At 37.3% G+C, this 118,202-nt stretch overlaps 3 protein-coding genes across 5 annotated transcripts; 1 reads left to right on the top strand and 2 right to left on the bottom strand.

Moving 5' to 3' along the window:
• Positions 1-9,604: 9,604 nt before the first annotated feature.
• LOC124156280 (serine/threonine-protein kinase 10) lies at positions 9,605-67,344 on the bottom strand. Of its 2 annotated transcripts, none has more exons than XM_046530727.1 (24): positions 67,212-67,344; positions 65,506-65,915; positions 65,229-65,393; positions 62,549-62,747; positions 61,358-61,488; positions 61,063-61,281; positions 58,611-58,718; positions 42,144-42,228; positions 41,598-41,797; positions 39,953-40,523; positions 31,972-32,349; positions 31,349-31,500; positions 30,185-30,297; positions 29,813-29,942; positions 28,764-28,939; positions 22,382-22,478; positions 21,387-21,542; positions 20,386-20,529; positions 19,724-19,843; positions 17,404-17,517; positions 17,074-17,316; positions 14,935-15,070; positions 14,627-14,730; positions 9,605-11,204 (listed from the first exon to the last, which is right to left on the bottom strand). In XM_046530727.1, the coding sequence occupies exons 2-24, from the start codon at positions 65,668-65,670 to the stop codon at positions 11,094-11,096; spliced, it is 4,017 nt and encodes a 1,338-aa protein (XP_046386683.1). In that variant the 5' UTR covers positions 65,671-65,915; positions 67,212-67,344; the 3' UTR covers positions 9,605-11,093. The 2 variants fall into 2 exon arrangements, with proteins under 2 accessions (XP_046386683.1, XP_046386682.1); XM_046530726.1 differs by lacking the exon at positions 67,212-67,344 and adding an exon at positions 66,116-66,340.
• A 3,618-nt stretch (positions 67,345-70,962) lies between these two features.
• LOC124156278 (glutathione synthetase-like) lies at positions 70,963-103,268 on the bottom strand. 2 transcript variants are annotated; one of them, XM_046530723.1, is made up of 11 exons: positions 103,052-103,268; positions 102,834-102,944; positions 102,510-102,693; positions 102,347-102,422; positions 101,384-101,589; positions 86,654-86,696; positions 86,434-86,507; positions 82,412-82,576; positions 76,818-77,076; positions 72,996-73,270; positions 70,963-71,243 (listed from the first exon to the last, which is right to left on the bottom strand). In XM_046530723.1, exons 2-11 carry the CDS (start codon positions 102,931-102,933, stop codon positions 71,084-71,086), a joined length of 1,542 nt encoding a protein of 513 aa, XP_046386679.1. In that variant the 5' UTR covers positions 102,934-102,944; positions 103,052-103,268; the 3' UTR covers positions 70,963-71,083. The 2 variants fall into 2 exon arrangements, with proteins under 2 accessions (XP_046386679.1, XP_046386680.1); XM_046530724.1 differs by lacking the exon at positions 101,384-101,589 and adding an exon at positions 91,650-91,780 and having other exon boundaries at positions 102,834-103,267.
• A 986-nt stretch (positions 103,269-104,254) lies between these two features.
• LOC124156279 (CCAAT/enhancer-binding protein alpha) lies at positions 104,255-107,725 on the top strand. Its single transcript, XM_046530725.1, has one exon. The coding sequence runs from the start codon at positions 104,820-104,822 to the stop codon at positions 106,230-106,232; it is 1,413 nt and encodes a 470-aa protein (XP_046386681.1). The 5' UTR covers positions 104,255-104,819; the 3' UTR covers positions 106,233-107,725.
• Positions 107,726-118,202: the final 10,477 nt, after the last annotated feature.

The raw sequence follows: 118,202 nt of genomic DNA, 5'->3' as shown, positions 1-118,202 counted from the left end.
AGTACCTCCAATTCCATCACATGGGGATATTCCATGGCTTGTAGCAAAGAATGTCCATGATACCATCAAGGAGAAATCCTGGTAATGCTTGCAAAGATTGAGTAATATTTTGCATTTCTTGTACCATCCTGCACAACCATCACTAAAGTAACTCAATTTTTTTTACTATAGTAAAATTTTCCTTAACAAAGCAAAATATTATTCTTTGGGTTTCATAAACAAAAGCTACATCATGCTCTGAATCATCTGACAAGATGCATAAACTGGAAATAATAAGCTGTTTAGTCAGGAGATCTAGAGTGTAAATCACAACAGGGTGTACCGTACAACTATCACTTGTCCAGTGATTCCCTTGTGCCTCATCCTGGATAACATATGAGTAGTTCTCGCTGAAGTCAAAGAGAACAGCTGCTTCATGGGGTCCAAGATTTTCTTTCATTTTCTTAAGGTAGTTTGCCTGTACCTTCGTAATAAATGAATGGGGCACCAGTTTTTCCACTCTTTCAATTTAAGTTGATGGGTACTCATCAAATGTCACCGTGAAGTTCACCAGTTGATATGTCACTGGAAACCCACTGACTGTATGAAACTTCATCTCCAGGGTCACATTCTTCAAACTTTTTCAGCAGTAAGCTTTTCAATTTTTCACGTGAAGGACACTGAGAGCAATGTCGCAGTGTACAGTCCCTATTATTTCTAGAGCACACGAAATAACCAATTAGGTCCTGGCTTGTTTCCTCTATATTGCAGGCACTAAGCAGTAGGTTGACATTTTAATGAATTGTGCAAAAACACACTGAATGCGTTCCAGGGCATCCTGCTACCACAAACCATTTTGGACCTAGGTTGCAGAATTTAGAAAAGCCAATTTTAATTCTGGGAAAGTCAAATTTAAAAGTGGAATACAATTCCTTCAAGTTAGCAAGTAATAATCTCTTCTGAACATGTACATTTTTGGAGATACTTATGGAATCTTTCTTTCCAGGCATCATTCTGGAGTACTTATCACTTTCATAGAAAGTCCTAACTAATTGTAATGTTTTATTTTTGCCTTCCCTTTTCTCAATTCAGGTGCAGCTAATTTTCCATTGTCTCTGAAAAGTTCTGTTGCCTGGCGGGCAGTGTACTCACTCACATGAAACTCTTCCATTACTTTCTTCCTGCTCCATGAAGTTGGTACCAATGATAACAGATGTACCTTTCCTTGATGGGTGCTTGATGTGTCAACTTTTTCTTTGATTAACCCGTCAGCGTCCAAAGTTTTTTTTTAAATTCACACATATTTCACTTTTAAAAAATATGATACATATGAACTTCACACAAAGAACACAATTCAAACTGACTGAATAATGGAGGAAACCTTCTACTAAGTATGTGCACCGACGTGTATGCTAAAATTCACATATTAAATACATTGCCGGAGCATTGGCTCAGCACTGCACTGGGTGCCCTATGGCACCTGTGGGCGTTGACGGGTTAAGTCTATGAGCACATCTATATCATGAACTTTCTGAAGTAGTTCTTTTGGCAGTTTTGGGTCATCCTTTTCTGGAGATAATTCTTTATCAAGAACTCTTTTAACTTTCCTTTTAAAATTACTGCATGCTGACTCTACTTTCCTTTTAGCGTAGGTTGACCTTCTGTGAGATAATATGCCATGAAATTTTAAAGGTGACTCCTCTGTATCTTGCAGCATTCTGTTAAGTAGCTCAGTTGATTTTTCTTGGGATACTGTTGTTTCAAAATTCAAAATACTATCACTGCTGTCACTATCTACTGCTTCAACATCAGAAAGCTCATTTCCAAACCTGGAGTGTTTCTGTACTTCCTCCCTACATGGCTGGCATACTTTCATTCCTGGCACTAATTTCCGAAGAGTTGGGATTTTACAGGCCTTTTCTGCAAATTCAAGACTTATATTTCTCAGTGATTTTGATATTTTCTTCTTGTGGCTCTTAAAAGGATCAAGACTATATATTTGGTAGGTTTCATACTTTTTCAAATAGTATATTCTGTGATGTTCGCAGAAATTGGATAGGACTTCCCCAGGTACACCACTTCTGAGAGATAACAGCTGTTTTTCAAGCATACTCATGATCTCAATTTTGTTCAGTTGCACAGTTCAGTGTAGCTTTTTTTGAGGCAATCAGATGCAGTTACTTTTCCAATGCTGCACAGTTCAACAATTTGCTCATTTTTAAGCATAGTGGAGACACTAACCTTTTTTAATGTCGAAGTTCACAATGAGCAGCTTCGCCTAACCCATAGCACACACAATTAATGTATTGGTAAAAATACACTGATCGTACGCACAGAATAAACTTGGACACCCGTGGAGCATCTTTATACAAGAAGACTTGGCAGAAGACTAAAAGTGGTACCCTAGAATCTATTTTGATTTATCATGCCCTCACTGTGATACATTGTAACACTTTATTCTTCCTAGAGATTGCACTTAATTCTCTTATTCCTTGGGGAGATGGAATAACACTGAAAAGTGAGGCTGAATAGGTGGGATTGTATTACCTTCTCAAGTTTGTCATGTAATACAATCATATGTGAGGCAGGGGAGAAAACAATGTGGCACATAATTTCAGAATTATCTCTCCCAGTGAAATAGAAATTTAATACTCCAGTTGCCATCAAGGAATGTGGATATTGGTGACAACCTGCTGCATATCTATAAGTAATACTATTTGCTCTGCCAGCTCTTCCATCACTATGGGTTTGGAAGACCGTACTTCTTCTGTGAAAGTGAGGCTAACTTTGTACAACTCCAGTTCAGCGGGACTCATTTAATCACTTTTTCACAGATCTTAACAAACTTGTACATTGCATGTGCTTATGATGACCACTGGTTTTTTGGATTAGTGATTTCTAAACACGAGGAAGAACATGATGTGAATGTGAAATTTATGCACCCATATCGAAAATCCCCATGTGATGGAATTGGTGGTACTGTAAAGCGTTTAGTTTGCCCGAGAGAGCCTCCAGAGATGTTCGGGAGATGCCTTCAACACATTGAAGTGTATTATTTAAATAATTTTATTGAAATTAGTATTTCCATTTATCCTCTAATGCACAGTAAGAGCCTAATGTATTTTGATACCAATTTTTCCATAAACTAAACACTTGAAAAATGGGTAAATTCCAGGAAAAAAGCATCATTTCACATTTCTGAGCCATTTGGATTTTTTTACCCTAAGCTGCCACAAGCCAAGTATTGCTATTAGAAAAAATGTATGAACAAGAGCCACATTCACTAGACTACATGTTTGGTCTTAGATTTACTGACCAATATTTCAAATATATCCTCATGAAGGTATGGATACACTTATACTTATTATCTTACAGTACGTGTCCAAAATCCCTCTCACAGGGGCAGAAAAAAAAGTAAAACCTGAAATACTCATAGTGGCAGTCAAAACACCACCATTTTTATTTCACAGTATATTGGAGCACATATTAACCTTCAATTTAAAAAAAAATTGGATGAGTTAACTGCTCTGCCTTTTGGTGATAATTCTGAAAATATGAAGTAATGTTTTTGAGCTAAAAAAAATCGGTTAATTAACAACTGTTGACATCATTTTGGCCAACATAACAATGCAAGGGGAATAAAAGACATTGCTATGGAAGCTATGTACTTGGATAGACAAGGGGTCAAAATTTCATTCAAATATATTATGTGGTTTCTGAGTTATGAATTTTTACCCTGTGCCCTGCACTCTGGAATTTGACTCCCACTAGCGCCACTTCTGAGCAAACATCTCAAACTTTGACTCCTCATATCTTGCAAACTATGAGAGTGAGAGAGGAAATATTTTACATGGGTCATTAGATAGGTGATAGTAGCTGGTGAAAAAAATTTCATTTAAATCCGAGTCGGCGGGTGCCATGCCTGGGTGAACTGACATGGAATGACCCGATTACGGTTCTAATATGTACTGCTACCAAAATGATTGGACTATCAGTCTAATGCCACATGTTGTGCAAGTGGTACTTGGGATATTAAATAGACAAATGGAGTTGAGGGCAAACGAGTATTTGGGCAAAGATCAGTTTGGTTTTAGAAAAGGAAACTCAACTTCAGATGCAGAAGCAGTACATAATGAGGTTGCTAGTGGAGAGGAACCTAGAATATACCCAGTAGGTTCATGCCTGCTTTGTGGTTTTTAAAAAAGCATTTGATATAGTTGACTGGGTAAAGTTGATTGATATTCTCAAGAAAATAGTTGTATATCAGAGGGATAGGTAACTAATTTGTAATCTGTATGCGACCCAGACTGCTTAAGAGAGGGAAGTGGGCGGAAAATCTGGGTGGGGGGTGGCCGAGGAGTGAGGCAAGGCGGTCCACTATCGCTGTTACTTTTTCACATGTGAGCTGGGGAGATGGTAATGGAGGCATGGGATGAGCTGAAAGCTGGAGTGAAATTGAGGGATCACTGAGGTTCGCGGATGACTTGGCATTGATTAGCCAGTCAGCGAGAGAGAGAGAGGCTCAAGTGGATGTGTTAGACAAGTTACGAGAGGAATGGTACAATTGTTCAAGAATAACAAGGTTATGTGGTTTTGTAGAGCATCGGGAGCTAGGAATGAGAGACTCAAGATAAATGTAGATTGTAATACCCTTAGGGACAAAAACGGAGAACTATTGATTGAAAACGATGAAAAAGGGAAGAGATGGAAGGAATATCTGGAAGATTTGTTCAAAGGAAGTCGCCTCAGAACGAATGCTATTGAAAACGAGAGGGAAGTGGATGCTGATGATATGGGAGCCCCAATTTTAAGATCGGAATTTGATGTGGCTGTAAGAGACCTCAGGATAAATAAAGCGTCTGGCATTGATGACATTCCTGCAGAGCTAATTAAAAATTCAGGAGAGAAGACGTTGAACCAGCTATACAAAATCATTAGTGAAATGTATACGACAGGTGAGATACCAAAGGATTTCGAGAGGAACATTATAATCTCTATTCCTAAGAATAAAAGAGCGGAGAAGTGGGAAGATTTTAGGACCATAAGCCTAACTACACATACGTCTAAGACACTGACAAGGATCATCTATAGAAGAATAGAACGAAGAGCAGAAGAGTTCTTGGATGAGGACCAATTTGGATTCAGAAAATATAAAGGCACAAGGGAAGCAATATTGGCCCTTAGGCTGCTCATAGAGAAGAGAATGGAAAAGAACAAGCCAACATTCTTTGCGTTCGTGGACTTAGAGAAGGCATTTGACAACGTGGATTGGAGCAAAATGCTTGGAATCTTAAAGGAAATTGGGGTTCTTTACAATGACAGAAGAATCATTCACAGTTTATACAAAAATCAAGTAGTGGTGATAAAATCAGGGCCCAGCAGTGAAGAAGCAAGAATTAGGGAAGGAGTGCGACAAGGCTGTACATTGTCACCCGTAATTTTCGACGTTTACATCGAGAAAGTCATTAATGAAATCAAAGAAAAGGCATTGGGAGTGAATATCTATGGAGGAAAAATTAACATGCTCAGATTTGCCGATGACATAGCTGTTATAGCAGAAACAGAGAAGGATTTGAAAAATATTCTGGTTAATATGGGTAGGGTAATGAGTAAATATCAACTGAAAGGAAGCACGAAGAAAACCAAGATATTAGTATGCAGCAGAAGAGAAGTCAAGACTAACATTAAAATAGGGAAGCAAAAACTGATAGAGGTGGATGAATTCAGTTATAAGGGAAGCAAGATAACTAGTGACGGGAAAAGTAAGAAATAAATTATCAGCAGAATAGCTCAGGTGAAGAGAGCATTCCACCAAAAGAGAGACCTGCTTACAGCGGGAAACTTAAATATGGAAGTAAAGAAACAATTTATAAGAACCTACATTTGGAGTATGCTCCTATACGGAAGTGAGGCATGGACAATGACCGCAGTGGAGAAAGCAAGGATAGAGGCCTTTGAAATGTGTTGCTACAGAAGAATGATGAAAATCAAATGGATCGACCGAGTTAGTAACGAGGGAGTCCTAAGAAGGGTAGGAGAGAAGAGAAGCCTCATGAAAACCTTAATAAGAAGACGGAACAACCTTATAGGCCACATCTTGAGACATGATGGCCTGATGAAGACAATCGTCGAAGGACAAGTGGAAGGCAAGAATGGAAAAGGAAGACCTCAAACAAAATATATGGAACAAGTAAAGAGAAGAAATACGTAGGTGTGAAAAGATTAGCTGATAGGAGAACTGAGTGGAGAGCTGCGTCAAACCAATCCTAGGATTGTTGACCAGTGATGATGATGATGAGGCAAAATCTTGAGCAGGTAGACTAATTCAGCTATGTATTTTGGCAGCACATTACTGGAAAATGGATGTGGTGGATATGACATCAGGAAAGAATTGCATAAGCAGAGGAGGCGTTTATGAATAGGAAGAAGTTTATCAGAGTATTTTTATGTAAGAGTTTACAGAAAAGGCTAGCAAACAGTCTATTAATGGAGTGTAGCGCTTTACGGTGGAGACACATGGACACTAGGGTAGCAGGATAAGAGACGACTGGAGGCATTAGCAGAAGAAGTTCGAAGGGTATGAGCCAGACCAAAGGTCCATGTGATGTTGTCACACGAGAAACAGTTTGAATGGATGTGGGAAATTCTACCAACTAAACCAAAGCTTCTCTAAACATGGCAATCTGTAAAATGAACCTCGGATTGCACTGTGGGACCTGGCCCACGGGCAGGTGCCATAGGTTGCTGCGAGGTCCTAATCATGTAAAACCATCATATAGACTGATCATCAGCAGCAGCATCTAATAAAGATGATGGAGTAGGAAGTAATGAATGCAGGGACATAGAATATTATTTCCTTGGGAACTCCATTATGAATTTAATATTCGCAATTATGACAATGATGAGGGAATGTTACCTAGAAAATATATAAAGGGAGATTAGTTTTTTTTAGAGACTCAATGACGTAATATGGAAGCTAGTGGAGCCTAATGGCATTAAGTGTTAAGGGTGAAATGCACATTACACACATACAGTGGGGTGAAGGAAAATCTACCAAGGGTAAATTTGGTATTAAAAGGGAAACTGGGTTAGAGTGTGCTAGGTATAGAGCAAGTAAGACATAATACTCAGGTGGTTGACATTGAGGCACGACTCATCAACTGTATGGAGGTTCCAGTGTACATGCCCACAAGCATCCACAGGGAAGAGGTAGTAGAGGGGATGTTTGAACAGCTCCAGGAAATCCTGGTTACTATAGTTGTGATAGGGGACTGGAACCCTTCAGTCAGGGAAGGTAGGGATGGAAATGAAATGGCAGATTATGGATTACAAAAGAGAAATGACCAGGGAGAGAATGCAGTAGAATTTTGGAGGAAGAAAAAGTAATTCATCCCAAACACATGGTTCAAACATCAGTATCGGCAGAGGTCAGTGGCGTAGCCAGGGGGGGGGGGGTCCCCACCCCCGAAATGTAAAAAAAATTATTTTCCCCATAAAAGATAACAAAATATTGAAAAAATCATGAATTTACAAAATATATTTTTAACAAATGAAGTTTCTTCGATTATGAAAAGCATTATAATAACCGTATTTCTCCGAATATAGTCCCACCCATAATTTTGAGGCTTCAGTTTCAGGAAAAGTTTAAAAAATACATTTGAATATAGTCCCCCCCTTTACTTTTACCACAGGCGTTTTTGAAAAAAAAGGGGGGACTATATTCAGACATATACATACAGTAGTTTAAAACCCTTTATGTACTTAGTACCCTGTTTTTCAAAAATTTTCCCCCTTATTAAAGACCCCCAGAATAAAATTCCTGGCTACGCCACTGGCAGAGGTATAAATGGAAGAGTCCAAGGTGTACACACAGATATCAGATAAACTTCATCAAGGTAAGACAAAGAATTGGGAATTCATAGCGAGAAAAACTTCCAATTGCTCTGAGGCAAATGCTACATTAGACCACAACCTAGTCTTCATGAGGTGCAATGTGAGGTACAAAAAACTGAGGAAAATCGGAATGGTTGAGGAAATGGAATGCAGAAGCTTTCAAGAGAAGGGAAATTCAGGGACTAATGGAGTATAGTATCATATGTACTAATGATAGGAGGGTGGGATCTGATTGGAATGGAAACTAGCTAAGAAGTTGAGTACAAGGGTAGATTAAGGTCGTTATTTTTTCTATCTGGTATGCATGATCTATTGGGAGAGGTCCTGGCTGGCGAATTTCAAGGATAAAGCTTGGCTAACTCGCACTAACTAAGTTCCAGATGACTCGCCACCTGTGCTCGATCATCATACATCATAAGACTTTAAGGGTGGGTGGGTATAGGAGAAGCTCCAGTTGGAGCCACCTCCACATGGTGAGTTCTGGGTCTCCCTAAGAGCCGGAGTGGCAACTGTTCTCATGGGGCGAAGAACTGCAAAATTTGGGACACAGAGCAATTTTCATTGACGATGTAGCCTGAGCAGTGCTTTGACATTAGTTCATAGGGAGATGAGGAGATCCTTACTTTGGGATGGGAGAGAGGAAAATTTTTTTTCTACATAAACGGTAGGGTCATATTAGTGCAATCATGCCCATACGAGTACACCAAATTAAAATATATGCCATTAATTAGGAAATTTTCAAAGTTTTTTTTACATTCTTTGCATTTCACCACCTGTGAATGTATAAAAAACGATCATGAGTATTCAATCTATGTTGCTTACCTTGACAATTCCAGACATGACTGGTGCAGAATTGGCTGAAAAACCCATTTCAATCACGACATTTAACACCGAGATAGCGTAAAAAGAGGGCATGTGTTTGCCTAAGCTCTACATAAATGACCCTGGTGCCGCCGTAGGATGTCAACCTACAGGAACGAAATTTTTTCTATGTTCATTTGGTACCTTAGGCTACATTTTGATATATGTCGAACTTTGAATAAAAAAAAAAGTTGTTTGATGACCGCCCCTAATAACCAGCATACAAAATTTCAGATGCCTGACTTGCATTTTTGCAATTATCAAAGAAAAAATGTAAAATCTACCTAATTTTCTCGTTGCTGACCTCAATTTTTAATACCCTTTAACTAACAACTGAATGGACAAAACAATAAACAGCAAATGATTTTATTTAGTATGAAATGTTACCTTGACAACGAGCTTAAATTTGAAATAGTCTGATTTATATTTTATGAGATAACGATCACTACAGCCATCAACCTACCAAGAAATTGATTTCTTTTTCCCCAACCTAATATTTATACGAATGTTAAGATGCACACCATTGTTTTTAAGGTTTCCCTTCACACGTCACAACATTATCAGACACGTTGTACCATGTTAAAAGTATATACTGGTACTTTAAAGAAAAATGTGTCTAATTTTCGATTGTACAATAGCTTTTAACCAACATATTGTTTAGCAGCAGCATGACTTAACATAGAAGACTGACATAGGCTAAGATTCTTTTCAATTTTTTGTTTGGCATTTTCACTTTTCATGTTGCCCTTTCATTGTAATTGATTTAACTGTATTATAAGCTTGTCCTAAGACCAGACAGAAAATAAATTCGTCAATGAATTAAAATAAGAAGTAATTATCACTACCTTGAGTGAAAATAAAACCAGTCCAAATTAAAAAATCAGGTTTATCTTATATACCTTAAAAACTTATAAAAGGAGAAATATTACATGAAAGTACATATTTTTTGGTGCCATCAGCTTTGACTGTGTTGGGAGAAGGATCTAATAGTTGATGATAACTTTTAAGCGAGGGAAAATAGGTAAGCATTTTGGCAAGACTTCTTAGGAAGAAACTTCATATCTGAGATCTACTAAAATCCAGCAATAAAGGTTATTGAAGGACTTCTAAGGGAACCGCAAATCAAATGATATTTTCATATTTCCATAAAATATGGCAAAAAATAATGTTATATGGAATGGACTCACATGGTAAATTAATACATTTGTATTTATATGTAAAAGTTATGAACAAATATACATTCACAGATGAAAGTACTGCCATTTCAAGATGGCATATAAACAGCTGTGCATATTAATAATAATCTCTCATGTACAAATATCCAGCACTCACAATGAATATTCCCTGAATAGATTTCTATGTTAACTATTAACAGCAGAATGATTTCAATGACCTAAAACAGAACTATTTATGGAAAACATGGAGGCCGTCTCTCAGAACATTACAGAGGACAGTAATACCTTTGTCTCTTAACATAAATGAAAGCTATACACAATTTTGAGCTTAGTCACTCACTTTTAGTCCAAGGATGCTTTAGCCAACTACTCTCGGCATTTTAACAATTACACACTCAGATAAGCAGAGGCCGAGTTCATCAACAATCCTTTTCTCAATATTAAAAATAACAATTCTTTATTTTTATACATTTCAACACTTTCTCTTGACATTTACCTCTTTTTCCTGAATTAAATCTCAACAATCTCAATATCAATAAGCAGTCTCATTACCACGGATATACAATATCTTACTGATATCAAAATATCAGCTGATATTTTCTTCACAATATATACTTTTACCATAATAAAAGAAAAAAAAAACAACTTGTAGCAGTTGAGCCATTTTTCTCATTTGTCTTCTTGAAAGGTTTTGGAATGTCCCCCAAGAAAATGCATTGTATTCACCAATGCTGTCCCACAGCTTTTCTATGCTGCAAGACCTCCTAAAGAAAATTTCTTTTAAACCTTATCCAAGTTACTCATTAAAAATATATTTATATACATATATAAAGGTGCTCTAAATATGTGATATCTGCAAGAGGTTGGCACAATGAAGACAAAGACCAGGAATTAAGGTCTTGCTAGTCACCATGGAATGTTCATCATATGTGTGAAAGGCTCAACTCTGCAGTTATAAACTGTCTTCATCAGTTCATTCAACAAAAAAAGCCAAGAGATATTGGAAGAAGATTATCAGGATAATGTTTCACACATTAAAATTAGCAGATTATTGCCTTTCATGACACCATTCACAGGAAGATGAGGTTAAGATGCATGCAGTAACCACTGCACAATTTGCCAAGGCCAGAGTCTGGGAGCCCAGAGGTGGACGGTAGCAACAACACTACTCTAACAAATATATTTCTAAGGAGAGTGGCCCATTCCTCGCCCATTTGTGGCCAGCCTTCCTTGAGGACTTGGAGGATATTGACGCTCATGCTCCTCCAATTGCTGCATAAATTTCTCCTCTAGCCTCTGAAAAACGTAGATATAAGATGCAAAAATAATGAGAGGGCTGACGATTCAATTAATTCTAATTTTATGACCTTAGATACAACTTCAAACATCCATATTTTCTCAAGACATTCATCAGTTTTACTTTCGAACCATATCCTAGAAATGGTAATTCATTCATGTTCATGAAACAACAACCAATAATTAAAACAATCATGGCACAAAAACACCAGCATACATGATGGTAAATCAAGATATTCTACTGGATATCGAGACTGATATCACCTCACTCAAATTAACCGTGCATCATCAGATGACAATATTTTGAGGGAGTCAGGTTTTTAACACTGTTGCGAGACAACACTAAAAATTTCTAGTCCTAATTTGTTTCACATTGCAATTGCTTCATGATAATCTCATTCTGACAAAAAAAGAGTAGAAACTGCTGTACATATTTCACTTGTTACTTTTTGCACACACAAAAAAAGTTCTTTCTTACAGAAACAGAAAAAATAAGTTTTTTGTCAAATCTCCATTTCTTTCCCTAGTTTCAAATACTGCAATGCAACCTGCAGCAATGGACACTGCCAAAATGGCAATTTTCATCTTTGTGGTTTATTTAATTAAGAGGAAAAATATCAATATTTCCTACAATGAAAAGCTTGGGAAATATTTTTTCCATATATTTTATAAACTTCAATATTCGTGTACTTTTCTAAACCTCGGAAATTGCCATCTACCTTTCAGTTATTCAAATGATCAAAGAATGAGTAAATTTTAATCTTAAAAAGCTATTTGTAATACAAAGGTGTCATTCTCTCTATAAGAAAATACACCAATCAAATATTTGGCCCATGACGAGATAAAGAAAACTGCTGTTTCCCATTCTCATAGTTTTTCGCGTGCTCTTCTTCACTCTTTCGACCGCGGAAGCTAAACGTTCACGTTTAAAAACTGTTTAATGATTCATTGTTGTATTTGAATAAACAATGAGTAAAATGATATATTACACCATCCTAAGGAGCTTCGGCAGAATTTCATACAAATGCCCGAAGTTCAGAGCATTCTACCTTTTTTTGCACTAATAGCAGTCAACATACAACAATGAAACTACTCAGGGCAGTTAGCACTAGAATGACCGAGGGCGGTCAATTGACCGTTTGCGTGTTTCTTTCACCCACCATTTCGTTATTTTTTGATCAATGACGCTGATTTTTTTACTTTTAATATTTTGGACAAATAATGTGAAAATAAAGTTTTTTTGGGGGGAAAAATTCATATCAGGAGAAATGTCAGCTTTTACCTAGAATGACCAAGAGCAGTCAATTGACCGTTTTTATATTTAATACCGTAACTTATATCTCATTGCCGATTCTTGGTGTCAATTTCGTCAAACATCAATATAGGGTGCACTTTACCACACACGAAAACTACTCAAGTTTGACTCTCATATTTTAAAAAAACAGTTTTTAAGCATGATTTTACAGTTTATGTGAAACAGAGAGACATAAGAAAACCCATGATATGTTGCATCATAAAGAGTCACCACTGAGCCTACTAAGTACTCTATGGGCAGTGATTAACGTTCATTCAGCTAAAATTCATTGTTATGTTCGTTTGTAGCTGCTGCTAACCAAGCCAGGCGCCACCGCACCCCGCTTCACCTGCGCATTGCGAAACCTGCAGGGCTGCACGTAAATGCGCAAGGAATATACTTTTCGCAACGTGTCATAACTTGCTTGCCGGTCACTGCCTCTTCATAGACGCTGCAGTTACCCATTCTCTTAGTTCAGTCCACACTGTGGTTATCTCATCATCATCACTGGTCAACAATCCTAGGATTGGTTTGACGCAGCTCTCCACTCAGTTCTCCTATCAGCTAATCTTTTTACACCTACGTATTTCTTCTCTTTTCTTCTCTTCTGTGGTTATCTAGTTCACCAAAACTGGTTATATTCTCCTAGATACATCAATATAAAATATATCTTTCAAATAAATTTGGTGAAAACTTTTTTTGTGCTCAGTTCATTGGAAGAATGGAATTTATTTCAAATGCGACAAAGCATGAACATTTTTCTTAGCTTATAGTAGTTGAAATTTTCACCGGTTGAGGCACAAAGGTGCGTGTTATTTTTTCTTCCCCGAAATTGATGCGGTCTGTTGCACAGAGGCATTTATGGTGATCATTACCAGTTTCCAACACTTTCCCGTCAACTCGTTTGCTTGCACGCAGTCTCGCTTTCCTGTGATTGTCGCTTCCTCTGTTTATTTCCTTCAATATTCCTCCATTCTTCAAGTTCCACAGACATTTTCTAAAACGTGCTCATTGAACATGTTTGAATATATTTCTGGGTCGATCGGCACTCCCTACGTCAGTCTCATTGTCCTGTCGTGCTTGAAGAAGACATGTTACTAAGACGTTCAAGTTTAATCACAGACTCAGAGGATCGATAAAATGAAATACATAACGAAACATTTGGAAAGAATTCTTTCTATCTCCTGGAGATTCAAATACACATCTCATTCCACAATTTCGGTCACTTTATCTACGCACTATCTCTTTTGTTATCTCGTAGTCTACCATGGCATCCTTGATTCATTTATCTTTCGGGTTTTCACCATGTTGTTTGTCATAAGATGACGAAAGTTTCACCTAGATTCCACTAGGCATCTTTAGAAGTGCCGATATCGGCATTTTCTATCTCCTTTGCAACATAGTTTCTGACCCAGAAAAATCCCACATTTTTTTTTAAATGTACAAAAATTAACGTTTTTCGATGTTCCAGGAAAACTTTTTCATTTTAACACTTATGTGTGTCTCCCAAATACATGTGTGAACGCTGTGAACGTAATCAGAAAATTTGCAAACGTGCTAAGAGGGTAAAGAAATACATACCTTGAGACCGAATTTGTAGTGCTTCATTTTAATGCTGTCTTTTTTTATTCTCTTTTCTCTGATGTATGTTTTTAACCAAGAGAACTACAGAAAATAATGTATTTTGAAATGCTACTTGTGTTTTAAAACACATGGCGAATTGTTTTTAACTATGCAAGTGAGGCACATTTTTATTATTCAATAAATTTTTTTTAGGTGCTATAAATATTTTTTTTGAAAGTTCAATTGTTTCCTAAACTAAATCTAACCGCAAAACATAATCAGAACACTTCTACACTCATCAGATAAAAATATGGAGGGAAAATGAATGAAAGAGCACAAGAAAAGGGCGCATGGTCAATTGACCGCTGGCGGTCATTATCGGTCATTCTAGTGTTAAAACCCAGCTGCATTCAATGACTATAAATATACAGTATTTTGGAATAACTAAAGACATTTCTTTAAGCTCACATAAATGCAGATAAAACATGTGTGTTCAAGAATTGCCAAAAATGACTGCAACTGAGAATTTTAGTGATAGAGATATTCGTTGAATCCTTTCACTTACTTGCTTTCGAGGTTTCAATTGTGACTTCCATTCCTTCAGCTCTCGAGCATAGCCCTCTTCCTGTTCCTTCAATTTCATTGTTTCATGCTCCATTAACATTTTTCCTGGAAATAAATTTTTTCCCCATTAATTCTATGGAAAATTTCCCCCCAGCAGGACAATGCAAAAAAAAACCTTTGGAACTTGTTTAGAAATTATCTTCTTCTTGACATAGGCATATGAAAATGCATGCCCTAATACTTGAAGCAATAACAACAAACTGAAAAGCATATGATAGATGCTAGTAAAAACTAATTTTATCCTCTCACGTTTTTCATTTTGAAGCTGTTCAAGCTCCTTGACTGTGGCATCTGAGGTTGCCCGCAACTCCTCAAGTTGTCTTTGATGCTTCCTCTCAAAATGAAGTTGCTCGGCACGATACCGCTTCTTTTCATTTTCCTGGAACTGTTTTAAGAATTGCAAAAAATATTATTATTTACATATTAAAGAAAAATATTCAAGGCTAATAAATATAACTCATCAAGTAATTTATTTAGATGAAGCATTTAATCTAATTATAACTGGAGACTTCAATGTGTAACACAAAAAATTATAATAATAATAATAATAATTTTTATTGTTCTGTTGGTCCAAGGAATAGAACATAGAACATGGTCAAGAGAATATTACAGATAAAAAGAGATACCAAACACACAAAAAACGACACAGATCAATTATACATTATCACACATATATTCGTCTAGATTGTAATAGGCTTTGGATAAAAGCAGCCTTCTCAATTCGCGCTTGAAGGTTGCAATGTTGGACTGAGTTTTTACATGCGGTGGTAATTTATTAAAAATAAGGGAAGCTGAGTGATGAGTTCCCTTTCTAGATAAGGCACAGGGTTGCCTTCTCAGGTGAACATCATTTCTGCGCCGAGTGAAATAATCATGAATGGTAGAGCTCGGACAGAACAAATCAGGATACATTTTGACAAATAGTGCACAATAAAAAATAAACAGACATGGTAGTGTCATTATCTTGAATTTAAGAAACAGTGGCTTTCCTGGAGATCTGATGGAAACAGCAGCAATTGCCTTCAAAGATCTCTTTTGCATGGAGAAGGCCCTTGTGGCAGCACTGGTGTTGCCCCAAAATATCACACCATAAGACAGGTAGGAGTGGATTTTAGCAAAGTAAACTAGCTTTAAGATCTCCACAGAGGTGGTGGGGGCAAGTTTACGAATCATGAAGATACCAGATGAAATTTTTTTGTTCAGATTATCAACGTGGAATTGCCAGTCAAGATTTTCATTTAGAGTTAAACCCAAGAATTTAGTACAGTTAGATTGCTTGATTGAATTATTACTGATAGTTCGGAGTAAAGGGCTTGAAGTCGGGGGAGAAATTTTGTTATGGAAGTGGAGAAAAGATGTTTTGAGGTCATTTAATTGTAAGCTGTTATTATGGCACCATTGACCTATAGTTGAAACAGTAATTTGAGCAGCATTCGTTACTCCTAACAGCGTATCGCTAAGGTTCAGTGTAGAAGTGTCATCAGCATATAGGGTCACCTTACACATAGGTAGGTGATATTTGAGATCATTGATGAAGATGACAAATAAAAGAGGGCCCCTTGTGCTAAATCATAAATAGCAACATAACACAATGAATAGTTTTAATATTTGGAACATGAGATACATTATTTTCATTCATTGGGGAGAAAACAGCAAATAATACTGATTCCAAGTGTTAATTGGTTTAAGGAGATTCATTTGAAAATGGTATAGGGGTTTGCAACATGACATTCAATTTTCCACAATTTGTCTTCTTTCCCTTACAGCCAATAAAAAGTGGTAATTCCTCAGAAAATTTTTAAATGAAGTAGTAGTAGTAAATGAAGTTTTAAATGTAGTTTAGTCACAATGGAGAGGAGGACTAAGTATATCACCAACAAATATGTCAAAATTGATCATGAAAAGATTTCTCTACACATTTTACACACATTCCATTGGGTGGCTTATAGTTGTTCTACAGTATAACTGCAATGCAAAATCTGATGAGACAGACAGTAAATGTTGGGTTTGATGAATGGGGTTCAGTACATGGAGGAGGTTTGTGGGTTGTGCAGTCAAAAGATGAGCTAAGAGTTCACGTAAATTGTTGATGCAAGTCACAAACGTAGCAGCTGCATTTGTCTTCTGCTGAGACGCTTGTTGACAGGATGAGAATTTCTGATTATGTTAACAAATAAGGCAAGTCCTTACTTTATACATCCCCTTGCGTGACTGATAGGATGGATATTAATTTCTGATCACTTCCAGAAGAGCTGGAGAGCTGAAATTTTATACAGAGGGGGGAAAGAAAATTTTCATCACTGCACCGAGTGTGCTAGAAGGACAACACATGTTTTGTCAAGAGGCATGACTGTTTGAGGATTAAGGATAGAAACACTGCTGATTTACCTTTCTTAGTTTATCACGCTCTTCTTCTGGATCTGACGAGTTGGCAGGATTTGGGGAAGGAGGTGTACCACTTACTGCAATCCTCATCGACTCTCTGAACATCATTTCCCTAGCCTTCATCTCTGTGCGAATACGCTTGGGTAGAGCTCGCTTCTCTGCAGATTGGCGTTTCAATAGATCTTCTTCCATTCTTTGGTTCATTCTTCTGACCTGTTCCAATTCTTTCTCATGCCTGGTGAGCATCTGATATAAGATGATGGAAAATGAAAAGTTGATTGCTCAGTACAAACAACTGAAAGCCATATTTTGGATAAAAAAAAGGATACCCACCTGATGTCTCTGCATGAAAAAGATGTCCTTGAGCTGACGTTTGGCTAGCTGTTGCTTCTCATGAATCTGACGCTCTTCAAGCTCCCACAATGCAGACTCTCGCGCTCGCATCAGCTGAAATATGCATTGTATAAGTATCAAAGTACATGATGATAAATCCAGTTTTCACACAGGTAATATTTTAAACTTTTATATGAGTCCCTAAACAGAAAAAAAGGTTATGAACTATTTAATGCAAAGGGATAAAATGAAATTTTGATTATGGCAAGTATTTTAGTCCATATGAAAGGCCTATGCAAAATGTACATGCTGTAATTAGAATGTACAAAGTAATGAAAATGAACAGTTGTTTGATATTGCAGGTCTCCAAAATATATCAATGTCATTTATTATGTAAATTGATAAATTTTGTTACCATACCAGTCACAAATGTTACCATGTAAGTTGCCAATGTTTGTGTTCAACCAACACAAATGGTAAAAATTTTCTGCTCAATGTTAAATGGTTGCTCCGTCAACATGTTGAGATATTTTACAAGCAAGGCATAGGAGCCGTGAATCAGGGACAGGGAGTCCAGCCGATCAAAGCATAAAAATTCATGCATGATTTCCAGTTTTCCAGGGAAATTTTACAAAATTCCAGGTTAATCTTACGTGATTACTGATATTAATACGGATTTTAAAATGTCCAAAATTCTTTCAATACTTTTAAATAATATTATGTATTAACAAGGACTAGGAATAGATTAGTTAACACACATTGTACGTGGAATTAAAAACTTATTCAATGCAAGCCAAGAAGCTGCTTCAACATCCTAAGTAGATGTTGACGTCACCAGGAATTCTATTCTTCGTGTTTTTTAATCTTACTTGAGTCAAGAGAGCTGGACATTTGGATTCTGTTGTTATTTCTGACATTCTATGTCTCAATTTGGCATTAAAAAGTCTACTAAGCTACTGCACTTAAAATTATGACAAACACATTTAAGGCCAGCAATTGGCTGTTGAAATGGAAAAACTTTATGAGATATGAATTTGAAATAAAAGATTTTGAAATTCCAAGTTGAAGAAGATATTCATAAATAATTCATGCATAATTCCAGAAACTTAAAATTCATGCACAATCCCTGATTTACGCTGTCGCTAAAAACCCTGAGGGAGTTGCCAATTGGTGATTCCCTGAATATTGTTTTATCAATATTCCCTGAATGATGTTTTTTTAACCTAGCTCCCACTATGGCACAATCAAGTATTTCTCCATCTCTAAAAATTATATTGACAACGTTTTGCCATGATTTCTACAGAATGGGCTAAAAAAGCACCTCCATTGGGCTATTTATGTCAGAAGTAGAGAGAAAGGTAAATATGTGGCATGGATTGCCCATTACAGGGAATTCATAGGACACTGAATTAGGCCATCTAATCAATGATAAATGGACATATAATAGTGAATCTAAGTTTTAATGACAATATCCATCATAGCTGATTTCTCTTTCCAAAAAATATGCTCACTTAGGCAAAAAATATTTTGGGCGATTTTATTTATAGTAGAAATTTAATGGCAATTACAAATGTAGTCAGCACAAGAAAAGATTGGGATATGGGATTGGGTAAATGGGATTACTTTAAAGAAAAAAGTGGCAAAATGAGGACCCAAATTGTTATGTGAGATATGAGAAATAAAAGTAGGGCATTGTTCATGATAATAAGTACCATACATATGTATGTGATGTAAATTTCTATTTTCATTAAAAGCTGCCTTAATTAGAAAATCGCTGATGGTGAATAGGCCAGACTTATTTTTTAAAATTCACTTCTCAATGAATTTCCACAGATACCTTTTGCTACAGTGGAACCTTTAATTTATGAAGCCAATGGAGCCCAAAGTTCTTTATTTAGTGAAACAGATGGTTTGTATAGGGGACGTCACCTTTGTCTGTTGTCAGTTGCATGCATTAGATCACCCTGAACTGAGCCACAGTCATCTGAATTTTGCAAAATGAACATTATGGGGCAAGGTAATTTCCTATGCCACCAAAAACTTTCAAATGGGATATGAACCCAAAACCCGAACAGCATCCAAAATTTCAAACCAATAGTCTACAACACTATTTTACAACAAAAAAGTTCTTCTGTGCCATGGGAAAATATTTCACACCAAATAAGATGATTAAAATATAAATGATAATCTTGAGAGGAATTATAACTCCTTCCTGTCCCATTTTCATTTTTCATTGGACAAATTAATTAAAATTTTAGAATACAACCAAAGTGTATTGATTTGGAACAATATTAATAGAAAATCCAAATGAATAACTCACTTGCTGCTGCTGTTGCAGGAACTGCCGCTCCATTAAGGCCATTTTTTCCCGATGAGCATCTCCCATGCGACGTAAAGAATTCTCATGACTTTCATTGAGACTTTCAAGAAACTGCTTTTCCTGTAATTTATGTAATTTTTAAGGCTAAGATATATTTTTCCCTATTGCATTGTGAAGGAAATCAAGTACATCACAAATAAGATATCCTTGAATGAAGACACCAGAGCTTAAATATATACAACATTGTATTTATCGTCTCCTAATTTGCAGCATTCTTTAATGTCAGAAATACAATTAGCATTTAATAGTTGAAAACATTGACAATGCATTCAAATCAAATGTTTCATCAGCTAGCCAGAATCTCAGAGAAAGTATTTTAAGGGGTGGTTAAATTTTCAATATCCCTTGCAATCAATTCAATTCTTTCTATTGCTTTTATTAGGAAGTTTTAAAAACGATGAGAAGCATGTTAAATCACCCAGAATTAAGATAAATTTTATAATCATAAGATTCATTCAAGAAGATTTCCAGTTGCCCATTTTGAGTCTAAAACCTTTTCCACCCGAAATACCTAAAATTGAAATATTCCTAGTCAAGATTCCATGGCATACACTTTCATGATAATAACTGACCAAAGTGGGAGAAATATTAAATTGACTCACCCTCTCTTCATGCTCAATTTCCATTGCCTCCTTTTTCCCACGGAAAGCACTCTTCCTCTTATCCCTGGGTAGAAGATCCACTTCCTGTCTCAGTAACCTAAGCTCCTGCTTTAATCCTTCTCGGAATTGCTTCAATTCTTTCTCCTTGAAAGGAAGATAAACATTTTTTAAACACAAAATCTGGAAAATTAAGAAAAATGCTCAGCGTGTCTTCCGTTTAAGGTACTTCTGTTTCACTATAAATTAACTGTGGGTAAAATCAAAACATAATTGTCATTTCACCAAAATAAACTGGACTGATAGAATTTGGAGAAGATAGAGGTAGATTCTTTTGAGAAGTAGCATTCACTGTTTTTTAGGAAATCAGCCTGCACAAGGGAGACGACCAAAGTTAAAATGTCGTATTGTGGCATATTCCCTATAAACTCAATTTGTCCTTAAAAGAACTACTACAAAGCTTGACAGTGATTATTTACTTCAATCTCTTTCAATTAAGGCTCTAGTCTCCTAGGCGAAGTGAATGGTGTACCGTGCGATTACGTCAGAAGGCGTTTCAAGCTGAGTGACTTCAAGCAATATTCCAGACCTTTTAATATCATTTAATGACATTTGTGGAGCACTAGGGGGGTTTTGGCTTCTATATTTGTACTCTTGACAACTAGAGTTTATTCAACACAAAGTAGCATGATGAAAAAATTTCATGCACGTTTCCCATCAAAAGAACACAAAGGAGACACTAGTATTATGTTAAAAAAAGAAAAGTATCTTGAATGAGTTGAGAGGAATAAGAATTCAGACAAAGGAAAACTCTGAGAATCAGAGAAATAAATTAAGGCTAATTCAATACAGATTTTTTTAATGCTTTTCAAGCATGTATGTATCTTTCTTCTGCAAGATTACTGACAGATATACATGAAATCAACATAGGCTCTAAGATATTACAATGCACTCGCCATTTTCCGTAGATAGTTATATTCCCTTAGATCCCCTGCCTTACATACCTGTTCTGCTCGTATTTTTTTTGAGGCCACACGAAGGTCTACTTCTTGTTGCTGCTCTGCCCTTTCCACTTGTTGCTTATGTGCACGTATTTGGGCATCCAAATCAGTCTCATATTGGCGAAGTAAAGTCTGACGATCTTGTTCAAACTTTTTATCCTGAAAGAATCAACAATAAAACTATTAATACTTTATTCTCCAATGAAATAAGCCTCAAAAAGCAGTCAACATCAAATGGGGAAACTTGATTAACTTTCTGACCTTGAGAATGACAAATTCAGAAAATCTAAACATACCGTATTTCTCCGAATATAGTCCCCCCCCCCTAATTTTGAGGCATCAGTTTCGGGAAAAGTTAAAAAAATGCGTTTGAATATAGTCCCCCCCATTACTTTTACCGCAGGCATTTTTGGAAAAAAAGGGGGGACTATATTCAGACGTATATGTTAACTGAATCCTTAATTATTTTGAAAGGCTCCAATGGCTTAACATGACACTCCATCTTATTGGTGGAAAATTTTGTGGAAGTCAAAATTTAGTTGAAATATTCATGCATATGCCTTAGCAATTGACACTAACAACAATTGTAATTTTTATTGACTTACAAAAAAGTCACTTGCATCCAGAGAGGAAATTTCAAAGAAAAAAGTTGAGTGCATACTACTACCAAAATTTCAAGACACAGCAAAACTTCCCAGGTTCCCATGAAAAAATTCACCACAATGATTGTCAGATGACTTTAAAACATGATGCAACTACACATGGATTTTGTTTTAACATAAAAAAACGAAAATGACTGATTAGGTGACTTAAACATATACGGCAAAAAGTTAGGAGTGTTATCTCAAATAGTCAAATTTTTTCCTGATTTCATGTTAACGGCATATTTCAGTAAAACTGTGTCTTTTCAGGACTCTTGGGAACTATAAATCAATGTTTAATTTCTAGGTTATAATTTAAGAGCAATGTAATCCATTTTTAAATCATAGCATTCGTACCTGCTGCTCTTTGCAAAACTGAGCCTTGAGAGTGAGATCCTGAAACTGTTTCTGCTCCTGTTTCTGCAGCATTTTTAATTCTCTCAACTCTTGTTTCCTGAAAGCATGCAAAAACATTAGAAATTGTTGTTTTCCCTATGAGTAAAGTGCAAATGATATTAGTAATAACATCAATGTTAAGTATCACAATAAGGTTAAATTTTTCATAGGAATAACAAATTATTAGGGCTAGGCATGGACTTTTCAGTTAAGTGAGATCAAACTAGATCTAAAAAAAATCTTGAATTTTAAGCGAGATTTGAGCTTGAGATTCAAGATTTACTTCCTCATTCAAGATTTTAATCGTCAGAAGTTCTGGTCATTTCCATTTCTCTATATAAGACATTCTATCCATGCCAACAATTTACCATTTACAAGTAGTACACTAAGTCCTCAACATGTGAACAAGATGCATTCTGAGGCATTACTCTTAAGTTGAAAAACCTAGGCAAGGCATCGAAAAATGTAGTTATCCTGCATAATGCAACACCTCATTACAATTTTGCATCAATTCATGATGGTTACAATGCTGCATGTGTAGTGTGACCAGATTCTAACAGGGGAAAAAAGAGGACATAATCCCATGCAAAAGGAGGTCATAAGGGTAAAAAAGTAGGATACTTGAAAAACAACGACAATTCCATAATTTAGAACCATAAAACTTTATTAGTACTATGCTTTAATATATTTTTCTGTGAATCTAATTATTTCAAGTAATTTTGGCATTTGCAACTGAGTACAAATAAAAAATAAAAGAGAACTATAAAATTTCATACAAGAATATTTATTGTTAACTGTTTTGAAATTGTAATTGACCATCATGAGTCCCTTCACTGTGGCAAAGCTTAATTTACCGTATAAGCTTGTGTAAGAGGCGCACACGTGTAAGAGGCGCACCCCTATTTTGAGGAAGGAAGCTATAAAGAAAAAAAATTTACGGTATTTTTTTTATCCTATCGTGCGGTGTTGCAGATGTATGCCTGGAATTTCGACAGTTATCGAAAATTCCTCTTTCAGTACTATTTGAAAGAGGAAATTTTGATAACTGCGGCGGTAATAGCGGCATAAGAGGGAGTAGAAAGAGTTCCGATCCTCTCTTCGCATACGTCAACGCTCTACGTTGCTTGTCCTACTCACGAACAATTTTGTTTAAAAGCTCTCGCAGGAGTATTGCAATAGAATTGCAGCCGTGGAAAATTTTAAGGCAAAACACGACAGGCACATAGCATGAACCTTCCCAAGAGATAGGACAACAATCGGGGCAATCTAAGCGCCTTAGGACAATAACCACGTCGTAGATTTAAGGCCCCTTGCACACACACCGATTTTGGACGGCCGGTAAAATATCGGCCGTCCACATTCCAATAGTGAACAATGGGAGAGCATTGAAGCTTGCACACGTACCGAACATGCGCCGGCACCGGCTAAATGCCGGTTAGCTGCCGGCCATTGTCACTGTGGATCGCCGTCTCAAAAACATAGCAACTTATCGTTTGACCGGTAAAAATCCGGCGTGTGTGCAAGCATCGCTTCGCCGGTAAAATATCGGCCGTCCAAATTCGGTGTGTGTGCAAGGGGCCGTTTTTTTCCTTTCCGGGACTCCATAGGAAAGTAGGAAATTATCAAGTTACGCGTGGAAATCGATCAATGGAAACGCGTTTCATCCCTACCCCATCTCACCAACTGACCTTTTTCGGTCGACCAGGTTCAATTCTCCGAGTTTCTGGAGGTCAAATGCTAGGTGAGTCACCTTCTGAGCTCGAAAATATATCTCGATATCTTTCAGCAATTGTATGACACGCACGAGGTTATAAAAATAATTAGACCTAACGCGACGTATTTCTGACAGCATTTAAGTTTTTTGAGCTCTAATTGATTGACACAAAGATTTATAGCTAAAACAAGGCTACTAATATTCAACTTAGTCCTAACAGCACAATTTCGGAAGAAACAAGCGTAGCATAAGCGCATTCAAACAAGACGAGACGGACTGGAAACTTCAGGAAACGCAAACTGCGTATATCACATTGCTGTGCCTTCGCCTCTTCACTTTAAAGGCAACGACGTCACATGCAAGATCGGACGTGTTCTTCCCTTGCTCCTTCGCTCATGGCCTCGTAGCTTGAAATATGGAGCGCGCTCCTTCCCCTCGACCTCTCCTTCAGCGCTAGTCCAACAATGAACACACTCGTTCGAATTTTTTAAACCGCAGGTTTTGACACCAATATAATTTTCAGTTGCAAAAATCCTCATATTAGCGTCTGAAGATAATTTTTGAAAAATCAGGTGCTCAGTGTAATGGAAATTGCTCGGCAAGACAGATGTTGACGAATCAGGTATGTCCTTCAAAACTACGCGTTTCTACACGTTTGATAAGCGATTACTATATGCAGTATAAATGCCGCGGGATGCCCACTCGTGGCAGTAAATTAAGCGCGCGCTCCGGAGCGAATCACCCCGCGCGATCTTTTCAATGTTCACCTCTGGGGTACCGACGTGACGGCGCGATGCTTACAAGAAATTCAAACAGGAGCATTTTAAAAATAGGTCACTAAGGGAGAAACCCCTACCTGCCGCTTGATTTTGACCCAGGGTTTCAGATGACTGACTCACGCTGTAAACCAAGGCCCCTCAGTTCCCCTTGGACTTGCGACCGGGTAGGGGAGGGGGGGAAGATAAGAAGTTTGTGTAAGAGGCGCACCCTCATTTTCGGCTGCAATGTTTGGGAAAAAAGGTGCGCCTCTTACACGCGCTTATACGGTATTTCTCTTATCAGTCCACTGAGATGACATAGGATAAAGTTCTCTTTCTGCATCTGGATTGTGCCCTTGTATGCTGAAGAAATACTCAGATACTTTGGGAAGTTCTGAATGGCTATCAACAGAGTACTACATACATAATAGGACGACATGTCCAGATTGATCTGGACGTCTGGTCTATGCATGCGCAGCTAGATCAGTTTGTGACCATCGTGGGCTGTACGAGGGTTGTACCAAAAGTAAGGTTCCCAATGAGCTACTATCTTGTGGGAAGATGCTAGGCAAAATCCGTGCCATGTGAAGAGGTTCCCCTACTGGTATGGTATTTGGAGGAGGCGACCGACAGCTGAGGTCATTTGCGCCATGAGGGAAGGGGTAGGTAAGGAAGGGTGGAGAGAAACCTGGCGTCGGCATTAGCTTGCTCTTAACGAAAGGCGCCAAGGGGACCACGGCTTAACGTCCCATCCGACGGACTGAGTGTTGCGCTTGAAATGTCCTCCACACAACACTCAAGCAGGGATTGGGCAGTCGCTGAAAATTCTCTGCCACTGCTGGGATTTGAACCCGGGCCTACCGGGTGGGAAGCCAACACTCTAGCAACCACACCAACCCGATCCCCCAGGTTCCCCTACTCTTGAGTCGACCTGTCCGTGATTCACTATGTTGCTCAGTGTTAACTTCGCAGCTGTCAAGATGGTGTGATCACAAGTGTTGATCCCCGTAGCTGCCAAGTGTGAAGTTCGAGCAGTTATCCGATTTCTCCATCCAAGGACCTTACTGCCTGTGAAGGTTCATCGGCAACTGACTGAGGTTTATGGTGAAGAGTGCATGTCTGTTCAGGACGCCCGCTAATGGTGCAGGGCTTTTGCTGAGGGTCACACGGAACTTCACTATGGAGAATGGAGTTGGAAGACCACTGGTATTGGATGCCATTGTTCAGAAAATCAACACTGAGCTGTTCAAAGATCGGAGGTTCACTGTCCATAAACTTGTTGAACGCATTCCTGAACGTTCTTGCGGCACAATTGAAAGAAATTTTAACAGAAAAATTGGGTTATTGCAAGGTGTGTGCTCGCTGGGCCCCCTGGATGCTGACTGACAGACACAAGGAGCAACACCTAGACTGTGCTCGCTAATTTCTTCAAAAATGTGAGGGGGAAGGCAACAAGGAGAAATTGAGAAGTTGTAAGACTCCTCTATCATCACGGATATGAAACGTGGGTGTTTCATTACACCCCATATGAGAAGAGGGTACTCCTCATCGATTTTATGCAACCTGGGATGACCATGAACTCAGAAAGATTTTGTGAAAGATTGACTAAATTCCGGCGGGCAATCCAAAATTGCCGTTGAGGACGACTGACAGAGGGAGTAGTGCTTCTTCATGATAACGCTCGACCACACGCCACTCATGAAACTCAAGAGCTTTTGAAGAAATTTGGGTGGACTGTTATGCCGCATCCCCTGTACAGCCCGGACTTAGCCCCAAGCTAAAGAGACACTAAGGTGGCACCACTTCACGAGCAAAGATGAAGTCCGAGCAGAAATCACACACTTCCTCAACGGGTTGGGGGGAGACTTCTTCAACATAGGGATAGAAAAGCTGGAGCACTGTCTTCAAAAATGCATCGTCAAAAATGGAGACTGCATCGAAAAATAGGCAAAACTTTAAGCTTTTCAACGAGGTGTAAATTAATAACGGTTAAAAATGTATTCTATTTGCAAAAATATGGGAACCTTACTTTTGGCAAAACCCTCATATTATTTATGTTATTTCTGTAACTTAAAATTGTAATGCAGTGCTCTGAAGGATAACTACACTTTTTGATGCCTTGCTTTGGTTTTTCAACTTACAAACAAGTTCTCGGAATACATCTTGGTCACATGTTGAGAAATGCATAATTTTCTGAAACACTCATATTATAATGTAAGCCAAGGGTCTTCAACTCACGGCCCCCGGACCTCATGCGGCCCGCCACCAAATTTCTTGTGGCCCCTAGAGGCTAAAGAAAATATTGTATCGTGCCACACAATATAAAATACAGTGGAACTTGGTTAGTACGTTCCTCCTTAGTACGTTTTCCTCCTTAGTACGACGATTTCTCTCGGTCCCAGTACCATCGGAACAAAATACAGGCAAAAGTATTTGGTTAGTACGTTTTAAAAAATTGCGCTTTCCTGGTTAGTACGCTCTTGCTAGCCGTGACGCAACCCGCAATTCGTTCTCCAGTATCCTCTTAAGGGTCGTAAAGCTCCGAATTCATGATTTAATTTATTATTAATAGCCATTAACATTCGTGCATTCATTCTACATATCTTTATTCGACCGTGATTTATCCAAATGCATTTCTCAATTCTTATGACGTGATGAATTTATCTGACTATGCAAAACTACAGCCAATGAGAAGCCCTAATTTTCCCCACCCCGAGCTCCTCACCTTCTGTTGCCTCTGGAGTGCCCACTGCGCACAAATTTCACGAGTGGGCAATTGTTGCTATTGCACGAGTTATCATGATGAAGAAATGAGTCTTATCCAATTCCCACTTTAGCTAAAGCAGTACTGCACGACGTCAATGCTACGGACTACGTGCGTATTTGACTACTGCTGCGGGAGCAGACGATGCTCTGAATCTCCACGCGAAGCTTAGCTTAAAAATACTTGATCTCGGCACGAAAGCAGACGACGTTAAACAAATTTTTAAAGTAAATTTCAACTGTATAATATAAAATCTTCTTGTAATTACGTCGTATTCTAATAATCTTGCGTGTTATTATTCGATATATCGATCGATATAACACTCGATATGGATTTATCCCAGAAGCGAATGTGTACTGCTGTTGCCGTAATTTAAGGTTAATATAATTTTGTCCAATTTTTATGATTTTGAAAAACAACCCGTTGACATACTCAGGGTTGTTGTTATATTCTCCGAGTATGCTGTGACAAAAAAGAAATGACTTAGCTTTACTTGTCCTCTTTCTATAAATACACATACGATAAATCACGGGAGAAAGACGCCGTTTTCATGTAATTGTCTTCGGGAAATCTATGAAACATTGTGATTTTTATTCACATGGTATTGTTTTTCAATGTAGCGCCCATTTTCTTTATTTTAAAGGTGAAAAGAGTTCAGGAAGGCGATCCTACGAGAACTACCGATAGTAATTGTAATTATGACGACTTTTCCACAGATTGCAATTACCCCGACTGCTATTTTTTACTTTCCTCGTTAGTACGTTTTCCTGGTTCGTACGTTCATTTTTTGTGGTCCCTTCAGAAACGTACTAAACAAGTTCCACTGTATATATCAAAACACTCATTAAAAATAATCCATGCAAAAAATCACACTGATTGATTGAACTATTTCACCAATAATGATCATTGCACTTTGAATTTTTTTAAAATTTGTTTTATCATTTTTTTGATGTGGTTGTAAAATGATGTGGAGCATTGCGGCCCCTCGGACGATGTGAAATCGATTTTTGGCCCTTGCATTAAAAAGGTTGAAGACCTGTGCTGTAAGCATAAGCTTGTCAAGTACATTTTTCATTTGAAATATGGAATGTATTAAAAAAAACTCACCTGAATACGTGATCATCATACAGGCGACCATTTCCTTCATCCCCATAAATAACTCGACTAGTAGTGGTGGTTACTACTACTCCGTCAATCTCAAACTTCCTTGTTCTCTTTCTGGTCTTTTTCTTTAAGTTCATTGTTCGAATTTCCTCTTTCAGGGCAGAACGAGCATGAGCATCCTTTAAGAACCAAGAAGATATGTGACTGTTAATCTATGACGAAACAATGAAAAAGGTTCTTTTCGCACTATCCATTACTAGCCAAATGGATGGTGAAGATTTAGCCACCAGAATAAAATTTCTTTAAGTTCATAAAAAGTAAACAACACCATAAAAACTTCACTCTAAAATTGTTATTTCTTGCTGCAAAGGCTTCTACAGTGTTATAAGGAAGAATTCTACTCCATTGCCAATCAATACGAAGAATAACTTGAAGAATTCATCGTTATAATCCCTTGCAATGAGATAACAGACATCAGAGCATAGATCCATTTAAATAACTACCTCAAATCCTCAGAAAATTTTTGCAGAAAATTGTTAGAGGTAATGGTAGAAATGTTAAGCATTTCACAGTAATCTTTAGAAAGCAATCATATTGGAAAGATATGCTTAAGATGGTACCAATTCCACCCTAAAGACCACTCTCTGATAAAATCTGAATTCTTGCGATTACCCTTTAAATCCTTCCTTACTGTAATAAAAGGACAATGGTTTGGTGCCTAAAACATGCCATAAAATTATTTTAGGCAATGGAAGCAAATATAAGAATGTAAAATTGCTTGTTTCTTTCAGCAACAGTAATGAATTTCTTTTTGCATAAACCTTTCCCAATTTTTATTAACATAACCACTGCAGATGATACCAATTTCCACCTTAGTCACATGACTCAAGGAGTGGTATGATCCCATCTAACCTTATTTTATTTCTTCAGCAAGAACTACCAGTAAATGGTGACAATATTTTAAGCCACAGCATATTTATCAGCTCTCCCTGAAGAATCTAACACTAAATCAATCAACCGCTACAACTGAGACAAAAAAAACTAAAATTTACCCCTGCATAACGGTGAGGTTTCCGTAATACAACTTCTGTTTCTTCTGGAGCAGGAAGTGCATCACCACTACCTTCACTTCCATGACCAGCTGGTAAACCAACTGATATGGATTCAGCATCAGCATCAGATCTAAAATTGAAACAGCTCAGTCAGTAATATGCTATCAAGAAGTCAAACTCTACATCAAGAACACTAAAATAATAATGACCACTGTACAACATAAAATTTGGCTATGTACTGAATCGTTATTTATCTTAACTCATGGTGGTTTCTACGACCAAACCAACATCAAGAGCATTCATTCTCCATTGCTTGAATATATCCTTTGCATATAAGATAAAGACAAAGCAGTCCTTAATGAGCAACTTTACCTTTCTGTGGATGTTGGAGTGGACTGCCTCTCCACATTATGCAAGTCTTCAAGAGAATATGGCCTCCGAATAGGTTCATTTTCATGCTGCAAACCCACAGTGTCAACCACAACCTATAATAAAAATAAAATCACCTCATTTCCAACGGCATCAAAATGAGAACACAGATGAGCACCCTCAATCCAGTACTGTAAGGTCTTGGATGATGCCTGAATTGGGATTCTGCCAGATTTCGGGTGCTGTGGTAGTAATCATGGGCAGGGGATCCAATATTTCTTTCTAGGGGGGAGGGAGAGGGAGGGGCACAAGCTCAGCTGTATCTAGGATTTTGTTCTTGGAGGACACAAGGATACCTAGTAATACAAAGCGAGTGTCATGATAATGGGACCGTATTAAAATCTTGCATATTTTTTAAGGGTCTGGATCCCCAGATCCACCTATGATCATGAGTATAGTAAGGGAGCCTGTGATTTTTTACGAGGGACTTTGATAAGTTACAAAAAAATTGATTAGAAATTATTCAGCCAAAGTTTGGTTCTTCAATTTACAACTCTTTAGCTTTATATATTTAGTTAAAAATCTACGGTTTCATTAAGGAATTTAGTCACAAGTGAAATGAACAGATTGTTACATAGCTAGGTGAACATCAGTTTAAAAAAAAATAAAGAGGATAATTAGTTGATCTCAATTTAACTTCATCAGAAAATAATTAGTTGTTGCAAAATAGCCATGAGAAATATTCATTGTCATTTAACTCATTCGCATCCATCCCCTGGGATTAAATTGACCATCCCACTTAAATCGATCCATTTTCAGGAGAATAAAATCCACAAGTAAGAAAAGTATTTCTAAGGCGATGTACAATGGAAAAAAATTTCTAAACAGCAACCAGATGGCAGCTGCTATTAGGTACACTATCTGGCCAAAAACTTATAAAAAACTCATAAGATAGCAGAAGGATCAAATGATAGATATCACTATGCATTCTGCGTACCGGTTTGCTGGTGGTGTTTGTTGCCATCTTCAGGCTGCATACTAATACGCTTGCGGATGCGAATGGGTTAAGTGAGATATAATATCACATTTATAAATGCTATTAAACTATAGGCAAAAGAAGATGTAAAAAGGAAGAAGGGAGTGGTTAAATAAAATGAGGAACTTTACCTGCCCAGCCACAACTTTGCCCCTATCCTTGGGGGGCGTTGCTTCTCTTTCAGCAGTTACATTTTCAGGTCCATGCAATTCTAAATGATCAACATCAGTGGCACTTTCCGTTGTTCCCTCCAAATGAATTCCACCTCGTATGGAGACTTCACCTATGCCACAAAGAATAATTGGTATTGAGAGATAATCAACAAATAACAATTAAACAAATCCCTCAAATGTATTTGGTCTTTCCCAAATATTAAGACATCTTAGGAAAAGGCAACTGAAGAAAATAAATGAACCTCTTGAATCCAAATTCACAATAATTTAGGCCATTTGCAAAAAGTAAGATTTTTCAATCTGGTATGGAAACCAGGATGTCCACAATGAAAATGAGCCTTGGTATTAATACAATAATTTCCATTTTTTCCCATTTTCATCACAAGCTTATTATGCCTAGAGTATGTGTTTGACACTGCTCATGATTTGAATATGGTTGCAACAGAAATCTAGAGAGGTTCTTGCTGAGGATTTACCATTGAGATTCCACAAACAAAAAATGAGTTACAATATCTATAATCAACCATCAATCTATCTGATGATGATTATCAATTGCAAAGTTTGAGAGAGAGTTCCCCTACTTGTATCAGCTCCTGGTGACGGTGGAACGGATGAATCCCCTTCACCAACCAGAACAACCGACACATGACCAGGCTCTTCGTCACCCCCTGGTGACCATGGTGGCTCACCAATTGGAGGGCCAGGGGAGACAACTAACACCTCACTCTCATCCAACCGGACTGGAAAGTGATCCTCATCAGTGGATGATTCTCCAACATGAGTTTTATTGGTTTCATTGGAAAGGATAAACACTTCTCCTCCAGCAGGCAATGGCGATGGCGTAGACGGCAAGTGAGTTGAAATGACTGTGACTGGTGATTCTTCTGTGCCTACAGTTTCACCAGTAATTCGAACAGTCGAAGTGTTCAGTCCCAATACTGGTCCTTCCACGATTTCTCCTAAGAATGACAAAGCAATAACCGTATGTAGTGAGGGAAATAATTAAAATTTATATTAAATCACTTAGGATGTAATCCAATACCAAAGTGATTCACTGAATAAGGCTGATATAATAAATTACTACAGTATTGGATAGTATGAAGCATTAAGATTGTGCTTCCACAGAAGTAACAACAAGAGAAGACATTCACTAAATTTTAAGAGAGCGACAGAGAAAAAATTTTGAGAAGACTCTATTGAAAGTAATGATATAACAGAACAATTCAACAAGAGGATATGTTTTGATACAGAATGGCAGCTTGTATTATACCACTTTCTTAATCAACTGGTTCCAGTTTAACATTGTTACTCTCTTGAAATTTTTGTTGATAAAAGGGCTTAAGAGTAGTATGATTTCCTTCAATAAGAAACAAAATTTTCTAACCAAAGGTACAGTTCTTGTGAAGACAAGAAGTTAGGCAAAAATTATGAAAATACGGTACAATAAAACCATATCTAACCAGAAGTCTAAATATAAATTCTACCACATTGCACACACTAATCACATTCTTCCACAATAATAACACGATTTATATTTTATTTAAGTCAAACCTCTTTCATAACAGATCCCTGGAAACAGTGAAAAGCCGTTGCTACATAGCGAGGTGATAGTAAACAGGCTGAAGGATATTAACTAAGTATAACCAATTATTGAACAAATTATACATATTTTCGAATTACATCAGCAAATGTTACTGCTCAAAGTACATAATAATATAAATCTTCATCTCAGGTGACAATTCAGAAATATCAGTACAGTCCTCCTTTCCAATACATCATTTCATGCATCGTTGCCAAAGGACAAGCTAATCTGTCCTGGCCAGTCAAGGCTAGAGCAATACATTAAGTGATGTCACACAATTATAAACTATTTTTTATAAGGGGTTTTCAAATTGACAGATACCAAAAACCAGGAATAACAAGTAAAAGCACCAAATTTTTGCAGACAATGAATAAGATGAATACAAGTAAATTTTACTCGGTTTCACGTAATTTACTGTGATACAAAAGCTTGTCTTTCGGCACTTTTTTGCGTGAAATGTTGACCTGACCCCACGGAAAACCCTGCTATGAGTCGATTATGAGATTTAGTTTCCAAACAAAAACCACTCAGATGTTAAACATAAGAAGGATACAGTGATACCCTCGCAATTAACATTTTTCCATTATTTATATATTATCTTTTTTAACCCTTAACCAGTGACGTGCGGTCTGGGAGACCGCAATAAATCAAAAATTCATAAAATATTGCTACGCCATTTTTATTGCCTTGTTTAATTTTTCTTTGAATGCTTAACTATTCTAAAACTTATATTAAAATTTTTACACTCCCAATACGAACCAATTTGTCATAAAAAATTGTGATTTGAAGCAGGATCAAAAAACTGATGCCAAAAACACTTGAGTTATAATTATTATATTTATGTATCAATATTTCGCCAGATTCAAAAAAAGGCCTTAAATGTTAAAGTTGGAAGGCTAAGTAGTAAGAAATTTATCCCGCTTATTCCTTTTCTTGATGCATTCTTAGTAAGTGACGTGCGGTCTCACAGACCGCTAATCGAGTTCAATTGCAAATTTACAGAAATTAATAAAAGAAACGTTAAATTTTAGGAGTGGGATGTCTTTGTTATGCAAAAATATGAAGCTAACGAAAATTATAGATATTTTGAAATCTTAATTTTGAAAATATTCATAATTTTAGAAACGCAGCGGTCTCTCAGACTGCACGTCACCGGTTAAGGGTTAAGACAGACTGCAAAATGGTAAACGAAGATGATGGTATAATTTCTGTATGAAAATGGCACAAATTACAGCAAATATACCACAGAGAAAGCACCAGACAAACAGCAATGGGACGTCATATAAAGTAGACTCTCGTTAATACAAACAACATTATTACGAAGCAAATCGTTGATCCCGACAAAAAGCCCAATCCAATCTATAGTAAAAGAACCATTATTACGAAATTACAAATCTCATTCCCTGTCCTGGCAGTAACAAAATGAGCTTTATTAAGAAGTTCCACGAACAAGCAACAGCATTTAGGAGGGTATACATTACACTACGTATTAATCATTGCACTACGTTTAAGTTCTTCTCATGCACTGTGCCCAAGAGTATCAATTATGATTCTTTCTTCACTAGAAGATACTTCAGCAAGCAACATCATACAATAAGCTTCATTTTTGTGGAATCATGGTGACTCACTCATTAGCGCTCGTAAATTGGACCGACATTCCTTTTCTAATGACCATTTTATTTACGAACTTTCAGAGATACCAACATTCAAAAAATTCAAGCGTGCCCAAAATTTCAAATTTGGCACCTTTGGAGATGGCCGATGCGGCTTGCTGTGGCGGAGAAGAACTCGCACTTAGGGCATAATCTGAACAATCGTGAGTTAATGCACAAATGCAATGCAGAGTTGCATTCTGCAGGATGACTGCACGTTTTGATGCCTTCCAGAGGTTTATCAAGTTACGAAAGGTTTTTGGAATGCATCTTGTTCCCATGCCGAGGCCTTACTATAATAGGGAAGATATCAACCCTCGATTGTGTCATACCACAATCTTCAATTGATAAAACCAAACGAATGTTCTTGTTTCTATATATTTGCACCTAATTTAATCGCGTATATTATGCAAATGACTCTGAAGCTATTCCGCAGCGTGACTTTAAGTAAGGGACATTGAAGAAACAAGAAATTTTGAAAAAGTATGTTTTTTTGATGATTCCTAAAAGAAACGTTCATACAAACTTCGTTATGACTAACCTTCGATTTTCAGTCCCAAGAACTTTGTAATAACGAATATACTGTCTAAGAGAACATGCATCTCACCCAATGCTGTGATATTTAATGCTTTTAATCAGACAAAATTCTTACATTATTGTGCTCAGATGCCTTGTTTTAATCAATATAATGCCATAAAAATGCTCCCGTAAGCAAATGAGTTGGCAGCAGTTCTGAAAATGAAATTTTGATGATATTGTCATCTCGAGAGCAGACATGCTAGTTGATAATTACAAATTCTTTGAGTGTGCCATGTTATTATACTTCGACAAGTGATCTTTGCTTGGGCGTGTGCATGCGAATCAGAACTTCTCCTATTACTTATTTTGTTAATCCTCATTCATTACTAGTTTTTTCATTAGTTTGGAAAAATATTTAGTCCCATTGATTTCTTCTGAGTGTCGAACAATGCAGAAAGCTATGAAGATAATTTACTATATATATGGTCACTTTCATAAGTTTCATTAGTTTTTGATGCCAATTCTGCTTCTCAAGGAAAGTACATTTCCTCACTCCTTTTTTTGTCCATGGTTATGCACTATAAATATTTGCTTTGTGCATAGATAAATATGCATTCAGGGCAAGTTACTTCACTATGCCAAATTTATTACACTGTTTCGCTTTATGCTGGATTTACGATCATTTAGAGAGCATTAACTGCATATCTGCCCCAGTTTTCTTTGCTGCTATTCTGTATTTCTATAATAGCTACTACACCCATGCCTCATATAGCACAAGGGATGCGTTCCTTGGGGTCTTTGCGATATACGAATTTGTGTTATACGAGAGCGTTTTTACCCTTTCACACCGGGCGCCTTCGCGGAAAGTTGGTTTTGCCTGTACGAAGACTTTGAGCATTTCTTTTCCGCCCTGTACGGAGTTGTTTCTCGGCAAGGAATTGTTCAGGTAGTCGCTTCGTCCACTTAATGGCCTTGCCTAGTGGGGTGCCGGACCCTTTCCTAGGTAACTGGGCAAATAAAATCCTCGACCCTTTTCCCAAAGGCAGCCCATCACGGCATACTTTTGCGGTCAGTTTGTTACTAGTGCAATTTTAATTTTTTTTAATTGTTACTATTGCAGCAAATGTCAGTTCATCAATGTATACCTTTCATTTTGCAATGCCTCTAGAACTTTTAAACGAAGTTCTACGGTTATTTTTAGGGTTTTCAGCAAAAGGGCATTATATCATAGACCAACAAATACTGTAACGGGAATGGAATCTTTAAACGTAACTAGCATACTTCTAGGTATTTACGATTTATGATATTAACATATTTTAGATCCATGATGCCCAAATTCACACTCTCCTCATTCGCGTCTGCTCTCCACGAGCATTCTGAAAACATATGAAACATTTCGAATTTTTTCCCGAAAAATTCTCATAAAACTTATTTGAATCTTACAAATTTGTAGTTTGAAACAGCTAAATTATATTTATAAAGCAATTTCACTTAGATAAATATCAATTCATATTACACACGAAATAAGAAAGTGAAGAGAATCATATTTTATTACATTACGAGGGCTTTTTTTCATAGTTCAATCGGATATTTCACCGCAAATGTACACTTAGAATGTGGCTAACAGAGTAACATATATCTTTAGATGTAAATTATAACAATATTGCTCCTCTAACATCTAACGTTAGCGTCTCCAAAATTCGTTCTAGATGATGAAGAACTCTGTTAATGTGAACGCTTGAGTTCCATTTAAAATTTTGAACTGATCAGCAGAACATCCAGAATGTAATTCTTGGCATTGATTTTCAATAAATGCAACATGTACGTTTTTAGTTAATTTAACTAATAAACAAATAAGTGACCATGAGCACCTTCCTTGAGTGGGACATCAAGTGCTGGAATGGGCCAAGATAATCCCCACACGGACAATAAGAAAGGGTCAAACCTCTCGTGCCTAGGGACCCTAATGGAGCTTGGGACCCACTTGGCATGCTTGACCGCAACGCCGTGAAAACATGGCCTTTGTCCTTTAGCGTCGAAAAATTCAAGCTGTGAAAACCTGGCCTTCATTCCTTTAGCGTCAGAAAAATCAAGCCGTGGAAAAACGGCCTTCGTAGGGAAAAGGTTAACATTGGGAAGATAAGGATGCATTCCTGATAGCATAGGTGTTGGGTATCTAATTTCCTCTAAACCATATACATTCCCATAAATAGCCTTATAATGCCTTATTTATATAAATTTTATAGTTTAAAATATCTTTAAAGATATTAGGCACATATTCCAAGACTTTTATTCACGGTAAAAAAAAATCGTACGGGCTTTTGAAATTCCCTCATGTCGTGTGGGTGGGCTAACACCTGCCATCTCAGGGGTTCATAATGCATTGCTGGCAGTTGACGATTTTTCAAACCAGTCTAAAAACACCTATTGTGTCACCTAGGCCATTTTGTCGCTCATCAAAATGACAGGCAAATGCTACTTTTAATGCCAATTCATTGCTAGCGGAGTTTATGAATGATAAATCATTTTAATTTGAAGTCCACTGAGGCATTAGCAGCTACGTGAAAAAGTCTTCAAATGCCTTGAAACCTGACCCAGGTTTTCCTTCCCTGAAAATGAATGAACGAGAATGCATTCATTTCCAAAACAATATCATCTCGTCACAACTAAAAACTAGTTGAGGGGGAAAGGAGCCACTTTCAATCACAGCTTGGAGTTCATCAGAAAATGTTGTGGTGACTGTGCTATCAACACTTGCAGATTCACCTAATATCGCCGCACTGAAAATACCTACTTGCCGTTTAAAATTCTAGAACCAACCGGAGCTTTCACTAAATGTCTCGGAGCAATTACCACCCTTGTCTTTTTATACTGATTCACAATGAACTTTCCGTATGAGTTGAGCGCTTGGTTGAAGTTGGTGCGGCTGAGGTCACTCATGTTTTAACTTCGTCGTTATTCAGAATAAGGCATCGTGAGTTTAAACTTCTGTGCAATATCGCTTTGACGCTCTCCATTTTCAAAGCAATTGACCTCTTTCAATTTCTCTCCTATGTTTATGGTTTTCCTTAATAATTTCTTGATTTTTCTACCCGCATTCCTATTTTTTGCCATTTTTTTCTTGGTTTTTACTCAGCATGGCTTTATCAAAATCACCTTCTACTGCTGAACTGTATTCCTGAGATGCAGAGGGCCTACGACTGCTGGGAGGGAATGAAGCCATTGTGTTTGAGACTCTATAGTGGACCCTTTTATGTGTTGATGCTATTCATACCCAACTCGGCCACTGCTCCATTTCTCCCCCATGAATACCGATGACCTTGAAGGCTTTAGCGTGGCGCCTCTACCTGGAAGTCAATCGCCCGATAACCTATGACGGCAAAAATTACGTCTCAACCGTAATGCTTAAAAAAATTCATTTCCACTAGCTTAACGCTTAATTTATGATCTAAATTAACTATTGCCATTCTGCTATGGAGACAAGATAAATTACTTCGGTAGGCCGGCTATCTGGACCCAATGACGAGTAATACCTTTGGCCATTGCACAGCAATGGATTTCGATTAATATATAAACAAAAAAGAGGATTTGAGGCAAGCAATACTATTAATATGCGTAAAATGATAGCAATTTCGTGTGTACTTAGCGCAAGTTCACATTTTATCATGAGAGCGTTTAAGTTTTTTGATTAGGCTACACTGCGTTGCGATGTTTCCCCGAGGAAAGAATTTGTGCTGTATCGAAATTGCTCTAATCGAAATTGCAATATACGAGGCATGGGTGTATTAGTGCATACTTTTCTCAGTTTCCTCTGTTGTATTATAAGAGTTGCAAAGTTATTTGTGATTATTAATAAATATTAGTTCTTCTATTTATCAACATGGTGATACCTCCCACTGTCCATTGCGATCATTTCTACTTTTTCTGTGAGAAATATGACATCATTGTGTATCATATTGTCGATACCTTCGCAGAATAAACATATTTTGTGATATATGATTTTACACTTTCCCGGCGAATAACTTTAGAAAAATCTTCTCGGGATTGCGCGCGGGTTAGATTATTTAAGAGCGCCGACGTTTCGGGTACCGACTCGCTACCCATTCTCACGGCTACTGAGAAAGTAGCCGTGAGAATGGGTAGCGAGAGCCGTGAGTCGGTACCCGAAACGTCGGCGCTCTTAAATAATCTAACCCGCGCGCAATCCCGAGAAGATTTTTCTAAAGTTATTCGCCGGGAAAGTGTAAAATCATATATCACAAGCCGCGGTTAGAGCCGCGAGTCGGTACCCGAAACGTCGGCGCTCTTAAATAATCTAACCCACGCGCAATCCCGAGAAGATTTTTCTAAAAATATTTTGTGATCATTGACAATAGTTCATTCACCCTTTTCAGTAAGTCAATTTACAAACTCAAGGCAAGCTCCAATATCCACTTTTTGAGCATATTTATCTCGGAATCGAGAGAGAGTTGATCATTAATTTTTTTCTGGCTTGAAACTGAAAAAGTCGACTTGCACATTTACTCAACATGCTCAACACAACATAAAATGAGGGAAAATGGGTATTCTTATACAGGCACTATTGCTACAAATTTGAGAACAAATTTAGTCAAATGGAAATAATGAGAAATTACATCTTCACCATGTAGAGATGTAACCTTTCTTTGCATCAAAATTTTTTACCAAAAATAACGCCTAAATACTTGGGGAATATTGATAGAGAGGGATTGCAGAATAAATGCAGTCAAAACTTCAATATTTTCACCGGTTCACTTCACTAATTTTATATGACAAACAGATAGCACCTACCTCCAAGAACAAAAATATCCGCAGAAAGGTTTCCATCCTCAACCTTTGAATTGTCCAATACTGGAGGAATGGGCGAAGGAACTGTTGGACTGTAAATTCTACCATGAATGTCATCAGGATAGTCGTAGTCTTTCTCACCTCCCTCCTCACAAGGTTCCACCACCACCTCCTCCTCCCCACCTTCCTTCCCACTCTCCTCCTCACTGTCCACCCCTAGCCTACTCGCTGCTTCTTTCGCCTTCCTCTCCTCTTCCCTCCTCAACTCTTCCTCCACTTCCAACCTCTTCCTTGTCCTCTCCTCTTCCTCCTCTTTCAACCTCCTCTCCTCCTCTTCTGCCACCCTTTTCAACTCCTCCTCAGCCAATCGTCTCTTATTTTCCTCTTCCTCTGCCAGCCTCCTCGCTTCCTCCGCAGCCTTTCTGGCCAATTCTTCTTCAGGGGAGGGCTTGACCTCAGACAGCTCCGCCGATTCTGGCCTTCTCCGTGGCTTGCCTGGAGGTGGAGGAGCTGGTCCCTTTTCTCTGCTTCCTTCTCGCCTTGTTTTCACCACCTCTGGAGCAGGCTTCTCTTCCTGCAGCGATAAAAAAGTTTTCTTAGATTCATATAGAAGTTTAGATGCAATAAATTAAAAAAACTATTTAAAATAAATACATAAAAAATTATTTTCATAACTGAATTAAGCAGACTGCAAGATCACGTTAGCTAACAAAAATGAATTTCTACCATACACATGATCAAATTATATGATTGAAAAATAGAAAGTTCACGGTCAAATATGCATTGTAATAGATAAGAACAATTTTTTTTCAATAAGATATGATTCCATTAAAATGCATAATTAAAGATGTATGATGGCTGTGTGACTACACAGATCTTCAAAGCAGATATGGAAGTAACACCCCTAAATTCACTGACCTTGAAATAAGGTAGTCTCACCTGACAAGATAAACATTAGAGAAATTTGTGAACCGATAATAAATAAGCCATAAATATTATGCATTTTAGGAGGAAATAAATCAAAATTAAAAATTGGAAAATTATTAACCACCGAAGGATTACTGTGCAAGATGCATAATAGTGATGATTAAATTTGCATAACAGAGCTGAAAAATAAATAAAGCTAAAGTATAATACCAATTTTATAGATAAAGATAAAAATTAAAAATGCCACTCAAACAAAATTAATGAAAAATTCTTAGAGAAAATTAGGATCATTTTTCAGTTGGTACCACATGAACAAAGACTGACAAGTTTTTAAAAACAGAATTGCAAACCAACAGATTTGAAATTAAGGGAGTATGACCAATTCTTGGTGGCTTGATGTGGTAAGATACAAAGCATCCTACTCTTTGCCACAAACAGGAAGTTGCCTTCCTTCCTGATAACAGAAGGGGCAGTCTGGTTCATAGGAAATTCATAATTTTTTTGAGGAGCTAAAATTTAAAATATGAAAGTTAAAAAATTTAGTTGCAGTCAAGGTACTTAGTAAGAAACATGGAAAAAAAAATGTTTACCTCTTCCACCAATAACCACCATCTTGAAATTTAGCAAAGCCCTATTTCCAAAACACATGCCTCCAATTATGTATTTTTCTGGTAAGGAATCATATCAATCAAACACCTGATCCAGAGAAACAACCACTCACAACAACTATCTCCTCCCTGGACCCGGCACCTGGCACCTTCCCATGCAATTCTTCAGTCCCATCACCTCCCCTAAACCTCTTCGTTTCTGATACTCCTCCCTCTTTAGGAACATCCTTATCTGCCTCTCTCTTCTTCGCTCCCTCCTCACTCCCAACCTCTTCTTCAGACTGTTCCCCATGGGGCAGCCCAACCTCTGGTGCTGTTGGCAGAAGGAAAAAAGATTTTTCAGTAAGGCGACCATTAAAAAATAATTTAAGACAAATATCAGGAAATCTTGAACGTGGAGAATAAATCAAAACATGTTTTTAGTATATTTTTAGAAATACCAAGGAGAACCTAGGCATGACTAAATCGACATGTATATTACCCCATCAATTGGGCATTATCCACGTACATATTTCAAAGTATTTTACGAAACTGACACTTGAATATGCTGCATTGGACATGAGTTTGCAAATGAAATTGTCCAATTTTGGTTCCAAAACACAACTTGGAGTGCAGTTCCACTACATGTAAAAGAAACAAAACTATCACAAAGTACTCACTTTTTACATCAATATCACTCTTAAGGGAAGTGGAGTCATCTTCTCCAGGTTCCAGGTAGTGGGGCAGGTGGGATATGCGGGGGTCCTACAAGATTAGGAAATATAAATTAAAACAACAGGAAAATGTTATCAAAATAGCTAAGGGGAAACCTCAAGCAAATATTAAATTTATCAAACTACAGACATCATCAGCATGAAAATTTATCTAGCAAAAAAAAATCATCAAAGTAATTCAAACATCACGAGATCCCATAAATCTATCCTACAAAATTTGGGTTTTGTACACAGTTAACAAAGTAAATTTCATAATTTCCACTGGATTATCCTTCACATGAATAGTGCTCATGAATGTGGTAGATTGGTGAAAATAGTACTGTAAGTCAAGAAAATACTGTACAATAGCATGAAGTTTTCAACATGAACTTTGAAAATTCATAAAATAAAAATGTTAAAAATGATGCGAATTATATCTGCTTGAACAGAAGGATACTACATATTTGACAAATTAACAAAGATATAAAGAAAGCTTTGCCTCGAGGTGGAAAAAAGAGCTTGGCAGAAAGATAAATGTAGCGTGAAGAATGAAATTGAAGTCAGGCAAGTATGATACAAAAATTTTCGTTTCTATAGACCTAAGCAATACTTGATGAGAGAAATAACAACTATATCTATGGACCTCACAGAGGTGAAAAACGCAGCAACATTTGAAATGGATCCTTTCTTATATTTTTTAAGAATTTGAGTAATTATGATTCAATGGTCGAGAGATGACCAGGAAAAAATTCCAATGTTTTGACTTACTAAATAAGAAGCAAAATTTCTTTCAAAGCTATATAGATTCTCATGCAGTGGGGTCGTCAAAAGATGCCATGGCAATGATTCAGGTTTCTATTTTCGGTTGTTTTATTGAGGCTATAATAGTACCAGCACCATGTAGAGAGAAGCAATATCTCATCTCATAAACCGTATTTCATACGTACATAAACTGCAGTGATTAAAACTACAATGTATGACTAATATCACATGGAATGTAGGTAATTGTCCACTTGCTAGACTGAAATGATTATAGACTTATCAAGATGTTTTGTATCATTGCCTAAGTAAAATGCATTCATTCCAATAAAACCCAAACAAATTGCTTATAAAGAACTGGACACCATTGATCCAAAATGAAGGGCCACTGCATGCATGTATTTTGCCCTAACTTATTAGCAGGATATGGGGGTCTATTCTCTAACTCGAAGCGCGGTAGCTTTCTGGTGGAAAGATGCTTAATTAAGCTACTTGCTCCCACTTGTATTCTCTAACGCTGAAGCTCCGGCGAAGGGAGCTTGCAGAAGCTACCGGTAGCTTATTAGGCTCCAACCCTTATTCTCTATGGGATTTGAAGCTACTTCCGTAGCTTCAAACTAGCTACCACGGTAGCTTCGCGAAGCGCGCCCTCGAACCCCGCGCTTCAGCTAGCTACCATCAAAATACATAGGGAATTCCCATAGGGCCATGGGAATTCCTATGAACCGCCGTGAACCAAGTGGCGCGTGTCGCTAATCTTTTGTTCTATCCCATCAGTCTTTCTTGACACGGCTAGCGCTTGAGTGGTAAACAAGAAAAGTGTTGACTATTTTTGTTGTTTTGCGTAATTATTTTCTTTAATAAGGTCGGGAATGCTGCGTAAATTATTTGAAGCCTTCAATTATTGTATTCTTAACAAAGTAGTGGGCATGAGTGACAAATTTCGTGACTAAACATATATGTTTCGGAGTGAACTATCGATCGCGTTAACTAGTTGATTTCATTATTTGGAGAAGAAAAATGTTACTTTCAATCATTTTATATCACGTGAAATCTTATTTTGCATGAAGTCATTACTAGTGAGAAGAAAAACCCCGAAAACAGTGATTATTATTGATGTTGCGAGAGACTGTTGTAGTGACGGTACAAATTGATGCGTTGAAATCATTACCAATGCCAATGTATCCACTGCACAGAGATGGATGCCTTATTTTTGCAAGTGTTTATACATTTATGATTAACTTTACCGTGCATTATTAGCAACGATCTTTGTTGTGAAGTGATTGTGTGAAGAGAGTTTAGTGTTACATAGATGCAGACCGGAGAGAGGTGGATATATTATTGTGTTATAATGCAATGTAAGGTGTTTCATGATAGTTATTAATTAATTTTTTGCTCTTCCAATGAATAAATGTGTTCATGATATCATTCTGCTTTCATTTGTGTGTCTTTGGCCGTATATACGCATTTAATTTCAGTGCCGGTAGTTAAGTTGGTGTATTTGTTTTGAATTTTGAGAAAGTGTAGCCATGGATATTCCAGAAGCCCACGGAGGAAGTCATCACAAAAACAATTATATAATATGACTTTAATATTGGGAGAAGGAACTACGTTTAATAGGTTGTTTTTTCATAATGATGGTCAAGTTCTAATGAATCGCCCTCGCTTGCAATAGTGCAAGCTTGGCGGTTGGCATATAATACTTATTCATAAAACCATTTAAATATTAATTTAGCCGTCGTGAGAACGGCACGACAGTAGAGTTTTGTGTAAATATCGTTTGAAGCATATTGAGAGCCTAAAATGATTGCTTAGGCCAATCTGAGTGAAATGACGTAACTTTCAAACAGAATTTTCTCCACCTTCCCATTAACTTTGTTGAAGATATTCCCGAAATAATATACACTTATCGTATGCACATGTTATTGCGATATTCTCTCGCAGTGCAAGAAGGAACAATCTCTGCACAGAAACAGTTGGTCAAATCAAAATTTTTGCATCAAACAGGCAAAAGCATAAGGAGCACTGAGTGTAAAGTTCTCGGGAATTAGAACGACAATGTGATAGCATTGGTTTAATGTGTTGGTAGTTAACTAACATTTTCTCTTCATTATATTTACATGGCCTACATGATTATCAATCGTGACATAAACTGCTGCATCGATCGAAACTATTGAATTGATATAAAAGCCGCTTAGCCAAATATAATTATTTCTACGTATTTCTATTATTATTCGTATTTCTATTATTATGAAAGCTGAAGGCACTCAGCATTTCGTAATTTACAAAGCACATTAATTTCAACTAGAAGAAAAAGTCAGCCGAGAACGACTACATTGATTTTCCCGCAGGTTACGAAATGAAACGAGCGATTTCATTGGTTCTAAGAGTAAAAACTGAGTTCGCACGAAATATTTCTCATACCCCATATCCGGTCTAAGAAAGCTACCAGAAATTCTCGGTCTGAGAAAGCTACTCCCTGTTAGAGAATAAGGTTGGTAGCCAATTCTGGTAGCTAGTTCGAAGCTACCACGACGGGAGCTTCGAGTTAGAGAATAGACCCCATGCTCAGAAGATTTACAAAGTCAATTTGTTGCTAAGTCGTAAATGATATTTTTCCCATCAATTTGTGTCACACAATTAGAAATTTCAATGTTCACTGATATTTTCATCGCAGTATCTTGTATTAAAAGTAAAAATTGACAGCAACCGTAAATTAGCTCATATGTCCACATAATACGCCACCACAAAAAATATTGCATCACCAATTCATGGATAATCATTATTTGCATATTTTGCAGCATATCAAGAGGAAATCTAAGAAATCAAATCTTAGTTTTTTCAGATGATGTTGGTTATAACTCCAGATGGTCCAATAGCAGTAAGCACCACAGCTTGCACGATTACAATATCATTTTAGTAATTACAATGACAGATGGAAATGCAAGTTGATGAAATTGACTGGCATTAAAAGGAGAAGTGAATTGCAAATAACACTTTAGGTTACATATATTTTCAAGATGAAATGGAAAAAAGGGTTCCAAAAAGATTAATAAATCATGCATGGCAGTAAGAAATAAACTATAAAAGACATGACGAACACTAAAAAAGCATAAGGAGTATAAAATTAGAAGAAATTAAGGAGTCAGTTTACGATAAGATGAGAAAACCACTACACATTTGTACTGAGAAACAGTGTGATATAGATACATGCACACACATGAAAGGAAAGTTGTGGCAGAGTGAAAGCCAAGTCAAAGGAATAACATAATAAACAAAATTAACTGATCGAAACTCAGAACTCAAAATAATGGCAAAATGAAAGTAAGAGAATACTCAGCGAGACCGTAAGGCTTAAATGAATATCTTTAACATTTCCAAGACATGGTCTTTGAAAAGGGTGAATTAAAGGCAGGTATAAGACCAACAAAGGCATAAAGTCACTCTAATTATAACATGGGTAAAGAAGATACAGTGAAACCTCAGCCGGCGGACATATCTCACTGATAGACAACAATGACTTACGGATGGTTTTGAAATTTCTGGCCATAGGATATAATTTGTAATTAAGAATGAACCTCTTATAGACTGAAAGATCCTCCGACAGTGGTTTAGTAAGCACAACCCTGTTCCATGTGGCATGGAGTGGACTTGTGACATCAACACCTTGTTCAGTAAAACCCTCCCTGAAGTTCACTCCGAGAAGATGGTTTGGTGGTGTAATTGGCTAGCATACCTAACCAGCAATCAGGAGATCTGGGCTCAAATCCCGGCTAAGCCAAATATTTTTTCATGGCAAACTTAATCCTTGGTGTTAATAAATTTGCACCAATGTGTGTGACTGCATACAAAGTCACTTGTTTCATGCAGTGCTTTGGTATTATTCCATTTATTTGAAAGACTAAGGCCTAAGTGCATAGGTACTATTGAAACGCTTGAGCATTACACAACATCCACCAGAAAGAACACTCCCTATTCACTCTCGCCATTATTTGAGCAGAGCTGTGTTTGGAGTGTAGCAGTTTCTTTTCTTTCAACTGTCAGTTGCCTACACTTCATTGTGTGCATTGGGGTCTATTTTCCTTGATGATTGAACTCAACAAAGATACAATTTGGAGGCGTGAGAAAAGAATCAGTCTGTTTGGGTCAATCAGTAAGAGAAAATCACCAAGAATAATATTTTGACACACGAAATTCATAGGAATCAATGGGAAAAAAATTGCAAAGGCTAATATAACTTGGTATGTAGCCCTTCCCGATGAGCTAATGATGTCACTGGCCCACCAAATGGCTGCCGCTAAAAGCAGCAAAAGGTTGTTCATAGAGTCGGTGAAGATAATGTCACCAAGTTATGCAGGTTGGATTTTTACAAATTTTTATTTCTAGTATTTTGACACAAGGGCACATAAAATTCCACACCATTCCCAAACTCACTGTAATCCTTGAGCTTGCCAAATCAGAGTGTCACACTTCATTGTGCCTTGTAAGAAAAAAGTGCTCATGTTTTCAGAATTATTATCTTGTAAATCAATTTTATTTTTATCAGCTTACTTTGAATTTGTGTTATTACCAGGTTTAATACTTGGAATAACAGAATTTCTTTCAGTAGCCTTTGAGTCCTACTACAATACATGCATGGTAAAACCAAAGTGAAGTTTTTTACAGGTACTGTCTCACTTAAGGACATATCTCCGAAAGGATACATCGTCATGGTGCATTATTGGCCGCAAGTGAGAGGTTTCACTGAAAGTTAGGCTGATGAGAATGAAATGCATCACCAAGATGCATAATAAATTCATTGTATTTGTATAGCATTGTAATGGTGGCAATGAATTTCAAAAATCAGATTCAATTCCACTTCACTATAATAGAAATACATAGTGAGAATTAACGAATGTACAAATAAAAATAAACTAAAGAATATAAAATGGAAAACATTAAATAACTTGAGAACAAGTATGAGTAGATGAGTATGAGTTGCTGATAAGATTTAATATAAGTACAGCCCTATTATTTCAATAAACTTCCCCTAGCTAGAGGTGGAAATTACCTCTAATTAAGGGTATGATGATAAAATGTGTGAAAGTTGGCTCATTTTAGCACTTAACCCATCAACGCCCAGGGGTGCCATATGGCACCCACGGCAGTGCAGAGCCAATATGCCTGCAATGCATATAATATGTGAATTTTAGCACACACTTCGGTCCACATATTTAGTAGAAGGTTTCCCCTATTATTCAGTCAGTTTGGATTGTGTTCACTGTGTTGAGCTCATGTGTATCATATTTTATAAAATTGAACGATGTGTGATTAAAAAAAACTTTGGATGCTGACAGGTTAAAATCAAGAAAAAAATAATAAAATAATAATGTTAAAGGCATAATTTACAACCTCTAGTGGTGAGATTAGAATTTTCTTTTTTGGTTATACTATACTTTCAATGAATTTTAGAGGATGTATTTAATAAATTGGATAAAATCATTCATGATCAGCTGAACTGATGAATCATCAATGAACTGCTAATGCAATCCCATGTTTAAATTAAATATTCAGGAGTTAGCGATTTAGATGTCTTCGCCCACAGAAGAAGGTTCTTTCAAAAGATAGAAATCGATATTCAAGGAGCATGAAATTTGAAATAAATTCAAATCGATAATTTTTAAACATCCCAAATAGAGTAGCAAACCATTTTAAATAATAACAGTTGACACAATGTCTGAACCAATACAATGCAGCTAAGAACACTGTCACGATGCATGTTTTGGGAAAAGTAATCTTTTACTCTCTTGTGTATCTTTCAGATGAGTTTAGCTACATGGTATCTTAAATAGAGGCAGTATTACATCAGTGATATAAGCGTAAAATAGTGATGACCTCAAGCTAAAATTTTAGAAGGTGCAAGTGACTGGCAAGGAATGCTGAACTCAATTAAAATATCACGTTTCTCTGATGCTACATAATTCTACATAAAAACAGGAAAGTATCACATTATGACAACATATTACCCATGACAAATACGGACTGCAGTATAAACTACAAAGAAAATTTTTGCTAAGCCATCACTAGCGACTCAAATGATATATTACTGGACAAAAATTCTTTCCCCACGTTTTGTTGAATCACCCCTGATACCGATACGTTCATACACTTTGATCACTAAACCAAGGAATTTAAAGCATATCAAGTATCAGGATCCAAACCACCAATTACAATTCAGAAATGATTGATTGGCAAGAAGAACAGGGACTTGTAAATCTAGCATACAAAAAAAATTGTGGATACATAGATTCACAATAAATTTTACTCTCAACACAGGTAATCGGTTTTACCCCCAGAAAACAAATTTTCTACAAAAAAAACACAGATATATACTTATAAAACTGTGATACATATATCAATTCTATGCAGTTAGCATTCCTAAGAATTGAAACACTCTTACCTGTGAATGTTTGAACATTCAGCAAGGATATATTATTAATATATATATACTGGAAGTAATAAAGGCAAATTTAAAGTATACAAGCAATTAGTGGTGGCCACATTTACTTTCTTTTCACCCATTCCTTTGAAATCAATGTGTTGATCATTCAACGGCTGAAATACAGTCACATCAGCTAGAAGTGACATACAATTATAGAAAACAAAATTATGACATGATTATTTAACATTTTATACCATAGCTATGTAACTAGCATCACCACTGGGAAGAAACTAATGCCACTAGAAGTGTATCCTTCTTTTACATATAGATTTTAATGACTGTCAAATTTAACCATTTAATATGTGAAAGTCATAGGTACTTTGGTTGAAAAGAGTGATCCTATCATGTATGTACTGAGTTCCACTAAGGATTTATTCAATTCCTTTATTGTTTGGGGGAAAACAAATTCCCATTCCTTAGGCAAAACATCAATCTTATTTTATTGTTTCTGTCGGACCTGGAAATGCTGAGTGGTTTTAAGGACTATGTTCTCCGTGTCACTCTAAAAAACGTCTGTTCATAATATTTCAAGCAATCTAAGCCTGAATGCCACAATGAGCTAGATGTAAGCACATGGGAGCAGCCAGACTCCCAAGCCTCCTAAACACTTCAACGCACATCTTAAAAATTTATCAGAGTTGATGCCACTCCAGGACACTACCATCCTATGTAGGTGTGCTGTTCCTTAATTAGTTTAATTTTCCTCAGTCAGTGTCAATTTTATCCCCTTGGCAGGAATCATTCCAGTTGCCACTTAGGCACAAATAGCTATTGTGCAGTCAATAGCCTTCCTCTTGGTGAAAGTATCATAGATATTTTGTTATCATAAACGTCTCCTAAATGAAGTACCAAGATTCTATGGTGATCCCTTCTGTATCCGTCAAGTTAATGATCTGACCAGATTCAGAATATGCATTCTCTGCCAAAGAGAAGAGGTGGAATTCTTAATTACTCACTTGATTTCATGCAGGCAAGACTTGATTGCTCTTTGTCCATTGTACGTGACCCTTACAACAGCCAATTTTGCGTGCTGCCTTATAGTTTTTACGGCCAGGAATGACAGTGACTGAAGTTTCTATCGCAATGCTTCAACTGCATCAAGATGTTAGAATTCGATTATAAGCTAGGTATAATTTCATGACGTGGATTGGGGTCATTTTGCACCTTAAACATTTTATGTGGCAAAATTTAAGTTTTTGACACGAATTTTTTGTAAAACTGGACTCAAATTTTAATAGCACTGCATAAAACAGAAAATGTTTTTTTTATTTTACATAAAACCTCAATAGTGTAGAAAGCTCACAGAATTTTTATACACACTAGTAATGTCACGAATTTGGAGGAAATATGTACCATATATGTTGGTCTCTTAATGAAAAAAAATCTGTTTTAATGTATGATGATAAAGACACAGCACTTAATCAAAGCAAAAACATCTCCCTGCTTCAAAGATAAAAACAAGTTATTTTCAGTAAGTAACATGACCACCACTAATTGACAGGAAAAAAAATAAAAAGAAATAAGGATGTAGAAGTTGTTCTGTGGGAGAGAGTAACCTACCTCCCTCTCCTCAGGGGTCATGCACCTTGCTGGCTGCGGGGGGCCAGGAGAGCCGCATGCATGACAAAACCATACCCCGTTAGACGAACACCAATTATAAAAACACATCACATCCCGTAAAAAAAATGACAATGGGACAAAATATCCCCATATCCTCTACTCTAGATGCACCAAACATAACAACATTATTGTCACAACTCTTTATGATTCACATACAATGAAAAGAATCGAACATTCAGAAGATATAAGATGTGTTCTAAATTCAACAATTAGTAACTACTGAAGACACTCATGCGGTCAATAATTACAATTACATAGAGGTAATTTTCAATTTTATCTTCAGTTGCATTGAAATTAATGAGACACAAAAGAAGCAAAAATGCAAGTACACTACCCAAAAATTTCTCACTTATTTCAGAAGAGTAACTTTCCTTATCGTAAGTGGCACATGAGTCAAATAAATATCAAACAAAATGCAACAAGACCACACTAACTATTTGGTCGAGAAAAATTAGTACCATACAAAAAGTGAAAAAAAATGTGAAGACACATCTTTGCAGTTGAATATGAACTAATAAAAGAGTAATTAACACTTAATTCACTTATTTGGAAAGCTCGGAGACAAATAAGTAATAAAAAGATAAAAATCAATCTGCTGAATTGGTAAAAAATTAAGTACACCTCTAGCCAGGGAGCATATAAAGAAATTATTCCAATAAATTCTTTGATAATTTTTAAGAAAAAGTCTTTTTTTAATTAAATAATCCTTAATGGAAACTAGCATTATGATACTTTAGAATAATGTTTATCAAAGAAATATATAAAGCAGTGAATTATAATTCATGATGATATATGCATATATGTACTAAGGGTGGATATACAGCTAACATTGGAGCATGCAGAGAGGGAATTGTCAACCCACAGGCATAGATCCCAAGAACATCAACCAATTCTCTTTGGATTTTTATACATTTATTATGGTTTATACACCCAATAATGCAGGGGCTTCAGCACAACCCAACCTTCTTGTAACATATTGTTGTGAGATGAATGAATCATGACTATGAGGAAAAATAAATTTTTGCATCCCCCTCCATAGATATTTTCATATACTCGACACCTAAATTTCACCACATGTGAGGAAAAACTGCTCCACCACAGGAAAAATCTAAATGAAGTAATGACATACCTAGCACGAGTCTCTGAGGGATTCAGTGCTGTTAAGATACCATAGTAAAAACACAAAAAAAAAATGTTACCAAGATTTTTAATGCTAACTACGAAAGCAAAATAGTGTGTAGTGAATTTTGCTTTCATATTTTTCCAGAAATTAACTCATAGGAAAAATAGTTCACTTTGAGAACATGATTATTGAAAAAACTTCACATTAAAAGGTATTTAATGAGGGCATCAAGAATGAGATGTAAAAGTACTATCTCAGTGGTATCTGGATTACCATTAAACTTTTAATGTTCCCGGTTATGACATGGGTGATTTTTATGCAATGCCACAAATGCATAAACAAGGATGTAGAATTCAGCCATTCTTCCTCCAATGCCTTACGATGGGAAGGAACAAGGAAGAAGCCAGAAACCTTGATTAAATAGTTATGGAATGCTTCCAAATCTCATATATATAAATGAACCTGCACTATACATATCTACATAATACCCATAAAGCCACCTCAATAGGCATGTGGCACACTAGCTACTCAGAATAAGATAGTATTGGGAATTTAACTCTAAATGAATAGTGTGCATAAAAAGAGCCTACAGAAAAGTCTTTACCAAGGCAGAGCGCAATAAGGAATTTCGTATCTAAAAATGCCGAATTGTTAGGTAAAATGGTAATAATTAGGACCTAATGTCTCCAATTAGATAAAAGCACCTTCTCAACTTATTATGATGATTCTGGCTCACTAGCGTATGATATTACAAATACATGGTCAATGCACAAATGAGATTTTACCCGTTCTCAACCAAATAGCTTTTCCCACATTTTTTAACAATATCCATGCAGGATGTTACAAATAAAATTATTTCTCTGTAATTAAAGAGACATACTTGTGCAAAACTTGAAGGGTATCAAGATAGTGTGAATGAATGAAAATTCAAGTCTTAAATATATATAATTAGTATGTACTTGTATTGTGACATTCTAATCAATTGCAGAATAGCCCTCAACACTTTGTTAAGTTCAAGCGATCCCCAAAACAATGGGTCAAAAGTGGAAAATAGTAAAATGCAGTAAAAGCCATCAGGAGCCATTTATATTAATTTGGATACTCAAGAGAATAAAAATGATACCATGCAGACCCTGACCCGGTTGGAAACCCAAGAAGCTTTCATCCATACAAATAATACAGAAAATGGAAGAGAAATACTTCCATATTTCAAGAAAATGTTTTCTTTTTAGATGAGCATTGTTGACCCTAAAAATGTTCATTGAAATGATTCATTTTACTTCAATACTTCTTAAAATGGTTACTTTAAGATGAAATATAAGAAATGTGAGATGTTTCATAGAGAAAAACATGAGATATGCCATGTTTATCCATGCAAAACAGCAATGAATCAACATTAAATAATACATTTTGCTCCCACTAAGAACATTTTTTCCGTAGCCTGGAATTCCATTTCTTTGAGAAATAAGAGTGCACTGCAGCAAGCTATGATATGGAAGGAAAGCTCAAATATAATACTTCGACATGTTTAATTACACACATTACAACTTATACTTCATCCCCCCCAAGGTTGAAATGGAAAAATTATTATGTTGTTTTAGGTAGCATTAAGAAAAACTAAGAGGATATATTTGATTTGTAATGACTTGCTCAGCAATAGGAGAAGCATATAGGTCAAAGATAAAAGTCAAAATTGAAGGTGAGATGACAAAAAATCACAAAAGCAGTTTTATGAATGCATGAAGCCATGGAAGCAAGGTAATGGTAATGCATTATGTACCTACTTCAGAGAATTGGACACACAGATGCCTTTTCAACAACGTAAACACATGCCGTGCAAATTTAAAACCCTTTAAATAGGTGTAAAATATGCTACATTACAGGTTAAAAGTATTGTCCAGAGGGACAACATTCTATACCTGTAACATGCTTCAAAAAATCAGGAATCAATGGTACCCCTTGGCTTCCAGGGTCCTCATTTTGTCTTGCCAGAAGGACAATGCTAGGAGCATTAGCGATAAAATTAAGATTATCTCAATGCCTTCGCCTATTAAGTATAACTCTATTGATCAACTTTTCCACAATAAAAAAAAGAGCTAGGAGAGAAAGTGAGAGGACGTCCCCTAACTAGGCAATTAACTTGCGTCCATTGAAGTTGCAACTCTACAAAAACCTGCTTTTGTCTACTACTTCATTTGAAGTGCCAACTACCTTTTCTTCTCAGAAATTTCAGTCAGGATGTAGATGATGATGAAAGCTTAGGATTAAAAAAGAGATGCATTGGATACTGCTTGATAAAGGATGCTAATGCAAAAGAAAATAGAATTGCAGCATGGGTTTCCATATAAACTTTGCATGCCATTCAACATTAAAATGGCACATAATATAAAATAAGAGTGGCAAGTATTTGGTATTTGAGTGATGAAGAGAATAGTCAGTGGTATCTTGTGGCCTACATTGAACACCGTAAGAAAACTCCAGTAGTGACTGGCCATTAGTATAATCGGTGACAAATGCAATATGGGTAGTGTATTGCTATGTTTTCATGCATCCAATTTTTGTCTGCATTACCTTTACTATGCGCACTGCTCACTGCCCCTTTGTTCATGCATGCACAAAGGTTAAAGGATGATAGAAGATGCATTTTCCAAAGTCTATGCAAAAACACACAATCAAAAGCATTCATTGGAACCAAAGGTAGTTCTCAAGAAATTGATAGGATAAAACATACACACTTAATTCAGAAATGTAAGGCCAATATTAATTTCCAAAAATGTTAACGTTGCCAACTAAAAGAAAATGAAACGGCTATACGTCATTTTTCCAGGCAGGACACAGTTTCAATGCCCAATAATTTCATTCCTGAAGAGTATATATAAGGAGAGATATACATATAATAAGTTAAAAGGGGCAGCAAGGACTGCTATTTGAAAATCCAGACAACTGAGATGCCAACCATTGGCCAAATTCGGAAGTAGAGCTCCGTGGATACCAGTCAATAGGGTGGTTTACTATTATTTTTTTATTACCTAAATCGAAATATTATTACTCCTGGAGTACGTATTTCACGCTTTTAGATTTTTAAATGACGATATCTATTTTCTGCGATTAAATGAAAGGTGAAAATTTTCAAGCGCGCGAAAACGCGACGGCTAAGTATGAATGCCGGGAAAACTCCGTGTGACGTCGTTCTGGTTCCTGCTGCCGCAAGTGAGGTGACCTTGGGGCAAGGCTTTGAGCACTGATATGACGCAGGATGCTAGCAGGTAGCAGAGTACCCTGCTAGCAAGTAGCGCTTGGCTTGAATAAGGATTATTAATACCTTATCAAACGAAGAAAACTTTCCGACCTTAGCCAGTTTTAATAGGTGATTATTAAGACATGTTTCCCTGAGCTCTGTGCCTCATGCATGCATTGATAATCTCAGACAATGTAAAACTCCTATCTACTCCTATAGAAACTAGGTCCCTGTGACGTCACGTGGAGTGGCATTGCATGGGCGCCAATCTGGCCTTTTTCAAATGCAGTTAAAATTGACCATTGCCGGTCTAAACCGGTATTTATAAAACCAAATAATTTGTATATTATGAATACACTAATGGTGGGTAACGAATCGCAATCAATACCTTTCGTTTTCTTTGATGAAGGAAACTACCCTATTGCCACAGGAAACCATGCAGAGGAATCATTGGTATTGTTGGGTACTTTCTTTCTATTGTTATTTTGATGATATTTAGCTATCATAACATCATGAATAATATATTTTTTCATTAATATTTATGCATAACGCCTTTTATTAGTGATTAGAATATCCTAAAATGAACTATTGTAATCACAAAACCATCCTGTAACAAAATCTGAATGTGAGCTCCAGGTATGAAAATGACCTCTCCATAGAGAAATTCTTATTTTAGAATCCATTTTGTCATTTATAAATACAATTTCACTTACAAATTTCTCATTATTCAAAGAGTATTCCTCATTATCTCTTTATTGCGACTTATAGCCTTGTTTTCATACACCTGATTGGGTATTGTCAACAGCTATGCAGCTAATCAGAAGCAGGAATGCCAACAATGACTAAGATACCTTTAAACCCTCTAGCGGGCGTGCTGGCCTATAATATACACCAATCTTCAAAAACCAAGGATTTCAACATTATACATACATTCTGGTCTAGAAAGGCCTCATATATTCATACAATGTACTTTTCAAGAGGAGCCTGACACCCATGGCATATAGATTACAACGTGTGATTGGCTGTGTACCACCTGTGTACCTTAATAGGTATCTGTATCACCTATAAATGTACAAGATTTAACTAATTTATACAAATAAAGATCAATTTTAACAAAAATCGAGTGTAATCATATAAATGCATATATCATGGACATAGTACACCACGTGCCCAGTCGTGTAAAAATATCAGGCTTGCCCGCTCGATGGTTAATTCAATATCTTTCAATTCCTAATGGATACCTAACCTGACATGAGGCTAACGATTAATAATCAGGTATTTATTCATTTTTATCCCACAAATTTAATTATTTAAGGGCTGAGGGTGTATGATCCAAAGTTATAGCCATCATCAGTGAACAAAATAGTAAGGCTTATTTCAGTAATTTTTGTCACTCAGAGTGCATACACCAGGAGGATGGGAGTGGTATGCTAAAGTTCAGGTTGCAAGACTTTGTTTCTCCACATTTTCAGAAGTTATGGAAATAATAAGCATACCAAATGAAGAACCATTCCTCTCCCTATTCAAATAATAAAAAATCCTATGATCCTCTCAGCACTCTTAGGCAATCGAGACCTACAACAAAATTTTGGGCCTTCCACCTGGAGAATAATCGTTGCAGGTTTTAATAGATCAGGACGAGAGATGAACAAGAATGGTGTGGAGATCAATAGGCAGTTTAATGTTGGGTGGAGTATACGTATAGGAAATGTGGAAGAATGAGAACCAGCTGCAAGCAAAATATGCTAAATAGAAATAAACAGGAGCCCATAGGTATTTGGTACAGAAAAAGGAGGGGGGGAAATTTTTGGAAGGCAAATAGTATAAAGTAGCTGGAAGAAATTTGGAGGGGAAAGAAATTCTGTAAACCAAAAAGCATAATGGGAAGGTTAAAAGGTGAAGAGAAGAGCAATTTTTTTTAAAATGAGAAAAGGATGAATGAATTGACCAGAACTAAGTAAAAATTAATAAGTGAAAGATAAATGCAGAACAGATGAAAAAACTTAGGCAAGAAGAGAATATTTTATCGTTTAAGGGCAGTAGAGGTTCAATTTTCATGAGTATCAACTTCAACTCGTGGTACACATTGAATGACAAAGTACCACATATTATTAGGTATTAAGGGCTCAGTGGAGATAGCACATAATTGCAAATTAGATAAAGATTACTAACCTACATTAAGGTTTAAAACAGTTTATCACTCTAAACTTCAGTGTGGCGGATTCTTACAAACAGTACAACAAGATACACTGTGGAAAAGTAATAATTTTTGGCACTGATTTCTACTTAAAGTAAGTGAGAGCTTGAAGAGAGCTCATTCCACGATGAAAACTGATAAAATAGGCATTACACATTTACAATTAGCCTAAAACTTGCAGCTTAATCTTTGAATCAGACTTTCAGCTGAGCAGAATTCTCCACTGCCCAATATTTTCTGTTCTTCAAGAAATACACGTGAAATAATCAATGAAAACCAATTGAATGTTGAAAGAAATGGGTATGAAATTAAAAGTAAAGTCAAGCAAATGAAACGAGCCGAAATGGAGTTACCTAACAAATTAGAAATTTTGTACATCAAAAAAATACAAAATTAATGATAATTATATTTAAAGATCAAATTAAAACATCTGACAGCCTAATAGGATTTGAAAAGTTTAACACTACACATCAATACAAACATGACGTCATGCACCTAAATATATACGAAGATGAAAAAGGAGTAATCTGAACTGTAACAAAGACTACCTTGGGGGAATACAGCAAGACAAAATGGAAACTTACCAATGCGCTGGTACTGTTCCCTGTGTTTTTTCTGTTTCCTACCCCGCTACATTAAGGGAGGCATGAAATCAATTGGTAATCATTAAACCACTTGCGTCTAAGAAGAAATACTCTCTCTTGACATGGAATACTTGGTGTCAATAAATACTTTTGAAACTTTACATGACTAAACAATATAGTTTACATAATTTTAACACCAAATTGAACTAGTAAATCTATACTATAGTTTTTAGGACATTAATTATTTGTTTTACATTAACCTTATTAGATGATACACTGGATGTTCCCAAGTTCATATGTATTCCTGACTGCCACAGTGAAATCAAATATAATGCAAACAAAATATTTCACAAAACCATTAAGAGAAAAGAGAGAGAGAGATAGAGAGGGAAAGAAAAAGAAATAAACAGCAAATGAAAATGAATAACTCACCTCAGCTTCTTCCTCTAGCACTTCTTCTTCCTCCACTACTTCTGCTTTGTATTCTAACAGAAGATCTCGAATTGGCTTGGAATCCAAATTACAATTTATGAATGGGTACTGAAATTGGAAAAGCCTTTCATGAATTTTCCATTCCCCTAAATAATGCACGTAAACACAAATATGTACAATGAAACCCCCTCAGTGCAAGCATGACCTGCCCATTACGAGATCACATGGGCACCAAAAATTGACCTAAGATTAGCACGTAAAGAATATGGTTACTATGAGGCCCTTTTGCAGTAGGCACTCATCTTTGTGAGAGATTAAATCCTTGGTGCTTGGTGTCGAAGTGATTGCATGCAATTTGCTTTAAATTGGGGATGAGTCAATTCCAAATGTCGAGTCTCGGGCACAGAATCGGAATCAAGAATCAATCGCCTAAAGTTGATTCAGATTCCATCGATTCCAGGAAGATAAATGTTTTGAGCATAGCCTATAAGCTTGGGGCATAAAGGCTACCACACACCTCGACAGGTTGCGTTCGGCCGCCACCATGCACCTGCCAGGCTGCTCTGGTACATATGGATGCAATGAATGCTATATTACTGTTTAGCCACCGTGGCCAAACGACAATGCAACCACCACGGCTGTTGTTATTTAATTCCATTCAATTCTTAAATTTTAATGACAGCAATGCTACAGATAAATCAATATCTCACCTGTTAGAAGGAATAAGAATCGATGTAATCGGAATCGAGAATCGATTTGAAGGAATCGGAATTGGAATCGAAAAAAAAATGGAACCGACTCATCCCTACTAGAAATGAAATTATTATTGAGTATTAGCATCTTTTTGCACAATGCAATAAGCCCTTCAGTTGTTTTACAGTTAGTTTTGGGGAAAATATTATAACATTCCAAGGTCAACTTTTGTTCTCAGGGCATTTGAGAGTAAGTCAATGTGTGTTTCCCCAGTTTTTGTGACTTGCTTCGGATCATTAAATCGAAATGCCTTAATGCCTGTAATATTATTCCTGAACTTGTGTCTAGATAATATCTTTTATAAGATACTTAATTTTTATTTCACTCATTACAGGGTCTTGCATACCATGACCGTAGCATTTTTATGACCTTGAGTGCCTAACTAAATCTCAAAAGAGCATTTTGGAACAACAGCTATTTCAGTGGTGTTTCAGTGTGTTACAATTCGACCTATATCAATAGAAATCATCATCTTTGGCAGAATCTGCCTTTGCTCTTTTATGTCTGCCGAAACAAATATGATACATTATTGCAAATGGCGTCTGTGAAATGTGATTGCATCAATCGTTAAAAATTAGAGCTCTACGGAAATGGTAAAGGCAAGCAATAAACATGATACAATTTTGATTTCTCAACCATGGTTCTTTTAATTTTTTAATTACCAATTTTACATGATACAGATCAAAATAATGGAATGGTCTAGTAAAAGCACTGTGTGTATAGGTAAGTATGGCTTGGTGAGTTATAGATTGGGATAACGACAGTACGGCAACAATTTTTTCACGTTTTGGAGTCAGTATGGTGCTCAAACATAGAAGGTTAGCAGTAAATTAAGTAAGGATAAGAAATGCCATAAAAACTTTCCCCATCTTTCAGTATTTATCCATAAGTATCCTAAGTGGAAGTACATCTGCCAACAAACCAACCAGACTCCTAAAAAAGTGTTGATAATAGATTTCATGGACATTATTAGCACCATCCCTCGTAAGATGTTAATTTGCCATAGTGAGGATTTATTTGGGCACCACGAAGCATCATTTCATAAAGTTCACACAGTACAACTACTGAATTTCAAAATATTCAATGGTGCATGTGTATCACTAAGTTGAGGGCTAACAATATACTTAGTTGTAATGAAACTTCATCGAATATGGCCCCATACTTAGCCTCGTTATGAAGCAGACAATTGTAATGTCATGATGATTATTGGATAAACTCATGTAGGAAAGGAAGAAAAGAATATGAAAGCTCTCAAGAGAAATATATTAAATAGGTTAAGCCACCATATGAATTGACTGAAATTTAGAGGCAACACCCACATTACTGGTCATTTTGGCTTTTTTCAGTCAAATAATATTCTACAAAAAACTATTTTTGCAATATGCCTAACAGGACATGATTTATCTGGGACAAAATTCAGCAGTAACAATTGTATCATGAACCTGGATCTACGGGTGAATTATACTATTTTTCTCACATCCCTATTTAGTCAAATAAAAATATTGTGCTGCTATAATTCCAAACATACATCTCACACTATTGTTGATCAAATGCAAGAAAAGTCATTTAATTTGAACTTTACGACCTCGTAAGACCAAGTACTATTCCTTTATAATTCACTAAAAAAACCTTCTTAGTAATAGCAATTGATTTTTGGGTCTTGATAATATATAATAAAAAATAATAAAAAGGACACTACCTTAAGCAATTCAGATGCTGTAGGCCTCTTAGTTGGATCCTTAACCAAACAGCCAGCAATAAAATCATTAAAGTCTTTGGACCAATCAGAAGGTCGATCGAGCTTAGGAGGATCAGACTTCTGTATTTTGAGTAAAACTCTCATTGGAGACATTTCATGGTTAGGAGGTTCCATTTGAGCAAATTCTATCAAAGTGATGCCCAGCGACCATATATCAACCTAAAAAGAAAGATATCTCAAAGTGAAAAGAGAAATTACACAAAAAAAAGCTAAGCATAAAATTCCAATAACTGACCTTGAAGTCATAAGGATTATCTCGAAAAGTTTCACATAAAACAACTTCTGGAGCCATCCAATAAGGTGTTCCAATGAATGTGTCACGTTTCTGTAGTGTCTGCTTATTCTTAGCAGAAACGCCAAAGTCCGCTGAAAATTTGAAAAGAGAAAATGTGAGAAGTAAGCACTATCTATTCGATGTCTACACTGCTCATCTAGTAGCCCTAGTAGTACTAGAAGAGCATATTTGATTCGGTGGGCAATTGTTGAGCATTTGTGCATTGGATATACATATCGTATAGGTTATTATTCAGTTCATATCAACAACGCCACAGAGCCAGCATCCAAAATTAACATATGAGGGGTCTTCAAGTAAACTTTGGAGCATATTGTCAATGATGTGGGATGCACAAACAAGTGCAAAATGTGGATAATCCAAAATTTCACCTTCCTTAAACAGCAGTCCATCCAATACACAAACACCTGACCAAAATTCGGATTAGTAGTAATGCACTCATTACTACTAATCCAAACAGATAAAAACAAAGATAGATAATCCAGATAGATAAAAACAACTAAAATCTGGTCTTCAGCACGCAGAAAAAATGGTACACTTTTATTAAAGAATTTTAAAGCAATATATATATGTCAAATCATGACCGTAGCTTCTACTCTATATGTGCTTCATACTGGATGAGAATGAGTAATATTTACACCTTTTTCTTCATGCTCAATAGCTTTCGTTGATAGCATTCACTAGCAGACATTGTTATATCTATCGATACCATCCTTAGTCGGACAGTGCATATGTGCAAATGCTTCTTGTGCTCAATATCTGAGATCCCTACGTGTCCCTGCCTAGGTTGTTAGCATATATTCATAATGTGTGCTAACTTCCTACTCATCCCAGAACAAGGCTCCTTTGGCACCGTGGCAAGTCGAAACACTACGCAGAGGAATTTTCAAATGTTCCGGATTTCTGGTTTTCCAGGTTTCTGGATTCCGGATTTGAGGTCCTCAACTGTATATTCTCTCCACAACAGCAAAGTAATTCATTTAAGGAAAATTTATCATTTATAGCAATGAAAGAATTCATGACCCTTTTGAATAAGCTACCTTAAACCATATGAATTATTATTCAAATTTAAATTTATTAATGTAGACTCATGACTTCTTTAGTAATTCCAAAATAATTACAATAGAGACTTACCCAGCTTCACTCCACCAGACATTGTGAGAAGTACGTTGCCTGCTTTGAGATCTCTGTGGATGACTTTACTTTTATGAAGAAATTCCAATCCATTTAACATGTGCTGGCATACATAGGCTATCTGCTGCTCAGTAAGAGGCTTCTCAAGTTCAACCATAATTGAATCAAGGGCTCCTCCATCACAGTACTCAATCAGCATCTATCCCGCAATCATGGCAAAGTGAAAAAAAATTAAGTTACCAACCTGTATCATAAATTTGTTAACAAAATTTCCATGCATGACAAAAACAGTAAAAGTCAAAATTATAACATAAGGTAGATTCATTCATCAGGGAAAGTCCATTTTAAGGCAGTGGTTTTATAGATATACCTTCTCATGGTTTACCATTTAAGAAGTACAGCTGGAAAGTAAGTGTGTAAGGGAAGAAAAGATATAAAAAGTGAGATTAAGTGTTGAAGAAATACATGAACTGGACATATTATTTAGAATGAGAAGGAATTCCTGCTGAATGAGACACTGCAAAGGATTGCTGAAGATAAGAAACGTAAAATACTGTCTGAGATAGCGGGGCCAAGTGAATTATGATATGGAAAGAATGGAGTGCAAAAAAGAGAGGTAACACATTGATTCCGGAAGTTGGGATTTGTTGATAAGATGAATATTGCCAATACTTTAATGGGAACCAGTTTCTTACTTCTCCTAAAAAGTTATCACTCAGTATGCATCAGTTTAGGATTCTAGTCATTAGTATTTAATCTAATCTCTGCTTTAACTGCAAGGGATATGATAACCCTTAACCGGTGACGTGCGGTCTGAGAGACCGCTGCGTTTCTAAAATTATGAATATTTTCAAAATTAAGATTTCAAAATATCTATAATTCTCGTTAGCTTCATATTTTTGCATAACAAGGACATCCCACTCTTAAAATTTAACGTTTCTTTTATTAATTTCTGTAAATTTGCAATTGAACTCGATTAGCGGTCTGTGAGACCGCACGTCACTTACTAAGAATGCATCAAGAAAAGGAATAAGCGGGATAAATTTCATGGCTACTTACTATACTTAGCCTTCCAACTTTAACATTTAAGGCCTTTTTTGAATCTGGCGAAATATTGATATATAAATATAATAATTATAACTCAAGTGTTTTTGGCATCAGTTTTTTGATCCTATCGGTATATCGGTAATTAGAGGACATGTGAATTACATGTTTGTGTCCGTGGTTTATTTATTAATATTAAGTTATTTCGATGGTTGAGTTCATAAAATACGTTTCTCTAGTACTGAAGGCATGAAAGCATTAAATTAGAGTGTGATTAATTAAATGCAGCATACAAGATAGATTGTCTATGGATTTTTGATCTACAGTATTCTCTGTTGACAGGTATGTACTCCCTAACAGGTAAATTCATTAGGAAATCTCATGAGGTTCAAGTTTCGATCTTATCGGCAAAGAATAAGAACTTCAAATCTATAACCAATGGTACATAAAGTGCTAGGCTGGTTCGGCAGAGTATAAAAATGTATTTTTATGCTACTACGTCTCAAATTAAATCATGAAAAATGCCCTCTTTTAAATTTGCAAAACATGGTTTTGCTGTAATATTCTGTTTGTTTAAGCAGTGAAGAGCTTTGAAGATATCCTTGGTAACATTTCTCTTAACAAATTAATCAAGCTAACCATTCTCACCTTTCACTTATTCCCACCGTTCGTCTCCCAAAGCCCTACCACGAGATCAGGGGGGACAGGCTCAGGCAGCTCACTGGCCATTCCCCAGCGGCCTCGCTCATATGTGCCCACTAACGAGGCTAGGGGCCTTTAATATTTGGGCTTTTATGACTAACACTACCATCCTACCAAGTTTGATAAAAACTTGATGAGTGTCGATTGTTAGATATGCAGAAGACCGATGATATTGATTTAGGAAGCATTCAGGAAGACAGCTTGTATGCTTTATCTAACGCACTATTACGCACAATCTTGGTTGGAAAGGTGAAAACATGTTACTGATGTCCCAGAAATCAGATGCATTCCTAATGCTATTCAGCTATTACTTTAGTTGATAAACATTTATTTCAGTCAAAATTAATTTATGAGAAAAATTTTTCTCGGTAGCTATCCCATAAAATATTGATGACATTTATCGAAATCTTTCCGGACGTTACCAAGGAATCACAAAAACAGTCTGACCTCCAACAGTTTCATTCACGAGATCATCCTCCTGAAGCTTCGATTTGTGGCCACCATCTGTCAGGCACTTTGCTTTTGTTCATGAATTGAGTACTTTAAACATGTTAATGTTGTTCAGCACCACCATATAAACACATAAGCAGAACAAAATGCCTACAAATCCAATTTGACATAGCCTACAGGTGCAAGTAGATTTTGCAACACATATGTTGGCAATAATTACAAAGGAACCTCCATCTTTCATTCCCGCATTGATCGTGAGCAATGAGAAATCTCTATCACTGAAAAAATTACCAATAAAGGCCACATCTACCATCATCCATGCTACCATTGGAGCTAACCCTAGAATGGGAGCAAAAATGATACAATCATGCAATTCCAGCTTAACATGAAATAGGGATGCCATGCTAATCCACAATTCAGAGATAAAATTCGAAATGGAAAAACTGAGCTGAGAAATGGAAAAACTGAGAGAAAAAAAGCTTACCCAAAGTTTCCCTTCAAAGAAGAAAGCCTCCTGAAGGTCCACTACATTTGGATGTTTGCATTCAGACAGAATATCAATCTCTATCATGAAATCTGATAGATCATCTTCCCCTTCAAGTGCACATCTTTTGGCAGCCGCAAACACATCTGTTCCGCGTCTCTGGGCCTGAAATGCCACTCCAAAATTTTAAACACTCATCATAAATGTACTAAATATAAGTCATTACCAATGTTAACAGGCTTAAGAAATATTGCCAAGACTATACATAAAATCTCACCTTATAAACTTTACCAAATGCACCGTCCCCTAATTCACCCACCATTTCCCAAAATTCCTCAGGATCCACATCCATTTTAATATTATTGAATCCTTTTTTCTTTTTTCCATCGTTTCCTCCTCCAAGGTGGAGGACCTTCTTCAAATTACTTAAAAACATGGACATCTTCGGAGCACACAACTATCACATTAACATTAACTGATTTCTTTTAGACAAGTTAAAACATAACTTGATTGCAGACAAGATGCTTTGGCGGCAATAAATAAGATATATACATAGCAATAGTAAAAAAATAGAGATTACTATTTTCACGAAATTTTGAACAACTTTTGGTGGTTGAACGATCACAGACTAGCATGGAACTTCAATAAATGGCTTCCTCTTCACATTAGGCATTCCTACTAGGTTGCCTGAAAGACAAAAGTCTATGGTCAAATATTTTAAGCGATGAGGATATGAGAAATACATTTAAAACAATTTTTCCTATATAATATTTGCATATGCATTATCTGATTTACCCAAAAACGCTACCTAAATATAAAAACCACAAGATATCAATATCGAACGGAGAGACAACTTTCATTCCATTGAAATGCCCGAGGTAACTTACTCCTAGTAAAAAATCGTGCACCTCAGAGCCGTAAGTAAACGAACCCCATCAGCTTGGCCTATTTATGCTGGTAAGGCAAATGCCCTGTGATTCAGTAAACGTAATTACTAATAACAAGATTAAATTTGGGTGAAGCGAAGGTAGGCCGTCTGCTATGTTTACTGCCCATGGGCTTCTTATTATTTCAATACACCTGACAAACATGCACCTTGTGAATGTAAGTCACTGAAATTATAATTGAGATGATTTAAACCAAAAGCTGAATGAAATAGTTAGTAAAATAATACTTGTTGAAACTAACTCCACCACGCCTGCTAGTGACGTCACATTTTTTTTCTTCATTCTACTCGCCGGGTATTTGTGGTAATCATGGCGCCCATCGGGAAGCAGAAAATTTCTTAACTCTATCTAATCTAATCAATTTCAGGGCCAAAAATATTTATGATCTTAAGCCTCTTCCTTTCTTTAACCACTTTTAGAAGTAAACATACAACAGATAAGATTCATCACGAATAGGATGCTTAGAATCTCACATATTTAATGGTTCAAAGGACCTTTAACTTCCTCAAAACAATGCCGCAGTATTAGGACCATTAGGACCATGAATAGAGAACTATACGGCCATATACAACCACTTTCTTCATCTCAACCAACAAGAGAGAGACATTTCACCTACTTTGACCCAGCTTAGGTTGTCACATAAACGCAAAGTTCACAAATGGGTGTTTCAGGTTAAATATCATGTTAATATACTACTCCGACTTCAAATACTTGAAACTGTACCATTAATCCACCCATTTCGTTAAACAAAACATAATGTTAGCTGATAATAACTATGACATAAATGTGGCAACACTTAAATGCACTTGCGGGCAAAACACCGCAGTAGATCAATATACCATCAGAAGCACTATTCCAATTAGGAAAATCATTTATGCTGAAAATCCTTGCGTGAACTACTTGCATAAGTCTTCACCGATGATATCACTTATAAAAACTACACCGAACGTACACCGCAGACGGAAGATGAGTTAACTGGGTTCATTATAAAGAAATTCAGAATTTTCAAAAATGCCACAGCACACACAACACTAACCAAGTCACAGGAAATAGCACAGCAGGTAGAAAGCCTATGTGAAATCATAGTCAATAGCTTTCCGGACATGTAATTATCCTATGTTCAGCTTGTATTGTTATCAGCCATATTGCTTTCGACTACTTTTTCCGACAACGTTGCCAAATATCTACGTGTTAATGGTCAATATACGCGGAAAATGAAATAAATATTAAATGATCCACAGAAAGTATAAATATATTACTCATAACAGCATTTTCAGGGGACTAATGATTTATTCTCTTGATATTTGTCAACATAGTTTTACAGCTACTGCAACCTTTCGCAACGTTGCTCTCCAGCGCTAATAATCGTCTACGGTCAGCAATGCGCAAAAATATGCTTTCTCTTACTTACATCACTGTCCACCTAAAATCGGTTGGGTAATAAATTAATCTACCATGAAGCAATAAATTTCTTACCATTTTCCATAGTCTAATATTTTTTTCGTTGTAAATATTACAGACGAAGTTAACTTTGCCAATTGACGACCAAAATCGATACCATCGAAAGTGGACGTGAAAGTTTGAATTAATTTTCAGAAATTACCAATAAAATTATTATGGCGAATGTGAGTACTCCAGTAGTACAAATGAAAGCAGGCGCCATACTCTCATCCCACTTGTTCTCTTTTTATTATTTAAATTACCGCGGCCGCCTGCACTCTTTTGGGTATCATGGGTGATGTTCTTTGGAAGGGACCCCAGACGGTTTGCCTATGAAAGTTAGGGGTCCATTTCCACACTTCGTGCTGCCCGAAACTGTAGTCTTCATCCTAGGTCATCAGTCTGCAAAATCTACCATATAGTTCACGTCTAAGGTCCTAACCAGTAGGGGAATGAAGGGAAGAAGCATCCCCGAAATTCTTGTCATGCGGGAACCGAGGTCAAAGGAATCCCACACCCATGAAAAATTTTTCTGGGAATTAATTTGATTTGTCATTCAAATATCATGTTTGCCCTGAAGTTGAGGGTTTGTTGTCCCTTAGGAGCCTAGTAAGGAAGATGCAGCTGTACAGCCAACTCCCTGCTGCCAACGTTGGCAGTTAGGAGACACCTCCCCGGAGGATTGTTAAGATTGCAGAGGTTGTGTGGAGGGCATTTTTATAAAATAAAGGGCACACCGATAGGGCACTGAAAGGGCAGAAAGCAATTGTGTTGAACATACATAGTTGCTTTAGAAAAGAAATGCTTAGGTTGAATTTAATCAACCACTCCCTTCATTGCCCTGATAAAAATAAACTCCTCCATTGAGGAGAGGTCTACCCTCCATTGAGGGTAAGGGAAGGATAGGTGTACCCTTCCTATACCCTTCAGCAAGGGTACACGAAGGGTATTTTAGAACATTGGTGGGTACGCCCTCTCCTTCCTAGAGTGTACGGGAAGGGTTTGGCCAGCCTCAATGAAGGGTACAAGAAGGATAGGTGTAACCTTCCTATACCCTTCAGCAAGGGTACACGAAGGGTATTTTAGAACATTGGTGGGTACGCCCTCTCCTTCCTGGAGTGTACGGGAAGGATTTGGCCAGCCTCAAACGAAGGGTACACGAAGGGTATTTTAGAACATTGGTGGGTACGCCTTCTTCTTCCTGGAGTGTACGGGAAGGGTTTGGCCAGCCTCAATGAAGGGTAAAGGAAGGGTAGGACTAATATAAAAACTAAAAATCCATAAATTAACACAAAAATTTTAAAAATCGCCAATAAACTAAATTAAACGAATGGGGATGAGTTGCAACAGTGATTTCTAAAGTTATAGGACAGAAAAAAAATTAGCTTTCACATGGCCTTGAACCCAGGACCTGCATATTGGGAAAATTATGTACAAGTGAATCAACAACCTCGGCTATCAAGAAACTTTACATAAAAATTTCTCAACAGAACTTATACTACAAAATCTTAAGATGAGATTCACACCCGGGCCTATGTCGAAGAAAGCTGTGACTTTTTTCTACCACACCTATTTCGTTTCAGAAAATAAGATCGGCATTCAAATACCGAACATCACTCTCACGATGTCTCATTGTCAGCCACACAAATAGGTTACATCCTAAAACGTGAATGAAAGATCTTCTAAAATAGCTTTTTTCACACAATTATAGTAACCATTGTGTACAGTGGCGTAGTCAGGAATTTCGTTTGGTGGGGGGGGGGGGAGGGGGTCCAAAACCAGGTGGGGAAAGTTTTGAAAAACAGGATAGTAAGTATTGGGTTTCAACTTATTCAAACACTTTTCATAATCGAAAAAACTTCAATAGTCAAAGAAATATTTTTTAAATTCATTATTTTTCTATATTTTGATTTCTTTTGTGTAGGAAAATGATTGTTTTAATATTTCGGGGGGGCGGAGGCCGAACCCTCCGGACTCCACCCATGGCTACACCACTGAATATGTATATTACTGTTTTCCTTAAGGAAATTTTAAAGATTAGTTGTGTAGCCGTCTATCTTTGCTTTCAAAGACTGCTTACGTTCTTGTACAGAACTCAATGCTCTTTAGCAGGTGAAAGTAGCTGAGGAGACACTTTCAGGATATGTTTTCCTCAGTTATAAATGCTAAGTCCAAAGGAAGGGTAAACGAAGGATTTTTCTATCCTTCCCTTACCCTTAATGGTGGGTAGTGGAAGGGTAGACGGATGGTAAGGGAAGGAGTTCCAAGGAAGGGTACACAAAGGATTTTTCTACCCTTCCCTTACCCTTAACGGTGGGTAGAGGAAGGGTTGACGGATGGTAAGGGAAGGAGTTCCAAGGAAGGGTACACGAAGGATTTTTCTACCCTTCCCTTACCCTTAATGGTGGGTAGGGCGTGGGTTGTGCAAGGGTAACTAGCGCCCGCTAGTGTCAGAGAATATGGCACGCCTGCAGGAGGGTTAAATAAAAAAGAAAAATGTGATTGGGAGTTGGTAATAATGTGGAGGGAGGGGTTTACGGATGGATAGGAATTCATCGGGAGGAAAGATGGATTACAGAAGGTGGTGTCATTAAGGATGCAGTTGGTATTCCTCACCAGACCAATCACTGTGGGTGGAAGTCACTATGGTGGCCCAATTGAAGACAGTGTTGGGCAAAAACCAATGAGTATGAGCCAATGGCCAAACAGGGTGTGATTTTAAAATCCGGACAATAGAAAACAAAACTTGCTTCACATGGATAAGTTGCTGGCTTCCACTCAGCAACTTTATGAATTGTCCACCATTGTGACTTCCATCCAAAGGTCATGCACTAAACAGTGAAAGGAAGAAAAATGGACCTCTGACAGAAACAAACGATTGGCCAGGTAAGGTATTCCAACTTCCTCCTTAACGATATCTCCTTCCCAAACCCTTCTCCTCTGTTGCTTGCTACCTTACCTCCTGAGGATCCCTATCCATCTGCACAACCTTTCTTCCACATTAACTATATACACACAGTTTTTGTACATCACTCTCACTTGAGAATGGTTTAACTGCCAAAACCAGCCGTTTTTAAATAAATCATATCAAAGTGACAGAGTAAATTCTTTTATAAATAATGCAGTTGGAATTATTAGTCCCGAAAAGGTCTCTGGGAAAGGAAAAAAGCATTGGGCAGTTAATGTAATATATGTGCAAGAAAACCCAAAAATAGCTCTTTTACAAATGTGCATCTCCTGAGATAGTTCCAATACTATGCCAGAGAGGATTTCTTCCATAATTATTTATTCTGAGGAAAGATGAAACAAAAATATAGATTTTTAGATGAAAATCACAACAAACATTATTATAAAGAAAGTTTAATTATTTTATTTAATAAAAACTTGCACAAACTTAATAATGTGATACATCCCCATCAACCTTCATCCCACCTATTCAGGTTAACCCTAAAAAACTCATAAAAATGTTCAGTTTTGGATAATAGGATGACAACAAGATTTCATTTCGACAAGGAAAGGACTATCTAAAGCTCCATAGCCAGCAGCAACACCACCTTCATTCGCAGTGGCCACCTTGGTCCTCAGCATGTGTCCCACCTGGCTGTTTTTCAGAATCACCTTCTCATCACTGGAAAATGTGATAAATTAAATAAATAACAATTCAATACCACCATATATTTTTAAACTATATGCACCTATCAACCTTTCAGTAATATTAAGAGAGTGAATAGTACACAGAGCTAAAAAGGAATAGTTATCAAAGTAATTACAGTGATACTAAAACTAATGATCCAATCAGCACAGATTTGGGTCCCAAAAGTTTCTTCCTAGGCCCATCAGTCATAAAATAGAAAGTAATTTTTTTCAACCTCGTCAAGGCAAATGATACATAGCTGATAGAATTTTTATACAGCGATTTGAATTAAGCTGATGGTTCACAAGTAATACTTCAATAATAATGCATTCAGAATGTAGCAATAATTCACATACTCAACTACAGTAGACTCCCGATTATCCGGGCTTATGATAGGGAGAGACGGCACGAATAATCGGAAAACACGGATAATCCAAACTTTCACTTAAATGTCTTGAAGTGCTCATAATTTACCTAAAATATACAATATATCTTATTTATGCAGTTATTCTGTTATTTTTTTGTGATTCCTGGACTCAATGAGAGCTTTCTTCGCCAGTTCGCGATCTTTTTAGCGGAGCGCGGTCGCGCACTGCGAGGCTTGGAGAAGAGGAGCACGGTGCTCCCAGCTAGCGCGCGATCGCTTCCATTTTACGGTGGGGATTCTAACGGAAATAATAAGCCCGGTTTATCATAAAATTATTGATTGTTCCGATGATTTTGCGTCCGATTTTATTTTTTTGAAAAAGATCGCGGAAAAAAATTGAGCGAGAGAAAAAAAAATCATGCACGGATAATCCGCAACCCGGATAAACCGCAGCCGGATAATCGGGAGTCTGCTGTATAAATATTGCTCTCATTTCATTCTAATGCGATTAGGCATTTTCCACTTATCAATAATGGGAATTAAAATTCACAATCCTATGAGTCTCACAACTTCTCCTCAAATACACGGAGTGACCACAAGTTTATTTGCGTCATTTCCCGGTATTTTCTCCCAATTTTACCAAACAGTTTTCTCCATAATGCCCTAAGAAATTGCTTGCTACAGGCTTTCAATGTGCCCCAAAAGTAAACTTAAATTAATTTGGGTAAATGAGAGCAGAAATCAACACTTTCCTCATCATTGTAGATTAATATTTTTATGAAAATGTTGCCTGGTAAGAATTAAAATGCTTCTCATTATACTAGAATTTAATTTTTATGAAAATATATTCTGAAAAGAAATAAGAGTTTAAAAAATGAGATAGAACAGACAGAAAAATAAATGTCAATCGATCCTCTATCTTGAAACTTTAAGTGAAAATATTGCTGTGTAACATTAAATGACCGGAAATTAATATCTCAGGAAACGCCTGACAATTGTCTACCTTATTAAGCCACTGTCACAGAAGTGAACCCAACTTTGTTACTATTCTGCCACAGACAGTTTCTGTGGTAGCATACCTGACCAGCATTCATGAAATCTAGGTTCCAATCCCAGCTAATACTTTTTCATGATGAATTTCATCTTTCATGTATACAAGGTTGTCTAGGCCACCCTGGTTGCCCAAAAGCATTAGAAAGTAGTATATGCTTTGCAGTCTCCCCAAGTTTTGTAATTCAATACCACTAATCAGACCAATGTTTTGAGCATAGTGTGAGTAGTATACACACAAAGAAATTTCTACCTTAGCTTTCAAGCGCTCCAACAACCTTCAGTAGCTTCCATCCTCCTTAATTTCTTCAACTACCAATAGAACTTACCCAATTATTACTCCAAATATGCCCAGCTCACTGACCACATCTGTGTACACAGGAGTATCTGAATTGGGATGAATAAGGTAACATCTTTGGACCGGTGGAATTATACGCTCCATCAATATCCATGCACTGCGTTCATTTGAGTTACCCATCTTCTCCAGCATGAGTTTGACTTCCTCCCCATAAACATTGTTCCCACCTCCTTCCCTTTGAGGCTTCAGAACATAATGGGTAGGATTCTTAAGAGCCATTTCAACAGCAGCATTCCCTTCATCACTCTGCAGCAAAAATGGAATAAAAAATTATCAGGACACTCCTTGAAGTAAAACCAAGGTTAACAATCAATATTTATTTGGATGTGTTCATAAACTAGGAATACCCTATCCTTCAAAATCCATCAATAAAATAAATTCATTTTTTTGTGCTGTAGTCAATTTTTCATCTCCATTCTACACAAAGAGCCAATTGATTGCCAGATGACCTAGGGATTTTATTTCACAATATCTTAGCTTGCTGTGAAAAAAATACTACATATGTACATAATACATCTGAAGCATGAAACCATCTGAAATTCTTGCATTGTCCCAAATTACTTCCCACATATATTAACACTAGAATGATGGGGTTAGCCAATTGACCATTTCTGTTACTTTTGCACACCACTTCATTACTTTCTGATTAAGGAGGCAAAGTGTTTTTTACTGTAAACATTTTGGTACAAGTTATGTGAAAATAAAGTTATTTTTGGAAGAATGTTTCAGGTCACGTGCAATGCCAGCTTTTACCTATAATGACTGCAAGCAGTCAACTGACCATTATTGTATTTCATACTGTCATTTAGATCACTTTGTCAACTCTTAGGATGAATTGTGTCAAATATAATTGTGTATGACCTTACCACACACGCAAATTACTCAAAATTGACTCTAATATCCTCTAAACAGTTTGTAACCTCTGATTTTCATTAAAGTGAGGGAGAGACACATTAGCGAAACTAGAATACATTGCATCGTAATGAGTCACCACTATATATTTCATGGGCAGTGGGGATCCCTCCTTAAGTTGAAATGTGTTGTTAGGATTGTGCATTGCTGCTAGCACCCAAGTGAAGTGTAGCTGCCTCCTTGCTACATCCGCTCCTACCTGCCATGCAGTCCGCAGGGCTTCCTGTGAGGACTTGAGGAATACCCTTCTGCAGCAAGTACAACTTGTATGCCAGTCGCTGTCTTGTCAAAGATGTTGAACAATACTAATCACACATCACTGTAAACTAGTCAGCACCACAGTGCTCAGAAGCTCTCTGGGGGGTTGAAGGCATTACTGAGGACCAGGTATGAACCAAATTTTAGCACATGAATGTCAAATTCATTTCACCAATTTTGAGTCTAAAAGAAAACCCTTTCCAAGTTTTAAATATTGAGGGATGATATATTGTACAGGCTTGTATATGGCTCCAAGATGTCCAGTAGAACTTTCATTATGAAAATTGTTGAGGAGCTATCCACACCTGATATGTAGAAAAGAAGTGCCATTCAATCTTCGTGACATCTTTCCTCATTAGGCAAGGTGTGCAAGTCATGCCAGATTGGCCAATGCAATCAGAACTAAACAAAGTATTACTCAAGGTGCTACAAATACATGTGCAGACACTGTGAAAGTAATAAGGAAATTTGAAAAAATAAACTGGAAGAACAATAGTAAGAGTATCGTAAAAGCATAAATATTGCTTCGAATTTGACTATAATAAAATACTTTGAAGATGACATATTTTGGCCTTAATGCAAGAGAAAAGTATGCATTAATGAAAAATTGAGCCGTTCTATTTTGGACCTTGGTTTCAGAAAAATTTCAAATGTAAAGCATGAGGATCGACAAAAATCTTTTAACCCTGTCGCCCTAAATCAGATGGAGCCAACAAGCATTTTCATATGCAGTAGACCTAATGTCGGGTATAGTGGCGTGGATTTTTCAAAGTAAATGAGTGGACATTGGCAACAGCTGGCACGGAAGGAGGGAAGTGACCACTAATAGTCGGATGCATTCAGGCCCTGCTTGAGACCCTTAGGATCTCGGCAATTATGCCCGACACTGCCACTCATTTACAATCCTCATTGTTGCAGGACTCTGCTGTATTTGAATTCTGTGTAAGTAATTATTACAATTATTATTATTACAGTATTCTACCGATTAAGGTAGGTTTCCATGGAGTACTAAAGAAGTGACCTGGGAGCCTCCCCTTCCTTCCAGCGCTACCTTTTTCAATTCACTGTAAGGCCTACTCCCTTTCAATCTATCTAAAAATCCTATTCTCTTTTCCTTCCCCTCCCTCGTTTCCCTAACATTCTATTCTTCTACCCTCTAACACCATTTTCAACGTCCGCTCCCTGCTAAGGATTCGCTCCATCCATACATTCTGTCTCCTCCGTACCTCATCTAAAAGCTGCCTCTCCTCGCCAACCATACCCAGCACTTCATCGTTCCTTTTCCTCTCCGTCCATTTCACCTTCTCCATTCTTCTCCATACCCACATCTCGAATGCCTCCAATCTACTCTCGTCTTCTTTCCTCAATGTCCACGTTTCCGCACCGTAGAGCGCTACACTCCAAATCAAACTCTTCACTAACCTTTTCTTTAAACTCTTACATAACGATCCTCTCAGAAGCCCCTTCCTCTTCATGAACTCCTCCTTTGCTAATAAAATTCTCTTCCTAATGTCCTTATTACTGTATCTGTTTTCCTCTAACGTACTGCCTAAATAGTTGAACTGCTCAACCTGCTCAAGTTTTTCACAACCCACTTTTATTTTAACTCTCACATTCCTCGCTCGTGATGCTTTACAAAACCGCATAACCTTAGTTTTCTTGTGATTAATCCTCATCCCATACTCCTCGCAATGCTCGTATAATGCATCCACTAGAGCCTGAAGCCCCCTCGCTGACTGGCTTATCAATGCCTGATCATCCGCGAATCTCACTGATTTGAACATCATTCCTCCCACTTTTATTCCAGCTTCTTACTCATCCCACGCTTCCCTTACCATCTCTTAAGCATACACGTTAAAGAGCAGTGGCGAAAGAGGACAGCCTTGCCTCACTCCTCGTCCCATTCTTGCCCACCCAGATTCTCCGTCTGCTACCCTCACTTGCGCAGTCTGGGCCATATACAGATTACGAATCAGTCGCCTATCCCTCCAATCTACACTCTGCTGTAAAGTGGTTATATTTTCAATGGTTTTTGAAAATAAAAATTTTGTTGCATAATCAAATTTTTTTATAATATGAAATGGATTCTTCATTTTGTTCTGTGCGTAAGCAATTTTTAAATGAAATTTTACCATTACTGATAACAGACTTCTGGATTTAGAGTCTTAGTACCTTGTGTTCACTAACTTTGTTAATTTCAACTCTAGAAATCTATTAAAAAATCCACAATGCTTGAAAAATATTAGTTATTCTTATAGAAGAGTAAATTATTGAAAATCATAAGCAGTATTTGGTTTAACAAAATACTGGTAATGCAATCACTTGACCGTGGACTTGAGGTAAGATAGGGTTAGTGGGTTGAGTCCAGTGGCTGGGGTAATGGTCAGGTACCCTGTTGAGTTATGCCCAAAATCGGAGGGATGAGAAGACCAGGGCAACTCCCCCCAAAAAGAGCTCCATACATAGATGTTTAAAATGTTCTTGTGCTACTCGCAGCACAGCATGAAAAAGTTTTATTCTCGTAGGCACCAGCAGGAAGGGCTAAAAAATTCACTCAAAAAATAAATGTCCAGAATATACACATAAAAAAAGCCTTAATATAAACACACGACAGCATTCTCACCAGATCAAGGGTGTAAAGTCCAGTAAATATCTCTCGGACAGAGGCAGCAACTGAAGAATCTAAAAATCTTTCCAATACAGCAGGGGAAGCTAGGGCTTGTTGAACTCTCTTTGTACCAGCAAGATGGTACTGAATTGAAGGGCACTTAATAGAAAGACTTCTTTCAACTTTTAATCTAGCTTCCCATTCTAATTCAGAGTGATACTGTGTTGGTGCATATCCAGACCTATAGTATACAACAGCAACTTCCAGGCCATCACTGCAAAGGACAGATAAGTGAAATCATCAGTAATACATCACACAAAATCAGGACTACTTAAATTTTACATGGCAAATGCAAAAATAAGGGCACATCAAATGCAAATGTAAATCGTTGCTATTTTGTATGAGAACAGATGACTCGGAGTGAATGCCCGAGAACCTTTTAATACTCTAGAAAAATTCCTCTGTGATTAAAATCTGGATTTAAAGGATTTGTTTAATGGTCCCAGCATGGAAGGGTTGCGACGATATAGTAATGCCAACCTATATGCTATCACTACAGCCTACATGAGTTTTCCACTTGGTCAATTGCTCCACTTATGCCAATGCTTTCAAGCCTTGAGTCATTCTGCCATCAGGCTGATGCATATTAGGCTTTGAGAGTGATGGACAACTAAGCCATTAAAACATTAGCAGGAATAACCAATCAACCCGGCAGATGCCAATTACAGCCTTCATTGTTAGAAGAAATCATTTGCTTTCAAAGGATGTATCACTGAGTGCCTGCATTATTGCAAGTCTATTTTTTGAGCAAGATAACTCAATTAGTTCCACTTAAAGTTCCAGAACAGTGGTTGATCACAAAACATGGGAAACATTTAGGGCTGTGTTATAGTGGTGGTCCTCAGAAGAAAAGCTACATCTCTAACTATGACAGATGTATGCACTCACTACAGTTGACAAGGTACCTAGCCTAAGCAGTAAAATGGAGTAAATATAATAAAGAAGTTGACAATTCTCAATTGTTGGCACAAAAAAATTAATCCAATCAAACAGTGTAGACATGGAGAAATGAGATGAGTGGGAATTGTGCTGGGCACATGGTACATATTATACACATGTGAAATTTTGGAGATGACAGTCAACTAGTGGTACCTATAATCTACTATATCTGACAGAGTGATGAGATTATAGGGATAGATAATGCAAGCTTTGAGATTTGGGTGAATGGATTAGAAACTCATCCGATTATCTTTGTGGTCGCCAGAGTGATTATAAATCATAAGGAAGGGGAAGTAGATGGGGTATGGGAAAGATGAAAATGAAATTGAGGAATATACATAAATACAGAAGTAAAAATGATGGACGGGAGAAGGTAGTTGAGTTTTGGAGGAGTCACATACAAACATTATCATGGGAGTAGGTAACCCAGGAATAGCCCAGGCAATACAATGAGATATCAAATAGATTACATCATGATATTTGTATTGATCGTTCCAAGGTCAGTGAAGTGATGGAATACAGACTTCAGAAAAGCAATTATATTGCCATACAGATTTAAAGTTGAAATAAAATTTTACCTCTAAATATCAGAGACATTAACAGGCACCATTTAATTAGGTATTTAGATAGCTTGTAAAGAACTTATTAACACATAATTATTTTAAGCATGTGCAAAACCTTTTCGGGATCTATCCTATCATAACCTGGACCTAGGTGCCTTCCGCCACCAACTCTGCAGACTATCACATGCTCTAACCCTATATGCATCACCAGTGTTGGATTTTTGGGGGGAGGGATATAGCCCCCCCTTGGACGTCCAATTTACACTAGATAGAATGGTAATTTTTGTTCGGACCAGCAATGCTTCAGGGAGTTTACCCCGTACTTAGCCCCCCCTTGTCCCTATCCTGGATCCCCTATTGTGCATCACCACCCATTATTGACCAGCGAATACAGCAGACTCCCGATTATCCGGCTGTGGTTTATTCGGGTTGTGGATTATCCGTGCATGATTTCACAGTTGCTTGAAGTTTTCTGCGATCTTTATAAAAAGTAACATCAGACGCAAAAGCACCAAGATATTTGCATTTTTTTAATACAATGCTACACCGGAGTTATTATTTTCAGTAGAATCCCCTTCTTAAAGTGGCATTATTTTATGGACTTGCTGACAAGGAATGTTTCAAGTTTACTTGGACGTCTGCTCTAACATTGTAGATGATGATCAGCAGTGAGAAAAAAACTCTTGATGAATTTTAGAAGATTCTTCAATGGTTAATAAATCGTAATTTCAGAGAAATGTTACTTACTATCTTTAATTGTCTATTTCATATCGCAAATGCGCAATTATTGCCATGGTCTCGCATGCGATTGAATGCGGCACAAGGGAACCGGAGATTTCGTCGAACTCGGGCATGTTTACACTGTTACCAGTCAAGGCCAAACTGGAGAGGAAAGGAATAATAGAAGTGGAAGCAGCAGGGGAAGTGGAAGAAGAGATAGCATGAGTCATAGCCAGGCACTTGCCTGCGTAGACAATTTGTCTTACGTCCTGGTTTCCTATAACCACTACAGCGTGATGGTGTAATTGCGTGCCCGTAGCCTTCACGGAAGTTCCGTGCTTCTCTTTTCCAAGCATCGCGGTGTGGAATCGGGCTCAATGATTAAGGATCTGCATCCTGCAGCAGCTGTATCCCGGGCAACTTGTGCGAGACGCGACAACTTGGCATGGTGCCTGTCAGTGTAGTTTCCGACGTTCTATTAGTTCATGTTCACCTAATTCCTCAGCGGCAGAGCGGTAGCTGTCTGACGGAAAATGTCACTTGGGTCTGATTTAAGTGGCTTCGAAGAGTTCATATCAGTGCGGAGATCCTTACAGCTCCTATCTGTGGTTCAGTGTCATCTTCTTTTACGAACTAGAATTTATATTCTATTATATCATGGCAATGATTTCGAAGACATGGTTATTCCAAGTGCAACCCGTTGGCGTTTCGTGTGTTTACCACATATGAATCTTAGACTCAAGGCGTTGGTCCGTGACGTTTTTGTTTGCTTGAATGCCTTTGCTGACCTTAAATTCGTCCCTCAGCTGAATCAGCATTTGTGGACCAAGACTTCTATCTCCCTAGAGTCGTCCTTAATGTAACGGCAAGACCAGGCAAGACTCTCGGAAAGAACGGAGTGAAATGAGTTCAGACATCATTTCCGAGGAGTTAACTGTGCGTAATTGCCTATTAAGAAGTTTCTTAGTGCTGTGTGTACATTCAAGAAGGAATTAATCAACAGTGCTCGTTTATGTTTTAGGGAAATATAGGGAAAAATTGTCCCCAATTCTGTGTCCAGGCACCTTGTTCTTTTTGGTCGTATTTTTCGTCGGCCCATTTTGTGTCGTCCCTTGTTTATTTATAGACTAGTGCCCTTGCCATGTGTTCAATCGGAAAGAAATTGTTGTCCGGCGCTGATTTCAACGAACGTGTAATTGATCACTTTGCTGGACAAAAGGAAAGAAGGATGGACTTCTGCAATATAACTAAAGGCATGTGAGTATTTCAGATTTTGTTAAAAATGTATGAGAAATGTTTAATTATTGATTTTAAATCATACTGTATTCAAGAAGCAACGCGAACACCGCAATCAAAGTTTACATCTGCAATAGCAAAGCGCGTGCATTCTAATAGTGTTTGTTGCCCAGTGGAAGTCAGTGACACTCCCCTCCCTCCTCAGGTGTTACAAGTGTCATTGCTACCTGAATCATTGCAAATGTTGTATAGATTTGACAAATAACGCATTATGATTGCAAAACGAACAACATAAGAGTATTGCGGGCATATCCGCACGAAGAATGTAGGCGCTAAAACCTAAAGATACGTATTTTCGTTTGTATTTGCAAAATATCGCAGCAAATATATTTCTATTCTTTAAGATCATTGATCAGTATAATCGAGAGTCCGGACTAAGCCGATCCGTATGACCGAGAGTCTACTGCATTTTAGTATTTATTAATCAAGCTTTCTTAGGAAAACTACGTATTTTTGTTGAAAAAAACGGAACATGTGACATCACAAAATTTTATTCCTAGATTGCCGTAAATACTTAATAAAATACGCGAAATATTAAAAAATTATGACCCCCCGGTGGAGTGCGCCCCCCCCAGCATTTGACTCACGAGCCGCCACTGGGCTGAATGAGATTATTTTTTAGTCTAGTGTTATGATGGTGAACGTCACTACCAGTTTTATGGCTGTCCAAGTTCATTTTTACATTTATAAGACATTTAAATATATATTGACCATACAATGTCATTATGCCTAGCTCCTTGAATAGAGGTTTACAATGTTCCATAGCTTTTGAATTCGTAATGATTCTAATTGCTCTTTTCTGTAAAATAAATAATTCTTTAGTGGAGGAAGAATGGCCCCAAACCTCAATGCCATATACTGACACCACTCCAGCTCAAGGAGGAGTAGTTACCCACATTTGCAGCTTTCACAATCATTCCCTATCCCAGAACTAACAAAAGGAGAGTTGCAATACTGGGTCTCAGATTACAATCAAACTTTGCAGTGTTGTAGTCTATTGTGAGCTGTCCATGAATCGCCCCCCCCCCCATATGGGGTTATAGCCAATAGTTTAAACAAAAAACTCAGTTAAACATTTACAGCTTTATTATATTTCCTTAGAAATTCACTCTCATCAACTAAGAGCTGTAGCTGTATGGAAAAAATGGATGACCACCCAGAACTCCAGAAGAAGACACATTTCCCTCCACAGCTGGCCCTTCTTGGGATTTCAACGGTTCTTTTCCAAAAATATTAACTTGCAACCGTACCTTATCGCAGGGGATACGGAACAAAAGTGTTAGCTGCTATCTTTTGAATCATGTGCAAGTTTTGAGGTTTTTTTATCTTCCAGTTTGGGTAGTTCTTCGCAAATAGGAGTCGTGCTTCTGCAACTAGTGAAATATATTTATGCTTTTTCGAGTAATTATATTTCGGATACAGTGAAAAAATTAAAATTTATACTACCCAAAAATTTGTATTGCGAAAACACTTTGTGTTGCAACACGAAAATAACGTAATTGAAATTAGGCTTCGGTGTGAAAAAATGGAAACATCAAATGCTGCCGCATTGCAGAAAAAATAAAATTTTCTTTGAAAACTATGGAAATAATTATGAACAGTAAGCTTTTGTAAAATGAAAGGTAGAAACAAATTATGATTAAAGTGGCGCATCCAAGAATCAATCCTAGAACCCCCGGGTTGGAGTCGAATATCGTAACTACAGTGCTACTGCTCCTAGTTGATGGGAGCACATTTCTAAGGGAACATATATACAATAGAGCTGTAAATGTTTAACAGCATTTTTTGTTTAAACTATTGGTTATATAACCCCATATGGGAGTGATTTGTGGACAGCTAACAATGGACTACAACACTACAAAGTTTGATTAAAAACTGAGACTCAGTTTTGTAAGTTAGTATCATTGCAGTGGAAGTGTACACAGCCCTTGTGAACACTGCATAATAGCTGACTGACAGCAAAGTCATGTTGAACAATTGGCAACAATTACAAAGGCTTAAAAACAAAAAAAATCAATGCATATTACTTACATCATGAGAATTTTTTCCTCTGTTAAAGTAGACCTTTTACCCAAATCAGTAAGAGTCCGTCGAATCACACGTACTTTGGGTTCCATTTTTCTAATTTCAAATTCATGAAATCGCTGGTCACATATGTTGTAGGTTATATCTTCCACAACAAATAATATAACAGACCTGATAATAAAAAAGAAATTTTAATATTGTGACATAAACTAGAAAATTTGAATTAAAACATTATTACAAGATCAAAGAACTGTTAACGTAGGCTACTATAAAACTTGGTGACTGCATGAGAAATACAACTAACAAATTATAATAACTGTTCATTTCGTAAAGTAGAAAAACCGTACTCAGCATAATAACAAGTCATTAATATACATTATCATTATAATTATCATAAATATTATGTCATAAGTAGATTAATAAATTACTTTTGGTCTTTTGCTTCCTCACCCACTTTACTCCCCCCTCCCTCAGCTGGTCAAAGACCCTTCTCCTTCTATCTCTTAACTCCTAACTACCCTCACTCCTTTATGACAGTTAGATGTGCTGTCACACAAGACTTGACATAAAAGGAAAAGAGCAACAGTTGAACTGAAAAAGGAAATCATCGCTTGACACGAAAATGGAGCATTGAGCTGTCAACCATTCTTAGTCTAAGCTGACGATATCGACTATTTTAAAGAATAAAGAAGTAATAAAGGGAAAACTAAAATAATATATTAATGCTGCTAAGGGAGTGAATACTTTAACAAAGCAAAGGCATCAGACTCTTGAAGAAGTGGAGAAGTTGCTATATACTAATTTTTCTAAATGAGAAACTGTTACAAAGTGACATTAGTGAGGTATTTATTTATTAGAAGGAGCTTTAAATCTGTGATTATTTGGTGAAGAAATCCTGAGGTGTAAGTAAGACTGAATTAGTTTTCAAGACAAGCCTAGGGTGGTTTGAAAATTTTAAGCACAGCAGTGGAATACACGGCATAGTAAGGCATGGAGAGGCAAGTAGTTCAGACATGGCAGGAGCTTAGAAATTTGTCGCCAAGTTTACTAAATTTATTCAGGAAGAAGCTTATGTACCTCAACAGGTGTTCAATGCAAATTAAAACAGCTCTCTTTGGAAAAGAAAGCTGAAGAGAACTTTTATTTCAAAGGAAGAAAAAACATTACCAGGGCATAAGCCAAAGAAAGATAGGCTTACTATTCTTCTATGTGGTAATGCAAGTGGAGATTCTAAGATTAAGCCGCTGTTGGTATGTATACCATTCAGACAATACACGAGTGTTCAAAAGGAACATTACTATCAGGAGCAAATTGCCTGTTACGTGGTGCACAAATTCTAAGGCCTAGTTGACCCCGCTATTTTTTGTTGAGTGGGTGCATGAAGTTTTGCACTAAGCGTGAAAGAATATTGGCAAGAAAAGAATTTGCCAATGAACTGCCTTTTCATATAAGATAATGCTCCTGCTCACCCTCCAGGCTTAGAGGAGGGTTTAGTTGATGAGTTCAACTCATTAACATTCAATATGTGCCACCTAACACAACCCCTTTGTTACAACCAATGGACCAATAGATCATTTCTAACTTGAAGAAATTATACACTAACGCCTCATTTAAAAAGTGTTTTGAAGTAACTAATGACACTTGGCTAACTCTGAAAGATTTTTGGAAAAATCATTTATACACCCTCAATTTTTTTAATCTTATCGATAATGAATGGAACCAAGTGATGTACCGCACCATGAATTCAGGATGGAGAAAACTCTGACCTGACTGAGTACCAGAGCTATATTTTTAAGGTTTTAATCAAGAAAATTTGGATGACATTGTTTCCATAAAGGAAAAAGCTTGGAGTTGGACGTGGAGAGTGAGGATATTGAGGAACTAGTGGAAGACCACAGTACCAAAGTTACTACAGAAGTGTTGGAGCATCCTCAGAATAAGCAACAAAAGACTTTGGCTGAGGATATGTCTTCGGGCGAGGAGGATATCCCAAGTTTAGTGGTTAAAGAAATTCGTGATAAGTGGACGAATGCGCAAGCATTTATTGAAAAATCTCATCCCAAAATCATGGTAACCAAGAGGGCTGTACACATTTTCAATGACAATATCACGTCTCGTTCCATTAATTTCTGCAAAAAAGGAAAAGCAACAGACGCTGGATAAGTTTTTACTGCCTACTTTAGCGATAGAAAAGGGAGTAACCTCCAAAGTTCAATAGAGTGGTTTCCTATTTTATTTCATTGCCTAAATCAAAATATTATTACTCCTAGAGTACGTATTTCACGCTTTTAGATTTTTAAATGACAATATTTATTTTTTGTGATTTAATGAAATGTGAAAATTTTCAAGCACGCGAAAACGCGATGGCTAAGCATGAATGCTGAGAAAAGCCCGTGTGATGTGAGGCCTCCTGGGTGCAAGGCTATGAATGCTGCTATGATGCAGGCTGCTTGCTCCCGAGTATGGTGGTAGCATAGTGTACCATGCTAGCAAGTAGTGCTTGGCTTAAATATGGATTATTAATACCCTATCAAACGAAAGAAACTTTCCGACCATAGGCTAATTTAATATGTGATTATTAAGAGATGTTTCCCTGAGCTCTATGCCTCATACATGCACGGGTAATCTCAGACAATGTAAAACTCCTTTCTACTCGTAATGCATCTTCTAATCTAGGTCCCTGTGACGTCACGTGGAGTGGCATCGCGTGGGTGCCAATCTTTCCTTTCTCAAATGAGGTTAAAATTGACCATTAACTTTCGTCTAAACTAGGATTGCTAAAACTAAATAATTTGTATAGAAAAAGGAAAAGGACAACGGTGCTATGGTAGATGGAAAGAGCCAGAAATCAGAGGGTAAAAATGCGGCCTGACTGAGACTCGAACCCAGAACCTCCTGGTTGCCAGCCAGGTGCTCTACCAGTTGCGCTACCAGGACGCTTAGATTTATCATTATTTTGGTGAGGGTTTATGCACACAAAACTCCCTTTGCTTGGGCCACAAGAGTAACCAATAGATGGCACTGGGACAGCTCACCACTCCCCATACATATTAATAGCGCATAAGCTGGGGCTAGGAACAAATTCTCCCTTTCACAAATTGCGTAATCCAAAAAAATGATTCGGCTATCAAACAAATCAGTTAACTACCATCTTTCTGGAACGGATTGTGATCACAAACCAAGGTACTGCTGTATGTAATAGAGATCTGCAAATTCAAATACTGAGCAAAAACAAGAAAACCCCATAGATATTTTTACTCAAACCGTAAAACAAAAGTTTCTTTTTTGTTCAATGAAAGTGATTTATGAATATGAATAATATTATTGCAAAATCTGCAGCATCTAGGTCACTACCTGGATGCTGAGTAAGACGGGAATACGAAGGAAGAGAATAGGTTTTATGGATGGATTTATAATTAATAGGCTAAACTGAATACGGTATTTAAAAGTAGGAATGGGGACTAGATTGTGAGATGATGTTCAGGTAAACTTACTGTAACTGATAGATCATCAATTATAAAAAGGAACATTAATCTTACAATCAATGCATACAAAATAAGAGAGCCAAGGTGCCTCAATAGGGAGAGTTTAGGTTTTGCATTCGCTTAGAGGCTTCTAGAGACTGTCTACTGTAATTTTGGAAAAAATTAAAACAATGCCAAAGGTGGCTCTCCTGAGAAAGTTTTTCTTTCACCACCTTTACAAATAATCTTTAAAAATAATTGGAGAATATCCAAAATCCACTTCTGTGCACCTATCATACTTCAGTCACATTACTGCTGAGAGGTATTGCATTCTGCCAACAGGCAAGAAGTATTGAACCAGCCCACCAAAACAATGACCTTTATCTGCCTCAGATGAACAGTAAAATAAATTTGGTCAATGAGCCTGTTACTAGCAGTTGCATTTTATTAAGAATTTTTATGGGAATAAATAACATAACAACAACAATCAAAGCATAGAGTTAAACCGTATGCAATTCAGTAAAAAAATTCAAAGAAACCATTGTTAAAAGTTATGGTACTCACTCAGGCTTTCCATATAATTTCCAAGCTTCTATCATTCCACCACAAAGTCCTTGTAGAGCATTATTTTCTGGCAACTAGAATAAACAAAGGATCCGACAGTAAAATTATGAAAGGATTCTCATTTAGCAAACAAATATTCTAGAGATTATACCAGTGAAATTTTTAATCTCCAAACTATGTGATGCATTACATTACATACATACTGCTTATTAATACTTACATGAGGTAAAAGATCAGCATGGCCAAGTTCTTGCAAAACATATCTGAAATACAGGGATAAGGCATTACAAATGGTTCAGACATCCAGAAATCTGTAATAATCACACATGATAGAATAAGTTTTTCTAAATGCACTTTGAAACCATTCCACATGAGCATCTTATGAATCAAACAGATTTATCATGAAAAGCCATTCTAATTCAACGATTTTAAGGCCAATTCAAATATAAAAATGAATAATTTGATTCAAAATATGAGTATTAAGAGCTAGGTCCCATGCATGATATTTTGAATGAAATCCATTAGCAGCAACACATACAAGAGTAATGCAGTGTGCATTTGAATCACTGAATTGAATACTCAGATTTCAAGATAATACAAAATGTAAATGGATATGAAATTGCCAAATACCAAAAAATGCGATTTACTGAGAATAAAACACATGGCCGATTTCATACAAACTGGCAGGGCTAAAGCTGTCACTTTCTCTGATTAACCTCAGTTGCAATCCCGGATTAACCACTTTAACACTGCTGAATTAGACTATTTTCACTCACATGGAAATGCCAGTACTCGCAGCTAGTTTCATTTTGGACAAAATTTATAACAGATGCAGTCTGAAAATAAGAAATATCTACTCCGGCACCACAAAAACAGTTATGTGTGTGAAAGTGATTATTGAGAACCATAGAACTGAAAGCCTTAGCTGTAAGTGGGTTTTGGAAGTTCACAGTCAATTGCACTTGTGGGTGCCATTGGCACCAATTTTAATTTGATATACTGGCCATTGTGAGTGCATTTTCATTGTATTATATCAAGGCCAGCACCAGTGCTGACACTGGTTCTCTGGTGTGTGTGAAAACAGCTTTAGACCTGTTTTCTGGAGCCCAATTAACAATCCATTATTTACAATCAAAATGAATCTCAAGGTGATCTTTGATAGCACCATAGTGCATAATCCCTAAAGATCTGAGTCCAATTTATCAAGTAGGCAATTTTTCATAAGGCAATTTCCAATCCATTCACAGCTGTTTATTTAGGTAGAGAAATGAGCCAAAACTTAAACTCACATGATTGACAAATAATTGGAAAGGTAAACTAATTTAAACCACCCATTCCGAAGTGCTTAATACCTATCTTTATTCAGTAGCATACTACATACATGAAGCCTCACATAAAATGAACAAAAGCTTCATGCATTCATGGTCTGTATTAGGCGCACTATTAAATATGTAAATAGTTTGAATTGGTTTACCACTCCAAGCTTCAATCACAAAGCCTTATTTGTCCTCATTTAAAAGCTATTAAGAATAGGACAGAGAAAAGGACATTGAAACCTAGAACAGTACAGATTATCAATGAGCCAACTATGAATTCATATTAGTAAATCCCAATGAACACATTCATTGTGGAGCATGCCAATTGATGTGAATCACCATTCTGGAGACCTAGGGCTCTCAGCTATTTGTACATACAGGAAACTTTCAGGGTCCTATCAATAGCATTGACCTAAAATTGACTCCCATCTTGATTAACAGACAGCCCTTTCCAAATTAAACTTTAACTGCTTAAGTTGACAAAGTTTGACCCAAAGTTAGTTGAGAGGAATTCAAAAAGTATGTCCCATATTGAATGTGTTAAATAGAGCAGACAGTATATGTTTTTGTGCTAACATACCAACACTAGCAAAATTATTAAGGCCGATTTACAAAGGGCACATAATTGTGCAATCCGATGTATGTACAAATGCACAGTCAAAATTGCATAGTGTAAATCGGTTTGACGTTCTGAGCTTGCATTCTTACAATTTTAAAAGTACATATTTTCAGTGCAAACCTGTGCAATGACAAACAAATGTGACCCGTGCAAAACGGCCTCAAGAGAGTGAAATTAAAATCAGCTGCATCCCTTACCACTTTCCCACCATGCGCCATTAAGGAAAGTGCCATCAACCAAATCACAACAACAAAAAGGAAAGAAAATTCACGCAGAGTCCCTTTTCAAAAGAAAAAAAAATATTTTTTTTAAGGGAAAAAAAACCCGACTTCCAAAAAAACGATTGCAGTTGGGACAAAAAAGCATTGAGCATGTCACTGGGCATTTAAATAATCAGAATATATAGTGCACTGCATGACAATTGATTATTTAATTGACCAGGAGTAGCATTTTACGTGCATATTTTCTTTCCATATTACACATAACATTTTATTTCAATCACCACACTAATTGCTCTTATAAAATGACTAATCCTGTAATTTAGCTATTTATTAGTATGCATAAAAAATAAAATAAAAGAGATCACTAAGGAAACAATGGCACACAAATGATAAACATCACATCCTGGTTAAATTTATACTTGAATGATAAAATTTTATGAGATATACACACCATTATATCTAAAGAAGCTTTTATGAAAGATGGAAAAATACAATATAACAATTATGATGAAAAGATGGTGGCAGCGTGCAGATATGTGCTGTTCTTTAATCAGAAGATGCAAGAAGAAATAGATTCACAAAGAGTGAGAGAAAACAACCATGTTAACCAATTAATCTAAGATAAATGAAACATGTAGAATTTGGTTTAGTAAACAGAACAGGCTTGTCAAATAGATAATTTGTTCAAGAGTTATACCTGACTATTCAAAAATATCATGCTATTCCCAAAAGGACATAGTATGACACCTCCCAATCTTCCTTTGATTGCCCGATAAAAATCTAATACCAGTAGGTACTGAAAACTAATGAAATTGATACAGTCATAGTTCAATATGCTAGAATAAAATGATCTGATTTAGTTCCTTTTAACACTTCTTGGTCCAGCACCCTATACATTTGACTAGCCCTTGAAGCAGCCATTTTTTAAATTTTTGAGGGGAAGCTACAAGTATTCAATTGAAATACCACAACTTGAGAACTGACGCATAATTTTAAATACATAGTTTTACTATAAACAAATTTTTTAAATGTATATTATTTGTAAGAACAAGAACTTGGTCCAAGTAGTCCAAAATAGTTTCATAGAGGGGAGTCACTAATCACAATGCAAAAACACATAAAAATACGTGACCAGACCACTACTGCTGGATGCGCAAACAATACTTTTGCAGGAGCGGACCGTAACGTGTTCAGAACTTTCTGATCAATCTGAAATCAACTGATAAATCTGGTGAAAATGAAACTGATTTGTGTCTTTACATTTACCAAAACCTTTTTAACATTCTCATTTCATAGTCAAGAAACATGAAACTAAAAACAGATCTATAAAAGGATTTGAGGCAGAATATGAACTCCCCAAAGCTTAATTAATATTAAGAGCTTAAAGAGCACCAAAACTAAATGGTATAAACATTCATTGGCATTTTATTTCAAGATGTGCGTACCTCTACCTGAGAAGTGGACATGATGTTATAACTTTTAAGGAGAGGCTTTAAGACAAGTTAACAGAAAGAAACAGAAAAAAAATTAAGGTCATGGAAACTTTATGGACATGTCATGCACACTTCCTCACAAAATATTACTACAAGTCTTAAGTAAATAAATAAATTTGCAAACAATGATAACTGTGAGGGTTACCAGGCATTCAGAAAATCCTAGACATGTTCTGAAACTTGATTCTTTTTCAGACTTGTATACCACAAACTTCTCAAATAGTCTATTTTAATAAATTGAAGTTTTTTATATAAATTCAGGCTAAAGAAAACTTATACTTCCAGAGCTCTCATGACTAAATTTTAAGGTGGGATTAATCTTTTGCATGAGACTTTATACACCAACAAATTACTGGTGTTGTGCTTACTGAAAAATAATTTCCCATTTTTGCGAATGTCGAATGGCAATTAAAAATACATGCAAATACAGATTCTTACATTTGCAATGCCTTTCACACTTTTATTTCCCCAAGTGCTACCCCCAAGTATCATGTCTTCAAGTTTAGGCGACCACATCTGACATGATGAATATCTGGTAACCCCATAATTGTAAAGTGAGCATGCAAAGACAACATGAGTATCACTCCACGGATGAACGAAGCATAAAAATTAAGTGCCTTCAAAATATTAAAACAGATTCAAAGATTAAGACATGCATGCGAAAAGCAATTCACTGAGTTAAAAGGGCCACCAAAACAAATGTGATAGAAATTAACCAATCCATTTGGTAGACATAAAGTAAATTCCCAAGAGGCTAGATGCAGGCCCTCTGTGTACCTATTTTACAGCCATTAATAGCCCATTACAGTAAGAATATGGACCAGGACACCAAGAGGAAATAGTTTCACATTAAGAATCATTAAGGTAATGTACCAAAACTGGCCAGTGTGTGAATTTTGATAATTTTCTCATTTCAAACTATGAATGAATGGATATAAAACAACAGGATAATGTCTGAATGAATTATTTAAAGCTCAAGAAAATGATAATCATGATAATATATTTCAAGCAATCAACAGCCACAAAAAATTAAAACATTCTTTTATGCCAGCAAAAACATTTTTTATAAAATAACTTCACTCCAAGATTTTCACAAAAATTTAATTTCAAAGTTGGACGACAGAGCTGATGAACAGACCATGCTAGAAGCTTTGTAAAAGAAATTTAACTGATGATAAGGCATTGTTATATTACATACAAACTATGAGTATAATTATAATAATACTACTACCACATACATAATAATAATAAAAAAGCAGGATATCCCAAAATGGAAAATTGGGGAGTTCTACTTTTTGACTTTGAAGGAATGAAATGATAACACAATTAGAGTAATATTGAGCCATGCTTGTACATAAAGAAGAATTAAGAAAGGGTTTCTTGGCCCAACAGATATTAACTACCTAGTTAAAGAGTACCAAGGCAAAAATCAGAGTTTTCTAAACACATGCACAAAGAAAGGGTAATGAGAATGAGAATCAGAGTACAGCATAGCCATTGATGAATAGTATAATATTGCAGAGTGTTCACACTCTTCCCTCAAGTATTATCAAAATAATTTTCCTACCTATTCATGTCTGTGATTTGCACACTTATACCAGCAAAGCTTGATGCAATCGTATTGATCTCAACCTGCTTTATATTATCAGTGGCACAATTGTGAAGATAGTCGGATCGTAAGAGGCCTAAACTGACGCTCTGAAAGGTCAAAAGAGAGAGAAAAAGGCATCTTTACAAAAATGAAACATTATTTATATTTTCCTCCAACTTTCAGATTAGTGCCTGGTGCTCACTCCTTGGATGTGAATCAAAACCTGAAATGTTTTTAATAGAGTATAATTATGAAAATACTATATGTCAGCATTGCACTTTTTTTTAGGAACTTGAATCATATTCCAGAATGAAGATATCACATGATGTCCAATGTTTTTCTCATCTCAATTTATAAAGTGAACCCAAGGAGTTTGAATTAATGACTGCACTACTCAATCAAACATACACATATCAAAGGATTAAAAATGACCGCAAAAATCATTGATATACTAAGATAACAATGATGACTCACAATGGCAGAGATGTAATTTTGCATGAAAAGACACAGAAATCCAAAACCATGTTGAGCAAGCCCAAAGAATTATACCATCCTAAATTCTGCACACAATTAAATACTCTCTTATTTGGGAATGAGTCTCCAAGATTACTTTAAAAAATTGCCAATATCCAATAAGAAAAGAGAAGATGAAACCTCATTTCTTTTCAAGGCTAACCTCTCTCACAGTACGAGCGGCTCTATGAAAGGACCAGGTTTTATAATGAATGGTATGGTATTTGGAGGAGGCGACCGACAGCTGAGGTCATTTGCGCCATGAGGGAAGGGTAGGTAAGGAAGGGTGGAGAGAAACCTGGCGTCGGCATTAGCCTGCTCTTAACGAAAGGCGCCAAGGGGACCACGGCTTAACGTCCCATTCGACGGACGAAGTGTTACGCTTGAAATGTCCTCCACTCAACATTCAAGCAGGGATCGGGCAGTCTCTGAAAATTCTCTGCTGCTGCCGGGATTTGAACCCGGGCCCACCGGGTGGGAAGCCAACACTCTAGCCACCACACACCCGATCTAACCCGATCCCCTTTTATAATGATTTCAGTAATTGATGACAGATCAAAGACTACATAAAACCTATGACAAAGTAAGAACACCATTTTGACGGAAAAATTTCAATACATATCAGAAAGAGCAAGTGGGCAACATGAAAATCAATTTTACATGCCAACCAAGGAAGGTTCCAAAGTGTCACCATCAAATCACATTCAAACTTCGAAGTTTGATGGAAAATGAAATTTTAAAAGGTATGAGTTTTTGTTCAAGCATCCAGTGGTTCTTGGGTTGAGATTTGATCAATAGAAAGAATGAGTAAAACACATTTATTTATGCAACCCACGACACAAAATACTGCAATATAATGAAAATGCTGTCTCTTCTGTACTCTTCCTCGATCCTAGCAACCGAAGAAGAGTCACTGTAAATGTGAATGGGGTATTGTTAATGGGGCATTGTTGTACCGACAGTTGTAAAAATGTTGTGGTTTTACTGGTAATTTCTATTGATAATATCTAAAAAAAAATAAAGGCCCATTGAAAACACTAGCAAAAAACAAGCATGTCTTACGATTTCATTTTCTATCACACTCCAAAGTTTGAACATGATCTGGTGGTGACAATTGAAGTCACGGAAGTTAATGGAATTAGGAGGGGTCATAACATATGTTCTTCATAAAGTACATGAAGTGCTGCAATAGTTTCAAAAGGAAATAAAAATAAAACTTGAAAGCTGATGAAGAACTGAATTTTAATGCCTAAAAGAGATAACCAGCATTACTAAAAAGCCAATTACCTATGTGTCTCTCAAATATTGTGTGTATGAGTTATTCCATGCAAATTCAACCTACCCAACCTTATTACTCCACCCAATACATTCTGATTCCTTTCCAATTTGACATACTGAATTTAAGTAATGAAAAAATCCAATCTGCACAGTTTACTAGTAATGAAAAAGGCACAGGAGACCAAAGATGGGAAATTTTGTGAAAATTGAGCATATCCACCACTGGGTAGATGACTATAACACTTTTTGTAATGCATATACCTATATAAAGAATTTACACAAAATATTTGAAAAGGGGAACAAATGGAACCTTGAACTGAAGCAATGTGGAATACCAGTTTAAAGCTCTATTCATCTCCTTATCAAAAATACATGTTTAAATGGTTTATCCCTTCACAAATGGTTTTTATAGTTATGTATATCTACAGTTAGACTCAGACAAATTTCACAAAATTCCTGATTATTGGTGACTAGTACTTTTTAATAAATCAATCAAAAACTCAGCAAATTGGCACCATTTCATTACTTTCAAGTAATTAAATTCTCTGCATAGGATAGGGTAGCATTGAAAACACACATTTTTTACATCGAGTTGATGTGGAATGATCAAAATTAAATAATTCATCGCTGAAATCACTTAGTATTCTACAGTATTTTCAACTCAAGCAAATATTTGCTCTTTTGCCAAACTACTAACTCTTCCTCTGATCCCAGACTTTCACAATGTTGGTATAAAATGCAGAACACAAGAGACATGCATAAATATGAAGGCAGCAACAGTGTATAAGTTACATCTATAAGTGGACTAGTCATGATGTCGTGATGAAAACATACTAATGACTACAGCAAATTACATTGAGCTATTACTTTTTACTTTTACTTCTATTATTAAGTGACGAGCAAACATAACACAGACATATATAGAGAAAGTGTGTACCATAGTAGGTAACTATATATTCTCACTCTTTTATAGAATTAGCAGACAAATCTAATTCTCATGCTCATAAATCATAACAAGCATTAATACATGTAATATAAATTGCAAGTAGGAATTGTTTTAAACAGAATGTGTCAAGTATACTCAATATATTGACCAGAAGGGTTCAAACAAATACACTAAGGGTATCAACTACTAGAATAATAAGTTTTAATCCCCAGGCAAAGGCAACCCCAGACCAGCCAGGAAATCCACATTTTGGCCAACAAATTAAATTTAAGGCAACATTACATATTCAAATGGAGGAAATGTTTTTACAGAGCCAATTATGGAACGTCAACATTTATTCAACCATATTTATTAAACTTAGGGATTGGAAAAATGGATTTTGCATAAAAATTATTTACATCAACCACATAAAATCAGTCCACACCTCAGGATGATACCAATCATCACAAGAATAGTTATACCCAATGACCTGTGTATTCAATACTCATATTGTCCTAATGTTAAAATGTAAACAGGTACCTACTCTGACAAAATTGTATTGCACTGTGAAAATACAACAAGCTGTTTTAATCACTTAAGATCTCTCAGGTCCCTGTTTAAATTTTTCATTTTTCTATTGCTCGGTCACAAGGGTAAGGGAACACATTTCTTTGATCCACTGAATCACTGTGGGCAAGTTGTAAGAACAAATTACATATTTGCAAACAGAGGAAAGGCAACCAAATATTGATGTTATCTTTCTCCAAGCCCAACATCTAGTGATCCAACAGATTCAACACTTCGGAGTCAAGTCGCAGATATAAAAAACACCATCTTAACCATCTGTTTATTTACTGATATCAGAGCATATAAATAAAACACATTGAAATTCAACCAAAACAAAGTGAAAAAAACTGTCAAGAGGACAAGTATTAAAATTTAAAGAGTTTCAATGATGAATCTGGAAGACTATTATATCTCAAATCTATTGACATGGCAACAAAGCATAAAATACGGCTCTTCATAAAAAGTGTGTGACTTTTAACATTTCCTACGAGAAGGCAAATACTTCTCAAATCTGTAAGCAAAGTTAGTTTATATTTTCTGTACCTGAAGGATATTTAAATGTGCCTTATCATTAGTGAATTTTGAGTATGCAACTCAACATCAAATCTACATTCACAAAAGAGAAAAAAAAGAAAACCTCCACCACATAAAAATAAAGCATAAGACTTCAAGAATTAATCCTAAGCGGTAGCCTATTTCTTCACCAATGTAAACCAAGAGAGAATAAAAAGATTGCACCAATTAATATCCTTGTCTATCTATGTTAATCTCCCAAACACCTCACAACACATGCCTATAAAATTAATACAAAAACATAAGGATTTGATAACTTTAACTCCATTATATCAGCAACTTAATAGAAAGGGCTGGGGACAAATTAAATACAGTTACTTACAAACTTCTTATTTTGATACCATCATGAAGGATGATTATCAAATTTCATTAAGAAAATTCTCTGAAAAACCTCTTAGATTAAAAATAAAATGACAACATATTGTATTTCATTTTTATTATAAACCCTTCCACAGAAATTACTCAAGTTTGCTACATATGTGACTTACTCATGATAGTCACCAGCCATTTGAGGCGCTTTGGAAGATCTAACACAAAACAAAATACTGAGGAAAGCTATTCATGTATTAAATGCAAAAAACAACAGAAGGCAAAGGGCAGCATAAGGGACCCACTGCTGTATCAGCAAAATGATAAGCAGTTAGACTTTAGGAGTCACAGTGATGACGGAAAGCCATATTTACATAAAGAATACACTTTCGACTTATTATTTCTGAGAACACTCACACTAGGAAAACCATGCAATAGGAAGAACACAAAACTTACTTGATGACAACGTAAGGTGAAGTGTAAGTGGCAAATAGGTTGATTTCACTGATGAAAAATGAAGTCATTAAGAGAGTAATTTTTAGCAACTCAGCATCATAACTTAGCAAGCAAAAAATCTGGTTCATAATGGAATCAAATTCATGCATAATATTTCATTCCAATACTACAAGCACAAAATATGACTTTAATATGAAGAAAAACTGAAGCATACACTGGGACATTTCCATATCATGCACGTCTAAATACTAATTGCAAAAAAAAACTAGAGACACTAACCACAACACACACCCAACCTTTTAACCCTGTTCTACTCAAGGCACTCATAGTTTCCACACAATATGAGGGATGTGAACCAAGATGGTAAACAAAAATGCCCCAATAATGTAAGTGCGAATCAATGCAGACAGAGATGGCACTAGAGGTAGATGCCATAAAAGAGAAAATTTACGATACAAGACTTCACTTCATGCATATGTTGCTCAGAATCATTTGCCCATTTCCTCTTTAACCAACAAACGGGACCAAATTAGGAAACTGACTTAAAAACAGGACCTCTTACATTTGGAACAGGAAGGCAATATGTAACATGCAAGTCTCCCCACTGTCCAATGGCATTGGGAGCATCAAGTTTGATAACTTGTGAGACATCAATAGGAGAATTACTAGCGAAATGGAGTGGATTCCATACCTTGACCTCTACCATGGGAAAAGTTGTCTCCAACTTATGAAAACAAACTAACACAGCAAACGTTCAGATGACTGTAGCAGTCAAGAGGAGACCAAGGAAGATGGAAACCCACAAGAAAAACATAATCTTCTTGACAGAGCAGTGCCATGAAATATCATCTGGGAGGGCACTTGATTGGGGTGGTTAAGAGGAGCACCTTCATTAAGTAGTTTCCAGGTGTGAATTGGATGAACTCCAGTTTATGGTCCTAGGAAGATTACCACCAACAAAGTATTGTGCTTACGCCATAGATGGGGCAAATATGGAGGCAATGATCCCAAAATATATGCACCACTTATCCATAATGACTATCAATACAAAATCAAATTGGTTGCATAGAAGAGACTCTAATAAGAGTGGGTTTTAGATACAGATGACCAGGACAAGAATTTTCAACCAGGAACTCACAGCTTTGCCCCCACACATGACTTTACATTTGCCAGATGCATCAGGGCAGTAACAACACAAGGACAACCTACCTGGCTCCAGTTGCTGATGCTTTAACAGGAGTTGGTTTAGGAGATGGGTCCTACCTGCACCCAGGCCAAGGAAGTCCATACAGATACTGCAAACAGTAAATGAGGACCTGAAAACCACAGAGTGGGAGATGATACCTGGGGGTACGTACTTAGTTTGGGATGTCAATGACGCAAGTGCAGAACCAATCTCACACCTTAGCAATAGACACTCGACCAGCCTTCATTAGGTTGTCCGTGAATACATGCTCCAGGAGATGGAGGGGGGAGCAAACAAAGAGAACCTAAACGAGGCTTACCATACAATCCTATATCTCTTTCTGAGGCTCATTACTTAACACCAGGCTGAGGTCAATGTGACCATACACAGAAGACTTATTCGCGGCTCACCAATGTGAATGGTAAGGGCAATACACCACAGTATTTAGTATGCATCAAGCACCACTTAAAGCCCATACCCCACAGCGATAAGCATCTTGGGCAATACTTAGTACCATGAGGCACTTAAGGAATCAGCTGGAGAAGGTACAGTACAAATTTTCTCGGCACAAAGTCATCAAGATAGCATAAGAAAAGAGGCAGTGAAATAACTGGCCAATGTATTGCGAATCTGAGATCTGACTGAACTCTGAATTGAAACTTTGAACTGACTGAAAATCTGAGATCAGACTGAACATCATAAGTTATTAAAACTTAGCTATTGCTCTGACATGGACACAGTACCTAAGTTCAGAAATAGAAGCCCAGGAAATTAAGAGGATGCCTAGTTGATATTACAGTTTTTATGAGTTATCACAAAATGAAAAAGGAAGAGCCTTGCATACTTTCTCATATTAGGAGCTTCACCATCATCTATTTATTTTATCTAATAGTGAATCAATAGAAAATAATGGAAGCTTTAGTAGCATAAGATGAACTATCAATCCTAACCATTTATGTATCCACAAGTTGGTTGCAACCAAATACATAATAATTTTGGATGTTTTCCAACACCATTAAAAATGTTTTAGTCAAATTCCACCAAATCACCTGCGCAACAAATATCTCAATTATAGTACATTCACACAAAGAAAGAGGTAATGTTTAGCAAATTTTTGACACTCAAATGAAGGATGAACTTGATTTAAAATGTTTTATACATTAACTAACAGGAAAAGGTCTTCAAATATTTCATGTCATAAAACTCTCACCTTGAAAATTCTGGCATCAACAGTTGATCATTCATGATCCAGGTGCCTTCCGTCACAAAAACAGACATTCAGCAAGTTAAACAAAAAAATGGCCCGACAAAGTTTCCCCATCTAAACTAAATCATTGATTTATAATGAATTTTTATCAAAAGCAGATGTCTTAACTATGCCAAAAGTTCTGAGATGCAAGGCTCTTAGCTATATTCTATAAAATTTTATACAGATGACAATATAAGTACCTCACAAATATAACGGGTAAAACTGAGACACTTGCTTTTACGTGAATGGAAAACCAGCAAGACATGATGAAAATCTCACCACAAAGGAAAATTATTTTTGGAAAGAAGTCAAGTTTTGAGGGGGAAACTCCCATTTGACCAAGCACTGTTACCCCCTCTCTGTAAGTTGAAGCCCATCAGTGAAAAATGAACTTAGCTAACCATACACATGAAACAGAGGAATTACCAATGCTTAATGTAAGAGAATAATGATTTCGAAGCATTGCATAGCAATCTAAAGCATGTAACAATACAAATGGATGTCATGAATTAAGGCAAGATGAAAAAATTGCAATCCAAACAGTACAATATGATCACTAACAGCAGCAATAAGCTCTATCTGGAAAGGCAAATTAAGGATAAACATTATTAACACATGAGCACAACACATACATTGAAAACAACAGCATTACTAATAGCGAGTAAAAAAAAAAATATGGGGACGATTAAATTGTATGCAATAAATTTTCTGTAGATTGATATCCCAGAATAAATTTTCCCACAATGAGATGGCTCTTACTGAGGACTTGCAGCATAATGAAAAGAAAACATCAGAAGTAACAATGAAGTGCAAGACTTCTTATCACATCCACTAATGTGGCAAAACCAAAAGTCTTTGAGCTAAATGATGTCCATTTCACAGCAAAATAAAACACAAACTATTTTTCACATCATGTTTCCAAAAATATAATAGAATTAAGATCTGATGACAAAGAATGACTGCTGAATTCAATAAAAGGGGACCAGATTAACTGACAGAAATTAAGGGGGAGAGACAAACATCAAATCGTCTCTTTCAACAGCCAGCACACAATGCTCAATAACTGAATTGGTTACACTTAATTCAAACATATCTAATAATGTAGCGGAAGATTACAGAAGAATACATTAAAATGAGGGCTGTATGTTCCTGTATATATTGTCTCATCTCATGAGATTTGCTCCATAACAACAAGAGGCAGAAAGACAAGAAAGTTTGATCAATGGTTAATAATGACGCCCTAAAAAATAAAATTCGAAATGCTGAATCAGATGAATGATTTTGGGATGGTGTCCCTTGGATAACTACAATGGCATCACAAAGGTAAGTGTATCAAAATTTTCTGCAGCAAAGTCCAGTAATAATTTTAGCTTAAAATTATCAGCAATATTTGCTTAATTCCACCCCAAATTTCTAACGTGGAAAATTAGCATTCCAAGTATGAGACGTTATTTTGTGGAATTGCTTCATTATAGAATAAAAAAAAATAACTTTTTTTTAATTCCACACTTTATGAAAACTTAAAGTGTGGAATAAAACAAAGTTATTTTATTTTATTCTATAGCACTCCAAGGTTTTCTTAAAGGTTGTTTCTGTAATAGGTCAGCAAAACAAGTGATAGTTTGTCAATTTTGTTGAAAAATATTTGGTGTGTATATGTATAGAACCATGAGTGAATATATATACCATGACTATAAAATACATACTTGGGGCATTTAAACACAATCAATTAGCTCAAGACAGCTAATTTTATTTTATTGGACACAACGTATGTAGTAATATGTAAATGTGTAAAAATGTAATATACCAGCATGTCCAATCATAACCAATATCCCTTTCTTTCTACTCTGGTTCTAACAGGATAAATGAGCAAATTGATTTATCAGACACATGGACACCTGTTTAAGATGCTACATGTGTTTTTCTACTACCTTCGTCAGACACTACTTTTCTCAACTACCAGCATAAGATGCTACTTGTTTCATTTACACTATGTCCTGAAAGAAAACATAAGTTTCTCATGTAACACTATACTTAAAGAATTAATACATTGCTCTGAATGATTTAATTTGGTGACGAATGCACACATTATGGAGTTACTTTTCAACAATTGTGGCACTTAGTCATGACATTTTTTAATTCATGTATAGGGAATGAGGTCTCAATGACACGAAAATGAAGACTCTCTCACTTTTAAGATCGTAATGACACAAATTTCATTTCAAAGCCTGAATTATAAGATCAGTTTTTACATTCCTCTCTCAAAAATGACATCTTAAGATGGAATTCTTAGGAAAATAGACATCCCTCTGCTTCCTTCATCATTGAGGATAACTCTTTCTCCTGTCTTTGGATATGTCATTAAATAGTTGATAAAATAGTAAATAAAAGTGCAAACATTACAAAAATTTAATGCAATGCCACATTCAGCTTTCAGAGCGATCATTTTCGTAGTTCCTGCAAAGCTATCCAGAGAAGTAATAAATTAATGTGATCCAGGCTTTCAGAAATAAAACTAGGTATTTCTAAAAAAATACATATTAGTGCACGTAAATTACTTCACCTGAAAAATAACATTCAGCATCTTGAAGAATTTGAACAACTCTAGTGCCTAGCCAAAGGAAAAAAGCAGGAAGATATAGCAAATGTACTACCTCTGTATAACTCTTGAAGCTGGCCCCAACCAGCCAAAGCCGGAGGCTATTGTATTGACTTCAACTTGCTTCCAGCAGCAATATGGATTGCACAGGACCTTATCCTGCTCTTTTACCGCAATCTTCGGACAACATTCTTTTCCAATGCAAGTCTCTGGGTCTGACTCCAACATCAAATCAGAACGAATCAACCCAAGAGATATGGGCTTCAGAACAACAGCAAAAGAGGAAATTATAAAGCTGTATCTGCATTACTAGAGCACTGGCTATGCTATAAGTGGCAAAATGACTAACAAATTTCATGAGGAAATTAGCAGATACATTTAGCCTTGAGAGGAACAGTTATGGATGAAATGAGTTCAGGAATCATTGATGATTATGATTGGTATAATTTGCTTAGAAAATATGAAGTGATAGAATTTATATATGATCCTCTTTTTATCAGTGAAATACTAGTCATAAATTTTTTTACCACCAATTGGTCTTATACTGAGTCGATGGAGAACTTAAAAAAAATAAAAAGTGCAATAAAAAACATGGACATCATGTGAAATATCATCATTAGATCTATGAATATGCGCAGTTAAAGAATTCAAGTTCCACATATATGAATACCTAACACAAAACTAAAACATTGAATCAAATAGATTCTTCCATTACCTACACAACCAATGGCTGTGGTGGAATATTACTTTAGCACAATGACATTGAATTTTTGTGCATATACCAGAATAGAAATCAAATGAACAAATACGCGAGCGTCTGCTCATTGTGGTAGCTTTAATTTCCTATTAAATGTAAATGAATCATAGAAAAAATATCCTCATTAGGAGAGGAAGCTAAGTTTTTGACATCTTTATAAATATTAAATTAATCTAGAACAGTGTTTCAATGGAAATGTTGAACAAAATATTTGGGTATAGGAAAAATACTAAGGATAATACCGTCTCCAACAACACTGACCTGTGTAAAGCCTTCCTTCCTAACAGTCTCATAAATCTGAAAGAGTCGTTTAGTGAAGTCGTCCACTTCAATTGTGCTACAATAAATAACATGCAAACCTTTAGTTTTCAAGTGTTATGAATATCCCAGGAAATAATATATAATAATGGTATTCTTTTATTACCTTTTCAGACTCTCAGACAAGAATTCATAACTATGAGCAACTTTATGCATCAGTTCATTGAGAATTGGCTGAATGGCAACAGCTTTCTCAAACTCCCTTTTGGGGAATGTTGAGGGTAAGAGCATAAATGGAGCAAAATGTAGCTCATTTTTGCTGAATTTCAATTTCGATCTCATACCGGCACCTAAAATGAAGGTTTGCATGTGCATACCTATGAAATTGGCAGGTAGATTCCAAACTCACTGAGTGTAAACGAATGTCATTCATTATGAACCAGTTTTTTTCAGATATGATCATAGGAGAAACACAATTCTAACGCCATACCGTTCATTATAGCCCAATCCTTAGCTTTGTCCACCAAATCTTCCAAAACGGAATCCTCTAGAGGTAAAGGAATGCACGGCTCCAGGCGAGGTATTTCCATTTTGGCCAATCCTGGATACCAATTAGAAACGTATTCTTTCAACTCACTCGTTTCCTAATTACCTGCATTGAACTTCGAACCTTCCACCCCAAACGAAAGATAAACAAGATAAACACACCCACTCTAAATGTCGGTCTAGACACAAAAACGTGGCGTTTAAGTGTTCGGAGCGAAACTTAAGAAAATATTGTAAGCTTTCACAGAAGATTCATTTAGATGAGGAATCGTATCCTTAACTCATATCCAAAATATTTGCACTAATTACACGCATATTCACACCGAGTCGTAAGAACAAACAACTTTCAAATTTGAGATTCACACTGTCGACAACAGATGGAGACTCTATGACAGAGCCACAGAGCGCTCGAGGCGAAGGCGCACGAAGTGAAATTTATCTAGCGGAGGATAGCAGGGGAATTGCGCAACTAGACGAAGTGCGGTGGTCATGATGTACTTTTTCGGCAAATTGTTCTTTCACGAGTGAAAATTACGCGAAATAAATCGGAAACACTGAAATTTTCATGCCAAGCGAACGAAATAAAATATAATTCTTTCCTTAAACAATCAAACAGCAAAATTTAGCTGTCGCATTTCGCGCATAATAGAATAATTGATCCCTCTTAAAATGCTGTCAAAGAAAAGTGTAGAAGAATATTGCAATGGACTTTCAATGATTGTTATAAGTTAACTGAGTTCGCCCCTTGAGAATGCCAATGAAAGAGAAATGTATTGTGAGAAAAAATTGTAATGCCAGAGGTTGTATATGTTTCTTCGGGGAAAAAAACTAAGCGACAAAGCTAAGATATGGCACGTCCGAAGGGTAATTTTAGTATTACTATACGTTGTCATCATATTATCATTCTTTTACGCCGTTTAATTTTTTGTCGTGAGTGATATTGTACATTGCGGGGCATGTAAAAAATCTTCGATTCGTTATATATACTAAATGGTTAATTAGCCATTTCTGTTCAAAATTGTGGTAGAAAACATACATCCTTCAAGACAGATAACCACGAATTCCAGCACGCATGTGACTAGGAAGAAGGATACGTACGTCACATAAAACGTCACAAGATGAGATTCACCATTGGCATTGGGTAGTTCTCGATGCAAAATTTAAAGATTTAAAAATGATGACTGGGTGTTCAAAAATAATTATATAAGAGTATAAATTATAAAATAAAAGACATAAAATGAAATGACATGAAGAAACAGTCATATATTACGATAACTTTCGGAGAGAATATCACTCCGCGGCGGAGGACTACAAACTTGAGTTGGCGCTGCGGTCGGGTGACGGTGTGTTTTTCCTGGTTGGTCTTGCGTCAGATAATCAGACAGCGTTAAGGAGTCGGAGTGGAAGGTTGGTTCCCGAGGAAAACCGACAGTCCTCCCTCCCTTTTTCGTATCATACTCTCCCTCTTGTTGCGCGGGTGTTTCTTATCGTCCGTCCTCAGCGACTCCCCTAGTTGGAGCTTGGACTTTCATCTCTTCCCTCTTCGTAGCGTGTTTTCTGCGAGTGAAAGTGCTTTTACTCTTCAAGTGCCTTTGGGAAAGGGAGTTTACCAAGTGCGCCCGCTATTCCCTCCTACGCCCACTTTTCGTCTCTCCGCCCGCAAGGGGGCGAGGCGCTCCTGAATTGTCCTCCGGTTGTCCGCACGCCAGGCGCGCGGACACTCTCAAAGACGGCCGCCCTCACGGATTACGCGGTGCGGGGACATTTCTCCCAGAGGGAAGGGAACTCATCGGTAATCAACACTTGGACTCTGACCGGTGGGGAGAGTACATCAGGTGCCTTCTCCGAAGAGTGGGAAGAGGAGTCCGTCCCTGGCGTGGAGCCCGGGTGCCCATCTCCTGGTCCGCCAGCATGCTATTTCGGCGCCGTGATGGAATCACCTCAAATGTATGACACTAACGCCGCCGAGGCGTCCGCTGCCGTGGGTGCCGGTAAGAAGGCTCTTGGCAACGGACACCACCACCCGCTGGGCCACCAGCAGCAGCATATCCAGCACCTCAATCACCAGCAGCATCCCCAGCACCATCACCTCGCTCACCACACCCAGCAGCACCACCACCACCTCCAAAACAGTCAGCCCCACCCCCAACATAACCACCACCAACACCACCACCACCAGTCCTACGGTGTCGTGGTGACGGGCAACGGGCTGAAGCCCAAGCCCGTGGTGCTGGCCGCCTATGCGGACGGCCTGGCCGGCGGTGGCGGGGACTTGGCCGACCTCAACACCCCGGAGATATCGCTCGACCTCCAGAACCTCATCGACGACAGCCAGTTCGGCGACGGTCTCTTCACGGACATCCTGAGCGCCCCCGGTAAGGCCACCGCCGTCCACCACCACAATCACCACCATCCTCACCACCTCCACCCGCACCATCCCCAGCAGCACCAGCTGCGGACCGCCCAGTCCAGTTCGCCCCCCACGAACCAGCAGCAGTCCTCCTCGTCCCCGCCGCCCCCGACACCCACCTCGTCGCCCCCAGCGTCGGCCTCTGCCGCCGCCCCGTCCTCCGCCTCGTCCTCGGCGGCCTCGTCGCCTTGTTCCGTGGCTTCGTCGCCGGGCGGGGGTTCGAACCCTGTGGTGGTGTCCTTCCCTCAAAGAGCCCCCGCGCAGTCCGCCGCTTCCACCCTCGCCTACATGCCTCAGCCCGTGCACTCCGGGGCCAACTACAACGGAGGCGGTCCCAGGCGGGGGGCGGAGTCGCCCTCAGTGCCCATCAAGGAGGAGCCGATAGACCCGCAGGACTTCCGGGCCTACGCGCCGTCGCAGCAGCAGCCGCAGCACCACCCGCCGACCCCGTCCCCGTCCTCCCCCTCGGCCTATGCCGCCGCCTCCCCCAATGGTTTCGGGGGCCCCACGTTCACCACGCTCACGCCCTCGACGGTCCCGGGGGCGGGCGAGCACCATGCCCACGGTAAGCCCATGGCGAAGGGCGGCCTCCTGGGCAAGCGGAGCTCGTCCTCGTCCTCTTCGTCTGGCGGTGGTGGTGGCGGCAAGAGGATCGACAAGTCCAGCGACGAGTACCGCCGGAGAAGGGAGAGGAACAACATCGCGGTGCGGAAGTCTCGTGAGAAGGCGAAGATGCGGTCTCGGGAGACGGAGGAGAAGGTTAAGCTTCTGGTGAGGGAGAACGAGAGGTTGCAGAAGAGGATCGAACTCCTGAACGAGGAACTGAACGTCCTTCGGTCGTTGTTCACCAATGTCGGTGTCCTCCCGGAGCACCTGCACCGGGAACTCAACAAACACCTCGAGTCCTTCCAGCAGCAGCACCAGAACCTCTGAGAGTGATTGAAAGTTTTTGATAACGTGAGTGTGATTTTTTTGAAGAGACTCTCCGGTCTTTCCGAAAGGATTCGACCCTTTCACTCAAAGCGCATATGAAGTTGCCTTTCTCAGCCAAGTGTCTTCGCCGCAAAGTTTTTGGGAGGAGATGGGGAGGAGGGCTCTTGTATGTTTTAGGTGTTCTCTCTCCCTCAGTGAGGATACGGACGTAGTTGTGGTCGTTATCATCTTTTGGAGAGGACACGTTTATCCGCCCACTTGTTTATTTTGTAGTCATTTGTTAATGGGGCTGTGGGGAAAATGTGAACGTGTTGTGATCGGTAAGCTATCGCTCGGGTGGGAGGAAAGGGGGAAAGTGTTCATAACTTTTTGACTGCTCTTTGAAAGAAAAGAAAATTGTTTCTATTCCCGAGTGACGTGTTGTGCGGTTTATTGAAGTACATCTTACCGCCTTTAACTCTTGTTTTCGTATCTCAAAGAAAGAGGAAGGACTGATGTTGAAACAAGGCATGGAAAAAACGCTATTTTTTTCTCACCTGTGAGGTTTATTGACGCGTTATTTTCTAGATCCTTGTGTCCTCGTGAGTGCGGGTTTTCAACAAATTTCAAGTGTATATTCATGCATATAAATATATTTTTAGAATGTAAACTTCTTTTAAAACACAAGAGAAAGACTTATTTTTTGTGATGTTGCAGTGCTTTTGCGGGAGGTGACGTGGAAGTGTGAGGTTTCGGGTTGGAAAAAAGACAAATGATGTGAAGAGTACGTTTAGTGTCACCGTGATGAAGAGTGTGTCCATTATCCACCCATCCCATCACCCACGTGAATCCCTGCCTCCTTCACCTCAGCATCTTGTTTCCCCTTTGAAAAAATCCTCCCCGCCCCAAACATCTTCCCCACCCCACCATTTCACTTGGAGGGGAACCCTTAGCGTTAACAATGAAACCTTTTGTAGATATTCATTTCAATATGTTCACGTACAAGTTTGTAGCATATTGTTAAATAGTAAAGTGACCTTGTTTCTTCTCAATCTCTGTTTTTAAATATTCACTGTCCTCATTGTTGTCAACTGTAGATAAGATAATGCAACTCCAAAGAATGAACAGGCCTAGGAAGGCAGGTCGCTGATGTGCTCTCGTTGCTTAAGATGTTCCCTCACTTGTTCATCAATCGAGAAATCGGGTTCGACAGCGTACCTCCTCCGGCAGTGTTTACAAAAAGTTGTTAAAATTGTAAATTGTAATATTTTTGTTAAAGACAGCAGTGATGTGTGATCTGTGACGTTATCACCACTACGAGTGGTACAGTCGACCTCAAAAAAACTGTCTTTATAATACGTTATTATAAATATATAGAGAGATAAAATTATGTATACACATCTTGTATTTATGACAAGTATTTATTACATTACAGTGGTGATTGTTAACCAATGAAGAAAAAGTAAGAGTGTGAGAATTCATGTGCACAAAATATATTTTGATAGAAAAGGAAATGATTGTTATCATGTTTTATTTTTTTCCCTTTCCCTGCGAGTACCTGTTCCCCTCCAAGAATCAACAGGTGTCTGCGTCGGAGAGGAGACGCGAGAGAATTTGATGCTATCTCGTGAGTCGGTGAGAGGGAAAGTTATTTCTGGGTTAGCTAGCTAAATCTCAGTAAGGGCGTAAAAAGTAAAAGTTGTGAATTGGGGTCTGAAAATTCTCAGTCTTTTTTCCTTGCCTTCAGATGGAATTTATGTGTACGAAAATTGCCCGCGAGAAGCTAACTACTGATTGCAGAATTTAATTTTTATTTAAAATGGGGCTTGGGTAACTTAGATTTTCATTCATGCCTTCGCTATCTTGGCATCTTGCTAATCAATCGAGATTAATCTGCAGGTGATTGGCGCGGTCGGTAAACCACGTAATACTCGTTCTCCTGTAACAGGTCAGATGGTTCAACAGTAAGTAAGCATTCAAGCGGCTGTGTGTTCCGGAAAAAATGAGATTTTGGAAAGGTAAGCAAGCACCCATAAATTATTCTCGCTGGAGAGGTATTTGCGAATTCGCAATATAGAAGTGAGAAATTGATTGTTATAATTACGCACGTTCATCGTTTGACTAAAGTAGCGGCATCCATAACGATTGTAAGCATTGGACTCGAGAACTTGATTAAATCGTTTGCAAGAGAGTCATAGACTATTTCCTCTATTAAAATTCCTGCGCTTATATAATTTAGTTTCAATTGGATTTAACCCTATGATTAAAAGAAAGATGCAAGTTAAACTTCATTGTACATTCTTTGAGATTGAAAAGCTGAAGTGAAAACACAAAATCTTCCACGAGTATTTTGGTTACAGATTACCTCGGTAAAAAGAGAATTGCACAAAAAATGATATGAATGATTAGTCTGCACTGCCACATATTTATTTTCATTGCATAGTAAGCTGTTATTTTTTAGTAAACTTTAATTGAATTGCCTCGTAGAAAAATAAGATTCTTTGCCATGGGCGGATACAGGATTTTTTTCTGGGGGAAGGGGAATGGGCAAATGGGTCTGAAACGGGCGGATCCAGGATTTCTTTCTGGGGGGAGGGCACAAGCAAGGCCGTATCCAGGATTTTGTTTTGGAGGGGGGGGGACACAAGGATACCTCGTAATACAAAACGAACGCAACGATAATGGGACCGTATTAAAAATCTTGCATATTTTTTAGGGGTCTTGGGGGGTGGGGTCCAGGGACGCCGACTTACAAAAAATATTGGGGGGGTCCAAACCGGGGATCTTTCCCCGGGAAATTTTGTAAGTAGTGAGTTTTAAGTTTTTTAAACATTTTAGAAGAGTCATATGATCAACATTAGAGCACTGAGAACTCTAATCTCGATATCTGGACACTCCGGGGAAAATCGACAAGCCTGAAACTTTTTTCCCAACATCCATAGCGAATTATTGAGGGGGCTCGGCCCCCCCCCCCAAGCCCCATGGAGTCGGCGCCACTGGTGGGGTCACGTGCCCCAGTGTACCCCCCTGGATCCGCCTACGGTCTGAAAGGCCAACGATCTTCTCGTACTTGGTATTAAGAGCAGCAGCAACAATTAATGTACGAAATAGACTCTTTATCTCCATACTCCGTAACACAAAACGAAACGAAAGTAATGATCACGGGGCCGTATTAAAAATCTTGTCTATTTTTTAAGGGTTTGGGGGGAGGGGGGTTACGTGCCCTCCCCCTCAAGTCCGCCTATGTTCCTTGCTTGCAACTCATGGTTCATTTTTTATTTACTTCAAGCTTATTATACTCGTAACAGATAATTTATCACTCATAGCTAATAATTTTCCTCGCATCATAAAATTTTACTAGAGAACTTACAACCCCAACTCTTTACCCTGAATTGTTTTACTCTTGCCATTATGTTGCTGCGATTGCTACTCTTGCAAACATGCCAGCGTCTAGTATTTTGGGGCGTTCTATGCCTGTGGAATGCGAGCAATAAATTGAGAGACTGGTTCCAATCATCATCCTCATTCCATCAGACTGGTCGGCCCCTTGGGGATTTCATGGAAATTTTCCAATAATCGTTTTTAGGTTGCGGAACATTCTCCAGTGGCTCCCGAAGATATATGAGTCACGCGCGTTGTTTTGAGGGACCGCGAATGGGATCAATTCAAGGGGACGGAGTGGAGCAGCCAAATATCATCAACTTATTTACAAATCCATCTCGCCCTCCTCACCAGGTCAGCTAGATCCTCACCAAACTGGCCTACGTTTGGATGATCGAGTCTGGGTTGATCATCTTGTATCGTCCTCTGGGATGTATTGTGGACAATGAGTTATTAGGCATGCTCGACCTCAATTGACTGAGAGGAATGCAACGCTTTTTTTTACTGATGGATCACCGGATCTTAATTTACGTCAGGTTGGTGTCCACTCCTTTATTAAAATTAATAGTAATGCAATTACGTAGTTTTCCAGAGTGAACTGGAGATTAGACCGCCAATTTCATCCATTAGTTCGCGTCAAGTACTTACTTATATTTGTAATAGGCAAAAATCATCTTCATTTTTTAATCTTGGCTTCATATCTGCATTATCATTTTTAGATTTTTGATGGCAGGTAATTAGAAAGAGAACCTCGGTATTACTTGACTTCGTGTAATTTCGAAAAAAAAATAATTTTTAATTTTTGTTCTGTTACATGCACGAATCACTAACAATTAATAATCCCACAGGAAGAGGAATCTTTCAAAATTTGCAATCTCAAGAGTGTTTTCGTGGTTAAAATTATCTTGGCATGAAATATGGATGCGCATGATTTATATTATGTGAAAAAGACATGTAGCAAATTGTGTTCCTTATGGAATTTTCGAAAATGTATAGAAGAACGTGTATAATATAGTTTTTTTTTTAATCGATTGCATTTATAATGCCGCGATGAGTGCGTTCGCCCAGCTCTGCTGAAAATGTTTCCCTATTCCGTGGCTCGTTCATGGTACATGGGGTAACGAACGAGAGATTTGATTCTTAAATTCAAATGGTGATTAACCCTGAACAGGTTTGCGGCTTTATTTGGCATGAGTTCTAGTCAGCGGTAATCTAAATATAACAGATGAAGAGCACACCAGTTTTAAAATTGATGGTGCAAAATATATCGTACCCAATACACGCGCTAGAAGCCTATCGGAGGAGAATTACGGAATTATCTTTTGCATTCGAGAAATATGTGCTGATGGTATGGAATTGATCGTGAAATATATGGACAGGTTTTCTTCAAAACGCATTTCAACCAAGTGGGTTGCCGAAAAATTGTGAGTAGAACTCTCAGTCTCCATTGCCTCTATCGATTCTTTTTATTCATTTTCCTTTACCCCAAAGTAAATTATATGAATCAAAGAAAATAAATGACTAAACTATGCAGACACTTTTAAGAAGATCGTTGAGAGAGGACCTCCAAAATGGGATCCCATGGGTATTCCATGCTGTACAATGAGGAACTACATGAGATTTACAAAATTAGGTGGTTATTCTAGATAAAAAATAAATGGAGAAATTTAAATGGCAACTAACAAGCTTACTCTTCCATACTAATACTCCTTTCTCGAGAAGTCATGATGAAATATTCATTGAATTTTTAGTTTTTTATCTCAGGGTTTGATAGCCATGTGATACTGCCAGATCTATTAGAAGAATGGATATACGATATACTCGTACACGATCGCACAATTTCTTTATCCTCTATTAACCAAGATTATTACATCAGGAATGAGGTTTAATGTGATATTTTAGCATTTTACACGATGACATGTCTACCGTGTGTTAGCCAAGAGTAGATACTGCATGTATATGTACTACGTGCATACTTTTGCGTCTACTCAAGGTAGGTGCTACATTTTGTTTACCTTTAATTTATTTTAATTCTCCTACTTACTTATCCTGAACTACTTACTAACATTGTGAAACAAAGCTTGGATTGGTTTCAGTGCAATCTATCATTTATCCTTTCCCCAGGTCAGTTTCTAAACTCGGACGGTTCGTATTCCAAGGGAAGGATTCTTAATCATGGGAAGGGAAGTTCTATTTAGATGGGAGGTCATCAATTTGTGGCGCCCAAAGAATATACATAAAAAATTTGTTAAGCGAGATTTTGGATAACTTCATCTGAGAAAGTAATGGGCACGAAACGAACCCGCGACGCCCATCATGACTGTGAGTTGAACAAATGAAATTACAACTTGCGTTGGAGAAACCTGATTACGTATGTAAAAAAAAATACGAAATAGCTTGAATGCAGATAATGCAGTCACCATAAAACACCACTTTTCTGTACTTGCAATGGAAATATGGGGTGGCTCTTCATCATTAAAGTTCACTGCACTCAAGCAATACAGAATAAGCTCTTATAAAATTTTTTTTTTTAAAAACCAGCCTTTATATTTAGATTACAGGGGATGAGCAACGTTTATATATGACACAAAGCAAAAAAAACTCAGTGACCCCGAAAAACCAAAAGTGACGTATTAAAAAAGTCACTATATTTATTAAATTTTCAGTGAATGGTAAGCCCCCTATGTTTCAAAATGCCACCCCTATGCTTTTAAATTGTCAAAAGATGGGAAATTTTATGGTGGATAACTTTTACTGTGGTCGCAAAACACGAAAATCGACCATTTGGAACTTCTTAGATCAAAAACATGTTTTGGGGGGCTATAGGTTGACTGGGGGGTGGTTAAAGGGGGGTTGGAGAGAAAAAGTTATATTTTCATGCATTGTCATCGGAAATGAAGAAGTGTGCAAAATTTCAGCGTTTTTGCTTCACAGGAAGTGAGTCAAATTTGAGTTACAAGATTTGTACCAGACAAACAGACAAACAAACAGACAGGTTGGTGAGTTGATATAAAGGCTGGAAAAATAAGCAGCAAATATCTAATACATGTAACATAGATTAACTGCCAATATAAGGGAAGAGAAAAAAAAAACAATTTAAGAAAAATATTTACCTTTACAGACAACAGAGTTACTTTTTGTGAATTTTTACACAAAAAGCAAGGAATCTGGGCGATATGATGGCAACTAAAATTGATCCATGCTTAAAAGTAGAAGCGGAATCAAGGTTTAGGTCCACATTGTCCTCGCAAGATACCACTTATGCGTATGTTCGCTGCAATGCGTAAATGGGTGCATGGCATAAAAAGTTTCTGCTGGCCATGTCCTTACTCAATACATTTTTTCTTCATCTCTCGATTAGGTTTCTCCATTATTTCTGAGTCGACTCTCCGTGTTCAATTAGGACGAATGATGTTTCACCGAGTTCTTTATTCTCCGACCCTTATCTACAGTGTACATTTCCTGTTCATCTGTCCTGCACCATAAAATTGTGAGTACATATGATCAAAATGATAGTGAAATGATGCCTTTATACATCGTAAATAATCAGACATCAGCCTGACTGTCTCACAGGGATTAGCTTCAGTATTGAACTGGAACTGAGAATTTCAATAAACAATGTAATATGTTTAATTTTGTGTGATTTTTTCAATCATGATGATTACCTGGAGGATCCTGAAAGTTACCTTGCGAATGATGGTTGTACGTTGAAATCTAGGCCGATGCAAGTTTGAGTAAAGCGTGGAAAATGACAAAAGTCGGTGTGTTCTTCCATTACCACGAGAATTTTTGTTTTGCGCAGTCTTAATTGTCCCATGACACTACCTGAATCTCTCCTGAAAATTCTTAACCTTTTTCTTGCCCTCAGACGGAATTTACCAGTAAAATTGCTCGTGGGAAGCTAATTACTCATTGAAGAATTTAATTTTTATTTAAAATTGGGCTCAGGTAACTTAGCTTTTCAGTCTTGCCTTCGCTATCTTGTCATTTTGCTGATCAATCGTAATTAATCTGCCGTTGATTGGCGTGGTCGGTAAACCAGGTAATACTCATTCTTCGATAAGACGTCAGCTGGTTCAATAGTAAAAAAGCATTGTGTCCCGGAAAAATGGACGGTGAGGTTTTCAGTTTTTCAGGAATCGTAAATTGTTTTAGCTGGGAAGGCACCAATTTCTGAACCTCTGTAATATCTGAATCTCGCTCGAGACCACCTAGAAACCGAAGCTGGAAGCATCTTTGCATGAAATGATCTTCGTATATTTCCAAGACGTACTACATATGAAGAAAAAGAGTTGGATGAAACGCTATGTGCAGTTTTTGTGCTGCGTGCGAGGTGGACCTCTCCAAATATCTAAAACCTCGAGGTAGATGCAACCTTAATTAAATCGTGGAAATTTACAAAATTCGATGCTTTGTTCCACCATCCTGAGGATTTTTATTTCGTGCAGTCTTAATGGTCCGATGACACTACCTGATTCTCGCCCGAGACCAGCTTGGCACGGAAATTTTGGCATCTTTTCGTGAAATGATCCCCGTACATATCCGAACCGTACTACACGCGAAGAAGAACATTTGGAAGGGACGCTATATGCAGTTTTTGAGCCGTCTGCGAGGTGGACCTCTCCAAATATCCAAAGCTAAGTTTCGGTGAGATTTTATTTTTTTCCAAAGTGGGTATCGAGAGGGAAATTTAGGCCACCAGCCTCTCATTTTTTAACACTTCCTTCTTTCCAGCACTTCCCCCTCCCATCCCACCCTCTCTTCCTCCAAAACACTCCCCCCTCTCCTTTCCCCCATCCTAGCTGCCTAAATTCTCGTCTCCACGCCCCCCACCCCTCTCTCCAATCCACTTCCACCGTCCCCCCTCCCCCTCACTTCCTAAATCCCACTCCCACGACGTCCCCCTCTTCCTACCTCTCCTTCTCTCTCTCTCAGCTTTCCTATTCGCTCATATTTCACGCTCAAGCCTTTCGCTTTCGCCGAATGCCAGAATGAGAAAAGAGAGACTCAACCGTAAGACCCGTCCTCCCCTGCCCGTGGCCACCGCAGACGGCGGTGAAAACGTCTCTTGAGTTCCCACCGCCTCGCTGAGCCACCGTGCGATTCTTTTCCTAAAATTATCGAAACATGTATTTACATTCATATTACTTTTGTAATATACCTGGTAAAGGCAGGTAGGTATACAATGCTGTACAATGAGGTACGAAATGTGATTTTAAAAATTAGGTAGTTGTCGTGGCTAAAAAATAGAATGGATAGATTCAACAGTAACCGCCTTGGCGAGCCACCGTGCGGTTCTTTCCCTAAAATTACTGAATTTCTGATCCTGCTTTCCCTGTCTTAGAGTTAGAATTTACTGTTTTCTGTGCGGGTACTAAGCAATTAGGTCATTAAATAGATCGAAATTCGTCAAAGGAATTTGGTAAATTAAAGGGAAAGGTAAGTTAATACCAAAAAAGACTTTCCTTGTTCAGCAATTCTCTCATTAGTTAAAATTAATGATTATGCTCAAATTTCCGCTCACTTGTCACGAGTCGGTGATGTCTTGAGATTCAGTTCGGTGTCTCGTTCAGGGAAACCCGCTTATATTGTGAGTAGGAATCGCTTGAAAGATGATAAACTAAAACTATTAACCAGATTAGGCCGATACACGAGGCCAAGGAGTAACGGAATCGGTAGATGACAGTGGTCCGCTTAGCAGAAACTCGTGACGTCATCAGCTCATCTGTGAAAGGGTTAAGGTCGTCGATATTTTTCTGCGAATATTTCAAGAAGTATGCGACGGATCGAGAAACGGAAAAGTACGGGCCCGTTTAATTCTTTCACTCTTTCACAATCGACAATATAATAAAACTTGTGAACGAGCCCATTACCAAAAGCGCATAATTGGTAGTCGTAATAATTTTCCTAGTCGTATCCAGCAGGGGGCGGGAGGCGGCAGCTGCCCCCTGTAGAAGCGAAAAAAAATTTATAACAAAACGAAAGTTTTGAACAAATTTCATGTTCAATAACGATGATATTATTATGAAACAGGGAACTTAAATAAAAATCATATTTTTTCGAGCAAATAATTATAAAAACTAATAAACCGCTCTCATAATTCTCTTAAAAGTTCGGTTTCATTAACATTTTCTGTGATAAAATGCTACAACTGGAACGACCACGGCTTCCCCCCCCCCCCAGTTTTGATACTGGGTACGCCTTTGTAACTTTTATGGGTAAGAAGCAGCCATGTATAGTAAGGCCGTGACGAGTGGAGGGGGATATATGGTATGAAATCACTCCGAAATGCTTGGGAGATACAATATTAAGAGTACCCCTTCCAGCTGAACCCTAACTCAACAGTTTAACACCCTCTTCCTACTCTCCGAAATGGCTTCTGGCCACGGCTTTGATTTATAGATAGGGTAATTCTGAATCATTGTTATGTAGCATATAATAGAAAAATAATGTCCGAGTATTTTAGTGGTTTTGAGAATTTTTTTGTAATTATTCATTGAAATCTAAGCGCAAAAATATCCTCAGTTCTATTTACGATGGGGCATTGAGGGGTACATGTAGAAATGTTAATCGGTTTGGCAAATTCTCGATAGATTACTTCTGAATTAAGAGTAGCTAACAATTAAATATTAAAATAATTTCGCGGACAACAAGTGAAAAACACTTCATGTTTATTATATGTGTCTCTAAGTTTATTCTCTCTCTCTCACTGATTAACTATTAACTATTTTTTATCTTGTGAAAAGGCTTTCAAATATGTAAACTTTTCCGTTCTCAATTTATGTACCAAAATATACCATTATAGAGTTGGTGGTGTCGTCGTATGCCTCGCCGTGGTTTTCCGGTTTGTTTCCGTCCGGTTGTTGGTGGTTTCGGAGGATCTCATAGGCTGCGCAGAACTTATTTTGCCCTAAATACTCGAAGCAACCAGACGCCGGTTCCCATTTGAAAAGCTGAAATTTCACTTCAGCTGTTTCCTTTAAATTTGAACTCGGTGTCAATACATTTATGCTTTATCTGTAAATAGAAACGCTCAAAATTATCGGGTGGTATGACGGGTTAGCAATTAAAAAAGGAACTCGATTACGAAATTTTCCAACTACGCATACAAAATGAGTAGGTACTGTTGAACCGATTAAAAACGTATTATTTTTCAATTGATGAATTAAAGTTGAGCCAACACCAGCAACACATAGTGGTTATGGAAACTGTTTAATTACCTTTCCCTCCCTTATTTTCAAGAAAATATTTGCATGTTGGTTGAAACACAACTTCATTTATTCCTAAAAAATGGATTTATCGAATAATTTGATCGAATTTCAATTTAAGAAAAGAATCTGAAGCTTGACAATATGGTATGCATACTCTGAGACATCATAATCCAGTTAAGAGTTTAATACATTGATAATTACCATGACTAAAATATGAAGCAGTAGTGTTACCTATGCGATGAATTTTGTCATGGTATGCACCTAAGGATGCATTCTCTCCAGCTAGTATAGTGGAGTCAAAAAGCTCTCATCTTCAATCGGGTCCCGGGATCATATTTTGAGTGAAACCTTTTAGCACCCCTGAACCCCGAAAGAGTGGATTTTATACGCCCTAACTTCAGAAAAATACCTTCACCTATCCAAGAAAACCATCGGGTTGAATAATTTGGTGAGTGATAGAATAAAAAATGTAACGGATGTAAAGGCAGTCAAATGGGAAAGGGATGTGATTCGACTCATTTCATACCCTGATAACCTGGCGACTGCATTCCACAGTTTTCTAATTCTGCAGACATTACGCCCAGTGAAGTTCTCATCAAGAAGAGGTAGGTATCCTTTCAGCTGCACGTGGGATTCCCGGAGGAGCTTTAGCGAACAAATGAGATAAAATTAATTGCTATTCATCCCATTTTATTCCCTAGGAATCGACAAGCCTGACTCGAGGGGCGGCAAACACATCCGAAGAACAGAATTTGACGCTTCGAGACCAGTAGGCAAGGCTTCTAAAATGATGGTAATTAGTATCACTATGCATGGGGCAATGAGAACAATTCTGGAAGGAATCACAAAATTTGGTGGTAACTAAAAAAAATTAATAAGAAGATTGCAATTAACCCGTTGATGTTATTTTCTACAGAATGTATCGGAAGATAGTAGTTTCATGTAATTAAAGTTTAAATTTAATGTAACATTTGTAAACCGGGCCCCCTTAAAATAAACATAATAAGTCAACAATTCTAATATATGTTTGTATTTAGAGGTGTAAGTAGACTCTTATTTTTGTGGAATGTCCTCTTCGCTTGTGTTATTCTACTTACAATTTCTTTCTTACGTCGCCCATCGCTGATAAATCGGTTTCATAAGTAGCAAAACTCTTTCAACTTTTCAAGCTTTCGTTTTCCTTGTTCAATGTTAGTCCCAGTCTTCTATTTTTCGCTACAAACTAATATCTTAGTTTTCTTTTTTACAAGAATTTATCCAAACGGATAACTGCATTCATTTCAGCAGAATATGGCACTTATAATTAATAATTTAATTAATTAAAGGCTTAGAAACATATTGGTCAAAGTAAACATAAGTAAGCAGTCAAAGTTTTTTAATCATTAAATAATAATTCGCA

The sequence above is a fragment of the Ischnura elegans genome, chromosome 3 (genome assembly GCF_921293095.1).
Source record: "Ischnura elegans chromosome 3, ioIscEleg1.1, whole genome shotgun sequence".
In the NCBI taxonomy this organism is placed as follows: Eukaryota; Metazoa; Arthropoda; class Insecta; order Odonata; family Coenagrionidae; genus Ischnura; species Ischnura elegans.
The sequence above is the reverse complement of the archived record's forward strand: the minus strand, read 5'-3'. Positions and strand labels throughout refer to the sequence as shown.

Excerpts from the sequence above, each read along its gene's own strand:
- LOC124156280 (XM_046530727.1), bottom strand. The coding sequence starts at position 65,670 with ATGTCCATGTTTTTAAGTAATTTGAAGAAGGTCCTCCACCTTGGAGGA. Across the intron at positions 22,479-28,763 it reads TATGATGATCACGTATTCAG|GAAACAAGAGTTGAGAGAAT; the intron begins GTGAGTTTTTTT and ends GCATGCTTTCAG. Across the intron at positions 21,543-22,381 it reads AGTTTTGCAAAGAGCAGCAG|GATAAAAAGTTTGAACAAGA; the intron begins GTACGAATGCTA and ends TGATTCTTTCAG.
- LOC124156278 (XM_046530723.1), bottom strand. The coding sequence starts at position 102,933 with ATGGAAATACCTCGCCTGGAGCCGTGCATTCCTTTACCTCTAGAGGAT. Across the intron at positions 77,077-82,411 it reads GAGGAAAAAATTCTCATGAT|TGATGGCCTGGAAGTTGCTG; the intron begins GTAAGTAATATG and ends TGTCCTTTGCAG. Across the intron at positions 73,271-76,817 it reads GACTTTACACCCTTGATCTG|AGTGATGAAGGGAATGCTGC; the intron begins GTGAGAATGCTG and ends TTTTTGCTGCAG.
- LOC124156279 (XM_046530725.1), top strand. The coding sequence starts at position 104,820 with ATGGAATCACCTCAAATGTATGACACTAACGCCGCCGAGGCGTCCGCT.